Source organism: Passer domesticus, chromosome 7 (assembly GCF_036417665.1).
Source record: "Passer domesticus isolate bPasDom1 chromosome 7, bPasDom1.hap1, whole genome shotgun sequence".
Lineage (NCBI taxonomy): Eukaryota > Metazoa > Chordata > Aves > Passeriformes > Passeridae > Passer > Passer domesticus.
In genome coordinates, this window is record NC_087480.1 from 45340015 (window position 1) to 45449008 (window position 108994).

General features: G+C 40.4%; 4 protein-coding genes and 3 long non-coding RNA genes across 24 annotated transcripts; 2 read left to right on the forward strand and 5 right to left on the reverse strand.

Moving 5' to 3' along the window:
• Positions 1-7717: 7717 nt before the first annotated feature.
• On the reverse strand, positions 7718-18679 carry RWDD3 (RWD domain containing 3). 2 transcript variants are annotated; one of them, XM_064428173.1, is made up of 4 exons: positions 18544-18679; positions 12779-13257; positions 11953-12068; positions 7718-11854 (listed from the first exon to the last, which is right to left on the reverse strand). In XM_064428173.1, the coding sequence occupies exons 1-4, from the start codon at positions 18662-18664 to the stop codon at positions 11734-11736; spliced, it is 837 nt and encodes a 278-aa protein (XP_064284243.1). In that variant the 5' UTR covers positions 18665-18679; the 3' UTR covers positions 7718-11733. The 2 variants fall into 2 exon arrangements, with proteins under 2 accessions (XP_064284243.1, XP_064284245.1); XM_064428175.1 differs by having other exon boundaries at positions 18528-18665.
• An 8583-nt stretch (positions 18680-27262) lies between these two features.
• Positions 27263-32269, reverse strand: LOC135305045 (holocytochrome c-type synthase). The gene is made up of 7 exons (XM_064428176.1): positions 32132-32269; positions 31583-31732; positions 30741-30889; positions 29995-30143; positions 28771-28890; positions 28155-28241; positions 27263-27917 (listed from the first exon to the last, which is right to left on the reverse strand). Exons 2-7 carry the CDS (start codon positions 31695-31697, stop codon positions 27719-27721), a joined length of 819 nt encoding a protein of 272 aa, XP_064284246.1. The 5' UTR covers positions 31698-31732; positions 32132-32269; the 3' UTR covers positions 27263-27718.
• Positions 32270-36304: 4035 nt separating this feature from the next.
• Positions 36305-62632, reverse strand: TLCD4 (TLC domain containing 4). Of its 3 annotated transcripts, none has more exons than XM_064428177.1 (7): positions 62427-62632; positions 57279-57444; positions 52693-52782; positions 49774-49832; positions 47922-48016; positions 45974-46047; positions 36305-42724 (listed from the first exon to the last, which is right to left on the reverse strand). In XM_064428177.1, the coding sequence occupies exons 2-7, from the start codon at positions 57431-57433 to the stop codon at positions 42409-42411; spliced, it is 789 nt and encodes a 262-aa protein (XP_064284247.1). In that variant the 5' UTR covers positions 57434-57444; positions 62427-62632; the 3' UTR covers positions 36305-42408. The 3 variants fall into 3 exon arrangements, with proteins under 3 accessions (XP_064284247.1, XP_064284248.1, XP_064284249.1); XM_064428178.1 differs by lacking the exon at positions 62427-62632 and adding an exon at positions 61994-62131; XM_064428179.1 differs by lacking the exon at positions 62427-62632 and adding an exon at positions 61377-61893.
• A 678-nt stretch (positions 62633-63310) lies between these two features.
• LOC135305049 (uncharacterized) lies at positions 63311-77327 on the reverse strand. Of its 12 annotated transcripts, XR_010366335.1 has the most exons (6): positions 75994-76384; positions 75701-75784; positions 74407-74538; positions 72435-72482; positions 67676-70002; positions 66379-67454 (listed from the first exon to the last, which is right to left on the reverse strand). It is a non-coding gene; the product is annotated as an uncharacterized LOC135305049 (long non-coding RNA). The 12 variants fall into 12 exon arrangements; XR_010366338.1 differs by lacking the exon at positions 74407-74538 and adding an exon at positions 63311-66176 and having other exon boundaries at positions 67241-67454; positions 75701-76384; XR_010366330.1 differs by lacking the exons at positions 74407-74538; positions 75994-76384 and adding an exon at positions 76399-76703.
• On the forward strand, positions 69891-70743 carry LOC135305050 (uncharacterized). The gene is made up of 2 exons (XR_010366339.1): positions 69891-70029; positions 70629-70743. It is a non-coding gene; the product is annotated as an uncharacterized LOC135305050 (long non-coding RNA).
• Positions 76713-96548, forward strand: ALG14 (ALG14 UDP-N-acetylglucosaminyltransferase subunit). The gene is made up of 4 exons (XM_064428181.1): positions 76713-76845; positions 78936-79087; positions 83216-83338; positions 96167-96548. The coding sequence occupies exons 1-4, from the start codon at positions 76713-76715 to the stop codon at positions 96395-96397; spliced, it is 639 nt and encodes a 212-aa protein (XP_064284251.1). The 3' UTR covers positions 96398-96548.
• LOC135305051 (uncharacterized) lies at positions 83001-98768 on the reverse strand. 4 transcript variants are annotated; one of them, XR_010366341.1, is made up of 6 exons: positions 98631-98768; positions 97035-97138; positions 96145-96229; positions 94599-94764; positions 91198-91369; positions 83001-83316 (listed from the first exon to the last, which is right to left on the reverse strand). It is a non-coding gene; the product is annotated as an uncharacterized LOC135305051 (long non-coding RNA). The 4 variants fall into 4 exon arrangements; XR_010366342.1 differs by lacking the exon at positions 98631-98768 and adding an exon at positions 98438-98614; XR_010366340.1 differs by lacking the exon at positions 98631-98768 and adding an exon at positions 97948-98228.
• Positions 98769-108994: the final 10226 nt, after the last annotated feature.

A 108994-nucleotide genomic window follows, 5' to 3' on the forward strand; every position in this document is an offset into this window, starting at 1 on the left:
CTATTACTGGGTTTCATTTGTTGAAAGGGCTTGAGAGATGAAAGAATCTTGTTGCTTTCAAGAGACACAGTGCTTATGGCTTTCTACTGAAAGTGATTATCAATTCATACATTGAAAAAGAGAAAGCATTCTGGGTGAACAATGCCACAAACCTCTCACCAGGGTTCTCACCACAAGAGGCAATTCCCAGTTTAATTAAAGTCAGTACACACAGTTTTCTCTTGATCTCCATCATGTAGAAGCCACCTGCTCCAACAAGGGAACCAAGCAGTCAGTGCCTACACTTGGAGTTTACAGAGGTTGGGAGACCAAGTGACATGAGTGACACTGCTCAGAGGAGGCTGCAGGGAGACACACAGCAGCTTTGCTGCAGCCTGTGGTCTCCACTCACACTTTCTGCTCTAACCCACTGTGCTCTGTCTGGCTCCCTTCCCTCACACACTGCTTTTAGTATCAGTTTCTAGTCCAACGTCTTTTTCCACCTCCTTCATTTAGTATTTTGACTCTATTTCTTCTCTATTTTGTAATTCTTTGCTGGGCCTTTATCCATAAAAGTGTCTTCCCAACTCTGAAATACAGTTTCAGGAAAAAACAGATAATGTTGCACTTTCATAGAACCATAGTATATTCTGATTTGGAAGGGACCCACAGGACCAAGTCCAACTCCTGTCTCTGCACAGCACCATCCTCACAAGTCACACCATGTGCCTGAGAGTGTTCTCCAAACACTTCTTGAATTCTGCCAGGCTGGTGCTGTGACCATGTCCCTGAGGAGCCCGTTCCAGTGTCTGACTACCCTCTGGGTGATTTCCTGATATCCAACCTGAATCTTCCCTGACACAACTTAGGGTCCTGTCACTGTCACCACGGGGAAGAGATCAGTGTCTGCCCCTTGTCCTCCCCTCGTAGGGAAGTTGTAACTGCAGTGAGGTCTCACCTCAGTCTCCTCCAGGCTGAACATCAATTTTGCCACACTCAGGCTAACAGCAGCAGCTGTTGCCCAGAGCCATTTTGACTGCCACGTGCCCATGGCCAGCAGCATCCTGTCCTGAGTCTCTGAGTGTCCCCAGCCCCACAGGCATCCAGTGCACCCACTGCCACACACAGCTGTGGGGCTGTTCTCCACACCTCCCTAAGGCTAATGGCCGAACACGAGGAGTTAATTTTATAAGAGAGACAATTTTGTAAGCCTAAAAAAACTGATGACATTAGAAAGCTCATTGTAAATTTTACATGAAGAGGTCTTGTCTCTTTATCATGTACATAAATGTCACCCACTGGAAGACTGTTGTCACAAATGCCTCCCATGAGTGCCAGATCTGTCTGTACACGGCATATAAGATGCTTGTTCTTCTAGTATCTGCACTTTTCAGCAATTATTAATTCCTTAAACATTTAAAACAGACCTTTTCAATTGTGCTTTCACCTCTTGAGGTCAATGCAGCAATCTGAGCTTGTGTGGCTCATAGTCCCCCTTTTAACCTTCATTTTCAAAGACATATAAAACACCCAGACAAACCAAGAGTCAAAAGCAGACTCCTGAGGCTAAGATCTGTTTTTCCCCAAAAATTCTTCCATATGTTAATATGGAACTCTTTTACCAGGCTCCATGCATGAGACAAGGGATTCTAAAATATTTCTTATCTCAGGGAAAGCACAATAGTCAGGATTTTTCCCCTTTCAACTCTCAGCTATTCCTCTCCATGAGACCATAGGCTGCAAAGATAAGGAGAATATTCTAGCAGATCTATCCCGCTCTCTTCCTCTATTATTAAGAAAGCGAAAAAATAAAAAACCCATTACCTCCAAAATGGAGGCAGGCATTTTGTGAGATAAGCCACTCCTCCACATCATGTATTCCACCAAAGGGATTCATACTGGGCTCAGTATCTTCTAATGGTTTCATCAGTTAACATTAAATTGGTTTCAGATAGGAAAAAGGAATTTTCCTTGCACTGCACTAAATAATATGCCTTTATAGAGACTGCATAAACTACATTTCTGAAGAGGAACAACAATTATTGTTCCATTTCTATAAGTGACAGATTGACAGTTACATCCCATGCTGTCAGTATTTTGCTGTCTAGTTGACTTTCACCATTTGGTTATTTTCTTACTGCGTACAAATGGAAAGGCATTTCACGGTAAAAAGACAAAAGGATGGTGTTTTGTAGCACAAAGCTCTGGAATCAAGGTCTTCCCATCCTCATCACAGCAAGACAGTCCCTTGTGTCAGGGTTAGAAATGCCCATATACACAAAACCACCCATGTAACTTGGACAGTTGTTGGGACAATGTGGCACATAACGTGTGTGGGGTGACAGTCAGCTGTCCCCACAGGCACTGTCAGTACCAGTCCTCGTGCAGCCTAAATCCAGCTCTGATACCCACCTGACCCCTTGTGCCTGTCACAAGGTGGCCAGGAACAACCACTGCTGGGAACAGCCTCTGGTCCCTTTGCCTGGACAGAATGGACATGGCTTTTCCATTTCTTCCAGCCCCAGCTGCCAGAGCCGCTCCTCAGTCCTGGGGCCAGCCAGAGTGAAGTCTTGCTCGTGTGGTGCCCCTTCAGCCAGCAGCCGCACCTACACAAACTGCAGGAGAAAGCCTGGGAGCACGTGCCTGCTCCTGGAACAAGCAAACCTCTGCTCTCTTCTCTGGGTCATTACTGGCAAATGGAGAGGCTGAAGTAACACCCAGCCTGTCCTGACCACAAGCACCTTCTGTGGGTACCAATGGCTTTACCATGCCAGCTATAGCTTTCCAGGGAAATGACACTTCATCACTAAAAGCCTTAGGATGTTGCCATCATAAGCCAATCACTACACCTTTATTTACCATTAATAATAAAATTCTAATTCATAATTGCTAGCCCTTTAATTACCATTCTGTCTGCATTCACTACACAAGGGGTTGTGAAACCAAATGAACCAAAGAGCAATGTTAACCACTGCACTTCTGATTTTTACCATATTGTGTAATAATCCTTCAGAATTGCCAAGGGTTCCTATTCTCTGAAGAACTTCAGCCTTTGGTTTATCAGTGCAACATCCACCCTTCTTCCTTTGTATCCAAGAGTAACTAGTCCCTGTTAAGGAAGCTTCCCTGTTCCTGTCCAGCCACCCAGGAGCCACTCTGACAGTGCCTCTGGCACCACTGGAGCTGAGGCTGGGGCCCCCTCCCAGCTGCACATCCCACACTCAGTCACACCATGCTTCCTCACTGCTGTCCCACGGCAGAGCCTCAGACTCCTGCTCCTGAAGATGGTCTGATCATCATGCAATAACTGAATAACACAGCACCAGCTGGAGCTGGTGCCTCCCAGGAGGAACCCTGAACAAAGGAGCACCAGGGCTTTTACCCCACACAACCCAAGGGTGGGAACGTCTGGGGGCTTCTGCCATGTCCCTGAGTCCAGTCCCCACTGGGCCAAGGTCAAGGGCCCTTTGTGCTGCCAAGGGTCAGCAGTTCACACCCTTTCCCTGCACCTTGGGCTCACCCAGAGCTCCCTGCACTGAATGTATTCCTCAGCACACCTTTGGAACAACTCACATCGTGTTTGACCTTGAGTGGCAACCTGAGGTTTACTGCAGGTTATTTGTTCACATCCTAGTTCTCACTCAAATGTTTCAGCACATTCCAGCATCCCTTCTGGCTTTAACAGGAAAAAAAGAACAAAACCAAACCCAAAGGAACCTGTGCAGGCAATAATCTCTCAAATACATGTGCACAACCCAAAAGCTATCACTTCAGATTGCCACAAGCTGTATTTTACCATGAAAGTAATCTTTTCCCAGACTGTTCTGGGGTTCAACCGTGTTTGGTTTTGAAACTTATGAATAAGACCCACAGATTTGTTAAAATTTCTGTCATCCCTTCATGGTATTCCAGAAGCATATCCCTTTTCTTTCTGCTGATGGAAAGTTGGCATAAATGGAAACTCTTGCTGCTGGCTAAGGAAAAAAAAATTGAATTCGTATTACTATTCAGAAAATTCTGACCCCCCCCTTTCTGCTAATCCCAAGGGTTCCTGCAAAATACTGAATAACAGCAGTTATATTCACAACTTTCTGCTGTAGTTTATTCCACAGCAGTTGAAATTTTCTAACGTTTGTGTCAGTTCTTTAATGATTTGCTGTTAAGATATTTTTAGGGAGCTGTAACACATTCCTACTTCAGATCCATAAGAGACCTAACAGTTAAAATTTCTCTTAAAATTCTCTCACATTCTACCTAAAGTAGGAAAACTTTTGCTGATAAACAATTATCCACAACTCATTTGTTTGAACTTAGCAATGAATTTCTAGAAAACAATCCATAATTACATAAGCAAGAATCAAATGTTTTTTCCCTTTTTCACAGCTATTGCTAAGAACCATGTAAAAAAAAATTCACACAGATTAGCTTTTCATTGTCCCCACTGCTGAAAACTATCCAGCTTTCAAAAACCAGTGTTCTCCAGCACTGAACAGCTTCACCCTCTACAACTACCACCTCTCTTTGGGAATGATTACACAATTTCAGTTTTGTTACCTTTTCTAATAGACTTGATCTGTTTAATAAGAGTCAGTACCAGAGCTCCTGTGGATATTACTGACAGTGTGACAGTGAGTAGCCCAGCTTTCATGACTGTTCAAAAGCTGAGACCCTAAAAATTGTCAGCATGCTGCCTGTGCTTCCAAGCTTTTCCCTTAGCTGTCCCCAATCTTCCAGCACAAAAAGCTCTTTAGTGCCAGCATCAGGCACTACTGAGTAGAAATACCTGTTCTCCTCTGCTAAGCACTAACATCAGCTTCTGCCAGAGCTCGGAGAGATGGCAGCTCTGGACCAGTGGGGGGACATCATTAGTCCCTTTCTGCTTTATGACTTTTTCTTCTGATACATTGTTGGTTTTTTTTCACAGCTCCAATATGTAAATTAACAGCTTCTCCTGAGATTTTATCTCTGTTCTTTTATTTATTTTAAAAAGCATTCCCCTGCTTCTTCAAAACTAGTCTGAATGAAACCTGTAGCATCTTTTAGTATCATAAGAACAGAATTCATAGCAAGCTCCCTTTCTGCACCTACCTTCCAATAAATTAAAAAATTAAAGGGGTGAAAGGAAATGAAAGAAATCTGTTGCAATGCTGGCAGTTGCAATGGCAAAGACACAAATACTGTGCCAAGCACCGTACAGCCCAGAAATTGAGGGACACCCTCACATCCAGCTGAGTTTACAGCATTTGGCTCCTTGTCAATGCAAGGGTAACCCTACAGTTTTCCTTTGCCACATCAGTACCTCAAAAACATGACCTTTTGATTTCTTATAGCTATTCCAGTGGAATGTTTTCTTCCCCTCCCGGTTTTTGATCTTATTAGATGTGCCTTGTCTAATTAATACTTAAAAGCTGTTTCTTAATTCCAGAGCAAATCCTTGATCCAGAATAGGTTTGCAGCACTTAAATCTTTTCATGCCACTGACCACCAATATCACCCAAAAATCTTCTTAATTGATGTGGAACTGAAATACATCAGGTTTGCAAGACATTAGACACTATTTGAGCACGGACCATCTAAAATCTCCATACCATGTGTCTATAGAATCCATGCAGAAAAAGTCTTGTAAAAATTAAACACTTACCTGTATTCTCTGATTCCACAAATAACAAGAATCTTTTTTCCCAAAAGTGATTTGTCAACCCCCTTAGCCCTTGCTTTCCAGAATGCCCAAATTCTGAAGAAAATCTCCTTCTGGGAGCTGCTGGTCACCTCTTCCATCAATCTTCCCAACCGCTCAGAGACACAACAGCCCGGTTTTCAAACCATGAGACTTTTGGAGTTTGTTGCCTCCACAAAGTCTCTGTCATTTCTGAGTCATTTGAGGACAATTTCTAAGAACTGCGCTAATTCCTGCATGGACAGCCTACAGCTCTGGAGAGAGGTTTGTCATTTCTATACTCGTGAAAACTTCCACTACTTGTTCTCAGTTCTACACGCCAGTTCTGCTAAAAAGAGAAAATGACAATGAAGCTGCATATTTATTTCAGACATTTCTACTTGAAGCTTGGATGCAGCAGCAACTTCTTTGCTCATACTCTACCACTTCTTTCGAGAGAAATCAATGCAAAACCCCTTCCTTTTGGCTTCTCTGAGAGCCACATCACCAGTGTTTTTATTGCCGTCTGTTCCTTTCTAACACCTCCACTTCCACCAAATAAAAATCAGCCTCTGGCACAGCTCAATCCATACAGCTCAGCTTCTGTTCAGCATCTCACGTGGACAGTGTTCTCACAAGCAACTTATTTTACTTAAAAAAAAGAACTGCTTTTTATTGTATCTTGGCTGAAAGGTACTCGTAGCACCATCTCCCATAAAAATGCACCCTGTCTCTGTATACCACTACAGATGAGTGACTGATCAGAGACCAACAAAAGCATTTTCTGTTGGTCTTTTTTCTAAGTACAACTAAAAAATGGTCAAAGTACATTGTGTTTACCACCTTCAGTCTTAAAATTGTGGCACTGATTTTGCTGTGCAGTGTTCTCTGGGATTAGCACATGTGTAAACTTCAGTTTATTACCCTCCTTGGCACTAACATAAAAGGAGTACCAGAGAGCTTTCCTGATGTAAAGCTCAGATCGAGCAGCAGCCAACCACTCACCTTCTGCATTGGTGGAATTCACTCCATCGATTCTCTACACCAAGTTGAAGAAATATCCAGCTAATCCCTTCAGTGGCAGTTAGATGTTATCAAAATGGTCCCAACAAAGGCCTGGAGAGCAGCCTGCCTCCACCCAGCTGGGACTGAGATCTAGTGCAACACACTGGGCTGGCCTGTTAAGCCCAGCTCCAGAAAACTCTGATCGCTGGACAGCCTCCCATAGCTGCAGGAACGTAAAAGTCGACAATAGGAAAAGCAGCACAAAGTAGAGTTACTGTTCTCATGCACAGCTCTTTTGTAACAAGTCTCATCCTAAAACAATGCTTTGCATTCAAGTTATAATAGATAATAATGTATAGATATTTACAATAGGAAATACTAATAAAATATTGACCCAAATTTCATGATCAGCGATGTTGTAACACAGGATACAAACTGATTACTGGTATCACGTTAAGAAACAAAGAAAATTCAAAAAGTGCAGCAGTTGCTACCTTATTAGCATAAAATTAAAGCATCTGAGTGCATAATTAACTCAAAACATTAAGGGATTCATCTTTAGAGTCCAAAGAATTCCTTAAATTAATGTCTTTTAGGCAAATTTTTCTGTCACCCTAAAGAGTTCTCTTCACTGCAGTTTAATACTTTGAAGATAGACAACACAAACTAATATAAAAGCCAACACATGAACATAGCAGAGAACAACAGCTGCAAAATGCTATCAGCATATTTATATTCCAAGTTCCATTTATATCTATAAGAATATAAACAATCATAACTCTTGCATAAGATAACAAGAAATTAAGTATACATACAAAATATAACACCATAGCAGAGCACTGCCAGTGTTGCATGTGTTATACACAAAAAGACAGGAAGATAATGCTTACTACTGCTATAAGATATATTAAAGTTGATTCTAGCAATTGCACTATTTCATAATATAAGCAATTTCAGTCTCAAACTCTGGCAGAAATACAGTGAGTGCAACATTTCATCATCTTATTTCAAATGTACTATAGCATAGTTATGTTTATATTTTCACAGATAAGCTGAACAAATCAAGGGACACTCCGCTTTAAATCATCCATATGTACAGTTTATTAAACTATTTTTAAAAGAAACAACATAAACAAAATATTTTTTCCACTATGAAGTTTCTTAAGGCTCATTACAGTACCTCTGTATATAATTTATACTCATCTCAGTGGATTTTGTGGGTCATTCACAGCAGAAGCAAGAGACAAATGCTCTTATTATAGGAAAATGAGATGTAACTACAAATCCACAAAAACCAGCCTTATTCAGAAAACAATCATATCTACTTTCATTTATTTTTAATTGATTGTGTCAATGATTTTCATATATGAGTTCTTACAGTGTCCTGTCCTCCCTGTAACATCAAATAAATTCAGGGGTGGTGGGGGGAAGAATTACTGAGACCAAGCATGAAAACAAGGTGAATTCCCAATACTGATGATATAACCCATTTATTTCCCTCCTCTGGATCATTTCTGTTTCCTCAACCTATTTTTTGTTTTCTTCATACTTAATTAGCCAAGGTATTCAAAAACACCAATCAAACCTCAGTTTTGTCCTAACAAACTTAATTCTTCAAGTTATCATTCCTGTTGCAACATCTTTCATTTTATCCTGATTTTAAAAGTAAACTATGATTACACATCCATGCTGTCCATGCAGAAGCAAATATATTTATACTACAAAGTTTTCCTAGAACTTTTGAATTTAAGTAATTTCAAATAAAATGACAGGTTAACAACCTGAAAGAAACCAAGTACCTAAGACTTTGATGAGGAAGGTAACAGGTGAAAAAATGCTATTCATAAAGATTTATGCAAGAACTAATCAATTTATGCACAATCAATACCAGGCACAGGGGAACCCACCTGGAGAACACCATCAGGAATGCATCTCCTGCAGGGAAGGCTTCATGTGTGCTATAGCTTAGAAACTAGCAAGGCCACAGGAAACAAGGCTTTACTGACCGTGCTGTTTGAAGAACTATTTATAAACCACATCCACAAGAAAGGTAGCTTCTAATTTGTTAAATTGCCTTTAATTTGTGGATTTCTTCTTCCTTGCAACTGAATTGTCAGATTCCAATAGTTACATACACTTCACTAACTTTTTGCACACTGATGCATTTTTTCCCTGCTTCTTGCTCTTCTGTATCTGTGCATTTTGTTCTTCTGCGTCTGCCTCAGCTCCCTTGGAAGGCAGAACATGCACCACAGGACCCATCCTGATGACTTTTGTGCCCCAAAGGCTCACAGGCTAGCTCACCTCCTTTTACAATGAATGCAAACTAACCATCAGTTAACAGACAGCTGCAACATCCTTCCAAAAGAGCAGCCTTTAAAAATATTGTTTACTTGTCTGAACAGAAGATATCCTCCTACCCCTTCAAAATAAGTGACTGATTGATAGGCAGGCAAAAGCATTTGCCTTAACAGAATCAGACTGACATCAGTTCTCATGTTCTCTGCTGTCTGAACTGTATCAAGCTGAGCAGATTTGTAATTCTCCTGAAGCACATCAAACCAAGCTATAAACTGTAGTTTATAAACTCTCTACAGTGAACTTGTGGATTTGTCCAGTGTGAGCTAGTGAATAACAAATCCAACTACGGTAAAAATCCACTGTAAAAACTGCATTTTCCATCTCCTGAAACATAGAAATCATCCAGCTTCTTACCATTTCATTTGGCAGGAAGATGAGCACACATCAGGAGAGAGCTGCAGTGTACCCAATTATAACTTTTTAACTGGCTGTCGCAGAATGCCAGCTCTGGCCAAACAGTTGAGCAAGAAGGCATCAGGCAGTAAAACTCAAAAACATACATGGGTTTACATTCAAGTGCAACTGGCAGCCACTGACACCACAAATGGCTTTTCCAGTAGAGAGGAAAACTTTAGTAAGGTTGCATCTAATCTTGCAAGAAAGATGATAACAACAACTTCTGCCTCAATTATTTTTGAAATCACACGCATTTTGAGATCACACAAGTAAGTAATGCCATTCAACCCGATTCCTAAAATCAGGAGATGTACAATGCATCTGGCAAAATCTTACAACATTTAGTTTTGCAGAGAGATACCGATTATGTTTCCTTATGCTGTACATGCATAGGCCTTTTCTTGAGTTTGACATTTGTCAGATCTGTCACACAGTATAAGGAGACACTCAGCAGCTTTTCAAAACTTTATACTGCACTGACACACCATTTTTCAACACCTGAGAACAGCTCGATTCTGGAAACTGTAATTTAAAATATACGTTATTTTAATATTTTAAAGATACTTTTACAAAGAAGAATAAAACAGAAGTAAGAATTCATCTTCACATGCACTTAAAATGATAGAAAATTAGATTTCCTGTCCCTTAGGAAGCAATTTCAAAATAATATAGAACAGATTTGTAAAACCTGTTCAACCCAGTCTCTTTTCTACTGATCCTGAAGTACTGTATATGGCAAACATGAAAGACTCACTAAGAAGAACATTGCTACTATCTCAGTAAATTTACATCAGTGCATAAATAACATACAATATACATATTTGAGACACTCTATATTAGGAAAATCACCAAACTCCTGAAAAACTTCAGGGACTTTCAAACAATATACAGCCCTTTATGCATCTGATAGCTCAAACAGTAAAATATAAAAATCTTCCTCGTCTGCTTTAGTTGCCTTTCCAGAATACATAAAGGAAGAGGTATGATCTCATGGTCTGAGCATGAAACAGGAAATCCCATCTTACATAATGATTTGCCAAACCACACTTTCGGAACTAAACAAATATACTGGTCTTCCCCCAGAACAATGGAAATAAATTAGTTTATACTGAATTGATCAAATCTTTTTAATTACAGAATACATGAGATATTTGGCTTCTGACACTGAATTTTAGAGAGCAGTAAAGCACATGTTTAGCTACATGCTAAAGCCAATTGAAATGGCAAATGGCAGTACTAGCTACTAAGCAAATCGTGACTGAAAATTTTTTATTATGGGATAATTTATCTAGTCTTGTTAGAGAATGGTTTCAGGTAAAATAGAAACCAAAGGACACACATCAAGGATCATAATAGATAGTATCCAATCCTCCCTAGGTAAACAGAACTTGCACAACTTGCACAATTCACACCATTATGCATATAATTTGTAACATTATACAGATGTAAAACAAACTACTGATAAAACAAAATTACAGGTTGGCCAAGGCCAGTGACTAATCAAAAAAAAAAACCCAAATAAAAACAACTTGGCAGAAGCCTTGAAAGATGGAAGACTGAAGTCTGTATATACACTGCTCCAACAGTTTAATTGAATCAAGATATCTGAAGCTGCACAGACAGTAAAACCAGATAAAGTGCAAAAAGACATCTGTAAACTATCAAAGAAAATATTACAATTGGCTCTACCTCAGCTTTTTATCAATTTAAATCCTCCACATGAATCTTCTTTTAAGTTTTAGAATAAAAACTAATATTCAAAAAGACACTTCTACGTTTTTTTTCAGGCCTCAAGTGACATGAGTTTTTTCTTCAAATCAACCATCTAGTATTTGTAGTCATTTAAAGGGAGAATGAAAAATTAGCATATGAACTCCTAAGGGACATTAAGTATATGCTGTCCTCACATATTTAAATCTGTGTTTGCTATGATTTTTATGGAAATATCTTCAAACAGTCTTCCAAAGCAAAATGAATCATGTGTTCTAACAGGCCATTACTGACAAATTCTACCATGAGAGAGAAGAAACAGAGTATTGAAAAACAGGGACTATGAAACAGAGTCTGACTAGAAGACTAGTTTTTTAGAATTATTTCTTCTCAGTCTCTCATGCTTGCCATGCAATTATAACAATCAACATCACATTGTTTTTTGACATAAATGTCAAAAAATTATCAGTTCTTAACGTATTAATTGCCTTCTTCTTGCAAAAGGATGACTATTACTGGTACTTCTTGTAGAAAAGCTTCAACATTGTTTTGCCACATTAGTCCTTTTATCTTCCATCAGTATCTGCATTCAACTACTGCTTTGGTCAAAGGTCCAGTGGTTTCTTTTAATTGTATTTTAAGAGAGGAGGAACAAACTCAGAGAACAGAGTTGTAAGTCCTGCAGTTTCAAATTCCTTTTGTAGCTCCTCCGGTGCTGAGTATTCTTTGACTTCAAACGTCTGAAACCTACATTGTAAAAGGGAAACTCATGAATATGCCTGGATTTGTCAGAATGTAATTATCAATTCTGTTACTTCTCTATCCACAACAGTACTAAATTATACCTTTTATGCTGGGACTGTAGTTCTGTCTCACACAGTACTCTCATCATTTTCTCTTTGCATTTCTTTCCACTTGAGTCCACATCTACCTTAGAAGTTTTCTGAAGAATCAAGTACTCCTAAATGACAAAAAAACCCCAAAATATTAAATGTCACCTAGTAGTTCCAAAGTTTAGTAAAATGCAAAAGCTCACTCAAAATGTAGTCTTTTTTTTTTAAAACACAGCAATCAAACTTTGACAGTGCCCATGCCAACAAGTGCATGACTGCTTCTATTCATCAGTTTTAAGTTAAGTAAGCCTAACTGATTAGGAGAACAAGAGTTAGAAAAGCCAAAACATTCTCCTCCAACATCACCACAAAAACACACCTAAGGCAGTGGAAGTTTGTACATACAGACAAGAATTTCAAAGCCCAGGCATGCACTAGGAGCACCATGTGGTTTTAAGTCAAGGAAAGAGACAGTTAACTATGAGTTAGAAATATATCTGTTATTAATTCCTCATCAAAAACTTTTCCACTTTTTGGGGCATTTGGGAAATATGGATAAGTGAATCTAGGCATATTAAGGTCTGGAAACAAAGGGATATGGGGGTATAGTTCCAGTGGGAAGCAAACTAATACAGGCCACAGATCTACAGGCATCACTGTAGACAGAACAGAACACCTTTTTCTTAAATACAGAATAAAGTTGCTGGGTCTTCCCACTCTCATAATGATCAATTTGCTTCCAAAATTGTTAATCTTAGAAAAACACACACAAAATATTCAGACACAGAGGTTTCAGTGGTAAATCGATAGAACTAGTCAGCATTCATTGTTCCTGCACCTTAATGCTGCTCCTGTCACCCTGAAGAAGAATCAATATTATCTTGCCCATGAACATCAGTCTTCCAGTCAGCCTTAGATTTGAAGCCCATTTTTCCACAGTTTTCACATATTTTGCCTTTGCTCTCATGTGATCCAAATGCAAAAGGACCATCCAGATACCATCTTCTGCTCCTTTTGACAAAGTAGTTTTTTCATTGCAAACTGTTGCTGATTGCTTAATGATATCTTTAAGATGCTGCTGTACCCAAAGAATCAGATCGTGTACCATGGGCTCAGAAAGATGCTGCTTTGCTTGTTCAAGTAACTTCTCTCTCACATCCATACACTGGGCCCTTGTAAGCTGGTCTGAGTTAACAGAAATATCTGGTACAGTTGATGGGTAATCGACTGGTAAATGAAATAACAGCTTTAAAACTACATCTGTATCCAGCACTTCTTTCACACTGATTTGAATTCTAAATGAGATTCCATGTGTCTCTGGAAAACAGAAAAAAAAAAAAAAAAAACAACATTAATAGTTTGCTTGAAGTTGAAATACATATACATCATTAAATCATGTTATTTTCTTTAACAATTCAACTCAAATAATTGACATTTCCCATAAAATAAGAGGGGTGATTTTTTTTTTTTTTTGCAGGGTGGGGGCTTGCAACCAATGGCTCAAGCTATACCTGCAGGGAATCCTGAAATGAAACACTTCTATAACATAGTAGAAGGAAAGTTATTAACACATTCTAAAAAGCATTCACACCTTTTGGCTCTTTCAAAGTCTAGACAAGCCAGTAATAAAGAATTGTCTCTCTCAAACACATAACTCAGCTTCCACAGCTCAACAGCACAAGCAAGGAAAAGCAAGGACAACTGAAAATAGAGACTTTTCTGGATGGACTCAGCACTGCCCTAAGTTCACTCCTAAAGAAATCTGTAACACTTCTAACATCAATACTAATGCAAGGCAAACAGACTTGCACCAGGTATTTTTTAAGACAATCACTCAAAAGCAGTTCCACACTAAGCAGAGACTTAGAAAGAAAGAAGATTCTTTGTCCCCTACAACTTGCAGAAAAAATACACTTAAATCTTTTCTGCCAACTCCTCTACAACAGTTGGACTGACATAAGAAAACCATCTCTGTTGGACACCTGACCCTAGATACTACATATATAAATATGCATGTACTCATATTAATGTATGTTTCTATAACTTCATAGCCTCTCAAGATCTGTTGTAGGTCTGCTTAAGAATAGAATTCTTTTCAGAGTGGAATGGATACACTCAGTATGCAGCAGGAAAGGCTGAAGATCACATCATCCTGATAAATCATATAATCAAATATGCTTAATATGACAGTTATGTACAGTATTTCGTGAAATAAAACCTTCTTAACTAGAAGTTTCACAGAAAAACAATACAAAACTTGACAAAGTGAAAAGCATGGACAAAGACCTAACCTACTTTCGCTCCTTTGCCATGAGTAAGAGGGTATCAATCAGACAAAAGATGATCTTCTTCAGATGTTCTCTGCTTCACTCCTTTGATGCATTCTAAACACTTCACTCCTTTTCTTTCAAAAATTGCTAAAATGTCAGGTTGATTCACTCTATGAGGGCAGGAGAAGCCAGATTTGAAAGGCAGATTAGAGGAGAGCTGAGTTTCAGAGCAGGTCTTTTGAAGTGACTTGCACTCTTTCCCCTCCACCTTACCTTACCTTCCTTTACATGACAGTCAGATGAATTATGTTTGATTAGTATTACTGATGCCACTAACCAATCTCTCACAGTGCCTCTCACATAAAATGTATGATTTTGTACTTGAAACCTACTAAAAAAGTGAAAGAAACTAAAAGTGACTTGGACAGACAGAAGTACCTTAGAGAGCTTATGCAAGGGCTTGTTTTCAAACCTCCTTCCTGGGCCATACAAAGAACTCTCAAGATCAGAGATGTCACAAAATAAAATCAGCAAACCCTCCAAAGCCAATAATCAAATTCTACCAGTACTATGATGAAGTCTCCAAGTCAAATCCAGTGGTGAAAGCAGTAGATGCAATTCCAGTGAATTCAATGAAATGCCACCCAACCATGCCCGTATTTACAGGCACCACACGTCAAAAGAGTCATTTCCTGCCAACAGGAGTTTGTCTTCCATCCTCCAAGTCCCTACCAAAGGTTCCAGACTACTTTTAAGATAAATGTATTCCTCAGAAAAACACCAGCCTTGGAAGAAGACCCTTGCCCATGGTCAGTAGTTACCAAGCAGGACCTCAAGTCTTCCCACCCCTAATTTCTGTTTTCTGCTGCTCTGACAAATGTTTCTCCCTGGGCACCAGCAGCTGTAGCTCCTCTGCCATTATGCCAGGCTCAGCACACACAGCCACAGGCAGCAAACGTGCCCTGTGTGTCCTGGGGCCCCAGCACCCTCCATGCCACCACGGAGCTGTCTGCACACACAGCACTGCTGCCCCATGGCTCTCAGCTGCCCCCACTCAGGGCAGCCCCACCTGGCACAGCCAGCTGGCATCTGCCTGAACGGGGCCAGCATTACTGAAATCCTGCCTGAGAATCCCTTTGTTTTAAACTATGTTGCCATGAGATTTTAAAATGCACAGCCTAAATAAGCTGAAAAACACTATCACCAGCTTAATAACAGTGACAGAAAAACACGTTACCTTTCTGATAATCCTCCTAGGATTTTTCCACTAGCTTGTCACAACAGGTCTCACCAACTCAGAAGCAACAGAGGGATAGACAGGCCAACCCTGCCCCTCCGACAAGGACCTCCTGCTGCAGTGATCTTATTCTTAAACCTGCAAAAATCTCACACCTTTCCTTGTGATGAACTAATCTGAAGGAGGCAGAACAGCCTCGCATCCCAAGGTGTATCACCCTGAGCCATCAGGAAAAGCCCAGCTGTGCTCATTTACATCTGCTTCAGACTTACTTTTTTAAAAAGAAGAATCAGTTCAAAACCTTTGCAGGGCTACAGCATCTAAAGTTTATTTAAACCTTGCAGCGTCCATGTTCTGCACCAGTGCTGCAGACACTGGCAGAACAAAGAGCAAACCACCGGCGCCCTGCGCAACCTGGCTCCCAAGAAATATTTCCTTTGTTTGCACAAGCTACGAGGGCAGAGTTGTCTTCACAGCAACATGATTATTTCTGAAATAAAAGGTTGGGTATGACTGTTCTGCTGGCATTTAATGTGCTAATCAGACTAAACTCAATACATTTTAACTCATTTCCCCCCATAGCTGCATGCTTATCAGTATATTTAGCTCTAGCATACTTCAGATTTTTTCTTATGTTCCATGTCAACCAGACAGATATCCCCCTCCTCTCCTGCCCAAAGGCATTTTATGCAACACATGCAGTCTATTTTTAAATTCAGAAAATGGCACCTACTAACGTACAAGCTTAGAATATCTAAATATATTTTTATAGCAAGCTTGGTGAAGAGACCAAAAGAGACCAGATTAACAATTAAATTATGGATTTCTATCTGTAACACTAATCTTTGCAAATAGACATGTAAGGTAAAAAAGATACATTGTAATTAGTTTATTTAAATTCATCCACACATTGGTTTTGATAAAAACACATTTTACATCCTGAATACTTCATTGTTAAATTCCAAAAAGCCAAAGTTTTTACCATACCAAGAGACCTGTAAAAGCATTCTCTTACATTCCTCAAAACCACGAATCCCCAGTGGCTTCCTTTTTGATCCCATGGATCTACACACAAATTACTCTTAATGTCTTTGAGATTACATAACCTAACAGTCTTCCTGGAAGTTATGTCTGTGCATCCTTTGTCAATGACAATTTACATGGTTTGAAGAGATAAAGCAAATGTAATCTAATGACTGGAGCGCAAGTTAATTGTACACTGACTAGAGATTCTGCAGCTCCAACAAGTAAATTCCAAGAGTAAGAAAAATACCAATAATCATTGTTGTAAAATAATCTTTTCAATTCCAGCAGAAAACTATGTAAACAAATGAAATATACCTGATCCTACCATATAATGAACACAGCCTGGTTAAAGGCCCTCCAAGATCACATAACAATATAAATAAAATAGCCTACTCCTATTGTGCACTTGTGGCACCTCACTTTATGTACCTGAAGGGTTTTAAACCTTTTAGATTCTGGTAACTTACAAACACAAAATCATTCTTCCATATATGAAGCACAGAAAAGAATGTGCCTATATTTCTCAAAATATTTGGAGGAACAGTTGTGTATATGCAATGTTCAGATATGCTCAGGTTTGTTTGGTTTTTTTTAATTAACATCTGATAAGCCTGGATACTGCTTTTTCAATCTATGCCAAAAATAACATTCTTGGAATTTTTCACTTAAAAATAAAGCTCAGTTGAAACATTTCATCAATCATATTTTAAAAATACAACCCTAAATACCAATTTTTAAAAAACTAAATGGCGGAATTACATGCCCGCACTGGAGCGGGAGGTGTCATGTATCTAGATACAAAATTGGTAGGTTTAGATTACTGTGGTTAATTGTGCTCCCTGCAGACACTAATGCCTTCACCCACCCTCTCCCCTCAAGCACAGTCATCTACAACAGGACAGTTCCCTGGGACAATATCCAGATATTCAGAACATCTCCAGTGAGGCAGACTCCACAAGCTCTCCTGGCAGCCTCCAGCACTCAATCACCCTCCCAGTAAAAAAAAAAAAAAGTCTCCTTATCAATCCCAGTTCTTTAGGGCTGAATACACACACGTGCAGACAAAATCTAACAGCAGGCCACTACATCCATCTTTAGCAGCACTCCCCAGGATTCACTGCACTCCAAGCAGCAGGAAGCTGCTCCCTGTCCATCACTGCGCTGGGCAGAACTCCGCAAGAGCTCCCAGACACCGGCAACCTCTGGTACACAATAGAGACAATATACACAATCTGTGTGTATGTGCATCTCCCTCCAACAAACACCTAGGAGTTGTCACATCTGTGGCAGGCACCAAGCAAAACTTACTAAATGGCCTGGATCTAGACACCAACACTTGCGTATCCCACCTGACATTTAAGCCTGATAGAGCTGCTATTGTACATTGGGACTACTGAGATTTATTCTCCCTTGCTGAAGGGGTATCTTCACTGAAAAAAAAGTGAAGACCCCATCTCTTAATACTATGTTCTGATCAGCGGCCACCATGGCTGGTGCAGAAACCATGAAGGCAGCTATCTGTGCTCCTGGTCTGCAGCATCCAGCAGCTGACGGGAGCAAGCACCACAAGCCTGATCATTCCACCCACGGCAGACACAACACCTCAGCCTCAGCACCTGTAAAACCTACAGCCATACACTTCCTGCTGGAGCAGCAGTAACATCTGGCACGTCACAGTGCCCAGGTAGTCAGCTTACCCCAAAAAAAACCAGAGATAACCCAACGCTTCTGATGCACTGCAAAAGCTGTAGGGACTCAGTATTACCAGACAAATACCTTAACGCGTACAAGAGTCACCTGCTTGTCTGCCTAGAGAGCGGCCAGCCCGCTCCCAGCGCGGCCCTCAGGGCACCGAGCAGGGCCCCGCGCCGCAAGCGAGCCGCCAGCACAGAGACCCGGCGGGGCAGGGACACGCGGCAAGGGACAGCAACGAGCGACTGCGCCCGTGCTGCCCCGGGGCTCCGCCCCGCCGGGAGCGGCCCCGCAGCGCTTCCTCCCGGGACACGGTCGGCCGGGAGAGCCCGGGCCGGAGGCAGGGAGCGCGGCCGCATCACCTGAGGCCGCCAGCACCTCGCAGGCGCCCGGCTCGCAGTAGATGGCGGCGAGCGCCGACAGCTCCTCCCGCGCCAGCTCCGACATGGCCGCCGGCGCGCGCCGCCGCGCCCCCTGCCGGCCGCGGGGGCGACTCCATGGCCGCCAGGGGGCGCCGCCGGCCCGGACCGCGCCGCAGGGAGGAGAACAAAATGGCCGCTGTGGGCGGTGTGAGGGCCGCGCCGTGCCCCTGGGACCGGCCCCAGGCCGAGGAGCCCGCATCATGCCCCCGTGACCGGCCCCGAGCCGAGGAGCCCGCACAATGCCCCCGTGACCGGCCCCGGGCCGAGGAGCCCGCACAATGCCCCCGTGACCGGCCCCGAGCCGAGGAGCCCGCACCATGCCCCCGTGACCGGCCTCGCGCCGTGCCCCTGTGAGCGGCCCCGGGCCCCTGTCCCTCCGGCCCTGCCGCAAGGTGCAATGATCTGACCCACATGAGGAAGAGCCGGCTCGGCCTCCGGCTGTACACGACCCCCTGGATCGCAGCTGCACACAGCCCTGCACAAAGATTACTATAATATAAAATAGTATTTCTTATCATTCAGCTACTGTGGCTTCACAACCCTGTTACCAGCCCTCCCACCGAGGTTGTGCATTGCCAACAGTACCATTATGATGCCTGAAAGATAGGCTGGAAATAAATCCCCATATCTATAGAGCAGGTATTTGCTTATTGCAGCATTGGAAGTGAGGGGGTATCTCCACCTAACTCACCCACCCTTGTCTGTGCTGTATTTATGCAGTGAGTACTGCTTAGTATCACTAAAACATCATCACATAAGCAGCAGAACTAATTTACATTGTGTGATCTGGTGGTTATTAGATTGTTCTTTTGCACTGTGCTTGTGCCTCCCCAATTTGGGGGTCAGCGGGGGTCTTTGATAAAGGCTTCCAAGGTCTTCACATCTCAACTTCTCAACTTTGTCTTCAGAGCATACATAGTTACGGTGTTCCTTGGTCTGTCTGGTCTGACCAGCCTAAGTTCTTTGTTTTGTGGCTAATTGGCTTTGCACTTGCCAATTTCTCATTAGTACTGTACTTACCTATCTCTACAGCTATCCACCTGCCGAGTTTTTTCCTTCTTTTTTGTCTATTCAGCATTAAGCAACTAGTTAACCATGTACTAGCCATTACATTGTATAAAAAGTTATTTATATCAGGTTACATAGGTAGAAAAGTTATGATTCAGGTTATATAGGCATAAAAAAACTATGATTCAGGTTATATAGATATCAGGTTATATAGATACATCAGGTTATACTGATATCTTATAACTCAAACTATATAAGCACCTTGTAACTTTGATCTAAATTATATAGGCATCATTTAACACCCAGGCAAAATCATCTAACATCTCCTATTATTACAAAATCACTTTTAAAAGCAAGGGTGGGGGGTTACTTTTCAGGATAGTATATCCTGCTATTTCTAACCCCCTAACTTGTGTTGAAATGACAAGAACTACGAGGTGGCTGAGCAGGGGAGGAGGAAGATGCTGGGCGGGAGCAGCACAGCCGGGCTGCTATCAGAAAGAAGGCTGTGGTGGGAATTAGCCTTAGAAGTGCCTCCATTCTGTTATTAAGAACTTCCTTGCCCTGGTCTTTCCCCCTTCTCCTCTGCCACTTTGCATATTCCATTTTACATGTTTAAATAAAAAAGTCGATGTAAATGTCTTTTGAATTGACACTATCACAAGACATGGAGGTCCCTATGAATAAGTTACTGCACTCTGACATTTGGAAGTCATCAAATGAGACAGTATAATGTCAGCTTGATATTTTTCACTCTATGAAAATATCAGCTTCATGTCAAAGATCTAAATTCCATCTTAATGTAATAAATTTTCGTGTATTCACAGACAACTGAAAATGCTAAATATTTAAATTTGAAATGAACATCTACAGTTACAATCTGGCCTTCATATTGCATTATTATGAAATTGAAAGTCAAGATCTTATTTCCCCTCTTTCTTTATTTCTTCAAGCATTGAAGTGTTTGATGGAATTTTAGGCACATTCTCTATATGGATACTTCCCATCAACATGTGGCAAATAAAATCAAAAAAGAAAAGTTTCACTTCTTAGTCAGCTTATATTAAGCCAGTTCCAACATCCTGTCACAGAATGATTGTGACACCAGTATCTTCCACTTTGCCTGACAAGGCAAACAGAATGCAACCTTTCATACATAGGTTAGATTAATCTGCCCAGGGTTATTGGCAAAACCAGTATCCTTTACCTTCCACTCACTATAATTACAGCCTCAACCGGGTGTTGTTTCAACAACCACTAGTGAATATGTATAAAATGGGGCATTTGGACCAGTTTTTCCCCTAACCTGAGTACCAAATCAGAGGAGGAGTACATCATTGCCATACTGTAAAACTTTCATACCTTCTTTATGCCATCTCCTGGGCAGCTCCTCACCACAGCACAGCCAACTGACTCCAACACTCTCAACTAGCTAGCCCACCCTTTTATGACACACAGCCTCACTGGAGATACCTGTGTCCTATTAAGGGTGGGCCTGTTCTTAATCCCTGGTAATTAGCACAGCTGCACCCCCTCAGGGGTGAGATTGCCCTTAGCACTGTCTCTTATTCCTCTGCAATCCATCCTCCCGCAGGAGTAGATAGACATTTGGAAAACAGTAAATTTGGAAATTTAAATCTGTATCTTTTTACCACCAATTCCATGCCAGCCCCTTTGCCACCTCCTCGATCGTAGCTGCAGGCGGTGCTAAAAGCACTTCCTCCAGAAGGCGTTGAAGGACACTGGGAAGTCTAGAGGTCACTGCAGTTGCCCATTTGGGGTTCACAAGACCAACACTAATGAGGAACCCATAACCACAGCAAAGGTGACAGCTGACCAGTGCAGCACCTCTGCCTTTTGGCACTGCTGCAGGACAGCTGCAGTGCTCATATTTTCTGATACAACAGTGCTGCCAGCTCTAATGCAGCCAGAATGGCAGAGCCAGAACTGTCCTTACCCGAGTTAAATAGCACTGCTTCTTCAGAGACCTGAGAAAGAACCATTTCTCTCATAACAACTTTAAGTGCTATTGCAGTGGTAGAAGTCTTTCCCTAAGTGCCTTGTACAAAAATGGCAGAGAGAAACCAACAGGAAACCCGTAAAAATCTCTCCAAATAAACCAAGGCAAAAGCTTGAAGAAAACAGAAAGAGAAGCAATCCCAGTAATTGTGAAAATACATGATAAAACATGGAAGTATTTTTCTCCTAATATTCTTAAGTACAGCTAGTGGAAAAGTTTTCTTTTTTTTCCCTGTGTTTTTTTTTACAGTTGAAATGAACCTATTTAACAAAAAATTTACATTGCAAATTAAATTACGTGGTTTGCTGTAAGGTTAAATTCAGCATTTTCATGAGGTTTTGCTTTTCAGTTCTTGAAAATGAGGTAACAAATTCTCAATGATGTATAAAAAAATACTTAATTTGAGGTAAAAACAAAGCAGAGGGAAAACCTTTCCTATTACTTTTCCTTGCTTTTAGAAGCAAGTTTTTCAAGAATTTGTGATCTAGCAGTGCTTTTTAAAGGCACTTGCATTTATCCTCCATATATCAAACTGCTCTCAGTCAATTCCCTGAGACACTTAATCTTTTGGCAGATGGAAACTCATTTTGAAAGTGTACTAATGATCAATTAAAGCATTAGCTATCTCTGCAGACAGGAGGTTTATGGGGTCATAGTCTTCAGAAGCTGGAGGCAAGAACAGCAGCATGTTAGCAAAATAGCTAAAACTTTCTGTAGTTACTACAAAATTGGCATAACATTGGAAAACAAAAAACATGACAGTCTTTTTTTTTTTTCCATAATATGTAGAAAACAAATGTGATGATTTCTGTTTTATGAGAGAGGCCATGGTCCAAACTGAACGTCAGCAAAAGATACAATCTAATCTTTTAAATTTTATTAATGAAGTCTAATAACTATCCTAATACTTCCAATAAACTTATATAATCCTTGGAAAATTGGATTCATTCTGACTCCAGTCAGAAGTATGTACCCATACTGCAGATAGGCAGACCTGGATTGTGGGGAGCTGCCATCGGAATCCGTGGCTCCCTGGTTATAATGTGTCATTTCACACATGGCCAAGGCCCCACAGTAAGGTCTGCAGTCCAGTATTCTGCCCAGAAGTTTCTATGTAATGTGAGGTACAAGTAGTAAGACCAAATAGATGTAACTGTCACATTCATAGAAGAATATAAAATTCTTCCTTTAGGAGTTTGACAAGCCATTTTTTCTTGAAGGAGAAGCACATAAAAGTGATTAGCCCTCTAATGCAAACTAAAATGGTTGCTTTTTATGACCTGACATGTCTAATATGACTATAGATTCCACTGATGAGAGAATCAATACTTACTTGATTCACTGCATAAAGATCTTAGCATGCAATTTACCTTGTACAAAGGTAGAATGATAAACAGAATACATTTTCTTTCAGTGAGAGAAAAAATGCATGAAGTTGCCTACTCAAAATTTGTAAAAAGCTAGCAATCCTGTGCATTTTAAAAAAGAACATATGTAAAAATACTTGTGGGTAGGGAAGGGTATGATACTGAAGTGATAAGCACATCTAGCATTGAGTAGTATATTCTATCCTCAGAAAGTTCAGCTTCCACATGAAGTACACTGGCTTGTAGAACCTTACTACATGAATTCTCCTCCAGGTGTAAGCAAGGAAACAGAGAATTAGCGTGCCATATCATTTAGTAAGTGCTGGGAGTCTCTAAAGAGGGATGGCTCTGAAAGAGGCATTTCTACCCTCTATAAAAAACAAACTTCAGTAGAAGTCCAAATATTAGGAAGTGCTTCTTAGTCCGGCAGTTCATTTTTAGCTGCTGAGCTACAGCAATGTATCTGCCTTCGTCTCTTGCAATTTGGCACATTAGCTCCTCTTCCCCCACATTTTGATACAAGAATGGAACAAACACAATGGGAGTGTGTAAGATAAGACTATTTATGGCCATTTTCAGAGCACTGAGAGGTCCTTTGTCACTCACACCTTCTGAAAGCAGAACAGTATTCATCAGTGCATTTGAGACTTCAAATTTACAGAGCACATTAAAGTCCTGATGGTAAATAAATTATGTAAATACTAGACAAAATTTCACACTAAACTAGCATGCCTCTTTCACTTCATAATTCAAAAGTGGTAATCCAAAACACTTTGCTTTGGCAGTAGAAAGTACCAATAATCAAGAATGACACAACTATCTTACAGCATCACAGTCTCTTACAGCAAAGCAGGGCAGAAATTTTAAGGCTTAGCTGAAAAATTCTTACAGGGATTGAAGCTAGGACATGAGCATAGTATGAAAGGAAGAAAAGGTGTTTCTAGGGGGCAGGAGGAAAAAAAAAATAAATGAAGAATGATAGAAGAGCTACAGCTCCCCCTTCCAAACTGCCTCCAAGGGAAAAATGCAGGATGATTCAAGAGAGTCAGGAACTCCAGGCATTCCAGAAAGATCAGCCTCTGAATTACTCCCCAGTTACAGAGCACTCATGTTGGCCAGATACTAACAGGACAAACTGCAGAAGAGCAGAGAGCTGGTCCCTCGTGACTGAGCAGGAGGTGTTGGAGGCAGAGCAGGCAGTCTGGTGCCTCTGTGGAGTGGCAGCAGTGCCAGGCACCCCAGTGCAGGGGAGCCAAAACGCCAACCTGAGTGCAGAATGGCTTCCTGCTCCAGGAAATCAAGGTCAGAACCACTCCTGACTGCATGTGCATGACCCAAGGCCTGATCACAGCTGGGCATGTTATGCTGGAGTCCTTTTCCACCAGTCCCACAGAGTGAGGTTTCTGGGCACTGTGACATTGTTAAGAACACATCTTCAGGGCAGGCCAGGAGGGCACCCCTAACTTGTTTCATCTGCAAGAGCCAAACACAATAGGTCAAGCAGGGCTTTGATACAGTAAAGCAGAACACAGGTGAACTTTAGATATCTCAATACAGAACTAATTATAGAAGCAGCCTTTCTTTAGCGAATGTCTGCATTTTCCCTTTGGAAAACCTCAGTTTGAGACGGGTTCCAAAATTCTGTTTCAGCCTGACCATGATTGGGAACCTGATATCACTGCAGAATTCCTTGAAAGGACTTGATCAGGATACTTCTTCACTTTCTTGGGCTCCATGAACTCTCCATACCTTCCTATACTTACAACGAAAGGATATAAATGTATTTATTGATGTATATACACATATTTCTTTTAATATAGCCTGAACAACAGTTTTTTAGTTAAAACATCCTTCCTAAGGATTAAAAAAAGAGCGCAATTTAAATCACTGTTTTTCAAATTTACATTGGAATTATAATTTTAATTCTAACATCTATGCATCATGCATCAAGAAACCCAAGCCTAAAGAAGAAAACTCCATTTACTTTCTTAATTCTTACTGCTTGTAGAAATTAATTATTTTCATTTAGTCTTCTAGGATTTTTTCTTTAATTCCCTTGCACTCCTCTCAAGTTAGCCAGACTCGGGATGAATATATTTTTTGTCATATGCTCTTATTCTGAGAACTGCTGTTTCAGTTAGCAAACACTTGAATTGGGTTTTGGTTTTGTATTCACCTGAAAAATGAGTACGAATATATTCAAAGATGTGACAATAGTTAAATTGTAGTAATACACAATACATAGTAACAATATCAAATATATACTCTATAGCAAGATTTTAGTTGTAACAGAATAGAATCTCAAATGACACATTTTAATTTAATTTAATTTAATTTAATTTAATTTAAAAGCTCATTTTAATAATTCTTACAGCTAAAAGCATGATCACCAAATACCAAAGTTAAGAAAAGTATATTTATTTGTTTCTCCTTTTAGTTGGATGACAAAGTAGTACATTTCATTAACAGTAGCAAAGAACAATTTTGAATCTGTGGTAGATGGAAGTAGCAGGCGATAGTCAACACATGAAGTGGCTTGTGACAGTTTCCCCAGATTTAGCAGCGATTACAATTTCCACACTCTCAACATCACACTGCTGAAATCAACAAAGCAAACTCCTGCTTTTGAAGCTTCTGAAGTACTACCTACAGTGGTGTAGCCTTTCCATATTTAGTTATGAGAAATACAGAATCCTCAGTTGCCAGAATCCTCAAGTTGCCAAATACATAAACTAACAACTATCAAAATAATCCCAAAGGAAAACAACCCACATCCCAGAAAGAGTACCCCTCAATCTTTACAGTACTCCTCAATCTTTAGTTAGAGCAATTCCTTCATGAGTCAGTTCCTTCATTTGCTTCATACAAACTCTATTTTCATTTATCTTATCTATATATTGCCTATTTAGATGGAAATTTTACCATTTATCATATATATATATCTGTATCACTGAAAAGGTGAAAAAGGTGTGAGCAAAGTGCATATGGGTAAGAGCACGGTTTTCCTCTTAAGATTCTGGATATTTATTCCTACCATGCACAACAGTTCTCTCTGAAGTGGGAACTAGTCGTGATCATTAGAATTCCAAAGTAGGAAAGCTTCCCTGACTAATTTTTCCTTAAATGGGAAGTGACTTTCCTGAAACATTAAGAGAGACTTCCTATCAAAAGAAAAGAGGAAAGAGGAAAGAGGAAAGAGGAAAGAGGAAAGAGGAAAGAGGAAAGAGGAAAGAGGAAAGAGGAAAGAGGAAAGAGGAAAGAGGAAAGAGGAAAGAGGAAAGAGGAAAGAGGAAAGGAAAGGAAAGGAAAGGAAAGGAAAGGAAAGGAAAGGAAAGGAAAGGAAAGGAAAGGAAAGGAAAGGAAAGGAAAGGAAAGGAAAGGAAAGGAAAGGAAAGGAAAGGAAAGGAAAGTTCCAGTATCAGTTAAACGTAGGCCACTTTCAGAAAATGAAATGTCCAGCTACTTTCCCGTTAAGGTTGGGGAGTTTCAAGAAGGCAGCTTCCCCCATCTGAGAAGGTACAACGTGCTATTCTCTTACTCCTTTCCCAAGTGTTTTGCACAGCACCTGAAGCTTACTGAGTTGTGCAAACTTAAAGCTATCACAGTGGAAGACTTTAAAAGTTAGTTTCCCTTACTGAGCACAAACAATAATCAAATCTTTACGCCATGCATCACCCTTAGAAAACACTCCTCAACCTCCTCCCTTGGCACTTTTGATACCCTTTTAGCCCGGTTATGTAGACACCTGTAATACACCTCACTATACTCATGTGTGTGGCTGTGTAGTCACACCCCCTTGTGCAATTCCTTATTATATAAAAAAACCATGCTGTAATAAATATCATTAATGCAGCCAGGATGCCAAATGCAGATGCATTGCAGGAGGTTAAATAAGGCTTGGCTCTGTCCTGAATTCATTACATGTCACAAATTACAGACAGGAAAACACTGTAATAATGTATTTTCTTATATTAGAAAACCACTTTTTAAATATTCAAATAAATAGCCATTAAATATCAATTTTGTCCTTTTAGAAATGCTGTTTTAAAAGGGTTACTCATTTCCTGCTTCTAACAGGTGTTCTTCAGTTCAAAGATTAAGGCATGAGTGTATTCTCCTTTTCTACATAACATGCCTTTAAAATACTCATACCACACTACACCTCCTTTAACTGATTAACTGAAGTTTTCTGAGGAAGTATGTATTTGAATAGGTAAAATGTCCATGTGAAAACAAATACATGGTTTTATTATGTAAATAAAACATGGAATTTGAAAGAGTCCAGATCTTTTACCCTTTATTCATCACGGAGGTATCCAAATACTTTAAATATGTGAAATAAGTTATGAAATTTCCAGTTTTCAATAATGAAGTAATACTCAAAACTCCAGTCAGAAACAACATTGCAATGCATTTAGAGCAGCACTGAAGTAATGAAATGGCAAGAAGGCGAAATTATGCAGAATCTGAGACAAAGTAAGAAAGGCTTCCCAGTTCTTAAGAAAATTAAGATACATGTTTTTACCACTGTAACTTTATTATTCCATTTGAAACACCATAAAGCACTGGTGTACTTAAGGAAAGATTTCCCTGTCCTCCCTTCCCACCCCCAAAGAAGAGTGGTGATGATGAAAGCAACGACAGCTGCAGCAAACTTCTGTCTCAAGTCCTGATATTCACACGTCCATTGTCTAGGAGCAAAGCGGTCACTTTGCGAGTACACACCCCAGGAGCAGTCAGGACGTCCAGCGCCACCAGGCCACCTTCACTCTGTCCCAGACGGCCGAGAGCGAGTCCAGCGCAGGGCGCACGTCCAGGATGGTGAACTGGTAGTTCTTGTCCACCGCTCCGCCGTCGTAGTAATCGATAACGTAGCGCACCTCCTTCCCACAGCGGTCAACGATCCAGTCGTGCCGATCAAAGGGCAGCTCGTACCTGGAGAGCACAGGGAACAGCCCATGGAGGTATTTTAATGGGTATTATGGACCTGGGAGAGGGAGTCCAGTTCAAGATTTAATTGTCCATAAGACCCCACTAGTACTTGTATCTTCTGGCAATTCTAACTTGCAATTCCAGTTCTGAAACATCTTTAAATTAATTCCACCCCATGTTTTCAGACACATTTCTCCAACCTCCCATCTCACTGAAAGACCTTTTTCCCTGCCCACGTACCCCATCCAAGAACGTATCCTGGCTCTTGGCGAGTACTCCTTTGCTTTGCCTCCAAACCGCATCAGTGATGGCCCACATGGACATTCCCTGTGCACACAATTAAAAAGGAAAAGAGTTTTCACCTGTTAACAGTCTAATTTGCAGTGATTAAACCACTATGGTAATTTGTTTTAGCAACAGAGAAACTTAGTAGAAGAAAGCAACAGTAAAAAATTAATTACAAGTGATATAACCCAACTTTTTTTCCTTTTTTTAAAGCTCTGAAAAGTCATCCAGTTTCTGTCCGCACTTACTGCTGGTATGATAAAGCATATCTCTGATATGCTCCACACCATTACTCTAACTTGTCAACAAAGCAGTTCTCTGCAAACCTAACCCACAGATTTAATAGATTAAATAATAGAAAACCATAATCCAAACTACTGTGTAAAAATGATCATGGAATTTCAGAGAAAAATGTATAATATCAAATGCTTAACTAGCCTGTGTCTTGTAGGAACAGGGACTATGCTGATCTAAAAAGAGACAGTCTGCTTTACACCAGTCACGCTAATCTTTACAGCTCATATCTTTGTCATAACAAATATTCCATATGCAACATTTCACAGGTACATACATAGCATGCAGAGCTTCCCACTTCAAAATCTCCTTCCAAGCTTGCTCATTATTTTGATTATGAATCTTAATAATGTTGGTCATGTCTTCACTTGTTATGTCATCATCTTTCCACCTCCACCTAAAAAATAAGAACTTGAGAACAGTTTATAAACATTACAGCATAACTACTCCACCTTCCCAGATTTATCTGATCAACCTTTGAATCAAGATTTAAGGTTGTATGCAAGACACAAGACAAGCATGCAAACTTCTGGCTCATCTGCTTAAGCATCTTGAGAACCACTTCATTTTCTGTGCAGAAGTGTGGTTATCCAATGTATCATCACAGAGATTCACAAATTCTACATAGCCAAATTAACAGCTTAACTGGATCAGAAAGTTATCAGAGTGTGCAAACATCACCACATCCACAGTATTCATAAAAAATGCTTAGGAAAAATCCCATTTGCATTTCTAATGCACAGAACTCCTGTATTCAATACATTTTGCAAACACTTAGAAATACTTTCCATCTCTCTTGACACTGCATTTTGACTGCATGTGTGCTTCCTTTTCAACTGGCATACATTAACACATTTCAGTGTTTACAGGAGCCAAACCTGTATGTTCCATACAGGCTGCTTATGTCATATTGTGTTATGAACCATACTGACACGTAGAAAAAAGAATTACTATTGCTCCAAAAGTAAACTACCTGTGAAGTTCACCTGTTAGAGAATGAAAAATCATTACAGAAGAACAAGGAAACATCACCACAGGAAGATTTTTACTCTTGCATACACTAAATTTTTGTAAATACCAAAAATACCTACTTGCACATTTCCCTAGTTTTAGCAATTCTGCAAAGTTAGATTTTCTCACATACAACTTCTACTGTCATTTTACAGCATTAGCATGAAACCAACTGGCAATCATGCAGTTGGCATGATTGCACTCATGCAAACTTTGTCTACACCTGTGCATGGACTTTTAAGAAAATCTTCTAAGCCAGTAGTAGTTGCTCGACATTTTTCACCATCCTCCTGATCACTAGAAGACACATGGCCTTTGAGACCAATTCACCCTTTAAAGATGTTTATAATAATAGGACTTTTTTTAAAGAGCTACTTTACTGGTTAAAATCGACAAACTCACAAAAAAACCCAAAAAAACCAGTAACTGATGCTATTAGTTCATGAATTCCAGGCTCACAGACACATCTGATAATTCACAGTGTATTTACCCTTTTCTTAGCATAGCATTCCAGAACATCTGCTCTGAAGGATAGACCCATTTCTTGTCAGAATGTGCTCTAGGAATGGAAGATTCTTCTCTAACAGTTGACAATGGAAATGGCTGACCTGGAGATGGCTGCTGATTGGGAGGAGGCATCTACAGAACAAGGAGAACCAACAACAAAATAGTACTCTATTTTGGTAAGTTACAGTGTTTGAGAAAAATCAAAGCAAAATTAGTCAACTCCTGTAAAGATCAAGAAGTTCAGCCTTTACTTAATTCCACCAAAATTATCTTTTTTTGCAGCAGAACTCTTTGCACAAGTTTGTCATCAGGAGACTACAGAAAGCTTTCTGCCTAAACTTGCATTTTCAAAAGAGCAATGCTTTTTTGTAAATCAGAGGAAATCTTGGAGATCCTAATCAAAACTCAACCACACTGCTGTTACACAGAAACTAAAAATCCAACAATGTATCATAAAAAACATTTATGTAACTAGTAAGTAGAGAGCAAAATATATTTAAAAACAGGAAAACCACCAGAGATGTAAATTTTAATACAGTGTTAAATAAGACGTGACTTGTTTTTAAATAAAAAATTGCACAAAAAAGAGAAAAAGCAGTCTTAAAAATAAAACAAATAATGTTATTTCCCAAAGTTTCCAGCTTACATAGTAACACTATTTACATTTTTTGGTATAATACTTCAGAAGAAAGAAGACTAAAGAAAACATGTGAAGTAAGCAAAAGTTACCATATTGCTGGGATCTATGTCATCGTTCATTTGAGCTGCACCAGATTTCACAGGACATGCTACAAACTCATAAGCTCTTTCCTGATGTGCAGGAACATCATCTGTGTTCTCAGTTCTGTGATCAGCAGTCTTCATGTGCATTGGACAACCTTAAACACAACAGTAGTACACATTTTGCTACAAGATGAAAACTCTAATACATAAAATGGAAAAGTTAATTGAAGGCTCATGTAAATGCAAATGGGTATTTCACTATTTCTTCAGAGCTTTTCAACAGTTTTGACTGCTCTCTTTCCTGCATTTCAGGACCCAAAATCATGACAAGATCTGAGTTTCCTGTGTAGTCTCTGAATGCTCACTTCCCACCCCCCATCCTGGTCCCAATACTGAACTGTTTGTACTTCAGTCTTCCTCAAGGAAGCTGACCCAGTGCATTGACTGAGGCAACAAAAGAGCTGATGTCCTTCTCCAGGCATTCATCTCATTCCACCCTTCTGCGGCCCTTTTCTGGACACATGGTTTGTAGTGACAACCTGTCACCATCTCTGTAGGGCTCCCTAACCCTCTGTACCACACTATGGAAGAGATTTGTAGGGCCCCTGGGAAACGGGACAACTGGAAGTGACCCACCGGTTCTACAGCAAGTGCCTCCTGTCTACAAAAAAAGCACCTGGCACAGTGTTCTGGTGAACAAGTGACTCCTCCTAAGGAAAATTTACTTGAGAATGGTTTTCGCAAAAACCTCAAGTTTATTTGAAGAATTTCTCCCTCCCCACCTCCCAAGATTTTTCAGTCTTGTTTCCACGTAGAGTTTAGCTCATTTAGGTTTGAAGAATGATTACCGCTCATTTTTTCTTGATGCATGGGGCATTCTGAAGGTGGAGACGCCGTCTGGTATTGCCTGGATGCATTTGGTGACTGCTCTGTGGCAGCGGGGGAGGATGCGGACAAGCCCATGGCCTCTGCACAACGGGCCTTTTAAGATCAAATTTCTAAAGAAAAAGACAGCAAACATTCCTTAACATAAAACTACAAGGTAAACGCCAAGTGCAGGTGCAGTGGTGCATCACAAATTAAAAAATTAACCGAAAAATCGATTTAAGTAACAAGCTTCCAGCCCAAACAAAAACCCAAGCCCCTAGCAGGGCTGCCCTGGCGCTCCCCACGGTGCCCGTGAAGGACAGCGGCTCCCGCCGGGGCGGCCCGGCCCGGCCCCCGCCGTGACCGACCCGCAAGGTCAGGCCGGGCCCGCCCCTCTGCGCGGCCCGGCGGCCGCACCGCCTCAGCGCCGCCGCCCGGCGCCGCGGAGCCCGCAGCGGCCGCTGCCCTCCGCACCCCGCACGTCCTCCGCACCCTCCTCCTCATCCTCATCCTCATCCGCCTCTCCTCACCTCGCCCGGCCCGCGCCCCGCCGCGGCCCCGAGCGCCTCGCGAGAGCGCGGCTCCGCTGCACGCCTGCGCCCGCCGGCGAGGGGCGGGAGCGGGGCGGGCACGGGGCCGGGCCCTGCCCAGCTCCGCTCCTGGCCCAGCCCCGGCCGCCGCCCAGCCCCGCTCCCCTCCCGCCGCCCGGCTGCGGGAATGGGCACGGGGCCGGTCCCCGCTCCTCGCCCGCCCTCGGGCTGCGGGGCGGGCACGGGGCCGGTCCCTCCCGCCGCCGGGCACAGGGCTGGGTCCGCACCGGCCCCGGGGCTCGGCTGCCCCGGCCCCGACAGCGCAGCGGCCGAGGGCTGGGTGTGAACTGCCCGCGACAGGCTCGCGGGCAGCCCCGGGCAGCGAGAGCCGCCTGTGCTCGTACCCCGTGCCGTGGGCTTGTTCGTGAAAGCATTACCCCTTAGAACCGCAAATCACTGCTCGTGTATAGAAGGAGCCCACCACGTACTAGCAGCACGCTCCCATACCGTAACGGTGTATCCTCTTTAGTACTAAACTTGCGGAGATAGCAAAGTTATTTAAGATTATTTTTAAACAACAACTAGCCAAGAAGAGTATCACAGCTCTTTTAATATTTGCTAAGAATACTGCCTTATTTCCAAGCCAGAAGATGCATTTTACCTGTATGTGTGAAGTACCGTGCATAACACACAGAAGATGGAGCTCACTGTCATCAATTCTACCTTCATCGCATCCCTACTGCTGTAACACTATGCACAAACCCCACAGGCCTTTTTCAATGTTCATCCCACCACATGGACTCTAAATAGGCTGTCAAGTGCAAAAAGCAGGTGGGGAGCCAAGAAACATTCATTATAAATGTATAACAAGTAGAACTGATTTTAAAAATAACCATACTTTTGGTGGTTTTTTTTTCCCAAATATTCTATTTCATTGTAACAATTAAAAATAGAACTAAAGGAGAAAGGAATTTAATCTTCAAGTGACATAGTTATTACAGTAGCTTAGGATGAAGAAAATCCAAATTCTTATGTGGAAGAAGGGTGTGCGTGCATACAGAAATGAGTGATTCTCTCCCATTTCTTTCAAAGAAGACAAATTCTGAACCACACTGAAAGAGTTCTAAGCAGCAGTATTTCAAAATATGTAACTACCTGAATTTAAAAAGCTTTTATATATTCCTCTCAAGAGTGTTTTTAAGGTAACTTTTACATGCCATCTTTGAAAGTAGGATCTTTGTCATTAATGAGGACATTGCCATTCAGTGTGAACATGAAAAATACAAGTATAAAGCAATATGAAATATTCATCCTTTCAATATTTTTTGCCTTTTTATAGTCTTGATTACTTAAGAGGAAATTATTTTCTACCCCTTCTGCATGCCGGAATTATTAGCACAGCATATTGAGAACCTTAAGATAGAAATTTAGCATTATGTCAGTAACTGAATCTCTACTATATGCCCTGGAAAACATTCTGATTGCCCCCATTATTTCCCAGTTTAGGCATATTTGGCTTTACTGCAGTATCCAAGACTACACTCACAGTAACAGCTGTGTAAGCAGCACTAAACAATCATTTTAAGTCTTCACTTGCTACACGTACAGACCCACAGAACAGTTTGAGTTAGAAGGAACTTTAAAGATCCTCTCATTCCAGCCCCTGTGCCATAGGCAGGGACATCTTTCCCATGAAAGGAATGAGAAGGAGGTGTCTTTACAAACAAACTGTGGGCCTGATGGTAAATATGGCCAGATAGCGAGGTGAAAAAAGCAATGGGGGGAACCATAAATTCCACAGGAATTCCACTAATTGACACAGTCTGCTACTCACTCAAGACTGCGCTAAATCTCTGGATTTAGAGAAAAAGAATGGAGACACAAGGAAAAATAAAAACGGGGTGGGGGGTATTAGGTGTTTCAGGGAGTCTGTACCTCTGAAGTACCTCCATGCCAATGGGGAAAGAGAGAGGAAAAATGCAGCCAGAAAATTTGCATAAAAATTAGGAGGCTGCATCCCCTAAAAATTCTGAGATGCCATGGGAGTGCCCCATGACCTCTCCTTTTATTTGAGTAAAGTTACAGGACTCCTCTGTCTCCTTTTTGGATATAAACCTCTGGTGTTTGTGGATTAATTTTCCTGACACCTACACCAGGTGGCTCAAAGCCTCATCCAACCTGGCCTTGAACAGGGGCATCCACAGCTTCACTGGGCAACCTGTTCCAGTGTCTCACCACTCTCACAGGGAAGAATTTCTTCCTAACATCCAATGTAAACCTGTTCTCTTTCAGTTTAAAGCCATTCCCCCATGTCCTATCACTCTGTAAAAGGTCCCTCTCCAGCTCTCCTGGAGCCCCTTTACCCACTGGAAGGGGCTCTGGAGTGTCCACAGAGCCTTCTCTTCTCCAGGCTGAAGAGCCACAAGTCACCCATCCTGTCTTCACTTAATGACACTGTTTAATAAGATCCTCCCACAGAGCAACTGAAATCTCTGCTTCCAAATATTTCAAGTCAGTGGCAGAAGGACTCTATGGTAAAACAGATTTTCTCTCGCTGATGTTCTCAAATGGAAAATTGCTTCTACTCCTTCCTCTCCGAGTAGATAATGCTGTAGATGTCTGTGTGCCATCTCCCTGCTTCCACCATCACTCTCCACCAGAAGCAACAACTGCACTATTAGTCATTGTATAGGTAATAGTTTTCACCCGCTGTAAGATAAGCCAAGTAGCAAACATTTTTTTACTCAATGTAAAGGTTTCTTTACAAAGAACACCAAGGTCCTGATCTCAATGAAGCAGAGTCTACCTGTAGGTATATTGCACTGTGAACTCCACAAAAGCAGAGCAAAAGAAGACACCACAGTACCCCACCTTCTAAAATATGACAGATAACCACTACAAAGATTGAATTTATTTTTTTAATCTTAGTGCAAAATTATCACACCAATATGAGGAGAGAAACCAAAGTTTTCAGCAAGAATACAAAGAGTAAATAAAAAGTCTGGGGAGAAAATGAAAAGCACCAGTGCATTCAAATATGACAAAGAAGTGGACATAAAAATATTTCCTATATCCTACATCTTAGGGAGAGATAATGCTTCTCACACATTAAGCAGGATTTGTTGAATGCATGAGTTTAAGAATGGCTCACTGAAAGGCATCCCTTGTTCCCAGCCATGCTCAGTCCTTCCTTCCCACTATTCAGTGTTAAAAGCTGCCTAGTGCCAATACAAAAGCCTCCTACCAAGCCCCATTTTCCTTCCTCAAGCAGTTGGAAATCTGACCTATATAGTATCTGACCCCAAAGAACATCTGTTCCCAGAAACTCCCACTCACTTTCTAACAGACCCATTAGTTAATGAGTAGTTTACTACACTAGCAGTGTAAAATTAGTACCTTAAGCATATAATTTACAAATGCAACTAAATACCCTGCAAAAAATGAAAGAAAAAAAAGTAAAGACACTGACTGCTTTGTGTTTTCTTCTAGCAATTTAACCACTGCATCACACAAGAAAACCCAAAGAAACTTGTGCTTGGAAGCCAGTGGTTAAGACATAAAACAGCAGCAATCTCTAGGGATGCTCAAAGAAACCTGTGGGCTTTACCACACAATCCATGCTTCCATGCACATACAGAACCTAGGAACTGCCATACTGAGGAACTTAATTGCCCATCTTAGTATTCAGTAAGGGACTGTGTAGTGCATAATATTTATAATATGCTGACAACAGCAGCTCTTTATCCCCAGAGCCTTCAGAAAACCGTCCAGTCTATGCCCTGACACACATGGTATTGCAAGACAATGCAATTGAATTATACTATCCAATCCAAACCTTCTTCCCCAATACACAAATTTACATAATATACAATTCCCCAATATACAAATTTATAGTTTAAGTTACATTCCTGGCCCCAGTGATGTCCTACATAGAATTTCAAAATTAAAAAAAAGCATTCAAAAATCCAGCCACCTGAGTAACAGTGGGGCTTAGACCCCATACACCCATCTTCACCTTTTTAAAATAAATAAGATACAGCATGAAATCTCAAGATACCATAAAAGCCAGTTGTTTCAGAATTTAACCCCCCCAAAACTGTTCTTTCATGATGTACTCACTATAGGTACACAAGGTCTTACCATATTAAGAAAGAAAAATTCACAAAATAAGAATCTGTGTTCCTTTCCTTTATTATGATGTACCAATACCTTGCATACAACATGCAATTTATTGCTTATTGACATTATTGCATATATCAAAGGGGAAAAAAATCAGCCAATATAATTTTATGCAAGCTCCTAAACTGTTCAAAACAAAATACAGAAATGCTTTACAATATCACTGAAATGCTAACAAATAATTTAGATTCTTTCTTGTAATAGAAAGTAAATTTAAACCCATAACGCTTAATAATTCACTTTGCTATGAAGGATTACTTTTATCACCAATCTTCAGAATTGTTATATTGCATGTTTAAGTTCTTGTGCCATGATAAGGATTGCTATTCCAATCAGGTCACATTACTAGCTGAATTTAATAATGTGATCCTAACATTTTGTGACAGTATTAGAATTTACTGCAAACCAGATTGTCGAGATTTACCAGAAATCAGTCTAGCAGAATCTACAGTTTTCATCCTTGCTCTGCACGTAAGTTAGATAAACTCATCAAGTTTCTTCTTAGATAGATGATATAAATATTTTCGAATTACTTATGCCTAACTTGTAACTCATTTGTTCCAAACAGGTTTTCTAATCTGATTTTATAACAGGTTAGCTGTGCTTATTCTACATACATAAGTATCTTTCAATATTGAAGAAAACACTGTTTGGTAAATGCATGCTAGAAACAAATCCAGGACATTTGGATGTGTGCATATTAAGTGTGCAAATTATATAGCCGAGCTCATGATTAGCCCTTTTCCTCCCTTCCCCCTATGATTTGATGGTTCTTGTGAAACTGGAATAGGATTACTATAAACAAAACCACATTTCATTCAAAATTTTGTATTCTGTATTACAGCTTAGTGTTCATATTTAAATGTTGCTTTCAAACCTAGCAATTTTTTAAAAATACCAAAATTTAAAAACTTAGAAGACAATTTACATGCAACATGTTCCATTTGGGTGCAGATTCTCATATACTTAAATATTTATAGGCTCCTAAAAGCATGTCCTGTCCACAAAACAAGTACAATGTTTGACATCCCACACATAGATGAAAAATAAAGATACAATACAGAATATTTTATTTGCTTTTATATTTTCAATTTCAGTAAGTAAGAAGTTATAAATAGCACACTGAATCATTATGTGGTTGATACCAAGCCATGCTGATCTCTTCGTACTTCACTCTCTTACAGACACTTCTCTTACCTAAAACTAGGTTAAAAATGTATATACTTCGTATTAAATAGATGCCCTCTCAGTGCAGGACATCACACAAGGAAACTGTTCTCAGAAGAAATTTTGCCAAAATATTTCTCATACCAAACAATATTATTTATTCTTCATAGCTACCTTCCATTCTTTACTGAGCTATAAAGTGCTTGATTATTATAAATAGAACAAGACTTTGAAAGGAGGTAGCTAGTAGGAATTTTTAATGGATAAGAAACCTTATTAAGTGTTACCATCTAAAAGTATGACTTGATGCTTTATCCCAGATCTCTAAACAACCCAGGCAGCACATACTTCATCTTCTCTGCCATAAAAACAACTTTCAAGTTACTTTCATAAAATCCCAAGAACTTCACCTAACACAGATTTTATCCAGGTTTGGATGAAGGTTAAAAGTTCACAAATATTATCACTATTTCCACCTGACTGCCATCAATCAGGTATCAGCAATGAAGTACTGTTCTTTTTCTGCCTGTATTCCATAGACAGAGAAATCTGACAGGAACAAACTTTCCCTCGTGGAGTTCCTTGTAGCCAGATAACACTGTTGTACAGTAGGGTATTAAAATATGAAAGGGGCTTGCAATAGTTTCAAACTCTTCTACACTTGCACTTTTTCATCTGAAAATTCTAGTCCCTTTCTATTTGCTTTATTGATGGTTTCAGCAGCAGCCAAGAGCACACCAGACCCTAAGCTGGAGCAATTGTCAAGCAGCCCTTGATTTTCTTCTGAGTGGCTCAGCAGAAGCATCACAAAACGATTTTTCAGACTTCTCTATTAAATGGTCTTTCACATAAAGCTTGTACATACATATGCTTAAACATACACAAGGCCATGAAAAAAAGTCCTCATCATACAATAATCAACAACTGGTATTCCATTTTATACAGCCTGAAAATCCTAAAGAATTAAATTTCAATTTCCATCACGAACAGAGACACAAACACCTAAACCTTTCTGCTGTGTATCTGTCTGCTGTTGTCCCAAGCACAGCAGTAGGAAGACATCTGGATCTCTAGGGGTGTACTCAGTCTCCTCCTCCTCTCCTCTTTAAAGCTGCCTGAATCCATTTGCTCACTTGTGTAGCTTTTACCCTTAGCTTGTTAGTTCTGCAATATGAGTAATCTTCTCCCACAATATTTGAAGATGGAAGTAATTCTCTTCCAAACACTGTAACTGATTTAACTTTTAATAAACTTTAGTACATAATTTGAAATTGTTAAGAATTTATATATGAAGCCAGCTCCCCTCATTTTTCCTGTGTATTTATTTCATTATTCAATGGATTATATGTTTGAAGCAATTAAGTTGTTAAATTATGGAGCTCACTCAAGATAGCATGTATTTATAGAGGTAGAGTAGGCTTCAGAGATGTCATTCTTACCACTGAAGAATTCACACAGATAACCAATACAGCATCCTGTTGTGTGAGACTCCACTGAAATCCACTGAAACACTCTGAGAAAATGAGTATTTGAAGTACACTCCCTCTCTGCAAGTACTGATTCCACAAATCTGTACAGAACACCTAACCTACCATTCTCCTGTAGAGTCCTCAAAGTGGTATTTACTCATCTTGTGATGAAAAATTAAAGCCATAAAAAGGGGAACTTGCACTTCTACATACAGCCTAACCAGTACCAACAGTCTGTCCCATGATCAGCAAGTTAACATCACCTGGTATTGAAGAATGGAAAAGAAAAGAAAACCAAGCTATTTTTAACAGGAGTCTCTCCTTCCATCTGATATGCCCACAGAAAAGACACCTGGTGACAGGCCAAGAGTCTACTTTTACAATGCATCTGTTAAAAATAGAAGTTTTAAGCCACTACTAAGATACTACATTCAAAAGCATTTGTTAAGTTGCTAATTACCATGCATTCACGTTTTTGCATAAAAAAGCAAAGACATAAGTTTACAACATTAAATTTTATCAATATTTCACCACATTTTTAAAATTAATAAAGTGCAATGAAAAAATGGGTGCCACAGCTATCTAATTTGCTGTATTATAAGCTTTTAATGGCAGGCAAAAAGTGCCCTATATACTACTGTATTTAGTACATCACAACTTTGCTGCCTGTTTACTGAAGTCTTTGCTGAAACCACAGCTGTTAGTAGGTTTTTTTAATAAAAAAAAATTCTTCTGATGCATCAGGACATAACTGTAATAACTTTTTTTTAAAAAATCATAAAATTTAGAGCTAATGCATTGCAAAATAGATTTTCAATTACACTAATTTTGTGCAGCAATCCAAACTACTAGCTGTTCTAAAGAATTATGTCACTGCCCTTCAATCCTAGATTGTTGGCCAAAGTGTAGTATGCAGAGTTTTGGATTGTTTTTTGCTTCCAAATCTAGGTTTAACATCAACTTTATTACAGCTTGACTTACTTTTTCTTTCCCCTATCAAACACAAGTCTATCTAGAAGTGGAAGAAGTAGGCCAATTTAATAAATGGCCTCCCCCGACAACAAAATATTTAAAATACTGAAGTATTAAAATCAATGTAAGAAATTATAAATTTCAGAAACTTTTCATGAATTATCATCCTAAGAGTTTCTCCAGATCATCCTCTCAATTTTTTCATCCTACTTCCCTAAGAAGAAAAGCAGACTTCTATTTTCAAGCATACTTCTCCAAAATGTTTGAATTTACTCAATTTTAGAAAGGAATAAGTTTTACAAAACTATTAATCACAGGGATCTAGTGGTGTAAAAAGAAAATAAAAGAGTATTTAATATACACCTTTAAATCACAAAGGTGATAGAAACACAGCCTTTTTACAATTTTGCAGCAGGTACACTGAAATCACACTTTAAAAGATACCAGGTTCTGCAAATGAGCATAAAAGAGAGTCTGTTGCTTTGAGCAAAGCAAGTCACGGATGGACTCTCAAAGACTGTGGATTTACTGGTACCCAAAGGAGGCACTGCACTCAGATCATACAGCTCAGCAGATGAATTAACTCTCCCAAGGCATAAACAGATCTTTTGCCTGTAGGCTGTGAAGTGTTAATAACCATGGGATCCAAAACCACAAGTGCTGCCAATCCTTGCTATCTCCCTCAACAAGGCAGGATTGGGAAACTTTCAGAAAAAGGCCTGCCGAGCTGAGCAATGGAACTAGGCTTTCAAAAGTGCATTTTACACAAGTCCAAACAATACTCCCTGACAGCATTTCCACTGGGGAACTGAACTCACTGCAGCTGCCTTGGTTGGGAGGCTTTTCAGCCCATGCAGTTCTCCTGGGTCTTACATGCAATTTCTGGGTGAGGGGAGTGCCTAGATCCTCACCAGGGAGGAGAGCACGGGGCACTCACACCTCTGACTGGGGAGGGGAGAGCTCATGTCACCCAGCTCTGTCAGAGGGACAGAACTAATCACACAACACGGGGTAAATATGCTACCTTTCTGTTTAAAAAGAAATTGCTTTAACAGATTGCTACAATAATCAGGATGTGCACTGAAGTCACACTGAAAATAGACACTTTTACCACACCTCGACCAAGGAAAAAAAACAGAAGTTAATCAGTCACAATTCTGGATAAAAGAAGTACACCAAAACAAATTTACACATAAATATAACTCTGAAAATAATTTTAAATAATACATAACTCAGAATTTCCTCAAATTGTATTACAAATGAGTTTAGGACTATTTCTAGGTGGTGAGATTCCTCTCTGATGACCTCCAAGCCTTCAATTTCAAACAGAGTAACTGAGTATCTCTTGACAAATGTGTGGTTTAAAACAAACAAAAAAAATAAGTGTCTACAGAGGTCAACTGTTCCTTCTACAGAATTACCATACAGTTTCAGAGGAGTTTGGCACAGTTAATTCAAGAATATTCTTAGTCACACCTCGGATTTCTGACTTGATTAACAAGGAAAATGTGACACAAAGCCTCAACGATTGATATCAAACAGGTCATTTCTGTGATAAAAGAAAAAAGTATTACTTAAAGTTACACATCACATACACAGATGATTTTTTTATATCTTTGCAATTAAACTTTGAATCCAAATAGCCAAGGGTTAAAAATACTCTGAGAAGAATTGCAGCACTTCTCAGAGGTAGGAGCAGCACAGGAAAGAGCACTTCAGTAAGAACTACGCCATTTCCACACATCATCTACCGTATTAACTTACAAAAAAGGCCCATGGGGAATTTAGAAGATGTACTATTGCATGTAACCTAGGACAGCACATGGGAATCCTTCCCATCAATGTGAGAATTTTAACAGCTCTTAAGATATGATGTTGTCTTATAATACAGCATTTTAGATAAAATTACTTCAAAATTTCCCAAAGAGTTTGCATTCACATAAGGCAGAACAAAAAGCAGTAAAAGACTTCATAGAATCAAAGCCAAATTTTTAGCTTTTCTTGCAAAAATTAAAAAGTTGTCAAGAATGAAATCTTGATTGTTATTCCTAGAAGAAAACATAGAAACGTGCCTGGAAAATTGCACCATATCAGGAGTTTGGGGAATTTTTCATTTTCTAAAAAAACAGATATGTCAGTATTCACTGGATTTATAAAACATTTTAATCAGAGAAACCTGAGAGAAACACTTTGAACACACTGGTGGACAATAAGCAGTAACCAGTCTGCTCCTTTCTAATTTCTGATGCTTGCAACTGCTTACAACAGGCATGTGGAACTCATCTGTGTGAGCTTTTGCTTTTATTCCTCACAGGACAGGATCCGCAAAGCGTGGCCCTGGGCGTGCAGGCAGTGTGGCTAGGGAAAGAGTAAGGTCAGTACAGAGGTAATACCTTGTTTCCATAATAGGAGCATTCCATGGCAGAAATGTGCACTGTTTCAGTGAACCCAAATTATTTTCGTAGCAGAAATTTCATTTATGTATGATTTCTAGGCAGATTTTCCATTTCTATGAGTTTTCGCTTCCTCCTGTCCAATAAGACGAATGACCTTGTAGCATCCTTTTGCAATTTTGACCATCCACATCACATTCATAATATCCAAGACAACACTTGAGATCATCCAGGCGCTCTGGGCTGCAAATCCTAATCTCTGGAAACCTTCTGTTCCAAATGAAGAAATTACGTGGCTGTAATACACAGGCATGACGGCAATCCTCACCACGAAGAACACAACTGTCATCAGCACACCATTGATGATGTTGGCCTTTGAAGATTTGGGATATCCCAGTACTTCAAAAAACCACCTGCAAAAGAAGTGTTCACAAACACCAGGCAGACTTGAAGCCATCTCATTAAAAACTATTTTACTTCATGTTTAATTCATCATGTATTAATTGCTTCTACCTTTAAAATTTCTAAAGTATTGCACATTGTCTTGGCTTAGTTACAAATCCTTCTGCTTGGCTGCACTTTTTTCCCACCACTTAAGCAGTGTATGAGATCCAGTATATTGCAGAATAACACATAAAAAACCTGCTATGAATTGTGAACCAGCTGACAACCCACACACATTATAGTGACTATTGTGCAATATCCAATAATAAAAATATATTTGAAAATCATAAAGACATATTTATTACTTGCTGTTACAGTTTATACCAACAGCAGCCAAAATTCTTTGTCTCACTGAAAGCAACTCTAAAATTTCATTTGGATTTGGTAATCTAGAGAGAGCTCTAATTTCTTGTAAAATTGGGATTTTCTGACTGCTTCTGTTCAGCCCAAAACCAGAACATTTTCAGAACCAGACATCATGAACTCTTGACCACATCACAACTTGGAACATCACCCAATGAAAAAAGATAAATCTAAAAACTGGCTCTCCATCTACTGCTGGGTCATAAATGGTCTTTAAAAAAGAATTCTTGCATATTTCTTCCTAGATATAGCAGACAGGCATAACTTATGTATTGCCTAGCACACAGAACCTGAGGGCTGAAAAAGGAACAACAAACATCTTTAATCCTTTGTCATTCACACTTAAACCAGAATAAACAAGTAAAATTTGTGCAGCAATGGCAGGCAAGACCACGGCAAAATAACTTGAATCACTGTATTCATACTGGGGGATGGGGAAGAGAATGAAATAATCAGTTTTCCTCCAATAAGATACAAGGCTAAAATGATTTAACATAACAGTTCTAAACCTGGTTTAAAAAGTAATTTTTAATTTAATTACCTACAGATTACAACCTAGGTAATTATAAATACACTAAAAAGATTTTACAGACATCCAGCTCTAACAGAAATATTCTAGAAATTCATTAAGCATGCAACTAGGACAATTAAAATCCAGGCACTCGAGGTGGCAGTCCAGCCCGGAAGCAAGATGCCTCATCATAGAAACACTGACATGAAGAGAAAGACCTGACATATTAGGTCAGATTAACAATCAAAGCTTTTACTTTCAATGATATACACAATGCAGAATCAAAAATTAATGTAAAAAAATGGTTTTCAAGCATACTGCAACATGCCAGTATAGGTAATTGGCATCTGTTTAGCAACTTCACTTTCCCAGCAAGTTTTAAAAAAAAAGTCTGTAAATAACAGTTACCATTACAATTTTACCCACCACAGTTCAGAATTAATTACATAAATGCTGATACTAACATTAAAAGATCTAAATGCTTGGCATGGAGACAACCTCCAATTAGAGTTCCCTAACAACACAGACAGGAAATACACAGACAGTTCTAAGATTAGAATATCTTTTTATATTTTAATAAGAGTTCTTTTGGTACACTAAGAATGCAAACAAGAAAAATAATGTAAGTCGTTATCATTATCCACTACGTACTCTCTTAAGGGTCTGATTCACTTCAAATTTAATGGAAAAAAATCATGCACTAATGAGATGACATCTCTTAGTGCAAGGGACTTTATTATCTCCTGCAGCAATTTCTGCTTTTCTGAGAGAATGCTAAATGTCAGTATTCAAAGACCCATAATCTCACCATGGGCATTTTAAAAGTATAGCATAAATTACTTTTAATAGCCAGATGTACCACAGTTCTTTCCAACGTCACAGTCTGAAAGGTAAGCATCAGTGTAGGAGCCCACATGAACCCAGGATGACATCCTGTCTTGATAGAAGCTGGGACAACAGCCATTCACCAGGACATGAATATCAATATAAACCCTTTTTTCTTCATTAAGTTTGAAGAAGTGTTTATTTAGCTTTTAGTTTCCCTGTGCACACAGAGCACAGGCTACAACAGACTGATATCTCCCACTCAACTGCGCTGGGGCAGAGGAGAGCAGCCTCTGGAGAGCTCCATTATCCCACCCTGTCCTCCTGTCAATTCGAGTGTACCAAACTGATGTCCAAAAGGGACCACAGCACCATCTTCTTTATTTGTAAGAGCTCTGAGGAATGCTACAGTGTCATAAAACACTTCAGAGATTACAGTCACAATGCAGTAATGCACAATAGCCTGTGTGCAGGAGGAATACAGTTTCTATTTGCTTTATCCTTTCTCTACCAGACATCTGGAAAAGCAAACAGATGCCACACGTGTAGAAGCAGTAAAGCAGAAATACACCCCAAAAAGCACGGTTAAGATAAAGGCATCTGATACACTGAAAGTCCTCATCCTACCTTGCAAAAAATTGGAGGAAGAGAAGACTGCAGCCCTGCTCTGTACCAAAGCCCCTCACCTGAGGTGAAGTCTTTCTGGGGCAAATCCTACCCCCAGCTCTGGCCTGAAGACTGCAGAGTAAGGGGTGAGGCCACCATGAAACTCCAGTGACAGCTTTCCCTTGCTGCAGTATGTGGCATTATCAGCCTCCTTTTCTGATACAGCAGCACATCAGGGAAAAACACTTGAACCAGCGGCCAGGGCAGGCTCTGAGCTCTGCAGGAAAAGCTTCAGCCCCTTTCTTCTCTAATCACAGGTATGAAGATTAACCATTTCAGATATATAGTTAAGTGCTCAAAACAACTTGCAGAACTATTTTTGAAGGCAAGAATATACATTTATATTATTCTAGATATTCATATACATTTATGAATATTGATCTATGTGTGTGGAAAATTGGAAAATAAACTTCAAATTATACAGGACAATGCAATTCCATTCTAGGATTCTGATGACAATATTATCTTGCTTCTTTTCCTTGTCCATGATACAAAGAAAAAAAATATCTATATTGAAGATGGCTTTATTATAAAAAATAAATGAATATACAAAAGTTAATAAAGAATATTTTATTTGTGAAATTTCTGTCTTTTCATAAAAAGATGGCATTTCATACAAAGCCTGGTCTAATCTAGAAAGGAACTCGGAGATGAATACATTAGTTATACTGTTGGCTACAGCAGCAAAACATTTTCATAGCAAAAAAGACTTTCATATAGTAATCCTTAGCTCAATATATATAAATTCCCTGTCAGCAGACATTCAACAACTATAAAAAGACTTCCTAAGTGACAGAAATAGTAATGCAGATTCAGTTTTAAAGAACTACGGAAAACCTCCCTAACCACTTACCGCTGATTGACAAAAGGAGTGGAGAACTCTGCAAGGAGACGGAAGTTTCCAAAATAAGCCAGCAGACCTTTGCTCTGGTTAGCAAAACAAAACAGACATACAGAAATAGATGTGTAGATGTGAAATTGTCATTTGAGTCTTAAGTACACACAGAATGATACATCATCTCAACTTCTTTAATCGAACTGAGTTTGCCAGCTGTGGCCACCTTTCTTGCACTTTCAAAGCATGTTTTTTCACAAAAGCTGCAATTGTCCTTCAGGACATCTCCAATCAGCAGTCATAGATAACTAATTGCCATGATAGCATTACTGCCTGAAAGAATCATAAACATTATTGATTTTTCAACATTTAAACAAGCCCAAACAGAAACACTATGCTGAAGAAAAATCTGCCTGCATCGTTATAGGAGCATATTTTGCCAAAGTGAAGAGGAATTCCCAGCTCTAATTTGCCAGGCTGGAAGGGCACAGGAAGCCCTTCCCTTTCTTCCCTCCTGCAGAGGGCAGGGGTGGCCCTTGCCAGCAGCGCTGCCAGGTCCCTGCCGTGCCCCTGGGTCGGGCACGGCTCCTCCTTGGGGCACGTCCACACCACATCCCCTCCAGCTGAGCTCCCTCCTCCAGTGACACACAGCATCCACTTACACAATTGCTGGGTAAGCAGCAGTTTGCAGATGTAGAGATAAAAATATTGGGCGTTTTTAATTTCCTTAGGTTCCATGAACAACCTCTGGAGTGGGTGTCATGATTCCTCTTTCCCCCACCAAGCAAGCAAATACCCACTACTTCAAACTTTTCATGTTAGTTTGCACTACACCAAAGAGAAAATCTGTGTGTTTAACCAAGTTCTCTCCTACCCCCAAAAGGCAATTTGGAAATAACATACTTAGGGGTGACTTTCTCAGAAGACAACAGACTGAGAGTAACACACTGGCATCCACAGGCAGAGCTACATCCACATAGAAATAAATGCTTTTAAAGAAGCTCACACTAATATCATGCTTTCTGTTTCCTCCAGAAACAGCTAATGAATCTTCTGCATGGGTAGTAGTATTGGTAGTAGTATTTTCATTTATTTAATATTCAGATCTAATATTTAATTTAATATTTATTTAATATTCAGATATTTATTTAATATTCAGATCTAATTCACTTTCATCCATGATAATATTAGTATATTTAATTATCTTCACCCAGAAACAAGAGTATTTACTTGACACTTTACTTCAGCCCCTTTAAACCATTACATGGGATATCTGACAGTAATCTGGCATCTTGACACTTTTAGTATTATAAGCCTGAGATTCGCACAGTAGGCAGGGAAAACATCATTAAGGTTGGAAAAGACCTTTAAGATCAAGTCCAACCATTAACTGTGCTCTGTGTGCTCACCACTAAACCATATCCCCAAGTGCCACATCCACATGCCTTTCAAACTTCCAGGGATGGGGATTCCACCACTTCCCTGAACACTTTCCTGACCACCCTTTCAGTGTAGAAATTCTTCCTACTATCCAAAATAAACCTCCCCTGGCACAACTCATGGCCATTTCCCCTCGTCCTGTCACTTGTTACCTGGGAGACAGAAGTAGAACATAACCACTTGAAACTATTTCCTTCTAACTTTCCAACTAAATATTCAAGCTTGTGGTTTTAATTAAAACCCTGTTCCATAATCATATGAAAAGCCCTTCTGTCAAAGTCTCTTTACAACAAAAATTGAGAAAAGTTTTAAGTTCAACAAAGTTAAACATTTTTGTTGGAGTGTAACATTGAGAAGTCATGCATTTACCATAAATAACTGATAAAAACATTTAAAAATAATGATTCAAAATATAAGTATGCCTTTCATTAACCAGTGATTTTTTTTTAACATTAAGCAAGTGAGGTCTATAAAAGCTGTTTCTTTAATCTCATCTGCTTATGTTACAGGAAAATACAGCACTTACCAGTACAAAATAGTAAGCATACAGAGCTGCCAAGTGATGTATTACAAAAAATTTGTCACCAATTGCCTTCCAGTAGTAAATAATAAGCAACAGATCTACAAGAGAACAGAAATAACTATAAACTACTACTTATTATACAATCATTGACCTCAGAATAGCTTCTCTAAGTTTTAGAGATATACCAAGATATGGCTGCAGTAGAAACCCTCTGAAATAATATCTGAAGAGAACATCTTTATCCTAAAGGCTTCCCTTCAGTCAAAGCATTGGGCAACAGCATTCTCTCAACGATTTCCATAAATGGTTATTTTCCACATCAATGGAAATACACATACAATAATTTTAGCCACAGTATTTTGGAAGGAAAAGGTGGATCCTGTATCTCATAGTGACTTCACATTTATGACCCCAAAAATCTGGAACAAATGACATTTAAAAAAAGACAGGTCTGCAGGGGGCATAGCAAACATAGAAATACATGCAACAAATGCAGGGATCTATTACAGAGAACCTCTGAATCAAAAAGTAAAGTATGTTAGTAAATTTGGGACCATTTACCAGAACTATTTTGCAAGAGGTATTTGGAATAAGAAGCATACTTGCATTATTAAATCCCGATTTTCTAATTACTGCAAAAGTGACATAGCAAGTTAGTGTTAAAAAGAAAGCTTTAACATAAAATAAACCAACTAAAAAAAAAATCTTTCTTTTCCCATGATGGTCTGAGAATTCAAAAGATCTTGTTCTCTGTAGTGGAACAAGCAATTTCTGTCCCTACTTTCTGCAAAAGAGTACTTTGGACTGGAATATTATTGACCAAGGTTCCAAATCAAAGACTTTACCCCTGTGCCTTTCTAAAGTCCAGAGTGTGCCTTGATCTCTTTTATATTAGCTATCCTCAGGCAGGGCTCTACATCATCTGACATATCTGCTCACTTCCTATTAATAATTAAACATCAACTATATAGGGAAGTGAGAGAGAATGAGTGGTCAGGTTGAGATGCCTGTTCAAAGGCATTCATTAATTCATCATGAAAGTTTAATGTATAATTATTCAAAAATAGATACTGATTAATTTAAACATGGCAGCTGAAGCTATGAAAAACCCCAGACACTTAAAACAATGCACAGTTTAACTGAATATGCTGATCACCAGATTATCACTTCCACTGGGTTGAGAAATCCAGTATGAGATAACCAAGACTGTGGCCCAGTCTCTGAGCAGAGACTTCATCCTAACATGAGAAGTTTTCACTGAAAATAGTCCAAGTCACAAGTTTTTGGTTTGGTAAGTCAGTATTATCCCCATACAACATAATACATATTTAGAAATAAGTAACATACAAAATAAATAATTCCCATGTTTTATACATGACTGAATTTTGGCTTAAAGGGAGACTAAAAGAGGGGCAGGCAGGATCCATTTGCTTGTGTTGAGGGTTACTAAAATTCTTCTGCCAGCATTCTGAGGCCACAGGAAGAAACACATTCTAGAAGAGATACGAGCTGTAGGCACCAAGAAGAGAGTGAAGGGCACTGCTCTAACACCTTCTCAACTGGCCAAAGGACAAAACTGAGCTGGAGCTGGTGGTTGCACATCAAACCATCACAAAGCCACACAGTGGTATTTCCTCAGTGCTTGGGGAGATATTCCATCTTTCATATCTGCTAGCAGGATCCTGTGATTTCACCACAACCCACAAATCCATTAGCAATTTTAAAAGCCACAGTAGAAACTGTATTGTATACACGTACCACATCTTCACCACAGTGGCTCAGCATAAACATATAGGTATGGTGACTCAATATACATAAACAGGTCATGCATGCTTTATACATATTGCATAATTACCAGAAATGAGGTAGCCTGTGGTAATAGCAATATTCAGCTTCACAATTGAAGGGTCACCCCTGTAAACATACCAAAAATACATAGTTACAGCCTAATTTGCAAAGGACACACATCTCAAACACAATGCCCATCAGGGCACATTATTCTTGGCTCATTAGTAAGACATTATGCAATCTAGTTAAGGAGGGTTCTAATCACAAGTGAATTCCTTTTCCACCCAAACACAAGACACCTACTAACTACCCTAATCAGGATCAACCCCTGCCTCGGCACAGAGACTGCCCCAAGAGCCTTGCTAGAGATTTGAACTGAAACCCAGCAAGTACTCTGAGCTGGCTGCTCAGGAAACTGGGCATAAAAGAGAACAGCCCAGTCTCTGTATCTTAGCCCTTTAACCGACACTGTGTCTCCATTTTTGTTTTCTGCCAATGCTAAAAGTTTGGTAAGGGTGACAAAAATATCTTGCTCAGCTGGCGCTTTTCATATTCATAATCAGAAGGATGTTTACAGGGATAAACAGAGTAGAAGGACACAGGAAAGGAATTATTTGCCAGTTCTCTGGAGCCAAAGAACCTTTGAGCAGAAATGCTTTTCAGAGTAGTTTCCACACCTTCTACCCCTTCCCTTTTGGTGCCAAACATTCAGCAGGCAAAGCTCTTAGTAGCATACACACAGCTTCAGTTACTCTAGAATGTTCAACAAATCCAAACTTGTGAATACAGCTCCAGAAAGGGAAGCATCCACGTTACTGCAAGCAACGTTTGTTCTTTTTCTCCACTGTCCTCTGTGCATTCCTACTTTGAGGAGTTTGGTAAGCAAGTCTTTTTTCCTTGGCACAAGGATTGTAACTTAATTTTTAAATTAAGTCATGCCACTAATCTAGCTATGTATTCTGTAAATATGAATTGAGCTTCAAGTGACAGGTCAACATATCCATAAAATGTAGACTGCTCAAGACAAGCTGTGAAAGCAATCCTTGTTGTAAACCTTTCCTGAAAAAAAGAACCTAACTGTGCTTACAGCCAACTCCAATACAAAGTCTGCCTCAGCCAGAACACAGTAAAATGCTATTACTTAACTATTTTTTCTTAATCCTATTGGAATGGAGCAGTGGGAATAGATTTCCTGTATTATTACAATCTGATCACTAATTTGTAAAGCTTTCTTAGTGTCTAAAACTAACTGTTCCCCTCAGCGAGAGGGTAGTTTACAGGAAAAGAGGACTCACAAAACCAGAATTCTGCTGTTAGGTGAAGAAAAATCATTACACTAGGAGAGTCTGGAATTCACTCCATCTGTTAAGACTGGCTGTAGACGTTCTTTTAAATACAGCTTGAAATGGGAACATTTTTCCATGGCTTCAAAACTTGATTTCATGAGCTAAATATGTTGTGGGCTGAGTGCTTCTTTAGGTTTAGACATAGAGCAGAGACAGATATGTTCTCCTAACTTTAGCAGGAACTCTTTACATAGAGGCCTCATGCTAGAGCTCCCAGCAGCAGCATAACAACTAAACTTCTCAGGGGTCCCAACACACTTCAGCACATCACCAGCAAGACTAAGCCTGTGCTCAACAACCTTCATATTCTTCACAGAACATGCAAAGGACTGAGTATATGAAATTGGTTCCTTGATAATGGGAGACATGACTTAACTGGATGGGACAGGGAATAGTGCACTTCCCTCCTTTTTTTCCCCAGAGAATGGTTACTTTGCATCAAACCTCCTCTAGGCTTTCTAAACCAACACTTCAACAACACATATGGCTGCACAGTCCATCTGTCACAGCCCTTCAAGAAGAGTCCATGTCAGAATCCCAAATAATTCTCAATAAATTGAGAACTTAGGTCAGGAAATCTGGAAGATTTTAGACTAAATTCTATCTCCTTGACTGGAAGGTGCAATGGAATTTAATGAGCCCTGATGTCTGCAGGCCAGTTTTGATGCAAGCAAGAGCCCAGAGTGACAAACAGGGAGTGACTTGAATAAGCAAATGGGAAGAGCTATCTCTTTGGTGATTGCTAAGAAGGTATGTATGGCAAATGATTTACACATGAAGACGCACGTGTGGATAGAACAAACAAAAGTCCATACCACTGACTTTCTTCAAACTTCTTTGCAGATACGGAGTCATATAAAATGCTAATCAAACATCAAACTTGAAAATTATAATAACTATGAAGTGAACAGTCATAGGAAAGAGCCTGTTCTCCTATGAAGCTACAACTTAATCTACTTATTTACGTCTTCTTCCTCTCCTTATCTGATCTCTACCACCTCCACATTTTCTACCATGTGATTCTCACTGCCACAAAAACAATTTCTACATCATCTATATTAGTTTCTAGTACATACTGAAAAAAAGGAAAAATTTTATAAGAAGTGCTAGACCATCAAAAAATGTCACCACAACACTGCTGGTTCCCTGGAGCTTACCAATGCTCCAGTCTCTGTCATGATCTACTGTACCTATTTTCAGTCATTACCTGACATTCTCTCCCCAGTGAACCCAAACCCTTTGCAGGGTTCAATGGAGAACTTTCACACAGATATACACTATCCAGATCTGCTACAGCTTTTCAATTTCACTTTAAAATGATTACTGTAAATAGCAGAGTTTCAATCATACTGACTTATAGTTACAGTTTATTCTTTAATAATTTAATATGCTATTTCAAATCAATTGCTTGTATTTTATCTATTCCACTTCACAGAGACACATTGAACTAAGACACTAATACTGACACAATACTTATCAAATTTTCAAATAGTACAGACATAGAAATGAACGCATCACAACTGCATATTTTAATGGAAAATTAAACAATCATTCAGTACTTAATACACTGCAGGATTTTTTTTTCTTCTCCATTATGTTCTTTTATTGTGTAACCACAACATATATATAACATGCCTTACCAGAGATGGTCAGCATTAACAGCATCATCGTACAATAAAATATAAAGGCAAAACCCTCCAACCACCAGGGCGTGGAATGTGGACACTGTCCTGAAAAAGAGATCACAGTCACAAGGAGGTACTGCCATTCACAACATCCCATTCTGTGCTTAAAGTAGGATGTATCCAGAGGCATTCTCAACTGCCTGCAGATACTTCTGTGGGAGACAATCATGTGTTCTCTATGCTACATCCAACCACTTACACAATGACAGGTGTAAAAAAACAGTCAAGAAGAAGGAATCCATTGGACTGGAGTGGCATTGACAATATTAGATACAAAGTGAGTCTTAAAAGTAAGGAAGATCTAAGTTTTCTTCCAATTATCCCATATATTAATGAATCTTTAAAGACAGTACAACATCTAGCTCTCTAACAAGTGTTTTCTGTATTGTCCCATTTGCTGAAAAATGTATATGCAAATTCATACTCGGATTAGCCCAGCAGTCCTGCAACAGCAGCTTTCTCCTTTCAGGCACCAAATTAAAAGACCCATAATAAGTCTAGTTTGGATCTGGAAGGTGGCATTAAACAAAAAATCCTAAGCTTCAGATAGAATTTCTAGTGAATTTGAAGTAGATTCTGGTTTTCAAAGAGAAAGCTACAACCAAGTTATACAAGTTGAATACCTAAGGTATAACAGCTACAGGTTTATATCAATTAGCAGCTTTGTATTGGACAAAGGAAATATAAAATAAATGTCACAGTAATCAAAGCTGCTTTGTCCCTACCTGGGTACCAGACACATTGTTCCCCCAAAGACAACAGTCTCCAGTTGACAGGCTGCATGCACAGTGTAGATAAACTCTGCATGCTAACAAGCATGCACTTTTAGAGAAATATCTATTTACAGAAGCCCAGCAGGGTTTCTGCCAGCACACAGGCCAGGGCCCCTCCTGCCCTTTCAGTCCACATGTATCCTTGGAAGGTAGAACAATGCAATGGGCATGGGTCCAAAATGTGTAACCTTCCTGCTCTAGCCACGGGTTTAACACAACTGTAAGCTGCACCTAACACCATGTAGCTACTGTCTGCTTTCTCACTTTCCAAATGTAATTACAAAGAAAAAAAAAGTGAAAAAATATCCATAGGAATCAAAAATACTATTTGAAAGATGAGAGCTAAGTTCAGTGCTGTGTGATTGGAAACACTTCACACCATATTCACAGCACCAACAATACACACACAAATGCACAGATGCTGTTAGTTATTACTCCTGTCTTTGTACATATTGAATACATATATTTGGAAGTCATTCATATTTTAGATGTCCTTAAGGCACTCTCTGGAATCTAAGCTCTACCATGCAAGATTTGAAGAAATAGTCTTCCTTCCTGCAGAAGACTTTGCAAAGAAAGAGGTTATAATCCCTGCTCCATTTCCAGAAGTGGTATTATTATCTATTGGCAAGAGAAGATTGTGGTAACTATTCATAAAAGAGACTGTATTTACAATTTGTTTCAAGAATGTCACTGTGCTATTTTCAGCAGCTTTTTCAATAGTGTGCCAGAAAATGAATGGAGATTAGTATAATATGAGTAGTCAAAAACTGGATGAGAACAATTAATAATCATTACAGCACAGGCTGCACTTCTGCCCTCTCTTCTTCTAACAAAGACAGAAAATTGAATTATCAGAATTTTAATGATAATTAATAGTTTAATTAAAAGGTCTACTCTTGTAATACAAGATTAAAAAAGATAGGAACTTTTCTTTCTTTTTAAAAACAAAGCAGAACATGCAGTATTAGTGTCTGAGAAATACCTGGAATTTTTGAACTTGAGGAGAGGATAATACTACAAGAAAGAAAATTTGTCCTAAAATATAGCTCATTAGTTTACAGTTCTAATCTGTTTTTGAAGAGGCAGTTTACCTGAACCTTCCTGTTTAGAATACAAGTTCTAGACAACTAAAACACTTGATGGGAGTGAAATAAAAGAAAAAAAAAAGGCAGCAGATTCCCTCCTTAACTCTGGACTTTGAAGCTTCTCCACAGACAGGGCAGAAAAAGGGAAATAGTACAACAGTCCATTTTAATAAGGAATCTAGGTCAAGCTATCAAGCTCTGTACATTTCCTTGAAATTCTTTTCAAAGCTTGCATCCTTTAACTCCTCATTAAGCTGCAAACAAAAAAAAGCTGCAATGCTAGGTTGCAGACTTGCTTCTTTATTATTGAATTTATTTTTTTTTTCACAACCACTTAATAGCATTACAAGCATGTATTACAGGAGAGGCAACAGGAATGTATGCACAACTTGAAGAGTTATACTACATCTGTGACCAAATACAGTTTTTAACTCAATTTGAGTGTCCATATACTTCAGATGCCAGAAGCAATTACTTTATTGGTTCATAATTCTTGGAAGGTCAGAATGAACAAACTGACAGCATGGAAAATACTGAGTCAAGAGCTGCAGCTCAAATGCTTGATTACAAAGCCCTCCAAACTGTAACAATATATTTTCAATGCTATAGCTCATTTCAGTCAGATGCCCTCTTCCAGACCCAGCTGAGCTGATAAAAATGCATAACCATCCTCTGTGCCAGTTTCCTTAGCACTGCCAACAGAATCAGTTGTGTGTGCACTCCCTACACCAGTTCAATATAGGACAAAATAACAACCATCTACTTTTAAATAATTTAAATGAAACCAACAGATTTTACTGGGACATAGTAACTGTCTCTACCTGCAGAGCTCTCTGCAGAATAAATACATACTCCTCTGCATTCTCTGAACTTGCAAGATACTCCTTGAGGCCTCTCTTCATTTCAGTGAAACACTGGAGTGACAGGGCAGTTTGACAAAACACTGTGTTTGGTTAGCAGAGCTGAAATAACACAGGCACAGCTAGCCTTTCTTTCCCTTCATGCCCTCCTCAGTTATAACATCCACAAGATGCTGATGAACCATGCTTTGTGTTTCATGCCTTCTAACCCCTGAAGGATGAAGCCCAGGATCACAACCTATCTGTGTGCTAATATCTACATCCTGCTCTCAACCCCAAGGAAAAAAAAACTGTGCAAAGAGGTAAAAAAGAACATAGTCTGGGGTACTGTATCAAGTTGAGCAGTTAAACACCTTACTGCAAAGTAGCCCAGAGATTATGGAGCAGCTTATTTCCAGCACACTTGTGATGTGTAAAACAATTCATGTTATTATGCAAAGCACTACACCAGCACAGTGCTACCAGGCATAGGGTAAGTTCTCATAAAGCCTATTATGCAATTCAAAGGCCATTTGATGTGGCTATAGACAATAGTTCAGTTTCACAAGGGAACAGTTTAGTTTACTTTCCCTGTCTGCCTCTTATTGTTAATTGGAACAGAGAGGTAACCCTAAGCTGCAGTGGTACTGTCAACTGGCATCCTACACAGTTGTTCTGGCAGACAGGTAATTATTCAAAGATGGAACTGAAATCAAGATCGTGCCTTTAAGAACACTGCAAGTGGACATTTGCCAAATGGAAGGGCAAGGCTATTTGAGTTGCTAATGCTGCCTAGAACAATGGAAACAACTTTCAAAGTTATTGTATCCACCTGACACTAAACAGCACTGAGGAGGAACACAACTGCAACTAATGCATTTGGAATGCAGTGACAACCACACAGTACACATTTTTGAGCTTTAAATTTGGGAAACATCTGAAAAAATATTTTGAAGTTGTAATAGGCTACTCAAAGGTATACTGTACCTATTCATTTCAACTGGAGAACCTTGTGTACTATTACACACCCTTTCAGAGTAGTATGTTGCAAATAAAACCTCATTGATCACCCCACTTTCCATTAGCATCTTATATTTCCCTTATGGGTTAAAAGACTCATGAGTCAAACAAGTTTCTCAAAGTCCTGTATCTGAGGGGACAAGTGAAATGCAGGTGGATCCATCCCACTGATGGAAATGCAGAAACACAGATAGAGTGAGGAATGGTTTTGGACAGAGTTTCCACAACTCCTTCCTGTATGTGTACCCTGTATCTGCTACAGCTTCCCCTCCTCCTCCTGCAGTCTCCTTTCCCTACAACACACATGAACCTGACTCTTTTCAATACTACACCAAAGTGGCATTAAATTCCTTGGGAAGCCTTAACCTATATGAAACAGTTTGTAGTGTAGTAGCACCAGGTGACCAAACTGCTTTGCTCCTGAAAGCATGACCAGAGATACACTGGGATTTAGAATAAATTTCAATAGTTTTGACTTTCATATGTGTTTGGAAAGGAATTTTTTATCTCTTCTCTTTACTAGAAGCATCACAGAGCATCCTTTCAGTTTATTACTTCTCACCAGTCAATGCTTTGTCTTTGTACTGACCTTTACTTGGACATCACTGTCTAACAAAGCATTTAATGTACAAGTGCTAGCAATGCTGTGTCTCCATGAAGGGGCCTCAACATTTCACATGCATTATTTGTCCAGTGCCAGCCCTCTGATCTTTACTTTTAACTAACAGGGTTTTCTTCAGTCTTACACATACACACACAGGTGGTTTAAATGTTCATGATTTCAGGTAAATCTTTAACTGTTGTTGTTTTGAACACTTTACCTTGAATTCCATTCGATCTTCCTTTTTTGGCTGAGATTGTTAAAACCAGGTGTTATTTGTGCTGACACCCAAGAACTTACAACGTGGAACAAGAGCTGAAATACAGTAAAACTGGCAAGAGCAACGCCAATAGTCAGGTTGCTGAAGGAAGCCATTGTTCTTCAACCTGTGAAGAGAAGCAGAAGGTAATTTCACTCTATTCTCCATTTAACTATTTTAAGCAAACACAGAAATTGTTTTTGATAGCAAACTTATAAACAGAGATATTATTCACTACAAGTTTCTACCTGTTTGATGTCTCTACTTAAGCATTAACAGTATAAAAGTATGTCCAAACTTTTAGATACACAAGTTGCATTTTAGTTTTGGTTTTTTAACATTTGCATATTAGGCATTTTTGTGGCCTAAAATTGCACGTATTTTATCTACACGGAAAGGGCAGTGAAGACCACTGACCAGGCCAACTGCCAGCTCTGCAGCCTCCACTCCTCCCTCAAGAACCTCCAAAGTTAAAACTTGTTTCATTATTGCCAGATTGACTGCTGCCAACAGGAGTTTAAAACGCAACAACGCAATCAAAGAAGCACAGAAGAGAGGTTTTTGGGTCAGCCAGAGAAGCAGTAGCCTCGCTGCAGCTCTGTTTGTGCACTTTGCAGAGACAGAAGCTCTCCATTCACACAGCTCAGCCGAGAGCTCGTCCTTGGGAAGGGCTGTGGGCTGTTGCATCGGAGCTTTCCTCCTTCACACAACTCCAACCTCCCCACATTGCCACCCAGTGCAAAGCCTCTCCCATCAGAGCTGACTGACTTTTCACTTGCTGGATGTTCAGCTGTTTCATGAGGTCTAAATACCAGAACAATTCCAAACAGAACTGTCAGTCTCTAAATGCTCCAGTCGTTTCTCCTGAGTCGCCAGTATTTGCAACACAGAATGATATTTTCCCAAAAGCCACAAACCTCTGACATGCATCTCTAATTTGACAGTGAAGTGGTTTGCACTCCAAGACTGGCAAAAGGTACAAACTCAAAAAATGTCAATTTATGTTAAGTTGAACTGGAAAGTGGAGAAAAAGCCAAACAGCCTTCATTACAAATATTTAAATAATTATTTTAATACTTATACAAAAAATGCTGTTACTTCTTTTACTTGTACTTAAGAAAATAGCTAAACATAAAATGAAGACTTTTAGGATAGCATAATTTGATTTTACTACAGCAACCTAATGGTCAGCAAAAGCAATACAATGATTTAATACATTTATGTCCACCTTTTTTTCATGTGCATTGCAGAACAAGTGAACATGCCTTAGATCTTTGAAATTGTATCTGCATTGCAGATGGTAAGAAACTTTAACTTCAGGAAGAAAATAGAGGAAAAAGTCCATCATAATAACAAAATAATAACTTTTTTTAATTAAGTACAATATTCTCACTTTGGGGTGTAAATGGTTAGTATATTGAAACATATACATCAGAAAAAGCATAATTTTATCTCTGAAGATTTAGAAAGAGAAGGTTTCTCAAACTTTTCCCTCTCTACTTCTTTGTTTTCTATTTATTCTCCCAGAACTGAAGACAAAAGTTCCTCTGATTAGTACCCACAGAGCTACAGATATAAAAACAGAACACAGGAAAAACAAGAGCAGATTTGCTGAGTGAAACCTGCCTCTATCATGTAGATTTCAAGTGCTTACTTCAGACCAGCTTTAATTCTGTCCTAGGGACTCCACAATTCTTTGAACATGTTTGATGTGCTCCTAGGACCTATCTTCCTGCTCAGTTGAACCCAAAAGGACTAATAAAAACTAATATCCCAGACTTTGCATGCTCTGGGACACCTATGCAACACAAATCACAAATTCAGCTCACAAATGCATTTTTAATCCAAACTAAAATTCTGATGTACACACACTGCAGTGCATTGCATTAAACTAATTGACTCCAGTTGTTTTCTGATGACCTGTTCTAGTGCAGTAGCACATAAGTCCTGCATACATTTTTATGTTACCCTATCAAAACTTCCAATTTCAGTTACAATCCTGAATATTCACTATTCTTGATTCTCCACAAAGTTCTCCATTTGCCTGCACTGATCAAGACGACACAAAACACAAACCAAACTTTACAGCCTTTTCATATAGTGTAAAGTACCAGAGACAATGGGTGTTAAGCTCAATTTTCTAAGACCTTACCATTTGAAGGAATAAAACAATTTAGTATCTACCAGTTTAAACCCACTGAGAAGCACTGTATAGTGTCCAGTTCCAGATTCTCACCCCAAGGATAAAACTTTGTTATTACATTATCTCATATGTAGCAACCAAGTCTTCTCTTGGACAACGTAAGGACAAAGAAATTATCAGTTGGTTTAATGAAGGAAGCCAAAATCCAGATTAAGTACAAATCTCTTCAGAAAAATAGAAAACTACTGAGCATTAACCACACCTACTTCATCCTTTTGACTAAAATATAGCAATTCTCATGATGCTACATTTTATTAATCTTCAGTGACTACACTAGTATCTCTGATGTCAAAGACACTGACATAATCTCTTGGACAAGAGAAAGCCCTGTTTTGTTTTGTTACCTTAGAAGATTATATTAGGTAAGCAATGTTTCAGCTTTTGACAGGTGTTCATTTTAGTACAGATTATGGAATTAAACAAACCTTGCAAGCATCCCTTGAAAGAAATGCATTAGAAGACTAATGTTTCCCTAAGGAGCCTGTGGAGGGAAGGTCCTTGCATGGAAAGTGCATGACCTGACTTTCAGCAAATGCAGAACCACGATGCCCATGAAGGAGAATGGTGCAAGGGTTTTAGAGAAGAGAGGCAGGCAAAAAATTAATCACTAAACCTCCCTGGTTGGTCTCACAGATGCTCAAGTTTTGCAAGCCTGATTTCATATATGCTTATCAAGATGCTGTTTAAGTGTAGTAACTACCAAGTCCAGAACAGTTTTATGCTTTACCTCAGCAATTAATAGTGTCATATTTTAGTTCAGTTCAAGGACCTTGTGTAAATACAGCATTTCACATAAGTTCAGCTACAAACATTGTCCCATATCTATAGGTTGTTATTTTCTCATATCTCTATGTTGTTTTCAACTGTATCCTGTTTAACATGAAAATTTACTGATCTTTACCAGATTTTTTCATTTACAAGAAAAATTATTCATGTTGCTGAACCTAAATAGCCTGTTGCATTGTGCTTGTTGATTTAAAATAAGAACAATTAGCTTCTGATTACAATTTTCCTTGACAAAGTCCAAAGTTAGTAAGCCAGGCAGCTTCAACTACACTGTGGGGTTTTTTCCCCAAGTATCTTCTTATAGCTGTACAGCAAAGTCTGATCAAGATACAGAACTTTGTGGATTATGTATGAGCAGACACTTTATCACCCAAACTGCATAGTCATTGATTACTGTTCTGTCAGCTGATACAGGGTTTGAGCTAATGGGAGGCTGGCTGGGGAGCAGGTTTACTGTAACTACTTTGTAATGCAGGAAAAACAGCACAATATACAGGTTGGTTCTCCACCATTAGCATTTGCCTTGCTTACCCAAAATTACTGTCTTAAACATTCGGTTAGACAGTAACTACATATGATCAGAACTTCACTCTTGTAGCTTTTCAATGGAGTCTTTAAGTAAATAAATATTACCAAATACTTCAAACTAACATTTTTGCAGCAAGGAATTGCTTACATGCCTAGTGTGATTTCAAATTACCCTGTTGACCCAATAGCTTTGATGAGGTTAATAACACAGGTTTTTTTGTCATACTCTGGTAAGAGCTAAAAATATGTTTGTTTTCATTTGCTATTGACATGCAGTGGTTTTCCTGCAATTCTGTTTCCACTTGAAATTTACAAGAAAAAGCAATATCCATTCACCTCCAATATGATAACACTATGAACTCCTGACAGAAATAAGTTAGCACTTAATGAAAGAGGATAAAGGAGCAGGAAAGTTATCAAGTGTTGTACCATCAAAAGCATTTAGCATTTACATTCTCCTCCTCTTACTGTTTCTGCATGCAACAGTAGAACGAGACATGGTGAGAAGGTGCAGTGGAAGGTTTAAGGCCCACAGCCCTTACTTTCTTCGAGGCTGGATTTCCAGAGGAGCTGGATCAATTTCCAAACAAGATTACACCGTAAAGCTGCTATTGATACCAGGACATCGCATGAAATACTGTGCTCTCCTGATCCGCTTAAAACTGAAAGTCAAATCCAATAGCTGCAAAACTTGTCAGACCAATCTGCAGAGAGCAACACTGAACTACTGAGTGTTTCCACATTTTATAATAAGCCCAGTAACAATAGCAGTGCTGGAGCTTTGCTGTGCTCTCGGCTCTGAATGGTAGATCCTATTCGTTTGATATCTTATTTGCTCAGTAAGCAGCGTTAAGGAGAAACACAACAAAATTCAAGCTGCTCACACTTAAGCTGTTCCCTTTTTATTTAAGGCTATTCACACCCTAAACTCCACGCAGCTTTCTGCTCACAGAACATCAAAGCAACCGGCAGATAAAGCATTATTATAAAGGCAGTGTGCTCAGGATGAGGTGGCCGTGCGATACCATTCACCGAATTCCCTCAAACCCCGCAATCAGTCTGGAGCCGCAAAGCCCCAGGAGGGACCCCGCCCAGACTCGGTGGGCGCGGAGGGGCCCCGGGCTGACCCCGAGGGACGCTGCCCCGAGCCGGGCATTACCTCTCCCGGTGCCGGTCACCCGCGGCGCCCGCCGTTCGCACCGGCCCCGAGCGGCCGCCGGGCAGGCAGGCAGCGGGCAGGAGCGCGGAGCAGCGGGCAGGGGCAGGCAGGAGAGCACAACAGCGGGCAGGCAGCGGGCAGGAGAGCACAACAGCGGGCAGGCAGCGGGCAGGAGAGCACAACAGCGGGCAGGCAGCGGGCAGGCTCCGCGCTCGCTCCGGCCGCGGGAGGCGGCGGCTCCGCGCAGCCCTGCGCTGTCAGCGCGCCCCGCGCCGCCGCCTGCGGCCCTCGGCCCCCGGGGCCGCCCCGCGCTGAGGGAGGGAAGGGGCCGCTCCACCAGCCCCGCGGGGCGGGGGAAAGGGGCCGCACCGCCCCCGCCCCGCCAGCCCCGGCCCCTCAGCGCCCTGCCGCCTTCCCTCCCTGCCCGCCGCACCTGGGACCGGGGTTACGGGGGCTGCGGCGCCGCCTCCTCCTCCTCCATGCCTTCCCCGCGGCGTCGGGGACGGGACAGCCCTTCCCGGGCGCAGGATGCTCCGGCGGGGATCGGGTTACGGTAGCCGTAGCCTTAAAGGGGCCGAGCCGCCGCCGCCACCTGCCGCCGGGCTCCGCTCGCCGCCCCCGAGGGGCCGCGGCTTCCCCGGACCCTCCCCCCGCCCGCCCCGCGCTGCGGCCGCCGCCCCCTCCCGCAGCCGGCCCCTCTCCGCAGCCGCCCCCTCTCCGCAGCCGCCCCCTCCCGCAGCCGCCGCCCCCTCCCGCAGCCGCCCCCTCCCGCAGCCGCCCCCTCTCCGCAGCCGCCCCCTCGCCGCAGCCAGCCCCTCTCCGCAGCCGCCCCCTCCCCGCAGCCAGTCCCTCTCCGCAGCCGGCCCCTCTCCGCAGCCCCTCGCTGCAGCCGGCCCCGGGAAGGCCGCGCAGAGCGGGGCTCGGCCCCCACGGGAATGGCCCGGGGCCGTTCCGCTGCTCCTCAGCGCGGCCCCAGCGCAGCCGCGGGGACAGCGCGCGGCGGGACCGCCCGCGCGGGCAGAGGGCCCCGGTGCCAGCGGCGCCCCTGCCAGCTGCCACCATGGGCACACGGGCCCTGGACGCTGCTGAATGTTCGTGGTGGTTGTGCTGGGGCGGGATAAAGGCCAGCCAGACCTGCCACCTCACCTCCCAACAACATTTTAGTCACTGTGTCTTCCACTTACACAGCCCGGTTGTCTGAAATGTGTCATGCGAAAAATGCTGACGTGACCGTTCGTGCCCTAGGAATCCATTTATGCACTCTTTGGGAGCACTGTACAGCACAGAGCCATGGGGAACACACCCATCACAGAGAGAACAGGTACTGCTGATACTTGCCATTTACTAAATTCAATGCTGTGATTTATGACAAATTATTTTTTTATTTTACATTTTTGAGCTGTTGTGTTGAAAAACAGAAGCAAACTTACATTGACAAAATGAAATACAATAGATAGACATAGTCTTTCACCAACTAGAAAACGTAATGGTCATGACTGTTCCTCTTGGCATTCTTCTGCTATCATCCACATCCTAAACCAGCTCAATTTTACATTTCCATTAATGATTTCTGATTAATAAATTAAAAATTCTCCTCTAACAAAATAATGATACGGGTACTAATATACATCTCATCCTGTAGTTTAAGGTGCAGCTGACAAGTCATCTACCCCACTATGTACACTGATCTCTCTTGCAAGACATCTCCCACAGCAGGAATGCTCTGGCTTAAGCCTGACTAGAAACTGATGTTGGCTTGCCTTAATGCGCCAATCTGCAAAATGCAGAAAGCCAGGTGCTGATTAAAGAGGCATTGAGCCATTCCTGCTGCAGAAGTGGGAACCTGTGGGAGGTGGGCAGGGCACAGTGCCAGCATCTCTAACTGTTTGCAGCCAGCTTGGCATAATCCATTGCTGGGCATGAACCAATGACCAGGTGTTTGTGTAAACATCGGAGCTACTGAAGTTTGCTTTCCTGTGGACTTGTGTCTTATTATTGACCAGCTTCTGAATTGATTTTTGTTAACAAAATTTTATTAGATGTCCTCAGACAAGTGAAGGGGATCCCGTTCCTGCTTCCAATCTCCTTCCATTTCAAAAACAGATGGACAAATAAAGACAGCAATACCATATGAACACAATATCAACACAATCACTTAATTTCTTAGTGAAATTAAGATTAAAACATCATGTTTCACTCTGATGTCATATCATTCTTGATATAAATGAATATTCAACCTATTTTCTACTACATCTTCAATTTCTAGGGTAGAATCATAAACCACTTTTAAGATCACATAAACCATAAAAATTCCAGGAGAATTTTTTCTTCATTAATTCACCTTCCAAAGAACAGCCCTCACTTTTGCTTAATACAGTATCAGCGACTTCGAAGTTTCTTTACATGTACCCTTTTCTCTTTTAAGTTGTAACAGCTGTGACACCAGTATTCCATATGGACAAGCAGTGAACTTCTGGGGTGCAGAGGACCTGCAGTGGCAGTAAAGACATAAATGGTTGTTCTCAGGCCTGCCTCTGTATCAGGCCTGTGTAGCATACAGCCTACCAAAGAATTCCTCTGGCCCAGTGTGCTGCGTGGGTGAAAAAAAACAAGTTTGTCCTGCCTCACTGCTCTCTTCTTGGCCTGAGATCAGCACGTTGTTGAGCACGCAGCAGATCGTGACCAGGGGCAATGGCCTCTTTCAACAGCCCCATAACACCTGCTGGGCTGAGAGCTGCTGACTGTAAAGGTGAGAATGGTGATGCACTGACTGGCAGCTGCTCTCTACATGAGCATACAGCATTGTACCTCTCACACTTTTGACAAAGAAAATTTGCAAACAAAGAACTAGCTATGGGGAAGCATGAAGGCATTGCAGTCGAAGGGACACGAGTCATGGCTCGATATGGCTACCATATCTAGGTTGTCTTAGATTGGTTGTCTGTCCTCTTTTCCAACCAGAATTGTTTTCCAGGGAGATTTTGAGAACTGTGTATCTAGGATTTTGAACTGTGTACATCTAGGATTCTGGTATCTAATAATCTCATCATTGCATATGTGCAGCAGTTTCAACCTTGGATCTCCCATGTCCAGCAATCCCAGAGACCTCAGAGCAAACACCATAGGCCCAAATTCTATAGGTAGTGTAATGCCTACAAAACTGAGGGAGTGCTCTACCACTTCTACAAAGTGTTCCATGAACAGACCACACCATTACTTTGAGCATTTCCAGCAAGTCCTAAAAGTATAAGGCTTACTGTACTTGCACGATGCAACAGGAGCACCTTTTTCTGCATCAGAAATGGAATAGCCAAAGGGTGGGATAAAGAGCCACCAGAGCAGTATCACAGCCAACTGGCTGCTGTACAGTGGCCACAATCTGGCTTTCACAACTAATACCCCTCTTCCTCCCTCCCTTGTGATGTTCAGCCATCACCTTCCAGCTCCTGCAAAACGAAGTTGCCCCTGCAATTGCCAAGAACTTTCTTTGGTAACAGCTGCAGCTTCTGAAGTGAGGCTTCAGAACAGAAGGGAAGTACTGGCAATGGGCTTGCTAAGGTGAGCTGCAGAACAGACATTTAGCAACACAAGGCAAAAAATAACAGTGTATTCCATATCAACACATATGCATAGCAAAGGTAGGGAGGATGGGGAGGTACCACTGTAGCATTTGAGGTAGCAGCATAATTCTGTTGGCTTCTGCTGAATCATCTTATTTGTACTATGTAAGAGAAAAATAGGGCTGTGTTCTTCATCGATCCTTTAATTGCAATAAAACTTCTTGATTATATTGATGATTTTCAACTTCATGTCAATTAGACCCATTCATTCCATAAATGAAGAGCAAATTTGGATAAAATGGATGGGATTTGTTACAACAGGGCAGTAATTGGAAGGCAGCCCAGGATAAGTAGTCAAAGTGTGTAGTAATCTATCCTCAGCTGAGTGGTACACACCTGTTCTGTACCCTTCTCCTTCTGGAATTACTTTCAGAGTGGCACTTCAAGTATGGTAAAAATTTGTTGTCAGATGACTGGTCCCACTGAAATCTGCAAGAGGGATGTGACCATAAAAGAAAAATACACAGTAACCTTTCCAAAGTATGCCTGTAATTTCAGAATCGTGCTTTCCCAGAGCTGAGCCTCCTTCTGCCAAGAATGAAACCTTTATCATGGCTGGTGTACTGAAAAGTGAGACATAGGTGAGAAAGAAAAATACTTTTAGAGCATTTGAAGATTATTTCAGTTGTGGTTTTAAATTTACACAGGATGTAACTAACCTTTATGTCTGAATTTACCCACTGTAGTAAGAATAGATCTTAACGAATGTTTAAAGCCTGAGTTTATGAAAGAAATTATATAACAAGGTGTTGTAGAAGCAGTGGATTGAATTCAGTGACCTAAAAAAATGCTTACATTTATTTCTGTCTTAGGAAGTTCCTAGGTCTACCTGTCAGCAGCAGGATATATTCCCAGAAAATCAATTATACATGTAAACAAAAATACCATGGAGATCAAAGAACATATGAAAGACCAAGCACAACTCTTTTTTCACAACACTGTGAATCAAGAGTAACTTCAGTGAAGCCAATGAGTTGCAGTGGTGTGAGTGAGAAAAGAACCAGCTGCATTGTCTGAAAATTACTTGGGCCACCCATGGAGTCCAATCACAGGAACTGCAGGCAGCTAATATTGCAGCATTTAATTCAGAAAGCCCAAACCTGAAAAGAGGAGACTGAAAAGAAAGGATCCGAATTTGGTTTTGGCTTTAAAAACCCTGAAAAATACCAGGAAAATGGTGAATGGAAACAAAAAAAAATACTCAATTCCTAAAAAATCCTCCCTCTCAAAAAAAAAATTTGCATAGACCAGAGAACAAATCTGTATGCTTTGGGCTTTTTTTGACACCCTGCAGGTACCCAGTTAACCACCCAGTGGCTGAGCTGTATGCTTCCCTGAAGGGAAAGTGTTATCTTGGCTTTCCAAACAGCAGCCACATTTTATAAGTTGATGCATACTGTGCTACACCTACTCACATGAGTGCTGCAGAACATGTGTCACACCTTTCCAGCACAGGTCACTGTAACATATCCTACCACATTTTTAGGCAGGAACGTTCCTTCACTCTCCTGCTTTAGTTTACTCCCTCTAAACACACACTCCATCTTCCGTCTGAGGTCAGTGAGTTTAACTTTCCCAGCTCCTGTCAGCTCCCACTTGAGAGAGCATTTCTGCCAGGAGTACTTACTGTCCATAACAGAACAAAGGCTTGTTTCTGGAAAGCTGTCTGTTCATGAACCTCTTCCTGTCCCTTCTTCAGTTTTCTTCCAGTTTTTCTGTCTTCTCCATTTGTGTCTCTCATCACATGCTGTCTCTTTCATCTATTTACACCTCACCTGCAGCATTACCCTCTCCATTGGTATTACTGTCCTGATTATAACTGTCCAGAAGCTACTGAGGACCTATAAAACAGCACATTGTGAGCTTACCATGCTGGACTAGAAACCCCTGCACTGATGCACCACGTCAGCACTATGACAAGACATCAAACCACATTAAGACAGATGTGCTGAGTATTATCCACAGAATTCACAGGAATGCCATCTCTCTTTTTCATTTCCAGGTCACTGTCTCCCCTTTCCCCCCCCCCCCCCTTTTACTTTATATTCTATTTTACTATCACCTTTTCCTTTCCTGTCACTTTATTGTCTTCCTCCCCACAGTTATCCTCCCCTGGCTTCCTTCAGTGTCCACCTCACATTCCTCCATGCATTTTCTTCCCTCTGATGTGCGTGCACAAAGGAGTATAATGGAGGCAGTACTGCAGCTTTGTTAAATGTGTCCTTGGCTCTTTAGTAAACAAAGCTGTAACTGGGTGCATCCTTGGGATCTGCAAACCAGAAAGGTCTAGAAAGGTCTGTTTCATTCCCAAGGGCTTAAGCCAGAGAGCTCTGAGATTTAGAAAATTTCTTCTAAAATAATAATAAAATAATAAATAAAATAATCTCTGACATGAAGCACACCACAAACAGCAAGAGAATTATGAAATAACACCCGATTCTTTTCTTCACATGCACATATTTCCTTTTGCTTTGGGAGTTGAGGCTCTTAGCAACAAAAGCACTGTAGAACAGGGTAGTGACTAGAATTTGATGATGTCAGAACAGCAGAAAATTGAAAGATCTGTACTTTGTAATGGCATACAATTGGAAAGAATAAAATTGGTGCCAAACAGTGCTAAAACCAAACAAAATGTTTCCCAATAATTCAACATACAGAGGGTCAGAAAGCAATCCGGGTTTTAACGTTCTGACTGGTAATTAAAATCAGCATAATTCAAGTGCAGAACAAAACAGTGCTTGTTGATACAAGGTATTTTGTTTTATGGGATAGCATCACTTTCAAGTAAAAAGACAGAGCAGTGCTCTGGCTGGCATCACTCATCTGTATGCTAAAGGTATCTTCCAAGCCTCGCTCAGCTCCGTCTGAACTTTGGCACACGCCACAGCAGCTGCACAGCGTGTCACTGTGCCTCCTCCTGCTTTCCACAGCATGGAAAGAATGGTTGGTAAGGGTATTTTAATGGCAGATGTGTTAGCCTGAACAGGTCAAGTAGCTTCTTCAGACAATATCATTCCCTTTGAACGCTTTGTCAATTTTTTCAGATTTTTCAAAACACTTTCTATCATGTTTAGTGATTTTTTGATGCTCTGCTGACCTGTAAAACCTTGAGGAAACAAGGAAGGAAAATTGCTTGATGACACAAGGAACAATAAAACCTGATCCATACTCACTTTATATATGTCTAAATGCTGTTGAAATCTAATTTAAAAAACTAAATAAAAAAGCAATAAATTGTTTTCCACATAGTTCTCAAAAGCAGTAGTCAATAGTATTTGTAATAATTTTTTTTCAGAGAACATGACTTTAAAATTTATATTTCTTAAATATTAAAACTTTTTAATTTCCTATTTGGGGATAGATATTAAAGTGGTGTCATACATTGTTTCAAAAGTAAATATAATTTATGTCTTAATTTTGTCAGTTTAGGAAGTCCAGAATGTATTATTCATTTTTCCTTTTTTATTAATAATGAATTCTAGCAAAGCCCCTGCTTTTAGCACTGCTACTTGTACATATTGTGATTATTTTCTAATTTTGCATTGGCACTATTATAGATTCTTACCTGGGGTTTAATTGTTAGTCTGTATAGATATCAAGAGCTGTCATGATTCCCCTCCCAAGGCCTTGTTCTGTGTATTAATTCATACAGACATGTTCTTTTGTACAGTTCTAGTCATAGGAAGGATCTCATGCTCTATAGTGTTCTTTCAAATCTAAGATTTAAGATAGCAGACCTGGTTAAAACATACAAAAAGACATGAAACTACATTAAATACAGCAGTGCTAAAGTACAGAAAGAAGGCTTGCCTTTCAAATCAAGAGAGGCATTTTGTTTAGGCTTCCACTTCCAATGACACTATTCAACACCATACCTTACTGATTAGATAAATACTAGAAAAATATTGACTACAAAACCTAAGAATACATAAAAATAAAGAAAATACAAAATTAATCCTAATTCTATATGCAATATAGATAGAGAGAGAGACAGAGAGGTAGATAGATATAGATTAAAAATGTTAAGGTGGAAGAGTTTCACCATTAAAATGTATCATGCAAACATTATAACTGGATTTGAAAACTCACTTTGTGAATTGCACCAAATATATTGTCTAACTGAATAAAGTGCAGAAAAATTGCAGTGATATACACAACTTAGAAGATCTTGGTTGTGCTTTTTTTCAGTGTTGCCCATTTCCTTTCATTTTGTTGTAAACATGAACATTTTTCTGTGATAACTCTACTGGGACTGCTGGAAGAGCCAGTATTTCAGCACCTGTTCCTCTGATTTGCTGAATAAGGGACATTACACATCTGGAGTGCCTCTGGTGATGTCCTCTTCTTCTGTTTGGAAATTGTGCTCCAGTGGAAACAGGAATCTCACCACTGAAAGAGGAAACTTTACAATTAAAGGTATGTTGGACAATTGTAGTGCACATACACAGACCAAAACATTCCAGTCCAATGCCACGTTCTGCAGTGCCAGGTCAGCTGAGTTCTGGCCACACTGTACTCCACACGTATGCACCCCTCAGTTTCGCTTGGAACAAACCTTTCTTTTGTGTGTACAGAACTCTTTAAAGAGTAAAAACTGATTGCAGTTACAAACAATTCATCAATTAAATAATAGTAATGTTAATAATCATCATCATCAAGACTTACACAAGCTCTTGGCTTGACTATTAGCTACTTAACAATTGCTTGCATTTACAATTGTACCAGTCTTCAAACACAAACGTACAATCAAAAAGACAACTCTTTTTTCTTCAAAGTATTCTAAAAAGAGTATGAAATCACATGTAAGGTTTCTTTTTGAAAATTATTTCTATTTGTTTTAGTCAGTGTTAGTAAATTGGAAGGTGACATTGGAAGCTGACATAAAACTTGTGTTTCCACATGTATAAAGTTTTTTTTTTTTCTTTTCAGTAATATATTAATCACAAGTCAGCTAAATAATTAACACCATAACTTAACTCTAAGTAATTGTCTCATTATCACTGTTTAATTCACAGGCACTGGAGTCGACCAACTAACTCTCTTGACACCTTAACGATGCATTAAATTCCCAGTAACTAATGCAAATGGTTTATAATTTCCTAACATTCATTAAAACTGTAATAAAGGCAATGACATTTTTTTCTAGTACTGTCAAACAGAGAGAGAACAGTATTACACATCACCTGTGTAATGTGAGGTGTATCTGTTTTTAAATCTTATCACATAATTAAAGACTGTTAAAGTACAGTGCAGAGGGCAAATTATGTTGGCAATAGCTGGACTTTAGACTGTGTCAGTTAACAGGGTTTGCTATGGTTGATATCTTATATATTTTAACTAAACAGATAGAAGAAAAAAATTCGTATTTTGAAATTTTAATATTTTGTCTTGCAAGTATTATACACAAACATACAAAAATTAAAACACTGAGACACCTTTGGCAGCCCTTGCAAACTCTGCAAAGAATTCAATTTATCTCCATTGAGAGCTAGTGGAGTCATTACATTCAATTGATTTAAATAGTACTTGATCAAATCCCTAAATCCACAGCCATACCTGGCAACATCCCCAAAACAATAGTCAACGAATTATATATTTTTAAACACAACTGCATGAATAAAAGATTGAAGAAAAATGGGAGGAAAAGAACATGAAAGACAGCATAGAGCAAAACGAGAAGACATCTTCCCTTCTCTTTTAATATGACCAGTTATTTCCAGTCCAGCATGGCATTAATTCAATGCTAGACCTTCAGAAACCTAAACAGCTCAGAAAACTGTCCTCACTTTCAACTGAGCAGCATTTCCTTACAGAGGAGGGTGTCAGTTCTGCTGCATTTTGGATGTTCATAAGGAGGAGAGGGAGAGAGCACACAAGGATGAGATGCCCCTTCCTCAAGCCTCAGAATGCTGAGGGCTGGGCACTCAAACCCAGGGCTCTGACAGCAGCAGCAGCCCCACAGCTGCCTGGGTTTCAGTCTGAGAGAGGAAAAGCTGTGCACCCAAAACAAGCTGATAGCTTCGTCTCATCTATCTCCCTGCACAAGCAGTGGTCAAGTTTTCTGACAGCAGGAACAACTAAAGCAATGTGCATTTCTCTTCATGCTCCTTACAGGTGCTTACATGGAAAAAAGCTCAGGCAAACCCAGTCAAAAAGCAGCCATGAATAGGCAGAGAATCCAACATCCCAGCTCCCAACTATCCTGCAAGTTTCATTTAACATTACAGGTCAGAAAATGGATTTCCAGGAGAATAAAAATAGACTTCAAATCTATTTTTAGGTGTGTTTTTAAAAAAGACATTATTTTTACAGGCCAAGTGGCCTGAGGCACCCAAGTGACCTCCAGGCCACTCAGTACTTTAAGGGGTGAAACAGCAGTCTCTTTCTCCTGGCCTTTTGAAGAGATAGAAGAGCATTATTTTACATTACATTACAGGGACTGCTCCTGAACACACTACCCAGTAATTACAAGTTGCATTGTGTAATTTCAGTGCTGTCTACTACAAAAGTTTCTGCTTCATAAAAGCACACTGAGAATGCACCCCAATGGTTACAAGGCTGTGTGTCATCAAAGGCACACGTACCAGCCCTCCAGACACACTCTCAGATGCAGCAGGTTAAAGAAACATTGGCTGGCACTGTGGCTTGTGCCTGTCAGAGAAAAAACATTCTCCTTACAAATCGCTGCTTTGATTCTAAATTTGTACATGGTATTTAGACCCAAACAAATTTCTAAAAACAACCTCCTCTCCCAGTTCCAAAGACTATTTTCAGAAAACTTGACATTGCCAACAAGAGGGAAATGTAGGAGTGAAGGATACCTTATTTATTGAGCCGTTGTAATCTCACAATCACGTTGCTGTCTGTCACTGAAAATTGAAGTGTAAAGAAAAGCAATTGTGAATGAGATAAAAATAAAAATGTTAAAGTTTTTAATGTAGAAAAAATCCTATTATTTGAGGAATGTGGTTCGACTTTTTTGGTATTTAGCACAAGCATTGTTTAAGTGTTGAATTTTTATATCTAAACAAAAGAGACTCAAATATATATGAGAAGTGCCCTTATACCAGGAAGCACAGCATTAACTGTAATGTTAACATAAATATTACAGCTGCTATTGATTGCAAATACATATCAGGACTTCTAAGATTACATTCCTTTAATTCTAATGACTCACAAGAAAGTGTAACTGCCCTTGGCCCAAAGCAATTGAAAGTAGCAGCTGTCTAAAGGGACAAATCTTGCCACAGACTGGCTCTGATAACACCCTAATTCTTCCTTCAAATGAGATCAGCCAGTAACTTGTCTCCAGTTGATCCGAAATGGTCTACTCCACTGATTAATTTAAAAATACCTCTCTTTCCCAACCACAGAACTTGTTACAACACTTAGGATGTTACTGCTCTTCTAGAGTCTTCCAGTTTGCATTTTTAATATTAAAGAAGAACCCAGTTAGAAGTCTTCAGGTTTTGTCTTATCAAAAAGCATACCACTTCTCACAATGTTTCTAAAAACACCATAAGCACATAAAAAGAAACAATTGCTTCTGGCAAAAAAAAAACAAAACAACCAAATTTACTTATGTAACGTATCTGTTCTTACAAATCACTTTTATTAAAATATAATGCACAAACTAAGAATAATATTTAGATACATTTAAATAAATTACTGAGGTTTAACATGATAAATGGTTCCACATTACAATTTTTTCCAGTAGCAAAGCCCAAGTGATTCCTCTCCTTCTTCTCACCCAATTGTTTCTACCATTTTGCTAGTTTACTCATCAGTACTGCTGATACAACTGTTTGTGGAGCTGCACGCTAAACCAAAACAAGAAAAAATGACCTCATTTTAGAAAACAACAGTACACTCACTCTTGTTCATAGGTGTAATTTTAGAACCTGTAATTAGAAGGAAAAAAAAAACCAAACCCAAACATCACAAGTATCCAAAGTGCCAGTTAAGAAAACATGAATATAAGATGTATTTCAGTTGAATAGAAAGATTCTTGTTTAACAGTTAAGAGTTAGATCACTTACAGGTAAAAACTCAGAAAGGGAATTACTGCCAGACAGCCAAAGCTGTCTACATTTCATTTCAGGGGAAAAAATGGTTTTATTTATACTCCAATTACAGCCTTTCCTGTTGGAGACAAAAGAACCTGAAACACAAAGGGCGAGCTTTGCTCAGTTTCCTTTAGTGCCCAGCAGTGTAACTTTCAAAGGAGACATGCACCCCAGGTACCAGGAGGCTTCCACAGAGAATATTCACATTTAAAAGGAGAGCAGCACATCTTTCTTTGGAACATTGTCTCACAAGTGGTACATTTTAAAAATACTGAACCTATTTTTTCCTATTCAAGAGTTCCAGAGTTGGACAACAGTGACCAATTATTTAGAACAAGTGTGGTTTAAATTTCTCCTTCAGCAAAGTTCCAAGCTAACTTCCTGCATCAGTAGCAGAGGTGTCAGAGGCAGCCTCTGCACCTGCATCACTTTCTGTCAAATGCCTTTCCAGACCAAGTGCAGCACTTCCTCCCAGACACACAGGTCACTCACTCTCTCACAGCATCAGTGATTTTGCAGACTGGAGAGCAGTACCCAGCACTAATCACTGCCTTCCTCATGGAACCCTGTGCTTCTCCTGCTCACATTACTCAGCTAACACGGCCATGCTGTGCTAAACTTTGCATTTCATATTAACTCCCATATTAACTGTGCATTTACGATGCTGAGATGAAGATTTCTCAAGGCACTTCCCAGACTGGAATCATGGCCAATGCTCAGCACACACCTGGAGGAGCAGACAGCAACCTGCTTTCTTCAGGACTGCTAACAGCTGTTGCACTGAAGTCTCCCAGGTCCAGAACATGGTATCAAGGAGCAGGGAGTTGCCATGATGAAAAACCACAAATAAACCTAAGGCCTACTGAGAAAAGGCAGGATTAGCAGTGTTACACTGCAAGAGGATCAACATGAGCTCTAAAAACTTTATTGCAACCAGGTATCAGACTGTTGCCTCAGTCTTTCCTTATTTTAACTAATCTTACCAAATTCTGAATCCTCCCTCAAGCCTTGCAAGTCTTCTGTGGATACTACTTGAAAATTATATCCCCTACTCTTGTAAATTTAGCAATGAGTTAGCAGACTTCAAGCACTAGCTGTAGGAGTTTATGAGGCAAACTCACTGCTTAGATTTTTAGACTCCTTGAAAGTCAAAACCTTTGCTTCGCATCCAAGAAACTGTCTACTCCAAAGAACAGGTCTGCATCAGTGTAATTCTTTCCTCTTATTTTTAAATGCCTTTCAGCTTCCCTGGTTTTAGGTCAGTTTCTCATTAATTTCACCAAATACATTTTCAGAAGGATTCTGTATTAGAAGGGGAAGTGTGTACATACAGAATAAATACCATGAAAAGGAGGAAAGAAGTTGAAGCTTTTTATATCAATCTCTACTGCTGAGTTTCCAGGACTGTTTCTTGGAATCAAATGCCTAATAAAAAGCAGTTCTTTAACATTTATGGTAGGAAAAAATAAGAGCAAAGATCTTGAGAAGTCTTGGAAAAAACCCACCTTAAATAAAACAATTGCTAGCTACACCTGCTGTGGCAACCAGGATAAATTCTGCATCAATGACATTTATTTTCATTGAAGAGCCTACAAGTGGGGAGAAGATGACCCTAGACAAAAGTAGTATTTGAATTGTCTATAGAACTTACTGTGTTGTTTTAAACTAGTAGTTCATGTCCTGAAAAGGTATTGTGGTACTTTCTTCTGTCATTGACTTGCACCTCTATTGTCCCTACTTATTAGTTTTATGTGGCTAATTAAGTGGAAATCAAAATGAATTTTGGAAATTTTTCATCAACAGAACTTTTAATTAAAACCTTGTTGCTTCCAAATGTCAATAATGACTAGGCAGTGAAATACTTTTTGTGAGGTTACTCATTTGGGTGGAAGACAAGCTTACCTTGGTAATACTGTTTTTAATACTCTCTGCTTAAAGCAACTGCAAAATTATATGTTACAGTGACATAAAGAAAAAAACATAATCTGTAGAGCCGTGAAGCATGAATCACAAAGACTCACTTCAGATCCTAACATGGCAAAGGATTGGGGGAGCTTGTATCTTGTAAGACATACAACAACCATTGGAATCCACAACTGGCACACCTGTGTTAAAAATGAGAAAGAAACATGAAGCTTCCAAGGCTGGTAAGGACACAAAAAGTCCAATTCATTCAGGAGGAGTAAGAGGGAAAAAAACCAGCCAGAGAAACCATGGCAGGCAGATGCAGAATTGCCACGTGTTTGATCTATTGTGGTTGTACACTTGAGCCACAAGAGCACAGCTGTCACCTCTCACGTGTTTGACAACTCACCCCACAAAGCAGCAGCATCAAACCTCTCCATAAAGCTCCAGAGTTCATTGCTCCTGATTCACTGGCCACGAGGAGGGCCTTGCTCCCTGGCAGATAATTTAAGGACAACGATGAACAAACTCTTTCCTAATCCTAAAATGCAGCACATTACTCTTTCTAGCAAACACACAGTCGCCTCTGAGATTAGCCCAGTGGCTGAATCATCGCTTTCTCCCAACAAAGGCTGCACGCTGACGGAGGCAGAAAGAGCGCTGATCTGCTGCTCCGTGCTTCTTACTGAAACAAAAGGCTTAGGTATTACCATGAATGAAAACTAGAACCACAACAGGCAGTGACACGTTAATATTTTATTTTACACATTAATGCAGGCTGTGTAACATTACAGCTGCATGTAAGCAGACATACCTGGATCAGTATCAGCATATACAGCACTCATGCTCCCGCAGGAAACCATCCGTGCGCGTCACGGAGCTCCCGGCTCCCGCTGCAGCCCGTGCCACAGCCGGCAGGCCTCTATCGGCTCCCGCAGCCCGTGCTAAAGGCGGCAGGGGGTGCCAGCGGGTGCTCGGATTGCGGGGAGCACCGGGCGGCCACACGGGGATCCCCTCACGCCGCATCACCGCGCCCCTGCCACCGCCGGAGAGGAGGTTTGAACCGCGCCGGCCGCCGTACGGGGGAGGTGCCACTGCCGCTTCCGCGAGAGGTGGCCCCCGCCGCGCATGGAGGAGCTGCCCGTCGTCGTGCTCCTGCTCCTCCTCCTCGCCTTACTGCTTGTGCCGCTGGTGCTCCTGGATAGGAGGCGCCGCGGCCGGCGGACGCCTCCGTTCAGTGTCCTGGTGGTGGCCGGCTCTGGTGAGTGGTGGTTGCCGCCGGCGGGAGCGGGTGGCGCCGCAGAGCTGCAGCTCCAGATTCGTGGAACTACGAGTCCCGGCATGCAGCGCGACAACGGCGAGCGCAGCGCTGCTCCTGTACCCCGGTGCATGCCGGGAGTTGTAGTCGCGGTTGCGTGTGTGTGGTGCCCCGGCCGGGCCGCCGCCTGCCCGTAGGTGTTTCGGTTCTCGATTTGAGTCATTGTTTGTTACGCGTTTCACCGAAGTCCCGGTGAAAGCACGGGAAGCACTGGCGCAGGACAGCTGTGCGGCTGCTCGGCCTGGCCGCAGACTGCTGATGGCGATGCAGGCACGGCGTTCCGAGGCTGGCACGGCCCTCGCAGATGTGGCATTCCGCGATCCACCCAACCCACGCTGCTGTGATTTACTTACGAGAGGCACACGTGGATCCCTCAGAGACAAGAGTGTCACCCCTCGCTGAAGGGGGCGTGCACATCTGCCACTCCTTGTTACCTTGTCATCAGCGTTGAAGGGCAATTAATTTACCTCCAAAAAATTTACTTGAAAAGTTGCAGCTGACAAATACAGGCCAGCTGTGATTTCAGTACTCAGTATCCCTTTGGTTTTTGCACACCCGCTGATTAATAACCCTGAGATCTTTCAGCATCTGAGTATGACTGGCAGGTTTATAATTCTGAAGGTCATCTTTACATCCACTAGGGCTGGATGTGTGTGTGTTTTCCTTCAGTCCTTTGGAATCTAGTTAGTCTATTAAAATAATACTTCCACCGTACATAATCTTCCCAGCTGAAATAATACATGTGAGTTAAGATTCACATAATGTTCAAGCCTATTCTTTGAGGCTTTTAAGTAGGAATCTCCTGCTCTTCTGTGAGTGCATTAATATTAGTGAAACCTTAACAAACACCACTCAGGAGAAAACATCTCCAAACATAACTGAAAAACAGCACATGAAATTGTATGGAAAGGTGGCAAAGTGTAGTGCAATGCTGCAGCATAGCCTCCGTGTCAGCTGCTCACCAGCTACGAGTGTTTGACCTGTGCAGCAGAGGGCTCTTGGGAGCCTCGTGACACTGAACAGCAGGAGGTAGCAGGAATACATGTGGTTTACTGGTTTTGGTCTGCAACTTCCAGCAGAGTGAAAAGCAACACATCCAGTAAACACATGATGTATTCATGGGTCTAGTTTCATGTTGGTCTGATGCAGTCCAATAGACAAAAGGTGAGATTGCTCCACTTCACCTACACACACAATCTTCCTTCTCCCCCCATTCCATTCTAACAATATCCCTCTAACTGCTTTTCAGGAAACTCCAAGGACAAAAAAAGCCAAAAATTAACCCAGCTGCCAAAAAGCCCAGTATGTACACCCTCCCCTTCTCTCTGGTGAGCTCTGGGACAGAGTGACCCTGCAGTTAGAAGGTTGTGAGGGCCCTTTCAAGGGCAGTGCTCAGGGCAGTGCCTGAAGCAGGACTGTTTGTTCTGTCAGCAGCCAGCTCTGCACGGCTGTGGCTGCAGGGGGACACGGCTGTGGCTGTCACTGCTGTGACTGCAGGGGGACGCTGCTGTGGCTGCAGGGGGACACGGCTGTGGCTGTCACTGCTGTGACTGCAGGGGGACGCTGCTGTGGCTGGTTTCTGTGTGATGAGCTGGGCTGGCACAGCCCTGCTCTGGCAGGTCACAGCACTGGCCCAGGACAGGGTCAGTGGCAGTTCTGCTTCCAAGGTGCAGCTCTGAGGCAGATCCTGTCCAGCTGCATTTTGGCCATTGCCCCACGGGGTGGCCTTTGAGTGCAGAGCAGTGTCACTCTGTGCCTGGTTGTCCTGCACCGTGTACAGGACATTAAACACAAACATCAGACTCCTGTGTCAGCCTGGTTCAATCCCATTGCACTGGAAAATGTCCATCAATACCGCTTCCCTGGCAGCTGAGCTCCCTCCATGTTATTTAAGCAGTCTCTAATTGAAGATACTTTCTCACTGGTAGTAGTAATACTCACATGCTTCAAAATGAAAAGTGACTGATTCAGCTGAAGAACTGGAAAGTTACAAAATTTTTCACATACTAATTGCAGTTTGCTTTGTTTTACAGGTGGGCACACAACAGAAATCCTGAGGTTACTCAGCTGTTTGTCAGAGTCATACTCTCCTAGACATTATGTTTTGGCGGACTCAGATAAGATGAGTGAAGCTAAAATACGTTCTTTTGAACAAAAAAGGGCTGAAACATTCTCCAAGTCCCAGGTAACTTGTTAAATACTCATGTAAGAAAAATGATCTTGACATTCTAATTCAAGGCAATTTGGAAATGATTCTTTTAAAGGACATTTATACCAGCTGGCCACTGAAGTGTTACTTGTAGCTTTAAGAATATTGGGGCAAAAATATTGCAAAGGGGATTTTTTTTTTAGTTTGCCATTTCCCTCAGTGAAACATAATACTTTTTTGAAAGAAATTATATATAAAAATATTTTGTCTAAGAAAACCTAATTTAAGTTGTATTGGCTTTGTGTGTTTCTACACTGTGTCTTGGCTGTATTTTAAAAATAAAGTATAAATGTTTGTTTGAAAGGGATGCAAGGCCTCTGAATGTCAGTTTTCTGGCTGATGACCCGAGCAAATGCTGAACTCCTAAAACTCATGAAAAAGTCATTAAAATATCTTGTTTATTTTTTTCTCAGATGTTTGCTTGCTTTCAGCTCGTTTGCTATTTGATTAACAGGCAGCAGCATAACTGCTGACCTAAAATGTGATCTGACATCCACTGAAATAAGTAGAAAGTTTTACTGGAATAAGTACAATGGAAATTAGTGTTCTGACTACAAAAAATTTAAGTCCTTTTGAGCAAATAGTACAACACACAGTAAATTAATTATTTGCATGGTGTTGATTTCATATGATGCACTTCCATTGTTTTCAGCAGCACTGTTGGGACAAAAGACTGTAGGACTCACTACCAATGATTTTCAGAATAATCCCTTTTAATGTTAGACAACTGCTGCTAATGCTCACTAAGGAATGACATTTTAAGGTTGGTTAACTGCAACTTTCACATCTCATTGTACACTAGGGATGAATGTTTAATAAAGTGGCCAGAGGTGTTTTCTGTTCAGAGACATCTCATTGGGTAAATAGCCATTCACACAGTTATATTCACTTACCTGAAGAATGTCCAACCCTAAATTATTAGATTTCTTAAAGATACCTATTTTCAGTATTAAAAGGTTATGGGGTTTTCATAGCTCACTTATTTTTGCTAGGCAGCTTCTCTTTTATAACCTCTCCAACTACTAACACATCCTGTAGTTATATTTTCCCTCAACACTGAAAGCCAGAGGAGCATTTTTGGCTGCATGTGAGTTTGATGTCTGGATAACAGATGCTCATTTTCCTTTGACCATTCTCTTTCTACTGAGCAAAAATATTTAGAGTGAAAATGAAAGATAAATTTTGGAAAGTAAATATCACATGCCTGTAACATATTTGCTGTATTTCAGTGTGCTTTCATATACACACAGTGTGTTTTGTTATTGGGGGCACTGGAGATCATCAGACATTTAAAAATTGTGTCTTAGTGGCTTCTTGAAGCTTTGCATAAGTGAAAGAGAGAAGTCTGAATGCTTCAACACATGGTCATTGCCTTCCTCATCCTGTTAAGGAAGTAGATTTTTCCAGAACCAGGGACCAGATGGAAGACAAATTACAATAATGATGTAACAGAAAACCAGCAATGTAAGAGAAAATTAAACACACACACCTCCCCACCCCTCCAAATAGTTTTTTTTATCTGTGGTCTAGCTCTGTTCTAACAGCTATTCAGGGAGAAGGACAGAAAGCCAGAATGAGCATCTTACTTACAAGAAGAAAAATGCTGCACCTCAACCCACTGAGCCTCTTAAAAAAACCCTAAAAAATGCCTCCTTTGCAAAGTTCTGGTCCTGCTATCACTGGCTTCTTTGCTCTCTATCACTCCCCACCTGCAGCCACAGCTATTCCACATGGATGCCCCCAGAGCTTTTACTCAGGGCACCTTCTATGCTCATACAGAACCTGTTTCAGCTGCTGGCAATGTTCTCCAGCAGCAGAGAGACAACTTACTGAAGCCTCTTCTGACCATATGTTCTTTTCCATTTCATGAGAGGTACTATGCTGAGAAATCTTGTTTCTCATAATGAAAAAGATTTGTGTAAACTCAGTTTCTTTGCAAGCATTGCAATATGTTCAGCTGAGAATATTACAATAATTCACTGCAGTTGCAGTTTTCCATCAGCTTTTCCTTGCATCCTTGCAAAACAACATTAACCAGGTATCTGCATTACAGATTTGCCAGTTTGGAACATTTGTTTTCAAATTAGAAAAAAGATTCTGAGTACATTAAAGATGTAAAGAAAAAAAAAAGATGCAATAATATGACACCACAGTAGATAGGGGAGAAATCTTTTTCTCTTGTCAGACATACTATGCAGTGTTCCAGCAAAATACACAGGATGTGCCTTTGGAACACTGACAGTACTTAATAAGAGGAGAGGCTGGGATTACAGGAGCATCTGGCAGTGGCTTTTAAACAAACAAACAACAACAAAACCCCCCAGTTTTGGTTTTCATTTTAATACCTATGAGTTGTTTGATGTGTGGACAGAAGTCCTAACATGACATAGACACTGATGTGCAGAGTTTGCAGCATGTTTTGAAAAGTAGAGATAAAATCAGCTTGATCTTTACTTGAACTCTCCAAGTAAATTCCTACTTTGATACTGTTCAGATTTCCTGCCAAGTTCTGCTGAAATTATTTGGGTTTTTTAATGATGATGAAAATCACCTACAGTTTTTTTGTCAAATGCTCTTTAACACCTTTCTTACAGTGAAGGTTCATCTGAATAGTTCCACTGGATCCTGATCTGCCTAAAACCACTTTCTCATACCCATATTTCTTGCAGGATTGAGTACTATGCAAGGGTCTAAACTCCACTTAGAGCATTTCTTTTTATCACCTGAACTCTTCCAAACTCTTCGAGAAACAGAGACAGTGATAACCAGAAACCTATTGAATAGGGAGCAGGGGGGTATGTTTTATTTTTCCATATTCTGTTGTCAGAGTAATGCAATCAGAGTTTCAACACCTGCAAATAAAACATTAAAAAAATCAGTTTGTAACATCGGTTAATGCCTTCCAGTATCGCAGCTATTAAAGATATCAGAATGAAATGGGGTAATCTCAGTTAAGAAAATTAACATTCTGCATTTACAAGTGTTGGGGGTTTTTTTATTCTTCCCACCTTGTATATTAAAAATAGTCCCAGTTACTGCTATTCAAGACAGATTTGTAGTTTGTATTTACCATGCAGCTTTTGTTAGCATCCTCTTTCAGGGACACAAATTGCCAGGACTAAGCTATGACAATTAGCAATATGCACATGAAGTAACTGGGCAATTTTCAGTATTTAGAGTTTCTCACACCCCTCGTAAGTTCTTCCAGAGTGGTGGTGAGGTGATCTGGTGTCCCCTGTGAAGTGAGGTAACAGCCACTATCCACGTGTCAGCATCACTGAACACTGCACTGCAGCCACTACATCTGTCCTTCATGTAAACAGCCCAGAATGTCATTGGCATCAGGAGTGCCTTCTGCCATGGCAATGGTTCTTGGGTGCAGCTCCTCCCCACTGAGGTGAAGGCACCTGCCAGGAGGGCAGGCAGCCTGACAACTGCTCCCTGCTCCCGGCGTTTCAAGACAAAAGGAATCATCCTTGATACCTTTACACACCGTGAATAATCTTCATTTAGGGAAAGAACAAAGAAAGTTACTTCTTTACCTACATTTTATTTAATGATAAGATGTTCTTTCCTGTTTCTTTATGCAGATATTCTGCATTTTGAATATCCATCGCGCGTATCTCTGAATACTCACTGAGTACTCAATGTAAAGGGTGGTGATGTTGGCTTTTACACGTTTAGTGGCGCTCCGCGGACGGCAGCGGAGCGAAGCTGTGTGTGTCCTGCGGTGTAAATGCCCGGGCGCTGCGGGATGCCCGGCGGTGCGGGATGCCCGGGATGCCCGGGCGGTGCGGGATGCCCGGGATGCCCGGGCGGTGCGGGATGCCCGGGATGCCCGGGCGGTGCGGGATGCCGCCGGTGCCCGCGAGGTGCCGCCCTCGCCCGGCGCTGCTGCTGCGGCTGGAGGGAGCCCGGGGCGGCACTGAGCAACACCTACCGCGTTCTGCTGTTCTCTGTGCTTTGTACTTTACTTTTTATACACAAACGTTCCCAAACTAGACTAAGAAAAGGCAAAAAAAGGCTGGCACAGACAGATGTAATAAGAAGAAGCCACAACGTTGTCAGAAAAGTAACAGCGCCGTTCCTCGTGCTCTTTTCCAGTTCAGCCTGGATCGCATTCCCAGAAGCCGGGAGGTCAGACAGTCCTGGATCTCCTCTGTGCTAACAACACTGTACTCCATACTTTACTCCCTTCCTCTGACCTACAAACGGAAACCAGATTTGGTAGGTAGAGAAAATTTTAATTTATTGAGAACTTGCTAATCCTCATTATAAAAGCACTTGGCATATGCAGACTGCATCTCATATGTATGCTTAGATTTACAATTCACAGGAAAACTATTTTTAATTTTAAATTAAATATAGCAGCAGTACATCAAGAAAGAACAGGTTGCACTGCTGGTGAATTAGAATAGCAAATACCAGTTTTCCCTCGCAAAGGTGCAAGCACCTTCAGAGTCACTCCCTTGTTATGCTGGAAGAGCTAGCAAAAACAAGATTGCTGCTTCCTGATAGTATCTCTTCAGGATTGCAGCAGCACAAACTATGCCTGAAAGCCTGGTTATCCTGTTGGCTGGACTTGCTTCTAAAATGGTATGACCAGTCTGGCACAGACAGGTTCAGACCAGCACAAATATATACAGATTCAGTTCTTGTGCTTACACAGACTTCTGAGCTACAATGCATATTTATTTAGTCTTTGGCTGACTGACATTAATTATCTCATCTAATGACAAAAAGCATCACTGCTGAAGTAGCAACTCCTCAGCACTTTAGTAGCTTTTTCAAGCTGTTCCGAAAACTGCACTCTCATGCTAATTACATTTATTTTAAAATATTCCACACACATAAACAAGCGAGAGGCATTCAGGGTTGTCACATGGTAGAACTACAATGGAGATATTCAATCAAGAAAGTTTTGTGTTAATACAAAAGGTAATACACTGGTCTCCTAGCTTTAAGTCTTACCATTTTGTAAGAAAAAATTTGGTTACAGCTGGCTTCTTGCTAGAGTTGTTGTCACCTTAAGGAGTTAGTAATCTAAACTTGAGGTTTTTGTAAAGAGTATTAGTTTAGCAGAACTTCAAATTAATACTTTATGAGGTTTAAAATGCTTAAATGAAACATGTAAAAACTAGTGCAGTTACAAGGTATTTTTCATAATTTAGTAGTAGCACCTATACACACACAGATATTTGTAAGGAGACAGATATTTGTAAGGACACTATTTTTAAATCCCTCTGTGAACTGTATGGCTAATTCTATGGAGGCTTTTTAATGTTTGTGGTATTTTGAATGTTTAGAGAGACTGCTGTGAGTAATGTGATCTCATTTGCTTCAATTGTACTGGTCAGTTCCTGTCAGATCAAAAGCTACTCGCTTGCTGGACTTTTCAGACAGTTTAGTGTGCAAGACAACAGAAGTAGGTGTTTTGGCAGTTGCTGTTTTTCAAGCCTCTTCTGAAAACTGGAGATAAAACTGGGAGAGGGGAGAAGGTGGCATGCTATTCTTTCTACAGTGGTTTTGATTGAGGCAGTTGTAATAGTCAAGTTTGTTTACATGAGCAGACAGAAAAATGTGAGTAACTATTTAATAATACTTTGCTACACCACTGTGTTAGGTTAGTGTATTTTTCACTTATTGCAAAAGAAATTGACTCGAAAAATCTCACTGAGTAGCTTAAAGGAAACAGGAAGTTACTAATCTAATTCCATGTTTTCTGTTTACCAAAGGAATTTAAAGTGACAGAGAGATTTACACATAGATTTATTAGAAATGGTGTTGGAGCTGATAAACTGTGATAAGCTATCAGAAGACTAACGTTCTGAAAAACTTGTGCTTGTAAAATTAAGGATATGTTTTAGCAAGGCCTTTAAGCCCTTTGCAGTATTTAAAGTAACCCCTGTCTCAAAATGAGATCCAGAGAGTCTTTATCCATGGTTAAAGAGCTGGAGGGAAAAGCAGCCCCAGTTACTTTTTGTCAGGTGTCATTATCAACCAAAATAGCAGCTGACAGAAGCATCCCTGGCATTATGGCAAATCATGTACCACTTGGAAGCTGCTTCCATACTACTACTTGAATGTATATCTTAGTTCAAGAATTCTGTAAAATATAATAACTCTGAGAGCTGCAAAGATTTTAAAACACTTATCCAAGCAGACTGGTTCAGGGATTAAAATACCTCACATTGCCAGTGAAAAGACTGTATGGTATGTGAAGCAACTGGTAGTATTTAACTGCCTTTCCACAAAAATGTTTGCAGTGGATTGAAATTCAGTCTACTCTTGGCAAAATGTAATGCTTAGTAATGTAAAGAACTAGGCTGGGACAAATGCTGGCACTCACAGGGCTCATCTATAACTTTTGGCATGGAAATCAACAACCAAGTTTAGAAACAAGCACACTATTACATCATGCTGAGAACTTCACATTTTTAAACAGGAGAGCTTATGGGTGCTGCACATTTTCAGTCTAGACACTGTTTTTTTTTTTTTTAACTGCTGGAGGGAAAGACAACCTTGCTTCTAAATAATTTGTATGTATGAGTGATCCCCAAACCTTTACACTTGCTTTCAGGCTTGTCAGAAATATGTGTATGTATGAAGGAATGACTGAAGTCTTCTGTAGGCAGCCTAAAGCTAGAGAAACACAGAAGTGTTGCAGCTGTCAAGAAATGCAGGACAAGAAAAGTACTGCAAAGGGAGCCCAAAACCATTAGGTGCACAAAGGCAAGATTTGGAACAGGTATGCTGGTTATGCCAACCTAAGCCTGTCTGTGGAGTGCAAATAGCTGCAAAAGGGAAACAGCAAACCCAGTTACACTGGAATTAGTTGATGAGCACTTGATATGTGCTTTACTTGATGAGGACTCTTGTCCCTTTGTATCTCACACTGATCTGGCAAAGCTCCTTGGATTAGTTTTCCTGAGCAATCAGTTCCATCTAACCCTTCTTCAAGACAGTAAGTTCAGAAAGAACTAAACAACTTCCTGGAGATCTTTGCTGTCTTGCAGGACTTGACCCATGCTTGAAGTGGGCCTCCAGAGAGTTTAAGAAATGTAAAAGTTAGTTGAGTTGTTCAGCTTGAGATCATCTTCAGGGGGCCCATTTCTGAGTTATGAACATCTGCACTCTGCAAAGTTAAGTCCCTTAAGAGATATTAAGCCAAGTAACAATTAAGATGTCAGAAGTGATGATTGGCTTGTGTTTCTATAGCCACGAATTGCAGAAATGTAAGTGCCAGAGTGTTTTGCAGGTGAATATATGGTGAGCAGTTTTTGTAACATCTATCTGCCTGAGATAGGCTTCCTATACAGAGACCTAAAATTCCAGGGAAGGAAAGGCTTGTGCCAGCACACACTGCTTACACCCACCTTCCCCCAGAAAAGCTTTTAAAACCATTCATCAGCTGCAGCCAGATTTAGCATGCAGTCTCAGAGATTGCAAATTCCTACCATGAAAACAGGCAGCTGGTCAGAGAAGAGAGACTTCTGTTGTCTTCATTGAGAGAAAGGCTAAAAAAGAAACACAAAACTGGAACAAGATGTTATAAGATCTATTATCTAGAAAAGGATGCAAATCCTTCTTATTTATAGAAAATTACACAAGCTGCACAGAGATTTTTTCCAAAGATAAAGAAAATTACTGCATCCTACATAGATCATTTGATATACAAGAAGGACTAAACTAAAGTTACATGTTTCCTTTAATATGCTTGAAGTCAGTCAGTAGATAAAAGTTCAAAGGAAACTGGTCTTCAGTTCTCTTGCTGCTTACATAACCATTGCCTCTGGGCCAGTTTGCCAGCCCTGCAACTAAGTTTTCAGGTGATCTAGCCTTTTGTTTGGATCACGATTACCCTGCTCATTCTGGCATACCTGAAATCCAAACTGAAAATGAAAGATGTGCAGCTACCACACAGCAGAAGCTGCAAAATATTGTATCCAGTCCTTGTTTTCAGCCATAGATGGGTTATGTAATTGGGTCAGCAATTTGCTATCCTTTAGTATAATTAAATTTCACCTACACTTGTGCAGAAGTGCTACATAAAGCTCCATTCATTAGCAGATTGCACATCCTGGACCCTTAGGACCAGACTTTTTTTTCCCTTTTCTGGCGACACTTCTCAACAGTTCCCAATGCCTCAGGGCTCTACAGAGCCTGAAATAAGTAGATATTTTCAGATGACTGCTATTTGGAAAAACCTGGGTTAAATCAGGCTAAGAAGGTTGTCCTCCCACATTAGGGCCTCCTTCCTGTGGGAAGTCTGTAGTAAGTTTACATTTGCACAGCAAGTACGTCTTCTGCTGTCAGAGAATGAGAATGAAACTTCTTTCTAGAAGCCTGAAATCTGCACAGCTTATCATGCTTGTAGCAATCACCTCTTCTTTTATCACTGCACATCCCATCACACATGCCTGATCCCCTGCCTGGTTAGACTGACTAAGGCAGCTTCTGATTACAGTAAGCTAAATGAAAGGAGGTCATTATTTCATTTAGCTAAGATTTTCCATTCTTTGTGCCCTGCCCAAAATGCCTGAAGTTCATAACACTCTCACAAATTACTGTGACAAATAGTAAGTTATTGTCCCTTATATCATGCTTCTAATTGGAACTTTGTGGAAAGCTACAAAATCTGGGTGGTGCCATTTTTTTTCTTTATTAATTTTATAACAAGTGATCTTTGTATAATGCAATATTAGGACTATCTGCTGCATTCTTTTGTGCACTGCATCTTTCCACAGTGTTTCTAATTCTTTGGACCAGATTGTATCTACAAATGTTCTTCTAGGATCAAAACAGTCAAAATAAGCAAGAGTAAGAACACTGGATTAAGAACTTCAGCAATACAATTTTTTTCTCCAAAAAGAAAACAAAGTGAAGGCATCAAAATGTGTTTAACTTCTCAGTGTTGATGAAAATGAGTCTTATCCACCCCTCCTACCTTGTGTGCTGTGTACAGCTTCCCTGCAGCCCCAATGCAGAATTACCCTGTGCTGAGCACAGATAAACATCTGAAGCTATTCCAGTCAGCTGCTTCAAAGCTTTCTTGTGGCTCTGCCCTTTCTGTGACTGCTAATTAGACTTGCCTATAGACACTGCTTTTCAGAGGGAGGACAGGAGTAGCAGTAAAGATGAACTGAGATCTTAGCTTAATTTTAAAGAGGCATTTTTAGACGTAAAGGAGCCTTAACTCATCAGCTGTCAGGGTCATTATGAACTTAATGAACATCCTGGTCACACTTCCATGTATGTTTTAAAGCATAACAGTCTTGCTAAACCTAACCACTGGTATGCAGAGTGCCAACACCTCTAGGTTTTACACAGAAGATATTTCAGGCAGGTATTTGATGCACATTCTTGCTATACCAACTTCAGTGATTAGGCAGTAGCCCAAGAGATGTTTTATGAACATTTAAATATCATGTTTAGTTAACCTAAAATACTGCTTTCAAGTTGAAGTTAAACAAATGTTTGATTAATGAAAGACACACTTGAGATTTGTAATTAAAGGCTCAATTCAGGCTACTAATAGTAACATATATGAGTATATTTGAAAGTCCTTGGATTTGATTTCTCCTTTCAAGTAGAAGCAGGCTACCAGAATAAGCAGTACTTTTATATTAAGAGATATAAAAAATATTTGTAAAGAGGCTCTAAAAGGTTGGATGGTATTTCTCATGGTGACCAAGAGACTGTGGTCAGGTTCACATTCCGCCAAGGTGACGTTGCTGAAAGCCAGCTAGTGCCTAGTGTTGTAGCTTGAGATGTAGTTTAGTAACCACCATTTCATTTACTTGGCAAAGGCTTTTTACTGAATTCTTTTATGACCAACTTTTTCTTCTACACTAGGTCAAATTTCCTCTACTTCCTACTAATTTGTCAGCAGCAATAAACCACATACCCACTCCACAGTAAGGTAGGTAGGGAGTTAGTTTATTCTCCACCCTGTTTTTGCTTTGGTAATCTTTTTTAACCAACCTAGCCATATCCCACAATTTCTCAAAAGACTCAGTGGTTGTTTTGTTGGTCCCACTGACAGCCTGGGTGTCCATGTCATGTTTTAATAACCAACACTAACATTTTCAGACTTGAGCCTTAGTACCAGTCTCACAGCTGTCATTTATTATTATTTTTAATTGATCATTCTATGCTTCTCATTTTACATTTGGCTGGGAAGTATTCTGATGGAAACTACCACTCCAAAGACCTTTTAATCCCAATGACAGACCTGTCACCTGGCATACAGGGGCAGTTAAAGAATGGTGCCTAAGGTTAGACTCCTTAGAAAAAATTAAAGCCTGCAAGTTTCTTTAGGCAGCCAAATGAACCTTCTTCACTAAGCTGTTGCCTAACTTCTGACACTCTTAATGACCCCAGTCATATCTTCTCTTTTCATCAGTAAAGCCCTTGGGCATACCCACCAGCAGATCTGAGCTGTTTTAAGTCTTTACAGTGTCAGATAGCCACATGTATAGCTAAGCTCTGCTGAAATCCAGGGGCTGGGAGCTTCCCTCACTGCTTTGTATCCAGAGGCTGATGCAAATCACATCAGCTGGGCCTCTTCCCTTGTCTTGCCTCTGAGGACAGTGGGTTGGTAACTCTGGGTCAGGCCTGGAAGGCAGAAGTGATAATGGCTGATGCTGTTACAATTAAAGCCTTACATCCGGTTCCTAGTGGTTTTGCAGAAGCTCTCCTTTTCTCCCATAGAAAAATCCACTAGGTAGGATTTTTTTTTCCTCTCTTTGTCCCCCACCTTTAGAAAGTGAGAGCTGCATAAAAAGTGATGCTTCCCAAACTATTTTGTTCTACGATGAAAGTAACACTCAGAAACAAGTAGAAGCCCAATTGTGTAGTGTACTAATTTAGAGTCCTTGCCCTTCCACTTCTCTCTTCCCCACTCTGGCATTCACTAATCTTATTTATCCTGGTTAGGTAATCTGCCTGTAGGACCACACATGTCTCCACTTGTTTTGCAGAGCACCTCACATACTGGCTGTATTGTATGATAATAACTACAGCTACTGTACCAGTGAGATCCAGAGGGGAACAAGGAAGGTTTTCATGGCAGTGCTACAACCTGCAGTTGCTGACCAGCCCAAACATAAGCTGTTCCTGTAGGACACTATAACCACCTTTTTGCACCCCTGATGATTCAAGCGATTTAGGCAGCAGAAGATGAAAGTGTACCCAGGTATAATTCAGTTCTACTTTAATTACCTGATTTACATCAGACTACACAGCTAGTTTTGGCTTTTTTTTTTTTGTCCTGCCTTGCATTCTGTAGGTAAGTTCAAACAGAAAATAGGGTGTGAAGTTTTAGCTGGTTTTATATACAGGTGGTGGAGGAAAGTGAACTGGATAAGATCTTCACTCTTCAAAAAGAATAAACCAGTAGGTAGTTTAATGACCTTTCTATTGTGCAAACAGAACCTGAAATTCTTCTTTCTTCCCATCAATAACAATAAGGAATTGTTGAAAAAGGTTCCTGCCTTTTTTAAACTGTAAAAAGTATTAACAATTCTAAGCTAATTTTTCTCTATGTTCAAAACTTGAATTTTCAGACACACTAAAGAGCAAAAGCTTCCATAAGACCACTCCCTCTCAAGAAGCTTAAGTATTTGAGTGTGAATTTTTTGAAATAGTAATATAATATTAAAACCAAGCAAGGGGTGATGAGCTCATGAGATGCTGTAATTTACATAACAGAATGCAAATTAATTCATTACAGATCCTCTCTTCTTGTGCCACAGAAACAACCACCTCCCCCCATCAACACAAAAACAACACAAACAAAATAATTCGTTATTCCTATAACAGAGGAGTATCTAATATGTTTCTCCTACACTGTTAAAAAGTAGTATTGCATAGCAGTTAAGAGGTAGGACTTGCACAGATATGGATCATTCAGTTAACCCAGATTTGGTCCATTTTTTATCACTCCACTTGCCTTTGCCTCTTTTAGTTGTGTATCACCACCACCTCCTATTCCCTTCGTGTGATCTCCAGTGCTCAGCACTGTGGAGTAGGGAGCATTACCAGAACAAAGTATCCTACAGGTACTCCAGGAGGTGGCTCCATACCTGGTAGGCAGCACAACCTTCAGCTCACACGTGCACAGCCCCCAGCAGCAAACAGCATTCCCACAGCACCATCCTCCCCAGCAAGCAGGGCAGTGTTTCTGCTCTTGACCAGGTGACAAAAGGCCAATCTCTGCAGAGGTCATTAAGGAGAACAGCAGGTGTTGCCAGTTTCCTATGCAAAGCAAATTGCAAATTAGTTTTCCACTTCCTACTAAATTGAGGGGGACTCTCATTGTCCTCCTTTTGATTGTTGTACTTTGGGAACATAAGTAGTACTTACACACTTGTTCTTTAAAAGAGATGCAGCAATTGTATGTTTATGTACTTATGAGAAAAACTGCAAGTTTACTGCTTTACTCATTTTTGTTTGACCGGTGACATTTAATCCCAGTGAAGCAGCAAGCTCTGCTTTCAGTGCTTTCCCTGGTAAATGTCACTGCTACAGTGCTGCATTCACCAACTCTAAAGCAGCTTTTATCAGCAGTGGTGCCATGTGCCAGTGTTCCCGGTGTTCCCAGACTGCTGCCTTAGCTTATTTTCTTTCAACAGCTGTGGAAAATATCTAAGAAACAAAAGCAACAGCTATTCCATTTTTATAGAAAAGTGGTTGATAGGAAATTAGATTTGTAGAGTTGCTGAAGGTAGGTGTTGTGTTCTGATCCTTTACTTTTAAACTTCCATTAATATACAGCTTGATTTATTTATTTTACTGTTTAGAATTTGGTTCAATTGAATTGGCAGAGAATTTTAGTATGTAGGACTTAGTTTATAGACCTAGCTGTGAGCCCAGGCAGCCAGTGAGCCAATTTAACAGTGAGCTGAGCTGGACATTTCCTCGCATTAGAGGTGCATAGGAATGGTGTAGAAAGACCTGTGGCACTGGCTTCTGGAACAATCCCTTACAACTTATTGGCAACAAATATCCAGTGACCAGGAAAGTCCTTGGACAGTTGCAGCTCAAGAGGTCACAAAAGTGACACAAAAATTGTCTTTGGTCCCCTTTTCCCCCCTTTCTACTGCCTCATTAAGGAAGGCTGAACTTAGAGATTTTCAGAAACATTATCTCATGCAACACAAATATTCTACTGGCAGCCTTGCAGCTAAAGTAAATAGATTCTGAGAGAAACAGATAAAGGGAAGTCGGAAGTGTTTTCTGAGGGAAACAGCATTCATTTACAAATGCTGTTTGTAAATAGATGCTTCTTGTCCAATAGAGGCCTGGCTCTTCCCCAGAGCATACTGGTGATTGCCATGGGCTTCACTGGGAGATACTGTTATTCTGCTGGTGGGGAAAAGCAAAAGCCTTGGTCTTTTCAAGGTGTAAGACATAAATAATTTTCCAAAATTTACTTCTGAATAGTGCTTTGAAATTCACTAGTAGGACTGCTCATCTTTGAGGAAGGCTGTGGGTGATTCAGTTCCTTCCATCATCCTTTCCAGTTTGTGTACAGGCAGGAGCTGAACAGCAGCATTTCTGCCTTACACCTTCTGCAATGGTTCCTCGTCTGTATAATGTACATATTTGTTTTCTCAGAAGTTTCCCCTGTACATCGTACACTTGAAGAGTGTATGATGACACTTGAAGAGTGTATGATGTTGGACTCCAAGCAGAAGGACCACTGGTCTCCCTTCCAGCTGGCAGTGAGAGAGAGAGTAAATAGGACTGGTCAGACCAGATTTTTGGAGAGGAATTGCCACTGCAATTGCAACTACACGAGTTCTAAGCAGGACATGCCTGTAGACACGTACTGAAGGTTAACTGGAGGTTAATTTTTAGTTCTGACTTACAGATCACAGCCACCAGTTCAGATAGGGATCTGTTTGTGGGCTTCAGTAGGTTTATAACAGTCTTTTTCATGGCCAGTTCCTAAATCCAAGCATTTTGGGATGGGACCATGTATAACCAGAGTATTATATGAGCATTTTGCATACAGAAATCCTACAGAGTCACATCTACTTTGTCCTGTTTGAACTCATGTGTGTGGAAAGGGAAAGAGCAGAGGACATGAGTTATGATCAGACCATGTTTTTTTTAAAGATGCCAAGTCCATAATTTTCCTGATCCTTTTTCCTGCATGCAAGTACTTTTCTGTGGATCAAAGGGCATCTGAGAGGCAGCTTAAAAATTATAAACAGTCAGAAAATGTAAACTGAAAGTTTGAACTGAATGCATCATATCAAAACCTGAATATAGGAGAGGTATTTTATTATTATTTTAATTTTGGTTGTTGTCTTTCTGTTTTGTACCTCAGCAGAGTAAGAACAGGAGCTCAGTGTTGTCTTCAGAGCTACAAAGAGGTTCATAAATAGACGCATTTAGTGTTATTTCATTACATGGTCTTTTGTGAGTACAGTTAGTTTGGGATTCATTGTGGGATTCATTTACCTCCATGTGTGCATCTAGACACAAGAATACCAAAAGGACTGGAGCTGCTGGCCAGGCTTAATAACGGGGAGAAGTAGGATGAAGTCTATGGCTTCATAAAGACAATGATTGTAAAAATTCAGCTTTTTCTAAAACCCATTTTATAGTCCTAAACTTCTGAGCTCAGTGGAATGTTAAGATGGCTACCTGACCTAAATCATATCCACAACTGGTATATTTTGTGTGAGACTGTGGAATGTAAGGGACCAATGTTTGAGCTTTCATAGTAGATGGAGGCTAAAAGTGTGCAGAGCCTTTCATGAAGGAAGACAGCTGGAAGGGTGCCTGAGGACAGAGATGCAAAGAGAGATGAACACCAGTGATCACAAAAAACACTAGGAAAGGGAGGATGGGTGGGAGACATCTCAGGGGATTGGGTAGAGTACAGACAAATTGATGGAAGATGAAGGCACTGGGGAAAAACAGGGGAGAGGATGGCAATAGAATGGAGAAAGGGCCGGGGAGCAGTGAAGGTAAGACAATATGTGCACTCCAGGTAGCTCTGCTAAGGAAGGGGAAGGTGGAGTTTCTGTTCAGCAGTGGTGCACATTTTGGTCCGTTCCCTTAAAACTGAATTTTGAATAGGAAATCAGTAGTTAGACTGTATAGTCAACTCACAAAAATAATAAGTAGTAAATAATATTTTGGGGCTTTAGGTGCTTCTTATGCACTTATCTGAAAGAGGCCAGCTTCTGCAGGGATGCTGGTGGGTTTTGCCTGCAGACACAGGAGAACAAATTGTTTCCTATGCCTACATTTATGCTACAGAAACAAATGTTATTACAAATAGAGGTACTTAAACACTCCTTAAGTTACATGTCAGTAGCCATGTACCAGCATCACAGCCAACATTCATGCAAATTAATCTAACTTTCCAGGAAATATGGCAAAATGCATTATTTAGTTTACAGATATGGAAACGTTTCTTTGAAATGCAAAAAGGCAGCATGTCTGGTTGGTTTATGTCATTACTCACCAAACCAAATGTATAAAAAACAGATCTTCATTCTCAGTAGATTGTAGAGTATAAGGCCCCAGTGTGGATGTGCTTGAAGTCAGGTTCAGCAGGAGGTTTGAAACCACAGTATTCTTCTCTGATTTCAAAATTCTAGGATGTAAAGATGATGTGTTCACCTTCTGAGCTATATGATACAAAAATAATACAAAATAACTACATCATTGCAAGTTTCAAATTCGAGTAGCTGTGGATGATGATACCCTAAAATTTCAATATTAAAACTGCATACAGCTCATTACTTGTAAGGGACTCTGAGAAAACATTAGCAAAGTCTTGCATTAATAATAAATAGTTCAATTAAAATGAACAATAAAATCAGAACATTTTTAGAAACAGTATAACAGTCTGTTGATTCTGGTCAGAGAACACAGCATTACAATCATCACATCCCCCAGCTGGGTTTCTGGGGCTATGTTCAAGGCAAAGAACGTGAGAGAAATTGGAACTCCATAGCACCAAATCTGTTGCTGCTTTTAGCTGAGGCAAGGTGCTTGTAACCAGATTATCAGTGGGATCTTGCCATGAAGCAGGAAAGGAAATGTTCTGAACTAATTGTTACAGCCCTGAAGCAGAAATTCAGTTTCCCCCCCCCCACCAGTATAATATCTTTCACAAGCTGGTGAACTTGGAACAAAAAAAAGTGAGTTTATGGGGCATGGCCCATGATTTTATAAAAGAACTCTTTATTTCCATGTAACCCCAGCTGTGCAGAAAAGTGCTGATTACATGGTAGTATTTAAGTTTAGTAAGAAATTTCTTGCCTGAAATCAATTTTGATACCAAGTAGAGTGGCTAATATACCCTGGTTTAAACCTTTTAAGCAATCTGTTTTTCAGTTGAACAATGTCTAAAATTAAAAGAGTACTTTCTTTTATTGTTAACATTTATAAGTGAATTTGAGATCTCTGCTCAAAGGACATGACATGTTTTTACTACAACAGCTTCCTTCTGTATGCTTTTAACTGTCTCCTAGTGTTTATTAAAAATAAAAAATAAAATCTAGTCACACATGTCAGCTAATAGATTCTTGTGAAGGTCCTAATTCATCAGCACATTTTTGATGCACTCTTAAGTGTTTTGCTGACGTAAGCCAAGGTTCAAGAGGTTTATAACTGGATCCCAAGTTTAATACTAATTAAATTTCTTTGGCTTTATCATGTGCACAGATTTAATGGATGATACAACACAAAACTGTGACTGAGAGTGGAAGTTGTTTTGGTTATATACCCATGAGTCAAGGAATTGTAAATTCCTCCATAGAAATAACTGTGCCATCTCAGAGGTCTTTTCCTCCTTCATAACATGTAAAGAAATACGGTATTTTTCATATGGCATTATGTGGTACTTTGAAATAATGTGTTTTGTTTGTCCCTCACATTTTTTCATATTCACCTGCCTTTTCTGGGTTTTTAAAAATATTTTTTGAAATATATTTTTTGTATAAATGTCATGTTAAATACATATACACTTAATTCTTTACTGTATGAAAAAACTCATTACTTACTTTTGTGTTTCATCTCTTTTAGATATTGTGCAATGGACCAGGAACATGTGTTCCTGTCTGTTTATCTGCTTTTCTTTTTGGCCTCCTACGAATAAAGAGAACAGTTATTGTGTATGTAGAGAGCATCTGCCGTGTGGAAACTTTATCCTTGTCTGGAAAGATTCTTTACTACTTTTCAGATTATTTCATTGTTCAGTGGCCTGATCTAAAGAAAAAATATCCCAAGTCAGTGTATCTTGGTCGAATAGTGTAACAACAGAAGACAAGCTAAGCTTTACCTGAAATAGACTCTACAAGCTCCTCACTTGCATTCCTGTAGTAATTTATTTTCAAGAATTCCTGTCACAAAATTAGGCTGGTACTTTAAAATGAGACAATAAAGTTTTCTCTACATTTAAGTAAAATTTGTGTGTATTTGTATTTATTGCTATCATGTAGGTCTGTTTGCCAATAACTCATAGTGGCTCTAAATCTATCCCGTCTCTGTTTTCATCTAGTTTTTCTTCTATGTGAATGGTAATTTTTGTCTAAAAATAAATATGGGAATTTGTATGAATGTAGCATTTCCTGTAAGGAAACTTTGTGTCATTTTTTAAATTGTAAGCAACAAGGTCTTTTTCTAGCACAAGAGATTTTATTTCCTTTATCCTAGTGGTGAAGTCCCTTGTGAATCCTTAGAGTATAAAGGAAACAGTTATATTAAGTTGGCTTCATGACAGTTTGTACTTCACAGTCTTCCAAACCCCCCAGAGCATTAAACCAGTATCATTTTTCCTCTGGTCTTGTCAAAGCTGCCCTTCTAATCTGTTGTGTACCTTTTGAAAATTGTTGCTCACTTCTTGAGATGAATAAAAAGGTAAAAAGTGTCATGCTACAGGCACAATACTTACCCATTTAAGAAGACTTTCTTCAAAGCTTATGTGCAAAAAGCCTTAGCGAATCTACATCAAACAGAGCAAAACTGTCAGTTGGGGAAATTGAACTGGTTCAAGCTCTGAAATAGAGAAAAAAAATCAATAATAAGGGAAAGAACAGAGTTTCCCTCTTTTCCTGATACAGTGAGTTTGACTTCAAGTATATCCCATTTTCTCATTTTAAGCACTTTCCTTTGAACAGTACAATATATACTTAGGACTTTGCCATGAAAAATGGCATCCTGTACATTGGAACAACTTTTAAAAGATATCTTGTTGGCAGTAAGCATTTGAAAGCATACTCCAGCATTTCACATTTATCTGGCAAAGTGTAATTTTACAACCATCCCACCTATAAAGCAATATAAACACATCTGTCATCTGTGCACACACAGAGCTATGTGGCTGGCTACAGAAACATAAACAAAGAAAAAAGCTCAAAGAAGAGGAGAAACGCCCTCCAGAGTGCACAGCCTGACTGGTGAAGCCCAAGCAGCTCCTCACAAGGAGACTGGGCGTCAGATGTCAAAACATTGCAGCAGCTATTCTGCTAGGGAATGGGGGTGGAATTTAGCTCAACAGAAACAATAGTTCCTGCTGTTAGGAAACAAGGGTCCGGAGGAATAGGCTGCTTCATGCAGAAAGCCGTTAGAAATCATCAGAAGACATTGTGCAGAAAACTGCAGTCATGATATTGCAAGGCCCTGTGGGGAAGCCAGCTGTTGCAACCTGTCCAACAGGCTTAATAATCCTCAGCATCAGGAGAGTCCCTTGATGTGGGCACATGTGAGAACAGGGAGTTTTGTGGGTCTCAACCAAGGTTATGTCTGAGATTAAAGAGCAGTTAATAGGTTAAGGCTATGTCAGAAGGACTTTATGCAGCACATACTGAGGTCCTTGAAAATGGTTTGGTTGAAGTAAATCTGATGTGTCCAAGGGCTTTTTTCCCCTGAACCAAAGTGAGGACTATCTTATCATAACTTTCTGCACAGTTGCAGATAGTTTGATAAACTGGAGATACACTGGACTCTATTATGGCTAATGGTAGTTTATTTTAGAACTAGAGGAGAGGGGAAGGGAACAGAGGCAGCCTCCAGCCTCTTCCTCTGCTCTGGGTACGGGGCAACAGCGCAGGCTCAATGTGCTGGGCTTTCGAGAGGCCTGGGAAGAGCAGGGCAGTGATCGCTGCCATTGCTGCAGCACAGCCCGTGGCGGAGCCATACACTGGGCTTTAGAGAGGCTAGGCAGGAGCAAGAGCAGTGCTGCCATTGCAGCAGCACAGCCGTGGCCCAGCAGTGAGCTGAGGCCGAGGCCTGTCCCCGGCACCGCCGAGCGGAGCAGGAGCGGCCCTGGGGCCTGGTCCCGCTCGGGGTTTTTACCTCAGCGAAAGCACCCCTGGCTGCTCCGTTCCTCCCTCAGAGCCCTGCCCAGGGCAGGATTTGGGGTTTTGGTGTGCTTCCCAACTGCGGGTTCATAAACTTTGGAGTCTGCCTTTGAACAATGTGGAGTTCCAGGAATTTTTTTCACCTGTCACCTGCATGGCAATGACTACTGCTAAAAGAAAGAACTTGCCTGTTCAGACTTGTCACCTCCCATGTAAACACTCTGAAGGTAACAGTAGATTTCTTCACACGAAGCTGTCCTGAAAAACTGAATTGCTCCAGGCCATCTGATGTGGAGGAGTCTCATTTTCAGGGATTTGGGAAGACTTCTCCCACTTTTCTTCACTGGCTGCCTTCTGAGGGAGCAAAGTCAAGAATATCTCAGCCTATGTTCCCCCAACAGCATGTCATTTATTTTATGTACCCCCAACAGCATGTCATTTATTCTGGTAAACATGGGAAACACAGGTTAAAATAGCACACATAAAATGGTTTTCAATGCAGATTGTTGGCTATAAGGGTATGGGATGGTACCCATTCCCTGGGACTGCTATTTTCCTAACTGGCTCAAGTGCCTACTTGAATTAAGGGCATTTACTTTTCAGCAGTTTATAATTAGTTCTAACAAGTGAAAAAATTTTGATTGGAAACGACCCAGAAGTCTCTAGAGTTGAAGCAGGTAGAACTGAAATGGGAAGATCACAGCCTAACTGACCAAAGCCTTCAGCAAAACACTTCATCACAGTCATAGGAGATAGTTCAGAAAAAAAGGCTTCTGGCTCAAATTCTCTTAAAGGAAGTTTTGCTATCAAACAGAGTGACTTTTCCTTGAGAAGATTATCTCAAATAACTGCTAGTTCTCTCCAAAAGCACAGTGGAGCTGAAGTAAACTAGCATTTTGTTATTGAGAAGCTCTTTCTTATCTTTTGTTTTTAGAAGGTGGGTACAACCAAACAGTCTATTGTTCTAGGGGAAAACTGCATTCTTCCTCTCCCAGAACAGAACAGAAAACAGCCCTCCCAGGGTCTAGCTAAAGACTTGAAGGTCACTGACTGGATTCCTTAAGTTTAGATTCTTGGGGTTTGCTATGTCTCATTTTTTTTTCTTAAACATTAATATTATGGCAAACACATTTGCATTACATACAAGGAATGTTTGATGTGAAATACATTACCTCTTTTTCTCCATCTCCAAAAGAGGAATCCGTAATATCTTATAGATTTGAAGCAAAATGAGAAAGAAATATATTCTTAAAGAAAACAAATATAACTTTATGGAAATATCATCATCAAAATTGGCAAAGATTTTCAAAGAGAACAGAAGGCATCCAGAAACTCATTCTCTGAGTCCTAGCATGGAAGCCAAATTCTAAATGAATTTTCTTTATCAGATTGTTTTATCTAGATATGCATTATCTGACAAATATTAAATATTCAGAGTTACTTTACTTTGTTTAGTGCCAAGAGGCACCATCCAACTGAAGACATTTCTGCCCCACACTTCAGGAAATAAGCACAGAGGACGTGCTGTCACCATTTCTCTCTAGCAACTGTGTCTCTTACATCTTCCTAGTGGAAATGAAGGGTTCTAACAGACCCTTGGTGGATGTCTCCATGGCTGTTCAAACACACAGCATACACAGTGCTTGTGTCTCCTTCAGCCCACGTTTGTGCTGCCTTTGCAGGGCTTTGGGGGAGCTGCCTGCTCCCAGTACTCTGATAGCCTCTCCTTTGGCTGGCCCGTGCTGGCACCACGTGCTGTGCCAACAAACTCCTGCTTGTTCCAGGAGCTGGGTGAGGATCTAGGAAAGAAAGCACTGAGCCCTCAGGCTGCTCACAGCACAAACTGAGCCCTAGACCTTTCTGAAACCTGAATTTGACTTTTTCCAAAGACCATACTTCCTGATACTTCCTGGTAGCATAATGGTAGTCTCATGACCAGTATTGTTGAAATCAGTAGGAAGTACTCAGAGGCAGAGGTCATCTTGCATAAGCTGCTTGGAAAGAACCAGAATTTTGCACAAGAATTCAGGAAAACCAGTAGCTCTCACAGCAAGAGCTTTAGACATTTTCCCTCTCGTTGCTGTTTCATGCAGCAGTGGCAATGGAGAAGGAAATGAAAGTGGCATATGATACATGAAGATGGACCTTTGTTGACGTACTTATTTCAGCTCAGGTCAGTATTCTGCAGAGTATAACATTTCCTATTTAGATTTTTTGTATCTATTTTACTCCCTTGCCCAAAATTCTTTAACATGTTTTATAATCCAGTTCATTAACTAGTCAGACATAAATACGCATGCAACAGAAATAAGCAATCTCACATTTACCTGTGTCAAGGATAGACTTTAACCATGCATGCATCTATAAAAAGATGCATTTGTTGATTGATAATATGAGTTTTACACATACTTTGTGTTATCTTTGTGTGTACCTGAGGAACAAAGCTAAACAAGGTGTTTGATGTGTGTGTTAGTCTCTAAACAAGAGACAGAGCAGGAGAAATAATATTTAACAGAAAAAAATGGGGAAATAACAGTCTCTCTGAGGAATGTTTAATGTTTAAAAAAACTTATAACGATTTATCAGTTAAGATATTGTGCATATTAAACAAGTGTATTGTAAATTGATAAATTAATGAACAGTAGCACAGACATTAGTCCAATGTTCCACCCAGAATGTTTCACTTGCAGTTTGGAGTACCTTTTGTTCCTTTTTGTTTTTTTGAGGAAGTGTGTTGGGGGTGTGGGTTTTTTTAACACAAAAGTCATATATTGATGACTATGCAGTGAGATGACCTGGACAGGACAGGGTTTAGGCAACTGCTCAAAGAGATTTTGTATAAACTTCAGAGGAAGAGAAAGAGAATATTCTTAGATGGATTAAATTGTCCTTGTACTATGCAGCAAATAATTTTTAAAGGAGTCCAGTAAAAAGTTATAGTATTTTTTTTTAATATTGTGACTTAAGAAGTATTTTAGACCCTACAGTGAAGTTGCTGTGCATAATCCTACCCATTCTATGCATCAGTGCACAGCAGCTTCTTAAAATCAAAAAGCCCTCTCCTTGCTTTAAGAAAGAGTGGATATTTGTAAGGCTGTGTCAACAGTCAGATCTGCTCAGTTAGCATTACGGTAAATTCGACTTTCAGCTGCCAGCAGCTTGGCAATTAGAGTTTCCTGCTTTATTGTTAAACACTGCAATTGAACTCTGCTGCTTTTCATTTGTGATCCAGCTTGGGATGTCAGCTGACACTGAAATGAATGTCCTAACCTCCAATTCAGTGGCTTAAAGGATATCTCCCCAACATTCACTGCCAAGATGAAATCCAGAAATTATTACTCAGCAGCAGTAAACAGGGCCTGTTTTTGCAGGCACCCATTTGTAAAAAAGCAAGCATGACAGCTGGGAATTACTGTTAAATGTGCTTTTCATATCCACACTGAAAAGCAGAATATTAAAAGTAATGTAGCTGTATTTGTAAAGAAGCAGTGAAGTGATATCTTAGCAGCTCTGCATTAATACTTGTAATAATTCCTTTAAAAAGTAACTTCATAAGAAGGTACACTAAGATTTTTCAGTGCAGTTAGATACAAAATAAATACCTTCAAAAATTATTGGTGGAGCTCCACTCTTCTGTCACTTTCAGATAGAAGATGACCACTGACAAGCAAAGCACAAAGCACATCCCAACTCTAAACATATTTTTCATTAAACTCCGGACTAGAGATAATTCCTGAAAATCTTCATCTAACTTTTTCTTTGAATCACACTGAGGGTAGAATAGGAAGGCTGAGGAAATACAGAGAGAGCTGCTTCCCTGTAAAGTGTTACTTTGGAAAGGCTGAACAGGTAATTCTGAGAGGAAAGCTGTTATTACTGCTGCCGTGCTAACACACCTCCCACCCACACCAAGTTCATTCAGGTTTATTGAAGAATCAGAATTTATGCCAAAGCAATTAAGGTTTTATACTGGTTAGGCTGAATTTACCCGGTTCAGCCCTATGCTGTGATGTAATGAACATTTCTACACGCTCCTTTGCCAAGCTTTTCCCCTGAAGAATGTTTAGTATAGACCACAGATAAAACTTTATTTTGTATCTGTTTACTTGCAGCTTTAACCCCCATGACCAGGATTTTCCTTTGTGTTTACAAGTAAACTTTACCAGTACTTTCTACTCCATCCCTCAGCCCCTTTGGGAGATGGGTCAACACATGTGGGAACTGCAGGTACAGAACTGAACCATCCCAATACTGCATTTACTACTGAGCAAGCACACCTAGCACGCATGTACATCATGTTGTTACCACTGAGTTTCAAAAAACAGGTATTGCTTGCACTAAAACTTGAGCAAATAAACATTTTAAATATTAAATCTTTGTTTCAGTTTGGGAGGAAACAAAAAAAAAAAAGAAAAAAAAGGGGAAAAAGTACTTTTCCATAGCACCAAAAAAGCACAAAGCCAAAATAAACAAGCAAAAAACACTCAAACCATCAAAAAAACCCCCACACTCAACATCTTCTGGAAATTCTGAAGTTTTGCGGGATGCAATGTGAGCGTAAAATAGACAAGATTAATGATCTGGGATAAAGTGGCTAAAAACCTCAGCATTCTGTGTTCTGGTACAGTCTCAGTTATCTGAGCATCAGCTATTCCTAATTCCCTTCTCTCCCCCAAGTCTGAATCACATCCTCTGACATGTACTGAAGTACATTAACAGTGACATGGATTATTTGAAACCTCTCTTATTCAAACAGATTTGGGATCCAAACTATTGTAAGAGCTGAGTTTCCATGCCATGGTAGCCAGCCTCTGGCTAAACGCCACCGTGTCTCAGGCAGTCACTCATGTGCAGCACTCAGCACTCTCTGCTCCACTGCACCCTTCCAGACCCAAATGACCCGATAAAGCACTCTGACAATCACTTGCTGTGCATTGTTTTGCTCTTGAAATTATCTTAATTTCTAAGTATAACTTTATTGTGAGATTTCACAGAAGGATAATGATCTAAAGTTAACAGGCAAAAACCAGCACATTATCTCGAGCTTGTGAGAATACCTTGTCAGAGGTGGAAAATATTTCTGACAAGGAATTAGTCTCATTTAGAAAATACTGCCAAGATAATTAAAACTGGAAGAAGTCATGGAATTAGGCAGCAAGGAGAAGGGTTTTATTCCTTTTTCCTATATTAACATTTTGGTTATTAAGACTGGATTAAGATTATTACTGGATAATTAAACAACCTTTTAAAATATCAGCATTGTTCAAGAATAATCTTGTTCCAACAAGTGAGGCCATAAACCATCAAATAACTGTTCTGCTCACAGGTCAATTCTAATTATTTTGTGTTTCCCATTGAAATTAATAAATTAGAATAATGTAACATGAAGTTGCATGAAAAAAGTTACCATGTGCTATCTTGAATCAATCCTCTTGTGAGGTTATTATTGGGAACACAATGGAGAAGGAAGAAAAAAATTGGTGTTAACACAACAGACCTTGAAAGATGTGAATTTGTTCAGAACTGTTAAGGAAATAAAAGGAAAGAGAACGTGCTCAAGTGACATAAAAATCAAGTTTGGAGGTTCAGGAAGGGAGATAAAGTGTTGAAATCAATCTCAGATCATGCTGAGCAGGCTTCAGCCAAATAGTAAGTGTAATAACTTCTTCTGCATCCTGGAGAGACAGAAATTGCTTCTTCAAAATATATATGTGAAAATATATATTTCGTATGTATACATGGAAAGTTAAAGTGGTAGCCAGAAGCCAAGAATTCCAGAAGCACAAAATACCACAAAGTTAAAGTTTTCTCCCTTTCTTTGATTCCCATGCAGTCATCCCCTCCAAAAGAGAGGGCTGACTCATGAAGTTTCATAGAAAAATAAGGAAAGTTTCAGGCTTCAAAGTCATTCTGCATTAGAATTAACCTGTTATATCATTAACTTTTGCATCCATTCAGAGTTTAAGAGTAGAACATGTATTTAAGATTCAGTGTTTACAATTTTGAAGGGGCAGCAGCCCCTTCTCATCGGGGCAGAGGTGCCCGTGGCTCAAGGCAGCAGTTCCCAGGAAGCTGCGAACAGCAGCAGCTCGTGTGAAACCACCTGGCCTTCCCTCTGTCCTCACAGGAGTGCAGCTCAGTTGTGGCAGTAGGTGGGTATGGGTGTGGGTGTGTGCTCATCCTCTGAGGCTCGCTCCTCTGCCCTGGGGAGGAGAAATCCCGTATGCGCTGGTTGGTTGGGCCCAGCCTTGGCTCACCCAGCCTCCCAAGGAAGTGGCCTGGTGAACTTCAGGAGCTAGTGTGACTCATGGGAAGTTTTAAGAAGAGCCATCAGAAGCAAAATAATTAAGAAGGAAAAGGCCACCCTCTTAAGTCTAGTGATTAAAAGTGGCACAAAAATACAGTGCCAAGGTATTTTCCTACCAAAGTCTGCCTTGGGTTGAGATACGAGAGCTGAGTTGGTTTTCTTCATACATATGAAATACGAAAAAGAAGAAAAACACACAAAGTCTTGCCTTCCTCACAAGAAAGTGGTTCTGGTAGCACATGCTGTCCCTGCAGGCATTTTCTTTTGTTGTAGGAAAATATCACTGTGAGTAAAACTGATGGCTGTTCACACAGAGTCAAACACTTCGGCACCTGCATGCTGGGGACACTGCCTGGCTGCAAGTGTTTAGGTCCCACTGATGGGGAAGTGAAGCCACCAAATGAGAGGGAGAAAAGGCACTCTGACCCACCTGCTGCAAGCCAACACACTGCTGTTCCTGTGCTTGAGGAACAGAACTGTAAAATATGTCAGGCATTTGGATTGCACAGCAAGCAATGTGAAGTCCTTTGTTGCCTTCTGCTTGTGTAGTGGTTTTTGTAAGTTCAAAACCCACACCAGCAGCAAGGCTTTCACCCAGGCAGGGAGGAGGCAGGGAGGGGCACGTGACAACACAGGACCCCCAACAATAATCAGGTTGCAGGTAAATTATATTTGATTTTTTTCCTATATTACCATGGAATGTGCTTCAGCATTCAACTATTCTTGAGCTATACCCCCACTGATAAGAATGCAGCTATCACATTTTAAGAGGTCATGAGCCTAAAAAAAAAAAAATCAGGAAAGTCTGACTTAATCTTATTTATGAACAGATAGCACAAGCAGGTAACAACCCCACCCATCCTCCTAAAAGTATGGGGGACAGATGACATCAGTGTTTAGTATCAATGAAAAAGTGATGGATTAAGAAGGAAACATTTAGATATTATAACAAACTAATTTTTTTTGTTAAAATACAGCTTAATCTCTAAAAATACAAACATGTAGATAAGTCTTTCCCTTCAGCAAGTTATTTTATCATAAACATATTAACATTTACATCCTTTAAAATTAGTCACAAAGGGGAATCTTTCCCAAAGTTAAGACCTGGGCTCCAGTATTATACTGTCAGAACTGATGCTTAAGTTCCCATCTCAAAAGAGGGATTTCGACAACACACTTTCAAGAAAAGTCTGAGTTTGAATTTTTTTTTTCTACTTCAGTATTTTAGGCTTGGTCCTATGCGATTCTCTGAGCATTTTGGCTTCATGTGCATCTCACAAAACATCTCCTTATAAGGGAATTTACTCAAGCAACGCAGGGAAAACACAGAACACAGATATCAGATAATAATTCCATCAAGGCTGAATTTGGCCCCATGATTCAGTTTGTGGTATTTGAAAGAAGTCTCTGTACTTAGTTTTTCCAGATGTTGATTTTAAGACACTTGCAAACTACTTTTAGGTAGAATTAATGACTGTTGAGAAAATGCTGTCTTCTGTAGTCTGGTACGGAGGAAAGAGGAGTGGGCTATGAACACTTCTTAGTGTCTGTAATTGTTCTACAAGGCAAGAGGATCTCTCATGGGATGACAAAGGTCTGGTAAAGCAGTTGAGAGGCAATACAGCACACCACATTTAATCAAAGCACCAAGGGCAGTGCTGCACACCCCCAGAATGTTCCAAAGTAAGTAGCAGTATGAGCACAGCAAGGTTTTAAAGGAGATATTTGAGGTAACATATGAATAAACATTATACCAGCTTACATAGGACATGCATTCTTTTGAAAAGGAAGCCTAACAAATGAAAGATTAGGAACAATTTTGGATAGTACTAAGGCTGTTCTGTAGAGTTCTTTCTTTGCAGTTTCAATGCTACTGCTAATGTTTGGTCTCGACCATCAGTAAGATTCAAGTCTTACTGGAGTCACAAGTTTTATTTATCCTACAGCAATTTTAATAACTTTAGTCACGTAAGCTAATTAGGCTAAAACATTACTGAGTGTTAGTGTCACTACCACCCTGGGACAGGCCATTTCACAACACTGGGAGTAACTGGAGTTAGCACACTGACATGGCAGCCTGAGAAAAACTCCCCCAAGTTCAAGAGAATTGCAAAAGGGCTTAGTTAGCTCCTTGCCTCAGCTGAGGCACATCAAAGGGGAAGAGAGCAGCCCAGCCTTCCTTTCACCAGGTCAGCTCACTTACTCACTGGTATTTTTTTCCTTAATCCTTAGGAGACAAGGCAGTTGTAACTCAGAAATTCCAGAGTATGCTTCCCCTTCCCCAGGCACCAGGCTGGTGGCCAGCTCTCTTCAGCCAGCTCCCCTTACCTGCAGGCCAGCGAGCTCCATGGGCAGCACGGCGAGCCCCTCCTGCCCTGCCAGGGCAGCACCACTCCTGCTTTCCTTCTCCCTGCACTCCTGTGCTTCCAAGCTCTGTGGCTCACACCCAGGAACGCACTCCTCTGCTCCAGGCGAAAGTCACACCCATGACCACAAACACACACACATGGTGGTGTATTTCTCCATCTGCTCCCAGCCAGCCCCGTGGCTGGCACCACCATTCTCCCCAGTTCCGAGCCCTAGTCCTCTCCCTCAGACCAGCCACAGCACCCAGCAGCACATTCCTCCTTCCCTTATGGATCACCCTTTGGAGCTCATCCTGGCAAATTATCTTCCTGTATACACTTTAGCTTTCCCAAACTATCTCCTTTACCCTTTAGGGAAATCATCCCTCTCCTCAGCTGAACCAGCTGATTAAACCAAGGCCCTTTATCAGGATCAGATGGGTAGGAAGGAGACAAAGCTCCACCTCAGAGATGGCTGGGCTCACCCCCACCGTTGGGACTCACCAGTCACCCCCTTGCACATCTTCAGGCATTGAGCAGAGCACAGAAATCAAATGTGTTTTAGAAGTTTGATTGAGCCACATTAATTCCATAGATTATGGTAGAATTACACATGGGATAATTCAAACTCAGGGAGTTTAACAGGACTACACATATGCTTACAATAATTCATGTGCAAGAATATTTGTAAGATTATGGTCCATGTTTCCAAGAAAACACTTAGTCTCTTCAGAGCTCTTTTTCTCCAGTTTCCAACTGAAGTCATCAGTGCATGTTTATGATATTACGTGTGGTGGCTGAAGAAGTTATTACAATGGCACAAAGAGGATCATGATTTCAGGTGGGGAATAATTCTCCTACAAATCCTCTTTCCATACAAACAGCCTTAGTAATAAGAAATGTGGAAAAATAGGACAAAGATAAGAGATTTACCCATAATGAGCCAGATTGCCCAGTATGCTCCAGCTGCTTTGTAGTGCATTGACAGGCTTAAATTTGCTTTGTGTTGTCAGAGTGATGCAAAACAGAATGTGATTTTAACTACACTCAAATATTTCTTGTACAACTTCTTCCCGCAGGGTGTGAGCATATTCCTGGTCACAGAATAAAAGGCAGCAATCGCCCCAAAAGATTGATAATTTTCTAATCATCAAATAATCTTATCAACAGAAAAAAAACAACAAATTGTATTTGTGCCCTGCTCAGATGAGGTAAAACCCCCACAAACTACAGAATTTATTTGAGGATAACTTAATTGTACAGCAAGAAAATGGTAGGCCATATTTTTGTCTGCTACTAATCAGGACCATTTTATTCCAAAATTGACGAAACATATAATTTATGGAGCTGAGAAAATAGTGCCAACTGTAAATGTCTCAAACTTCCCAAGCCACTGTGTATTGCAGCAAAAATGATTGAGAGCATTAACAAACAGTGTCCTGATCCAACATCATTTAAGTCAATGGAAACATTTCCAAGGACTTTGGAGGATGTTGAATCTAGCCCTAAATCACATGTTCTCTGAGGTTATGAAAGATGAGTTTATCCCAACATGAATGTCTGAAAACTAATGAACTTTCATTATGTTTATGTGAGCTGCCATTCCCTCACCCCATTCTTCAGTTTCCTGCTTCTCTTGTACAGTTTCCTTTTCCCAGTGGGTTCTTTAGGCAGCTCTGCTTCCTTTAATTAGGAACAGCCCTGGCTGTTTTCCTTAGAGGCAGTGCAGTGGAGAAGCGGTTTGGGCTGAGCTGATCCGCAGCACCACAGCACAAAACAACCTGAGGGCTGCCCTGCCAGCTCCTCAGGACTGCTACAGCCCCACCACGAGTCTTTTGAAAGAGCCCCGTTGGCTTCAGCCAGAGTTGACCACGTATTTCTGATATTTTGCTATGAAATC

Excerpts from the sequence above, each read along its gene's own strand:
- RWDD3 (XM_064428173.1), bottom strand. The coding sequence starts at position 18,664 with ATGGAGTCGCCCCCGCGGCCGGCAGGGGGCGCGGCGGCGCGCGCCGGC. Across the intron at positions 12,069-12,778 it reads GTGACAGGAGCAGCATTAAG|GAGTACTTGATTCTTCAGAA; the intron begins GTGCAGGAACAA and ends TTTGTCATTTAG. Across the intron at positions 11,855-11,952 it reads CTACAGTCCCAGCATAAAAG|GTTTCAGACGTTTGAAGTCA; the intron begins GTATAATTTAGT and ends TTTACAATGTAG.
- LOC135305045 (XM_064428176.1), bottom strand. The coding sequence starts at position 31,697 with ATGGGCTTGTCCGCATCCTCCCCCGCTGCCACAGAGCAGTCACCAAAT. Across the intron at positions 30,144-30,740 it reads ACATAGATCCCAGCAATATG|ATGCCTCCTCCCAATCAGCA; the intron begins GTAACTTTTGCT and ends CTTGTTCTGTAG. Across the intron at positions 28,891-29,994 it reads AATGCTATGCTAAGAAAAGG|GTGGAGGTGGAAAGATGATG; the intron begins GTAAATACACTG and ends CTTATTTTTTAG.
- TLCD4 (XM_064428177.1), bottom strand. The coding sequence starts at position 57,433 with ATGGCTTCCTTCAGCAACCTGACTATTGGCGTTGCTCTTGCCAGTTTT. Across the intron at positions 48,017-49,773 it reads CACAGGCTACCTCATTTCTG|ATCTGTTGCTTATTATTTAC; the intron begins GTAATTATGCAA and ends GTTCTCTTGTAG. Across the intron at positions 46,048-47,921 it reads ATGCTTACTATTTTGTACTG|AGCAAAGGTCTGCTGGCTTA; the intron begins GTAAGTGCTGTA and ends TTTGCTAACCAG.
- ALG14 (XM_064428181.1), top strand. The coding sequence starts at position 76,713 with ATGGAGGAGCTGCCCGTCGTCGTGCTCCTGCTCCTCCTCCTCGCCTTA. Across the intron at positions 76,846-78,935 it reads CCTGGTGGTGGCCGGCTCTG|GTGGGCACACAACAGAAATC; the intron begins GTGAGTGGTGGT and ends TTTGTTTTACAG. Across the intron at positions 83,339-96,166 it reads ACAAACGGAAACCAGATTTG|ATATTGTGCAATGGACCAGG; the intron begins GTAGGTAGAGAA and ends CATCTCTTTTAG.